Source organism: Sorex fumeus, unplaced genomic scaffold, assembly GCF_029834395.1.
Source record: "Sorex fumeus unplaced genomic scaffold, SorFum_2.1 ptg000008l, whole genome shotgun sequence".
Taxonomy (NCBI): domain Eukaryota; kingdom Metazoa; phylum Chordata; class Mammalia; order Eulipotyphla; family Soricidae; genus Sorex; species Sorex fumeus.
In genome coordinates, this window is record NW_026606065.1 from 64045560 (window position 1) to 64189738 (window position 144179).

Consider the following 144179-nt stretch of genomic DNA (forward strand, 5'->3'; position numbering starts at 1 on the left):
TAGCAATGATGTCTTTGACAGTTTCTTCTTCATCAGGGTTTTCTTCCTGTACCTCTGGGACTCCAATAATTCTTATGTTACCCCTCTTCGCTTCATCACGATCTTCTCTTGCCATCTGTTCCCGAACTGTGTGTCTGTTTTCCATTTTCTGCTCTTTTCTGGCGAGTCTCTGAACTTCATCTTCAAGCTCACTGATTCTGTTCTCAGCAGCTGTTACTCTGCTTCTGAGGCCTTCCACTGAGGTTTTGAATTCGCCTACCAGGGTTTTCAGGTCCGACATTTCCGATTGCATTTTTCTCATTTCTGCCTTCAAATCCTCTTGTCTTTTATTGGCATTGCTTTCCATTGTTTCTTTTAGTTCCCTAAGCATCCTAAGTAGCTCCCTTCAGAATTCCTTGTCAGAGAGGTTGTCTAATACTACAATACTGTTGGTGTCTTCTGGGCTAGCCTCTTCAATAAGAAAGTTTGGTGGGCTTTTGCGTTGCTTTACCATTGTGACCAGTGTGCTTTAGTCCTTCACCTTCACTGTTACTATTCTGATTGAGTGAGGAGAGAGTTCCCGGATCCCTTCAGCTTTGTTGCCGTGGGATCTGATGTTGCCTCAGTTCCTGTCCCGCACAGGTCAAGGGAGAAAACCGGCAATTCTAGGGGATCAAGCTAGCTGCGCATTCTCTGGGGGAGTCTCAAGCCGTGGGGCAGGCCGTACCTGGTTGAATGAGGAGAGACTGCCAGGAGCCATTCAGTTTTGTTGCCAAACAATGGGCCTCGGTTCTGTCCGGCACAGATTATACTATTCCCTCTTATAGTGGGAAGGGATTATGGATAAGTTTTTGTACATGCTAGGCACCCTTCTACGTGTCTGAGTTTGACGTTCTTCTCAGTCAGGCGTTATTCTTTGTTTTAAAACAGACATTGAGTGAAACTTTTGGAGGAGGTGCTATTTGGAAATGAACTTATACAGCTGTTTTCAAACAGGTCTTTGGTGGAACTTGAGTAGGCGAGTGGGTTGTTGTTGGATTGCAGTAGAAGAGGTGGGAAATGTTTGGTTGGTATTAGGCAGCAAGTTGTGGGATGGGAGTCCTCAGTGCTTGATGTGAGTGATATAACTGCGGCCGCATTAGCGGCCACCCGCCAAGGAGAAGGCCACGCCCACTTTTAAGACGCCACGCCCCTTTCCTGGTGGCCATGCCCCGAGCCTGTCCCAGGCGACACCCACCCAGGATCCTGGAATGGAGGAAGGGTGGTCTACAGTCTCGCCACTGGGCTTCAGGCGGGAATCTGAGGCACGGCTGGGGGGGCAGGAGCACTTCCCGGCTGGACGACCCCGACCCACCTTGAGGGGAGTAGCCGACGGACTGGTGGTAGGTCCCCCGGAGATGGACAGGCAATTTCCCCACTGGGCTTCAGGCGGGAATCTGAGGCGTGGCTGGGGGGCAGGAGTACTTCCCGCTGGACGCCCCTGACCCACCTGGAGGGGAGGAGCCGACGCACTGGAGGGGAGGAGCTGACGGACTGGTGGTCGGTCCCCTGGAGATGGAGGGCACTTTCCCCACTGGGCTTCAGGTGGGAATCTGAGGCGCGCCTGGGGGGGCAGGAGCACTTCCCGGCTGGACGCCTCCGACCCACCTGGAGGGGAGGAGCCGACGGACTGGAGGGGAGGAGCCGACGGACTGGTGGTCGGTCCCCCAGAGATGGACGGGCACTTTCCCCACTGGGCTTCAGGCGGGAATCTGAGGCGCGGCTGGGGGGGGCAGGAGCACTTCCCGGCTGGATGCCCCCGACCCACCTGGAGGGGAGGAGCCGACGGACTGGTGGTAGGTCCCCTGGAGATGGACGGGCAATTTCCCCACTCGGCTTCAGGTGGGAATCTGAGGTGCGGCTGGGGGGGCAGGAGCACTTCCCGGCTGGACGCCTCCGACCCACCTGGAGGGGAGGAGCCGACGGACTGGAGGGGAGGAGCCGACGGACTGGTGGTAGGCCCCCCGGATATGGACGGGCACTTTCCCCACTGGGCTTCAGGCGGGAATCTCTGGATGAATTCTTAAAATAAAACCTCAGTGGCCTTTATCTTTGATTTTTCTCCTCTTACAGATAAAATAATTTTGTTTTTACTTTTTGAAACTCTTAGTAGTGTTCAGGGCTTACCTCTGGCTCTTTGCTCAGGGACCAGATGGGGTACCAGGGAGAAAACCTGGGTTGGCTGTGTACAAAGCAGTCACCCTAACTAATGTGCTATTGCGCCAGCCTTCACAGATGAAATAATTTGATGTTTACTGGTGCCATCAAAATTTACTGAAAGTTATTTTGATAATCATAGCAAAATTTTATGTGTATTATTACATTAGTATTATTTTCAATAATAAAAATAATTTTACATAGCACTGTAGCACTGCCCTCCCATTGTTTATCAAGCAGGCACCAGTAACATCTCCATTGTGAGACTTCTTGTTACTGTTTTTGGCATATCGAGGAGCTTGCCAAGCTCAGCCGTTCAGGCAGGGTACTCTCAGTAGCTTGCAGGGTTCTCTGAGAGGGATGGAGGACTCAAACACAGGTCCACCATGTGCAAGACAAATGCCCTGCCTGCTGTAGTATGCGGGACCTGGAGCTGAGATCTCCAAGCCTGCTCAGATCAGGACTGGGCCTCCTCAACCCAAATCCTTCATTTTCCAGTATCTTGGCAGTCACACCCACAAACTGCCTCCAGCACCATCTAATTCCATCAACGGCCAGGATCTAGAGATTATCAAACAAAACTTCCAGGGACCATTTATAGGCTAGCCCACTGATGTACCTAAAGCAGCACACATGTGTTTGGTTTTAACATACTTGCTTGTATTCTCTTATATGCATTCTCCATCCCTCTCAGAGAGCCCGGCAAGCTACCGAGAGTATTCCACCTGCACAGCAGAGCCTGGCAAGCTCCCTGTGCCATATTTGATATGACAAAAGCAGTAACATTAATGCTCTCATTCCCCTGACCATGAAACAGCCTCCAAAACGGCACCGTTGAGAAGATGAGTAAGGAGAAGCTGCTAAAATCTCAGGGCCAGAATGAAAGGAAACCTTACTGGGTCCCACTCAAGCAAATCGATGAACATCAGGATGGCAGTAATGCAGTGAGAATAAAAATAATTATTATGTAATATAATGATTCAACTGTGGATATACTTTTTCATATCTGTTTTTTGTTTTGTTTTTGGGTCTCACACATCAGTACTCAGGGCTCATTCCTAGCTCTGTGTTTAAAGATCACTCCTGGCATGACTTGAGGACCATAGGAGGACCAAGGATTATAACACTGTTAAATAAAAGACAGATATTGTTAATATTAAGTGCATATGGACACAAGAGTTTAGACAATCCCCCGTGAAACAAATTCTGGGACAAGATCAATAGGACTATTAACTAAGTAGGCTAATCTGGGTAGGATGGAATGTTCCCAGTCACTAGTGGATGGAACGAATATGACTGTGGAAAGATTAGTGTAACAAGCACAAAAGCATGATTTCAATGCAGCATATTGTACAGCATAATAGCTGAATAAAAATAAATTTAAATAATAAATAAAAATCGATGAACTTTATATACTCTCCCTTCACTTTCTAGTGAATTATTCCTGCAACTATATGATTTAAACTTGAATTTCATCCTGGATTTAATGGGAATTTTTAAAATTAAATACAGAGTCAGAACATGATATTGAAAACTTATAATGAGTTCTTTATTCCTTAGTTTCATTTACTTTATTTTTATAAGGCTTAATATATGATGGAAGATGAAAATTTGATCTAATTCTCTTAGTAGTCTCTGTGCCATGAATATTGCATCCATTATGGAAGAGTGAGTTTTAAAAATCTTTATATTTTAGTCTCTGAATAAATAAATTGTATTCTATCTTAAATATTTATAATGTACCCAAATTTTAATATCCACTATTAAAAAGCTTGAAGACAAACTTTAATGTAATTAAATTGATAATTTCTAATAACATCAAACAAGATAATTGTTATTTGATGTCATAGCCTTGGAAATATTGCTTTCTGAAGTTCAATGGAGTTTTTATTCATTGCATTTTTACTTTGATTTTCTAATATATTACTTTGAACCCTAAGAACTAGCAGCTGAGACACTCATTACTTTTGACTACAAATAGCTTCTGAATTGATGGGAAAGCTGTTTTAGACTGCACATTCAATAGATAGGCCTCTTTTAAGATGGCTTGGTGACAGACCTAGTGACAAGGAATGCATGTCTTCCTACATGTTATAAAACAGAATTCTCAATGGCAATTTTAACTTCCTGAGAAATAAAGATAGAACTGAAATTATACAATGATTTCTGCCATAATCGTATTCAGTGTAAAGCTATTTCATATAATAGAATGTCTCAGAATAAATTTATTGCTAAAATTAAATGTATTAACTTACATTGGCAAAAAAGAAAGGATAAAAGCAGATTTTGAAAATTGGATACAAAATAAAATATAGTTATTGATTGCCTAGAACTAATGAAATAAGAAAGAGGGATGAATGGCTACTATTGCAAAGGAATGAAAGTGGAATTACAAATGAATACAAAAGTGCACAAGATCCTTATCTTGCTAAATGGTGATATTAATTCACTAACTGGTATAATTATACTATATTGTCATCATTTGTTTAAGTGGTGATATTACAAAAAATTTTTTTTAATATTCCTCTCAAGTGAATTTAGGTAAAAGAAGTTGTGGTGAGATTTTTATTTAAGTACTTCCAGGTCATTTTACTCATTTATCTGTAGAATGATTTTGACTTTTAAAAAATCCAGAACACAGTGGAAATCATATTATCCACATGTTTACATGTTGTTCAGGAGAGAGATAAAGTTAGCACTTAAAATAACTCAGTAGGGAAAGAAAGATGGCAACTGCATGGGAGCCTTGTGGACAGCAGGTATGAGCCGGGGGTGCTGGGGCGACTAAAACCTCATGGGAAGGGGGGCGTTCCGGCCCGTCCTTCATGCCCTACCGAGGTCACCAGTTGCCCCCCACCAGTGGCTCTCTGGCATGGCCACAGCCCCAGAAACACAAGGACTTAATGCAGAACCCAGCAGTTTGGAGCAGAAAAGTGAACGGACTATTCATTAATCCACACCATCATGTCTGCCCGGGGGGGAAAGGGTGTTGCTCCCTTCCACCCTCCCCCCACTGGAAAGAAAGATGGCAGCTGCATGGGAGCCTTGTGGAGAGCCAGGTATGAGCCAGGGGTGCTGGGGCGACTAAAACCTCATGGGAAGGGGGGCGTTCTGGCGCGTCCTTCACACTCTACCGAGGTCACCAGTTGCTCCCCACGAGCGGCTCTCCGGCACGGCCACGACTCCAGAAGCACAGAAACCAATCTCTTAATTATCTGACTTTCAGTCGAAATACTTCCAGGGTTAATAAGTATAATAGCAGAAATCCAAAACCGCGTGGCCACTATTGCGGCCGCGCGACATTATTTAATTCTTGAACCCAGCTGTAGAAAGCAAATCATTTCACAATGCTTTTTCAGAATGTCTGATTTGGGGGGGGGGGTAAACTCTAAATAATCATGGTGCATCTTTTATCGAAACAATGAATCTAGTCAAAGTAGATAGAGTGTTAACTAGAATTCATCTGCCTCACAGGCATTGGGAGGGGTGAGGGGTGGTGGGGTTCTTCGTGGTGAAAAATAAGTATTGGTAAAGGGAAATGTGTTTGATATTTGCATGACTGAGATCTAAACCTGAAAACTTTGTAACTTTTCCCACAGTGATTCAATAAATAAATAAATTATAAAAAAAATAAAATAAAATAACTCAGTAATAACATTGAGAGCTGATTATGGAGTAAAATATTTTAGATATGATAAAAGTAAACTAAATAAACCTGGGCATAATTAAAATTATAATAATTTAATAGTAGTGAGGTAGAGAATTAGCAAGACGTGATCTTATACATGTTCTTTGCCATTATAATGGCACAATAACCTTCAATAGATCTCTAGATATTACTTGTTAAAACTGAAGTATAGGAGGCAAAGTAGGAACTGCTTTAAGAAGCAAATATAGTTCTCTCATGTGATTTAGGGAAGAAAGGCCTCAAACTTAGAGGATCATGGTCCAAGCACAGAAGTTTTGCTATTACCAACTTTCTGAGAACAAAAGGGCTCTGAACGCCAGTTCCAGATAGTTAATGGAGCAGCACAGGGTATGAAACCATGACTTTAATCACATCTTTTCTTTAATTAAAACCAGAAATACCTATAGACTTAGATGACCCTTGCTGCATAATAAGATGCTAATGATATGTATGGCATATGAGCAAACATATAATTCCTATTTACAAGAACAGTGTTTAGTACCCCCCCAAGTCATGCTGTATATACCCAATTCCTTATACATATTCCTCTCCCTTAGATCATGTCTTAATAATCCTTGACCCAAAACCCAACAAATGATGCTCCCTCTCTCCCTTGAGAACACCCATGCTGCCTGAACAATTGTTTGATTAATTTTCCCAAACTTAGTCTGGAAGTTTGTATTTTCTTTGGAGTTTACAATGATGGTTTCCCCATGAGAGCTGCTTCTATGACTAAGAGTTTTTTATGCAAAGTTCTTTGTACTTATTAAAACTGATGACTTGTAATGAGAAGGTGGGGCCAAGAAGTTAAAAGGGGGAAAACTGGAAGTGGTCCTGCAGCACAAACACAAAGAAGATAGAAAAATGGAATTAATCACAGACTATTATGAGGGAAACACACTGAGATAATCCACTAGCAAATGCAACAATAGTCTCAAGGAGATTTACCACTGAGGAGCAATTAAGTGAAGACAAGTAGAGGGGAAGGTGAAGCATAGACTAAAAGAGACAGGGAATTGGAAACTGTCAACAGACTTAAAATTTCATCTAAGGTGATAGAAAAAGGTTCTGAGTGCAAATATTTGGGATATATTTAATTTGGTGCCTTCACACACAGAGTAGGAAAGATTCAAAGTTGCTAATACCCTGTATAAGTGGTGTTCAGTCATTCCAGGCTAAAACTGAGAGCAGTCATTCTTTTTTTTTTTTATAATTTATTTCTTTATTGAATCACTGTGGGAAAAGTTACAGAGCTTTCGGGTTTAGGTCTCAGTCATGTAAATATCAAACACATTTCCCTTTACCAATACTTATTTTTAACCTGGAACCCCATTAGAACCCCACTTCCCACCCCTCCCAATTCCTGTGAGGCAGATGAGTTCTAGTTAATACTCTATCTACTTTGACTAGATACATTGTTTCGATAGAAGATGCACCATTATTGTTTAGAGTTTACGACCGCCCCCCCCCCCCCCAATCAGACATGCTGAAAGAGCGTTGTGAAATGATTTGCTTTCTACAGCTGGGTTTAAGAATAAAATGATGTCGGGCGGCCGCAGTAGCAGCCGCGCGGTTCTGGATTTCTGCTATTTTACTTATTAACCCTGGAAGTATTTCTATTAAAAGTTAGATAGTTAAGAGATTGGTTTCTGTGCTCTGGAGTCGTGGCCATGCCAGAGAGCTGCTCATGGGGGGCAGCTGGTGACCTCGGTCGGGCGTGAAGGATGGCCCAGAACGCCCCCCTTCCCATGAGGTCCCTGCTGCCCCCACCCCTGGCTCAAACCTGCTGTCCACAAGGCTCCCGTGCGGCCGCCATCTTTCTTTCCAGAGAGGAGCGGGCGAGTGGGTCAACACCCTTTCCCCTCCGGGCAGGCATGCTGGCACGGTTTAACACATAGTCCATTTGCTTTTCTGTTCGAAGTGGGTGGCTCTCTGTGCTAAGTCCTTGTGCCTCCAGGGCTGTGGCCGTGCCAGAGAGCTGCTCGTGGGGGGCAGCTGGCGACCTCGGTCGGGCTTGAAGGACGGCCCAGAACGCCCCCCTTCCCATGAGGCCCCTGCCACCTCCCACCCCCGGCTCAAACCTGCTGTCCACAAGGCTCCCGTGCGGCCTCCATCTTTCTTTCCAGAGAGGAGCGGGCGGGCCGGTCAACACCCTTTCCCCTCTGGGCAGGCATGCTGGCATGGTTTAACACATAGTCCATTTGCTTTTCTGCTCCAAGCGGTTGGCTTTCTGTGCTAAGTCCTTGTGCTTCCGGGGCCGTGGCCGTGCCAGAGAGCCGCTCATGGGGGGCAGCTGATGACCTCGGTGGGGCGTGGAGAACAGTCATTCTTAAAAATGAGCCCTACCCAATGGATTTGCTACAGAGAACAATTTAGAACTGAGAAAAACATACTCAGTGAGTATGCACAATATCTAAATATTTGTGCTCAGTTGGAAAATACAAGAATTCTAGGAGACAATGACTGGAAGCTAGTAGGAACCAGTGCAGACACTATGAAATTACCCAGGGATTTATCTCAGAGCAGTCACTATAGAGAGATCAAGTGTGAAACCTAGACTAAACTATTTTAAATAGACCTCGATGATATAGCTGCTTAGAGGGTCCCAATGGTGGTGACTTGTGGTGAGAAGGTGGATCCAAGAACTTATATCGAGCTACTGTATAGACAAACACAACTCATTGCTATAGACACCAATTCAAACATGAAAACAAATGCTTCTGATCTTCACTTACATTAATTTGTAGAGAACTTCACCAGTAAGCTTAAAAAGGATTGATGAGGAAAAAGGTGTAAAAGGTCAATTAAAAACAAACAAGGGAGCTAAAGGTATATACTACCATATTAATAAAAATGTAGCAGGAATAGACAGTTGAATGAAAGAAGTTCATACTAAAATGAGTGTACTCAAGGACAAAATGTACAACATCATTAATAGAGAATAGAAAGAAGGAAAGTTTAAAATTTGTGGAGTTCTCAAGAGATTTAAGAAATAACATTAAGAGCATCAGCTATATAATAGAAAAAAACATATATAAGACACAAAGAGGAAGAATCACTGGTGGAAGTATACTAGCAAAGAATTTTTTCCAATTTGGGTGAGAAATTATGTTGAACACTGACTTAGGAAGTATAAACAAACCAACCCAAAATCTCAAAAAGAACACTGAATGCAATAAAAATAGCAAGTACTGAAAAGAGAATACATACCTAAAAACAGAAATGAAAAAAAAAAAGAACCATCACTGAAGGTGAAGACTCATACATGAAATTCATGAGAATTCTCAAATAGTCTTTATAGTCCTGGAAACTATAAAGGGATGATATAGTGAAAGTTTTGAATAAAAACTATATATAACTGAGAATACTTTATCCTGCCAGTTAACTCATTTGAGACTGATAAAAACATTCACAGACAACAGCTACAGCAAAAGTCTTAAGGCCTATACTATCCCTCTGGCCCTAGATAGCCCTTATATATTTTTTCTATTCTTTTTTTCTTTCTAATTTATTTTTTTAGACTTACAAACTTTCATGTTTGGGTTTCAGTTATACAATGATCAAGTACCCATCCCTCCAACAGTGCCCATTCTACACCACCAATGATCCCAGTAGCCCTGTCGCCCGCCCGCCATACCCCCCTCACCCCACCCCACCTCCATGGCAGGGCACTCCCTTTGGCTCTCTCTTTCCTTTAGGGTACTGTGGTTTGCAATAGAGGTATTGAGTGGCCATCATGTTCAGTCTATACTTTACTTTCAGCATACATCTCGCATCCGGAGCGAGTCCTTCAAATACCCTTAACTTGGTGTTCCCTTCTCTATCTGAACTGCGTTTTACCCCAGCATGTGCTGCTGGCGTCCAAGCTATGGAGCAAACCTCCTGGTACTTACCTCAATTATTTTTAGGTGTTCATATCCCATGCTGTTACTTTATATTCCCCAAATGAGTGCAGTTTTTCTATGTCTGTATCTCTCTTTCTGACTCATTTCACTTAGTATGATACTTTCCACGTAGAATCACTTGTTTGCAAATTTTATGAATTCATCCTATCTAACTGCTGCATATTATTCCATTGTGTAGATGTACCAAGGTTTCTTTAACCAGTCATCTGTTCTTGGGCACTTGGGTTTTTTCCAGATTTTGGCTATTGTGAACAGTGCGGCGATGAACATGCAAGTGCATATGTCATTTCGCTGTACTTTTTTGCCTCTCCGGGATTTATTCCCAGGAGTGGTATTTCTGGGTCAAATGGGAGCTCAATTTCTAATATTTTGAGAATAGTCCATACTGTTTTCCAAAAGGGCTGAACCAGTCAGCATTCCCAGCAGCAGTGGTGGAGGGTCCCTATCTCACCACATCCGTGCCAACACCAGTTGGTTTTGTTATTTTGGATGTGGGCCAGTCCCTATGGTGTGATATGATATTTCATTGCTGTTTTGATATGCATCTGCCTAATGATTAGTTATGTAGAGAATTTTCTCATGTGCATTTTTGCCATTTATATTTCTTCTTTGAGAAAGTTTCTTTTCATTTTGTCACCCCATTTTTTGATTGGTTTGGATGTATTCTTCTTGTGGAGTTCAACCAGAGATTTGTATATCCTTGTTATCAGCCTCTTGTTGGTTGGTATTGGGTGAGTATCCTTTCCCATTCTGTAGATCGTCTTTGTATTTTGGTCACTGTTTCTTTTGAAGTGCAGAAGCTTCTTAGTTTAAGATAGTCCCATTTGTCTATCTCTGTTTTCACTTGTTTGGCCAATGGCATGTCATCTTTGAAGATACCCTAAACTTCAGTGTCGTGGAGGGTTGTGCCAGCCTTGTCTTCAATGTACCTGATGGATTCCGGTTTGATGTTGAGGCCTTTAATCCATTTTGATATTACCTTTCTACATGGTGTTAGGTAGAGATCTGAGACCTTTTTTTTGCATGTAGCTGTTCAGTTTTGCCAGCACAATTTGTTAAAGAGGCTATTCTTTCTCCATTTCACATTTCTTGCTCCCTTGTCAAAAATTAGATGATCATATGTTTGGGGGGAGATGTCAGTATATTCAACCCTGTTCTATTGGTCTGTGATTCTTCCTTTATTCCAGCACCATGCTGTTTTAATTATTACTGCTTTGTAGTAGAGTTTGAGGTTGGCGAGGATGATTCCTCCCATTTTCTTTTTCCTAAGAATTGCTTTAGCTATTAGTTGGTGCTTACTGTTTCATATGAATTTCGGGAGAGTTTGCTCCATTTCTTTGAACAATGTCATGGGTATCGTTATAGAGATCACATTGAACTTGTGCAATGCTTTGGGATGTATTGCCATTTTGACAATATTAATTCTCCTGATCCACGACCAGGGGATCTTTTTCCATTCCCTCGTTTCCTCTTTTATTTCCTGAAATAGCGTTTTGTAGTTTTCTTGTATAGGTATTTTACATCCTTACTTAAACTGATTCCAAAGTACTTGATTTTCTGGGGCACAATTGTGAATGGGATTGTTTTTCTCATGTTACTTTCTTCTCTTTCATTATTTGAGTATAGAAAAGCCGTGGATTTTGGGTATTGATTTTATAGCCTGCAAATTTACTATGCAAGTCTATTGTTTCTAGGAGTTTCTTGGTAGAGGTTTTAGGGTTCTCTAAGTATAGTATCATATCATCTGAGAATAGTGAGAACTTGATTTCTTTCTTTCCTAGCTGAATGACCTTAATAACTTTTTCTTGGCTAACCACGTTTGCAAGTAGTTCCAGTATTATATTGAACAGCAGTGGAGAGAATGGGCATCGTTGTCTCATCCCTGATCTTAGAAGGAAGGCTCTTACTTTTTCCCCACTGAACATAATGCTTGCCATAGACTTGTGGTAAATGGCTTTAACTATATTTAGGAAAGTCCCTTCTATCCCCATTTTAGCGAGGGTTTTCATCATAACCGAGTGCTGTATCTTGCCACATGCTTTCTCTACATCTATTGATATGATCATATGTTTTTTATCTTTCTTTTGTTGATATGATGGATTATGTTGATTGATTACAAAATGTTAAAGCATCCTTGTATCCCCGGGATAAATCCCACTTGATCATGGTGTATGATCTCTTTGATGGGTTATTGAGTTCTACTTGGTAGTATTTGTTAAAATCTTCACATCCATGTTTATCAGTAGATCGGTGGGGTATTGTTGTATTGTGTTTGAGGTGGCCAGGACGTTTTCCAAAGACTTAGGTGATAAAGGTTGGGATATGAGTTGAGAGGCTGGAAGTGGGAAATATAACTGTTGCCAGAGAAGTCCACACCCTTTTTTGAGGAGGCCACGTACCCTACAGTGGAGCACCTCCTCCAACACATTACTAGATGCCCATCATAATCCACAGATTAATGTCTGAGAGCAAGGACATATTCTAGAAGGTGAGAAGGGTGACCACCACCCCGACCTTATGTAGAATCATTTCCCACAATAAGAGGGAACAGTGCTAGAGAACTTCAAGACTTTACCTCTAAATAACCACCATAGTATGAGGAAACAGTGCAAATCTCCACTACGAGGAGAGTACGAAGAAAAGAGTCCCGAACTCTCAACCCACAAATATGATCTCTCTGATAAAGAATTACAAGATGAAATACTGAGGATGTTCAAGAAACTACTAAAGGAATCAATGGAGCACACATCCAGACTAAGACTATTCTTCAGATAGATTTTATAATTTACTCTTCATTGTCTTCTTATTCAGATAACAAATTTTTGTGATTATTTTTCTTGAAAATATTTGTTTTCTATTCCATCCTTCTCCTTAAAGAACACTGTTTAGGAAACAATGGTAAAAATTTTAATATCCTACATATATTTGTAGATGCCAGGATTTATAATAATGTCAATGATAGGATTTCATAAATATAACTGTCCAAATCACATCCTCTATCAGTGTCTCCTCACTAACTCCCACATCCATCCTGTGTCTCCCCATATTAATCTAAGTTCTGAGGATTTATTATTAGATTCTACTATCTTTGGCCATTTGGTATTACATTACTAAGTTTATTTATAGCTTACATAAGAGAGGGATTGTACTTGTAATTGACATGTTCTTCTTGAATAGCTTCACTCATTATATCCTACAAACTTACCAGTGTAACATCAAGTTGTATAAGTTTGTCTTTTCTTACATTCAAGTAGTATTCTGTTGTGAATATGTACTTTAGTTTCATTTTTTTTTACACAATCATCTCTTCTTGTCATGTGCTGTTTTTAAATGTTGCCTTTTGTGAATAATGATGCAATAAGTAGAGGAGAACAAATTTTCTTTGATATAAAATTTTTGTTACAGTGTTTCCATAAATGTGCTTTGATTAGTTTAAGGATATTACAAAATAATGATATCTTATAATTATTTCTTCAATATTAAACATTGATTCATTGTATGAATGTTTCCATTATAAGAATTAAGATATATTATTAATCTTATGTAATTAGTGAAAAAATGGTCTTTAAGAAAATTAATGCTTTCCTCGGTTTGCTACATAGGTAACTATAAAACATGAAAGCAAGACTTTTGATTACAGTTCATCACATCAATTATACGTTTATGTTCTTTAAGTTTTCTGACTATTTCGGTTTTCATTCTTCTTTCTCACATTGATAATATTGATCACTCATAACACCACAGATTACCAAAATTAAAAGTATCTCATGATATAAATTTTATCTAAATTTGTGTTTTCAAAATCTGTTATTAATCTGTATTTCAGATCTAAATTCCAACGATCCTGAAAATATATCCAAATGCATAATTTACTTTCCCATAGTAAAATTATTTATTTTTACCTATTTCTTTTCATATTACTTAAATATGACATAGCAATAATGAAGCAGGTTTTACATTTCAGGCACAAAAATAGTTAAGAGAAAAGCTACCTCTGTCTTTCTATATATTGACCCTTGATTTTATATATGACCTTTGTTAAGTTTAAAAACCTTCCAATTCCTCTTTTTGTATTCCACCTTAAAACCCAAAGAGAACTATTCAATATTCTGAAATCAACTAATCACTTGAAAGAAACATATAAAATTAAAAGTGTTTATAAATACTCTAAATACCCTATATTGGAAAATTATATAGATTCCCTTTAATCAAACATTTACTTCAAGAGTCACTGGCAAATCTAGGAATGTCTGCGTTTTTAGGCAAGACAAATGGTGACATTATTTCTTCCACAAATAAGGAACAATATACCTAAATTTATTGAAGTGAAGGTGCTATGGATGAGGCTGCTTAATTTACATGGGGATTAAAAAAAATCCTGTGGCAAACCCAATACTGAAAGGTCAAATGAAATCCTTATTCAATTTTCATTTTCATTCTTATTTCCTGTTCTGGAGAATTATTGGAATTGGTTTTTAGAATGATTTATTTGGCAGTCTTTAGGAAAGACCTAGATCCAGAATTCAAATATTAAATATTAGGAGGAAAACAAAGGTCATTTTTCTTGGATGTGAAGGCTTCATTCACAAATGAAAATCCAGTCCAAAAAGGATTCTGGTGTGGCACAAGGTGAGGGTAAAAGGAAGTGGTACACTATGTTTTAGATGTAATGCTATTGAAGCTCAAAAATGATATTTATGTTATTATCTTCAAAAGTAAGAAATATACATTATAAGTTAAGAACTATTTAATTTATAGAAATACCTTCATATTGTTTTTAAGGTATTTTCAGAGTCGTAGTATGTGTGTTAAATAGAAAGTTGATGGCAATGGAAACTTAAATGGTTTTTAATATATTTGGACCAAGAAATTGTAATACATTATTTTCAATAAAGTGTTTCTGAGGTAATTAAGGAAATTAAAAAGTTGTGGAGACAAATTCATAGAAAATTGTACTTAGGTAGGCTATCCTTTATGAAAAACATCCAAGATAACATGAAAATCAACTAGCAAAGAAAATTCAGAAGGAATTAATTTGGCACAAGTATTATCAAACACGAAGAAAGCAATTGTTAAGGAAGCTGGGAAAAGAAAAATTCTAGAAACAATTTATGCTAAATGTATACATTTCTTTTATTCAAAGCAGATTCAAGTTAAGCACTCAAAGACAAAATGAATAGATAACTTAGCGTAACATATCTCTAAAACGTTTTAACAAACTGAATTTTATAGCTCATAATGGTTGTCTAGGAACATGCAATTTTGAATTTCATCTTAGATACACTTACACTAATTAATAATCCACATCCACATCCACTTAAACCCACTTAAACAAATTCCCCACAAGATGAAATATATTGCTTTCACTATATTTTCTCTTTTTAATGCTTTAGGTTCATAAACAAGCAATTAAAGTCATAATTTGTTAATCAAACAAAATTTAAGAAAGGAGAGTTATTTTAATAAAGTGTAATGTTAAAGAGAGAAAATTATTAAAATGTCCAAAAAGAGAAACCATTTTGATAAGTTGTAACTTATAAGTACAAAATGTAAAGTATCATTATATCTTAGACATATGTATGCATAAACATCACGGTCACGGTCCTCCTGTTGTTCATCGATTTGCTAGAGCGGGCCCAGTAATGTCTCCATCGTGAGACTTGTTGTTACTGTGTTTGGCATATCGAATATGTCACGGGTAGCTTGCCAGGCTTTGCCATGCGGGTGAGATACTCTTGGTAGCTTGCTGGGCTCTCCGAGAGGGGTGGAGGAATCGAACTCGGGTCAGCATGTTGGCTACGTGCAAGCAAACACCCTACCTGCTGTGCTATCGCTCCAGCCCATGCATAAACATAATTTAGTATATATAATTATTCTGGAAATTTAACATTCTAATTTGAATATATCAGACAAATTTGTCCTAATATATATATATATATGTGTGTGTGTGTGTGTGTATACATATATATACCAGTTGTCATTTCCTCCTTACAAAATGGTCACCACTTATGATTTATTCTACTTTTTTACTCTCATTTTCCCTCCTATTTGGAATACGATTATATTTATATTAGACTATCTGAACATGTTTACTTTGTATGTGCTTTTACTTTTTTAAAATACAGGAGCATCCCCATTGGCAGTTTAGGGTTCTTTTTCTGACAATATTCTACCTGAAAGATGTTCCTGGAATCAGTGGCATAACGAACACACATTTCTCTCGATTTGCTCGGTGGTTGTTCACTTTATCCTGTAATTGAAATTTGTCTCTTAATGCGTCTTTAATTAAATAGTATTTACTGTGGTTTAAAAAAAATGTGACTTTGACTAAGAAAAACATTTCTTAGATGCAATATCAAAATAATGATCCAGAAAGATATGAAAAGGAAACCTAAATTTCAAAAATATTTTTAAAAGCTTTCATTCTTAAAGTATTGTAAAGGGTGATTAAAAGTTATGGCACAAACTGATTTAAGTATTTTGATGATATATTTTTTTAAAGTAAATAACAATCACAATTTAAGTATAAGTAAATAATCCAAAATTCTTCACCTGACCAGATATTTTAATAGAAACTTAATAAAATACATAAATGAATGGAATGTAGTATATGTCACAATATGCAATTTTATTTCTCTTTAAAAATGCAAATTTGAAATCACAGTAACACTACTGTATATACATTAAAAGTGATTTACTTAATATAGATCATATTAGGTACTGATATGAATGAGACAAAACTGGAAATCTTATACTGTGCTGGTCGAAATTCAAAATATAAGAACTTTTGAAACAGTTTTTCAGTTTCTTATAATGTACTTGACTTTATTGCTTTGCTTTGCTTTGCTTCCTTTCAGATACAATAATCAACCTAAAGATAAAAGTATTGTTCACAAGTAGATAGTTTGAGGTAGGGAAAGAGAGAAACCACATTCATATAGCATTTAGCTAACTTATTTGGTACATTACATTTTTCGTTATCTCACTAGACCTAATTTTTAAATTAAGCTTATTATTGTTACATCATAGAGGAGAAAGACATATTACATATCAATATTTATTCTATTAAAAGTTTTAGGCCTCACTGAGAGTTTTGAAACATAGTTCTCAGATAAGTACCACTGTAGCACTGTCCTTCTGTTGTCATTGATTTGCTTGAGTGGGTACCAGTAACATCTCTATTGTGAGACTTGTTGTTACTGTTTTTAGCATAGGGACTATTAAAACTATTCATTTATATCATCTAGGAATGTGTTAGATTTCTCTATTATTTATTCTAACCCCTTCCCTAATTCATATTTTACTCAGGCAGTACGGTTAGTAATTATTGAAGTTTACCAATTAGTCATCATAATATGAAGACCAAAATTGTAATTAAAATATTTCTAGTTTAATTGATTATAGTTGTCAATATAAACCTCCTGCCCCCATTTAATAACACAATATTTTATAATCAAAAATCATATAAACTCTACAACATATTCTACCTATATTTACATATATTATATATTGTACTGTATCATGTTGGTCTGGAGCAATAGAACAGCAAGTAGAGCGTTTGCCTTGCATGCAGCCAACATGGGTCACCCAAGTTCGATTCCTCCACCCCTCTAGGAGAGCCCGACAATCTACCAAGAGTATCTCGCCCACATGGCAAAGCCTGGTAAGCTACCCATGACGTATTTGATATGCCAAACACAGTAACGACAAGTGTCACAATGGAGACATTACTGGGCCCTCTCGAGCAAATCAATGAACAATGGGAGGACAGTGACAGTGACAGTGACTGTATAATGTTACTTAGTATATATATTTCAAAATACATATATATTTTGTCTTTTGGGTTTTTATTTGTTTTGTTATTAGACCAACAGAGTGGTGCTCAGAGACTGCTTTTGACTCAGTAGTTAAGTATTGTAGTTGACAGTGCTCAGGGAACTGTGCAGTACCAGAATCAAACCTAGGCCATCTCATACTGAGCATGTCCTCTATTTCACTGAGCACTTTCTGAGCTCCTTCACATATTTAATCACTGATCATCTCAGATGCCATTTCCATGGTTCTGTCAGGAAAAACTGGCAAACATAACATACAAAATAAGTGTATCAATGTATTTTATTACTTATTGGTTAAAATAGTACTCTTTTCTCTGGAAGTTTTTACGAGTCTATAAATAATATTTTTAGTTATTTATGGATCTCTGCGTTAATAGCGTTTGACATAATGAAAATAGAAGTTGTGATATACGACAAAAAGTAGTAACATTCTAAATCCAGTTACAAATAATAATAATTTCTTAATCTCTACACTATTTATATTGCTATGATTTTCTCTAAATAAACTTATTCATAGATAATAAACAAAAAAGTGAGATGTTGAGATTCACAGGGTTTCTAAGTCAAACTTAATTAAAAACATTTCCTCATATCTACCATAACTGTCAAAAGTTGTTTAGATTAAATAACTTTTTTCAATTAAACTAAGGAAATAATATTATTTAATTAATTTTAATGAATAATTTACAGACTCTAGATCCACATGATTATAAACTATTATTCTTTAGATTTTCCAGTGCTAGTTGGTGAGGATGTTCTTTTAATTTTCTGGTTGAATTCTTCTGTTTATATATATAGTACTTAAAATGGTAAATAACAGATGCAAGAAATATGTCTCTTACAAAACTATGTAGAAAAAAGACAACATAAAACAGAAACAATGTTGCTAACCGGTACAATTCATCAAACTTTTTTCTTCATAGAAGTTTTTTGATCACTAAAAGTGTATTTAAGTCACTTTGTAGGAGTGTTCAATGATGCAATTCCAGGATTTTCTAGGAGGGTCAATCCTGATCTTTATCAATCTATGAATGATGAAGTGTTTCTTGGCGTCTGTTTTATATGCTTTTAAATTCATTTGTGGCACATTGTTTAGTTGATGGTGGGAATAGCTAAGTATCAACTTGAGTGCTTTTCATTTTTTAGAAAAAATAAGTTATGAAAAACTTATTTCTTCCTGCTTTTAAATGCTGTTTCTTTGCTGCTGTTTCATTTTGTTTTTGTTTTTAGGCAGCTCCTAACATTGCTCAGGGCTTGCTCCTGGCTGAGCGTGGAAGACCATATGTGGTGCAGGGAATTTAACCCCAGTAGCCTTTCTATAAGGAAAGTGCTCTACCCACTATCTCTCCACTTCCTCAATTATCCTTTTTGGTGTGACTCTTCCTTTTCCTCTTCTTTTTTTGCGTAAATGATCATTTCTTGTTCCTATCTAAATTCTCTTATAATGCACTAAGTGCTATTTTCTCTTTTATCCAAGGAAAGCACTGAAGAAAAAAGTTGTCTCAGAAAATCTATTCTTGGCCAGAGCAATAGTACAGCAGGAAGGATGGTTGCTTTGCACACAAACATTGGGTTCATTCTTGGCACCCCGTTTGGTCCCCTAAGCGCCGCCAAGAGTGATTTCTGAGTGCAGAGTCAGAAGTAACTCCCAAGCTTTGCCAGTACTGTTCTGGAAAAAAAAAAAGGAAAAACAAAAAATATATTTTTTTCTTAACAATTTCACTAGCATTCAATTACTCTTTATATTTTCTCACTGAATAACATCAGCATTCTCATTTTACCCATCTTTGCCAGTCAACCCATACTCCACCTTTGTAACCAATATAGTAGCACATTTTTTGTTTGTTTAATTCATCCACAATTTAATCCCTCTCCTTTGGTATTGAATCTACATAAATAAACATTTTCAGCCATTAATACATTTTGAACAAAGGACCAGTATATTCTAACTTTTCTTTAAATTTGAATAGTAGAGCTTCTATTGACAATGCAACAGAACACAAGATAGAACCAGGAAGAGCAGTTAAGAGGAGATAGAAATAATTTAGATAGAAAGTAATATAAGGTCTTGAACATGACATATGTGCCACAATAGGAAAATATAAATTCCAAATAAAACCTGAGGAATGGTTTTGATAGGGTAAGCTTGCTGAAGAGACATTCACAATTAAACAGAAATTTATTGATTTCAGGGGACATGTCTGAGGTGGCTTGTGTTTATCATTGTTTAAATTGATTGCTTTCAAAAGAAGTTAGAAGATGTATATATAGTTTGTGGCAACAAAAATAGCGTGTTAAGCTTTGCTCTATCAACTGTCTTCCAGTAATTCTATCATAATTAACACATGATAGTATTGTAACTATTAGTATATTAAAATCAGTAATTGTTTTGCTTTTTTCTAGTATTAAGTTACAAATATAATGCAAAATATGGAAAATCTGCATATGTTCATTTATATGGTACAATTTCAGTGTAGAACTAGTTACACAACATATTGCAATTAGATTTATAACAATCAATTTCTCTCTTTAAAAAATGTACTAATGAACATCTTTCTAGCAATGTAGTAAAATCCTACTCATTACACAAGATAGCCAGTATTGGATAAATGACGCTTTTGCTTCTGCCCATCTGTTGGATAACACTGGATTGTTCTTGCTGCTCCCACAGGGAGCTTAAGATTTATCAAGCCACTCCCACAACAATGCAACTGAGGCACACCTGATTCCACTACTAATTCTATACTGCTTTTCTCTTTCCTTTATGTCATTTGTATGGTTTATTTAACAATGTCCTTTTTGTATAGACACAGGAAGATAGTTGATACTATGATATGTAACATAGGACTTAACTGACTCCAAAATAATATTTACTCCTGGGAATCCATATTTACTTGACTTAAGCCTCAGTTGCCCTTAGTTACTAGCATTCCAAGAGCAGGATCCAGACAAAGTACTGGATGGACTCAGGACAAGCTGTGAGCTACCCTGGGTCCAGGGGCCAGGCCGAGCAACAGAAGTTAACTTATACTTAACTATAAGCTAAGAGCATGATTATGGGCAAACTCTGTCATGATCCAAAAAGAGGTAACTGAATAAGGACCCTGCTGGGCTTAAGTAACACTAAACTGGCATAAGGACTGTAGTCTGGAATATACAGCGAGATGACCCCAGAAAGAGCCAACCTTTAAGTTTAATATATCTCTTACTGTGTTCATACAAAATTACATTGCTAGAAATATTATAAGAAGTAAATTTACTATGACTGTTTAAATGGACTATGAACTGAGGAAAGGAGAAAGCAATATACCCTGGATGGAATCCCACCCTTGAGCGGAATCTCCTAGTAATCTGGAGTGCTGAGTCCTCAGATGAAATTTTATCCTTGAGTCAATTGCCTGAAGGATTGGCCTTCTCTCTCTTCATTGTTATGATAATGTTCAACCCCTTTTGTATCCTGACCCTTCATGATTTCTATATAACTATGCTGCATGGGGTAAGAAGAAGACTAGACACTGGGGAAGGAGAGGCGACTCTGAGACAGAATTACTCTGGAATAAGATTCTGGGACTGGACCCTGGAAGGAGATGCTGAGAAAGAGATGCTGAAAAGATGTTAAGGATGTTGAAGACTAGATGTTGGGAATGAGAAAGTTGAGACTAGATGCTGAAGACTAGATACTGAGGACTGGATGCTGAGGATGAGATGTTGAAGACGAGGGGACTAGAATGACAGAGCTATGATGAGTGGGACTCTGACCAAAACTATGACTAGGACCATGTCGAAAGGAAGAGATCAGATGAAGCCCTGGGAGGAGAGGAAAATAAACTGACTGCCAACCAGGCCAACCAGCCTGGGGCCAGGTTCCTGTTCCACCATTCGTTTCCCTCCTTTTACTGTTGTCTGGACTGGGAAAGAGACTCGCATTTGTTTAATGCCCCCACTGTGTCCCACCTGCACAGGCCCATTGCAACCCCGGTTCTCTTTTCTCCTTTTAATGGAAACTCACACCCATCTAATATAAAAATGTTTTATTTAGTTTTCACTATCTTGGGTATAGGAGTTTTAGAAATATATTTATCACTCTGTAAGTCTATCATCATGAGACTTCCTTTGATTTTAAAGTTTCATATTTGTTTATAACTTACTAACATTAAATTGATTAAATTTTAAAACTTTTAATATTATATGCATAACTGTTGAGTATATTTGCAGATATGTCTTATTTAAAACATCAAAGGTCTGTGTGACAAAAACAGAGTAATGAGAAATAAAGTTGAATGAGTCTATTTATACTGGTACAATTCTTTCTCATAAGATAAAATTAAAACTGCTGTAGGATAAAAACAGGAAGAAAAATAATCAAAATTTTTAAAATATTAATTTTGGTTGTTCTCTAAATAATACATTAGAGGAATGGAGATAGTGTTTAGACAGTTTTAATCTGTAACAATGTTCTATGAAATAAAAGGTTTCAACTAGTTCTGCCGTTATAGAGTTAGTAATGAAGAGAAAAAGAAAAAAATTGAAGGATAACTACATATTAAATTACTAGGTCAACGTGATCTATTGCACCATAAATGTGTGGGAGAAGTAGTGTTTGATAACTTTTGACTTTTGCAAAGGTAGTCAATTCTAGAGACAGAGATAAGATAATTAAAATTTTAATTTAAGGATTAACTCCTTCTTGAAAACTCTCTAATTAAAAACCAATGAGTAGTGTGTATTTGGGGGAGGTTATAACCAATTTTTTCTGCTTAGTTGTTTTACATGTTTTTCAAGATTTCAATTTTCATTTCTCTATTGACCTTGCATTTCATTTTCACATATGCTTTTTCTTGGAATGATCAATACATAATGTCAGAACTTGTAATTAGAAATAACACATTCTGATACTAATCAAATGTTTTCCCAATTTGTCTGGAACTGATACAGCAGGTAGGGTGTTTGCCTTGCATGCACTCAACCAGGGTTTGATCCCCGGGACCCTGAGCACTGCAAGTAGTAATTTTTGAGTGTGGATCTAGGTGTAATCCCTGAGAATTGCCAAGTAAAGCTAAAAAATGAAAAAAAATTAAAATTCCTACATTAGTTAATAATTAGGATACAAAATGTAGAAATTCAAAGCATCATATGAATAAAAATAATCTGTTCATATTAATCTTAGTTTCATTTGAAACAGTTTTTTTAACTTAAAATCATGTAATATCCTTTATTTATGTTTTTCATCCTAATTTGGGTTGGAGCGATAGTACAGTGGGTAGGGCATTTGCCTTGCACACGGCTGACCTGGATGACTGAGGTTCGATTCCTCCACCCCTCTCAGAGAGCCTGGCAAGCTACCGAGAGTATCTCGCCCGCAGGCAAGCTCCCCGTGATATATTCGATATGCCAAACACAGTAACAAGTGTCACAATGGAGATGTTATTGGGCACACTCTAGCAAATCAATGAACAATGGGAGGACAAGACATCCTAATTCATATGGTACATTTTATTTATTTGTTTATTTATTTTTTTATTAGTGAAACACCATGTGGTACAGTTATAGACTTACAATTGTTTGTGCTTGGGTTTCATTTATACAATGGTCAAGTACCCATCCCTCCACCAGCGCCCATCCTCCACCACCATGGTCCCATCATCCCTCCCACCCCCGATCCCCACCAACCCACCCTGATACGGTACATTTTTAAGAGAAAAAAATTCATAGGATTTGTTGGCAATGATCTTCAAACTTAAGAGAAGAGAATTGAATTCATATGTTTATCATAGTAAAATTGAGAAATCTTTTATATAGGTTCGAATATTTCTCTAATTTTTTAAAATAACAATAATAGATAATGTATATTAGAAGTCTTTCTTTGACAGTACATATTTAACAATGAAGCACTATTTTGTCACAGTACTGTGTCATTATGACTGAGATTTATGTTAAATTTCAGTAAGAAAAGCCATGAAGCCATGAAAAAGACATTAATACAATTAGAAAGTATTACTTATTATTTCAACTCCACTTACTTTTGATTACTTTTCTTCTATAGTAAGTGGGACTTGGGAACACACCACGTGGTAATTAGAGGTTCCCTCTACTGTACTCAGAGTTCACTCCTAGTGGTACTTGGGTCCTCAGTGGGACTGGCTGCATGAAACACAAGCATCTTAACCCCTGTACTGTCCCTCTCACCCTTTGTCTTATATTAATCTTTATTGGACTGTGCTAGCTAAAGAGCATGCAGTTTAATGAAATTTTATGCAAAATAGAAATGCAGCTTGATTTTTTTTATGTATGGAAACTATAAATCTTCCTGCATATTTATCAGATTTTTAAATCAGTGAAAACAATAGCACTCAAACCATTATGAAACTATACTTCAAAATAAATTTTAGACTCTTACAGTGTTCTTAATAAAATGAAAAGCAACTATATTTTGTAAAAATAGCAAATATACAGAAAAATGAAATATTGGTGCTAATTATTGGAAATAAATGAAATGTACATACTCTATTTTTAAGCAAATATTTGGGGCTGGAGACAGTATATGGGGATTAAAACACTTGCTTTATGGCCAAATCGGACTTGTACTTTGTGTTCCCTGAGAACCACTAAGTCATTTAAAAATGTAAAGGTTTTGATTGTTTGCTATCTAATTTAAATATTTTTATTATTGACTAAATTGCATCACTGCTATTTACCAAGACATGCAAAACAGAGACATTTTTAAGTTCCACCATGCTTTTATTTTTGACCTTAGATGATTCTGAGCAATATCTATGACACAACTTGTATTTACAAATTTATCCACATATACACTATTAGAGGATTGTCTTGGAAAAGAGTTAAAACACTGTGAGGGAAGAGAAAATAAACAAATACCAAAAATGCATTATGCCAGTTTGGATGAGATGACATTTTCAACAACTAGCATTCTAGAGCCATCTGTTTATTTTGTTTGCTTTACAGAGATAAACATGTGTTAGTATGGCATTTCCAAATACCAAACAACAATTTAATATCTTATATTAAAATGCAATATGGGAAGTCATAATAAGACACAATGAGAGCTAGCTGAAGATTACTCTTTTAAATAGATTTAATTGACAAATAATCCAAGATAAATAACTAAAATTAAATTACAATTATTATTAAAAGTAGCGAACATGCAGTGAATTGTAAAGTTGAAGAGACAACTCACTCTAGATATCAAATAATATAAACAAAATTTTCAGTTTGTGATTATGCTTAATATGTAAAGGTTAAAATCACTGTCATTTTTCAAAATCAAGACAATTTTGTGGCATCTAGTATATTCTGAAGCAATAAGTGGAAAAGCACATGATATAAAAATAGATATAATCAAAAGTGTAAACAAGTTGAAATTTGAATTCAGATATAACCATTAAATAAAACATTTTTTCTGATTAATGTGTTTATGTTTCAATAAATTAATAACAAAACTATTACATAAAGCAAAATTATAATTTTCAAATAAAAATGACTTCGGGAGAACTTGTTTCTACTTTCTTCTACGAGCTAATATATCTTTTATTGACTTAACTAATTAAATAGATTCAGCTGTTTCTTTTCCAGTAATTATAGTAGTAATGTGTGTTCTAAAGACAGTAAGAGTTGCACAGAAGTACCCATGTCATACATAAATCCAATGATTATATTTTCTAATATGATGAATTGTTAAGGGTTGATTTATTTATTTATTTATTTATTTGGATTTCTGCTATTTTACTTATTTTTTTTAATTAATTAATTTATTTATTGAATCACCATGGGAAAGGTTACAAAGCTTTCAGGTTTAGGTCTCAGTCATGCAAATATCAAGCACATTTCCCTTTACCAAAACTTATTTTTTACCATTTTTTTTCTTCGGGATCTGTGGATCCCTCCCTACATGTTGTTCTTCTCTTCGGCTGAATCTGTTAAGGGTTGATTTATATCCACTCTTCAAAAAAACACTACTGATAAAATTTACTTGGAACACTTATTGTGGTGGTTGGGATCTAAGTGGAACTGGCTGCATAGTAAGTCATACTAACTGAAAATAGAGTGTTTAAAGATGTGATTTAACTAAAATGAGGTTAATAAAGTGATCTGGAAATACCAAAAATTGAAGAGGAAATTCAATACACATAGACAGCAAGTCAATGTACATATAGGAAAGATCATGTGAGGAGCATATGGTTGATAGAGGTCATCTGAAACGCATGCAGACACAAACTTTGATCTTGAATATTGGATTCTAGTATTAAGAGAAAAAACAATCATTTATTATGTCTTCAAACATTCAACTCTGTGATATTTTGTTATGGCATCTCGGCAGACAAAAAACAGGACTTTCCAGTTACTTCAGTGAAAGAAAGATGATTAGGTCCCATCTACTTATAATGTCCTTTATAAAGGGAAAGGGGGTCAGGATAAGAGCTAAGTATGGAAGCAGAGATGATTCTTCTTGTGAGGATATAAAATGGTGTAATATTTTTGGAAAACAGTATGAACGTTCCTCAGAAAACTACAAATAGAACTACTATATGGTCCACCAATTTCACTTCTGGGTATCTATAAAAATATGAAATTACTAACTCAAAAATGTTTTTGAACCTCTATTTATTTCCAATATACAAAAACAATTAAGAGTCCTTTTATAGATTACTGGTTAATGAATTCTTGAGATACTGAATAAAACTACTAGCTAAAAATCTGTAGATGCCAATTAGGTATAAAAAGATAAAATTGACATTTGCAGCAAAATTCAAAATACTGAGAGGTTCATGCTAAGTAAAATAAGTCAGAGGAGAAAAATTACTACTGTATAATATCACCTATATGTAAAATATAATAAAACATAGTGAATGTACTAATAAAAAAAGTGGGAAGAGGAAATCGACAACAAAGTTAAGATTGTTAGGGAAAGAAGATGAAGGTGGTAGCAATGGTAGTAAAGTAAATATTAGGTGTGATCAAAATATCATCACAATAAGCTTAATTAAAGTTTTTGTTTGATATCCACACTTGATGTTGCTCAGGGCTTACTCCTGGCTTTGGGCTCAAGAATCACTCCCAGAGATGTTCAATATGTTGTGCTGAGTAACGAATTAAGTTTGGCTCCGTACAAAGTAAACTCCGTAGCCACTCTCTGGCCCCTCTAAGGTACAATTTATGTATTCCATGTCTGTTTCTTAAATCTTCCTGGTTGAGGAGAATGGAAGAAACCTAATGAACAGTTCCTGGTACTTTAACAAAATATTTACCTGCTTTTTAGTTCCTATATCTGATCCTAATAGGATATTGTTGGGGCAAGAGAGAGAAAGTACAGATGAGATCAGGTGCGTTCAGGGAAGTATGGACATAGACCATGAGCTTCTACAAGCATAGCTCCATATGTGGGTACCAGGACTATTTTCCAAACAGCATGGAGATGCCGGGCCAGGCGTTCTCACCCAGGTTCCCAGGCAACCTTTGATCCTAGAAGTCACACCCACAACCCACTCCCAACACCATCTTACAGCACAAGGCAGCAAAAAAAAAAAAAAAACAAAAAAAAAAAACTAGCTGTCAGACTCCACAACTCCTAGAGAATTCTCCAGGCCCCATAATGAGCCAATATCAACAGGAGGTCCCATTGGGGTAGGTGCTGTCTTCCCGCCTTCTCCAGATGGAGTCCTGGTGACCATGAGCTTCTACAAGCATGGCTCTGTATGCGGGTGCCAGGACTATTTTCCAAACCGTGTGGCTGCTTACGTGACCACACGACATTTCCTCATGTGCAAAGTGATCAATGGAAAGTAACCAATCTAGCGTTTGTCCCTGAAAGACAGACTTGAATGGTGGTGTGAAAATCTGAGCAAAATATAATGCCCAACCCAAAAGCATCTGGACTGTGCATTTAACTATGGTGCTATGCCGCTCTGGGAGGGGAAGGGTGTCTGTCCCTTCATCTGTTCCCGCATGTGGCAGTGGAATGGTGGCCTGCATCTTTAGAGCCTAACGAACAGCCAGGTATGAGACTGCATTGATGAGGCACATAAGGCCTCATAGAATGGGGGGTGAAATCGGTCCTGCTCCCTGCCATGACAATGCCCTGGGTTGCCACCCTCAAATGCCTCCTCTGGCTTCTGAACGACAATGATCCCAGAGGCACACAAACCAATCTCAGAAACCAGGGGCTTTTGGCAGTAATCCTTCTAGGCTTATTACTAAAATATCAGAAATACAAATTCATGTGGCAGTTATTGGAGCCACAGGACATCATATGCTCTTCATAATCAGCAATAGAAAACAAATTAACTAATGATGTCTTTTTGACAGGTCTGAATGTTGGGGAAATTTCCAAATAATAATGTTGGGTCTTTTGTCGTAATATTGAATGTGATCAATGAAGAGAGAGAGAGAGTAAAGTGGAAATCTGCTGTACAAGTGGGAGGTGGGTGGGAGGGGGGTATAATGGGGTTCTTGGTGTTGGAAAATGTGCACTAGTGAAGGGACGGGTGTTTGATTATTGTATGACAGACTGAGACTAAAACTGAAAGACTTTGTGACTGTTCTCATGGTGATTCAATAAATAAACAAAAAAAAGATATTTTAAAAAAAGAGAGAGACAATGGGGAAAAACTGAGAGCCTTCCCTCTAAGATCAGGGACGAGACAGGGATGCCCACTCTCTCCACTGCTGTTCAATATAGTACTGGAAGTACTTGCAATAGCGATTAGGCAGGAAAAAGATATTAAGGGCATTCAGGTAGGAAAGGAAGAAATCAAGCTCTCACTATTCGCAGATGATATGATACTCTACTTAGAGAACCCAATAACTTCCACCAAAAAACTCCTAGAAACAATAGACTCGTATAGTAAAGTTGCAGGTTATAAAATCAATACCCAAAAGTCCATGGCTTTCCTATACGCAAACAGTGAGAGAGAAGAAAGCAACATGAAAAAAACAATCCCGTTCACAATTGTGCCCCAGAAAATCAAGTACCTAGGAATCAGCTTAACTAAGGAAGTAAATGACCTGTACAAAGAAAACTACAAAACGCTACTTCAGGAAATAAAAGAGGACATGAGGAAATGGAAAGATATCCCCTGCTCATGGGTCGGGAGACTTAACATTGTCAAAATGGCAATACTACCAAAAGCATTGTATAAATTCAATGCAATCCCTATAAGGATACCCATGACATTCTTCAAAGAAATGGAGCAAACACTCCTGAAATTTATATGGAACAATAAGCCCCCACGAATAGCTAAAGCAATTCTTGGGAAAAAGAAAATGGGAGGAATCAACCTCCCGAACTTCAAACTGTACTACAAAGCAGTAATAATTAAAACAGCATGGTACTGGATCAAAGGCTGAACTGCAGACCAATGGAACAGGGTTGAATACACTGACATCTCTCCTCAATCATATGCTCATCTAATCTTTGATAAAGGTGCAAGTAATGTGAAGTGGAGTAAGGAAAGCCTCTTTAATAAATTGTGTTGGCATCACTGGACGGCTACATGCAAAAAAATAGGCTCAGAACTCTGCCTAACACCATGTACAAAAGTAAGATCAAAATGGATTAAAGACCTCAACATCAGACCAGAAACCATAAGGTACATTGAAGATAAAGTTGGCAAAACTCTCCATGACATTGAAGCTAACGGTATCTTCAAAGATGCCACGCCACTGGCCGAGCAAGTGAAAACAGAGATAGATAAATGGGACTATCTTAAACTAAGAAGCTTCTGCACCTCCAAAGAAACAGTGACCAAAATACAAAGACAGTCTACAGAATGGGAAAGGATATTCGCCGAATACACATCTGATAAGGGGTTGATATCCAGGATATACAAAATACTGGTTAAACTCCACAAGAAGAAATCATCCAACCCCATCCAAAAATGGGGCAATGAAATGAACAGAAACTTTCTCAAAGAAGAAATCCGAATGGCAAAAAAGCACATGAGAAAATGCTCTACATCATTAATCATCAGGGAGATGCAGATCAAAACCACAATGAGATACCATCTCACACCTCAGAGACTAGCCCACATTCAAAAGAACAAAAGCAACCGATGCTGGCGTGGATGTGGCGAGAAAGGGACACTCTTTCACTGTTGGTGGGAATGTCCACTGGTTCAGCCCTTCTGGAAAACAGTATGGACGATTCTCAAAAAATTAGAAATTGAGCTCCCATTTGACCCAGCAATACCACTCCTGGGAATATATCCCAGAGAGTCAAAAATGTATAGTCGAAGTGACATCTGTACATGTTTGTTCATTGCAGCACTCTTTACAATAGCCAGAAACTGGAAGAAACCTGAGTGCCCAAGAACAGATGACTGGTTAAAGGAACTTTGGTACATCTACACAATGGAGTACTATGTAGCTCTTAGAAAAGATGAAGTCATGAAATTTACATACAAGTGGTACAATATGGAAAGTATCATGCTAAGCGAAATGAGTCAGAAAGAGAGGGATAGACATAGAAAGATTGCATTCATCTGGGGGATATAAAGTAACAAAGTAAGAGATTAATACCCAAGAATAGCTGAGATCAGCACCAGGAGGATTACTCCATAACTTAGAGGCCAGCCGGGTATCCTAGAGGAAAGGGCAGTTCAGATAGAGAAGGGAGCACCAAATAAAGGATGTTTGGAGGATCCTCCCAGGAGGGGAGATGCATGTCGAAAGTAGACTATGGACTGAACATGTTTGCCACTCAATGCCTCTTTTGCAGACCACAACACCCAAAAGGAGAGAGAGAACACAGGGGATTGCCCTGCCACAGAGACAGGGGGGATGGGGGGATGGGGGTGGGAGGGATATTATCCATGGTGGTGGAAAATGGGCACTGGTGGAGGGATGGGTATCTGATCATTGTATAATTGAAACCAAAGCACAAAAAATTGTAAATCTACAACTTTAAAAAAAATAAAATACAATAAAGGGAAAAAAAAAAGAGAGAGAGAAAGTACAGTAGTTAGGACACTAGCTATTACATACATTCAACAAATTTTGATGAACTACACTACTTAAGATCTATGGAGCATTGGGAGGAATTATCCCTGAGAGTCATGAATAAGATGCACAGACATCTGAGTAGAGTCCAAAAACCCAAAGTAAAAAAATATTAAATGAAGAAATAGTTGCTGAATTGGCTTTGTATTTTAATTGATAGTATGATAGTGATATAATCTACATTGTTGAGGCTCAATACTTTCTATATTAGGCTCAATATTCACTATGGTCATAGTAACATTTTTCTTAGGCTTTATTCCTGGAGGTACATAAATTGAAACTGTGAATATTTGATGTCTTTTGACAGTTTTTTATATTTAATTAATATTGATATGTTACTCAATTCAGTCAATACTTAATATCTTCATTAAAAGTGCAAAGTGGCAATGATTGATTTGATAGATAAAAAGATGGAGAGTTCAACTTAAAGAAAATAAAAATGTTATAGTTTAGTTATTGTTTTATAACATATCCATATAGGAACAGAAAAGGAGACAGATTTTATTCAAGGGTAGAGAAAACATAATGCAATTTTATCAAAAGAAGATGGAATTTGTAGTGTCTCTTTACACAATACCAGAGAATATGCACCTATCACAGAGGGCATCAGTACTAGGAAATATTTCATTTTAAAAATAATGATTGTACTGATTGTTATATCTTGGTGGGGTTTGAGATTTTTCAAGCAGTGCTCAAGAGGTCTGGGCTTCACCAACTTTTATTTATCAACTGGGCCAGTAGTTCAGTCAAAGAGACAATGGATGTGGTACTGCTCATGCCTTGAAGTGTCACTGCAACCTGATCCAACTGAGAATGGTGCTTTGTGATGCTCAGATGACTGAATGGTACTAAGAATTAGACTTAGTCAAGCATATCCTAGGGATGTGCCATATACCATAACTGCTCTACTATCTCCCTACTCTTTCTGTAAGCTCTTAAAATATAGATATAGCTTCCTGACCCACCCTTCCTGCATCCCAGCCACCTTGTCGGATCCAGAGAAGGATCCCAGCCTCCCTCCGCCCTCCTGACCCGCCAACAACCACCATGGTGGGCAGTGTGATCCCCAGCACCATCACCATTTTGTTCCCCACCCAGATTTGCATTTGTATTAGCCTTCCCGACTTGCCTTTCCAGGCTCCCAGCCATCTTGTTGGACCTACACTTTCCCAGCGCCCCCCCCCCCGCCCCCCATCCACCAGATGGATGCTCTGGTGGGTGACCAGTCTATCCCCAGAACCTTGGCCAAACACAGAGTTAAAGTCAAAGGATGGAAAACAGTTCTGCTAGCAAACAACCCCCTCAAAAAAGCTGGGGTATCCTTATTAGTATCGAACAACATAGATTTCTGATTAAAGAAGATTAGAAGGAACAGCGAAGGCCATTATTTATTAATCAAGGGATATGTAAAGCAGGAAGAAACCACCACTCCTACACATATACGCACCCACTGAGGGACCAGCCATTTACATACAACAACCGCTAATAGACGTTAAGAAGGACATTACAAGCAACACAATAGTAGTTGGAGACTTCACTACCGCCTTTTCACCTCTGGATAGATCAAGAAGATTAAACCTCAATGAGGAAATAATGGCTGTGAAGGAAGAAAGAAGAGAGAGGGCTAATAAATCTATACAGGGCTTTACATCCTCCCCCCCAAAGAATACAATTCTTTTCCAATGCACATGGAACATTTTCCAGAAAAAACCATGTGCTGAGCCACAAGACATATCTCAACAGAATTAGAAGATAGACATCGAATCAACTATCTTTTCAGACCATGATGCACTGAACATAGAAGTTAAATCCTTCAATATAATATTTTAGCATTAGATAATTATTTGAAATAAAACAAGGGTAGATGCATGTTTTGTAATGAAAGAAAGGAGTCTCTAACATATGTAAGAGAATGTTCATATTATGAGTCTCAAACTGATGTCTTTATGTATTTTTTCAGAAGCCAAAATTAATTCAGTGGAAAATACATACTATTTGAATTACTCTGGTTTACTGTTAACAATTTATTGTCTGATTTAGATTGTGAATAATCTATACATGTTTGAAAAGATGCATTCCGTGCTGGTGTATGTAGTGTTCTGTAAATTTATATGCAATTATGAAGTCATATTATGGTCTATATCTTTATATCACTGTATCCCTGTATGACTGTCTTCCTGTTGTTCTTCAATTTGCTCGAGTGGGCACCAGTAATGTCTCCATTGTGAGACTTTTTGTTACTGTTTTTGGCATATTGGATATGCCACAGGGAGCTTGCTAGGCTCTGCCTTACAGAAAGGATACTCTTGGTAGCTTGCCGGGCTCTCTGAGAGGGGTGGAGGAATTGAACCCGGATAGGCCCTGTGCAAGGCAAATGCCCTACCCGCTGTGCTATTGCTCCAACCATACATTTATATAAGACATATAATTTCAGATTTGTACATTTAATTTTCTCTTATGCTTCTTGGTCTCTTCTGAAGATTCTCAGCCAACCAGCTGGCCATTCAACTTGAGGTAGTTCAGATATGACCCTATGTTACCAGGGACTAGCTGGGCTACCTAACAGTGATCAGGAGTCTTCAATGTTCAGCCCAATATACTCGGGAGAAAATGTGGTTCTGGGAAAAAACGTGGGCCTGGACATATGTTAGGAAAGTAAATCAGTAGCTTTACTTTCTTTCCAGCCCCTGCATTTCAATTTTTACTTTTTATTTATCAACTGCTCAACTTTACAAAAAATTGAGAACAATCTACACAATGTGATTATATATATATGAGATTTTAGTAAACAATCTTAATAAAATCAAAAATATCTGAGAAAACAAAGCAATTGTGAAATTTATTATTTGTCAGTTTCCACTTATTCATAGTTTAAGTGGTAAAAATGTAAACTGTTACCAAATTTGAAGCAAAACTTCTTTGAGTTTTAGCTGTTATTTATTCTTAAGTATAAATATCAACTTGATAATTTTCTGAGGTTATATCAATTTATCCATAAATATAAGACTTACAGCTAATCCATATCAAAACTTGATGATTTCTACACTTTTTAATTTTTCCATTGGATACCCCTTTCTTTAGAGTTTACCTTAAGTCTCTGCTGGCTACTGAAATTGAGGAGCATTTTCATAGGTCTTTGTTCAAAACTATATACTCTCTTACAAAGTATCACTTCAAGCCCTTTTCTGATTATAACTAGAAGAGACATGCATATCAAAAATCTCAAGAATTTTAAAGCTTAGTCTAATGAATTAAAAGCAAATTCTATTTAAAGAGAACAGCCTTATAAAATTAATATATTTATATTCTTACTTGTATTTTCCTAAGAGTAATAGAATATATGTGAGCAGATAGAAAGCTCTTTTAACGTGCAACACTTTGAAAGGTATCATATTGAGCATTGAGCTATTTACAACTATCATCATAATTTTCTTTTTAAAATAATAAAACAATTTTCAAAATACATTGTTGTCATTGGAATAAGTTAAATTTTATATCACAATAACCAATCTAATACTGAACTCTTGGCTTTCATTTAAAATTATCTTAAACTAGATAATAAAACATTCTCATTATTTTATCCTAGTATGATCATTTGTTAGTGATTGGTGTTATATTACTAAAATTGTAAAACTTTTCTCTGTGATTCTTAATAGTCACCCCATTTTTGTAGAAATAGCAGAGAACAACTAATTGTCAAATCACTCAAGAAAGAAACAGAATACTGATATAAAAGAGTTCTTACATTGCATTTTGATAGGCAAAATAATTAGTGAATATCTCAAAAAAAGGCTGATTTTTATGAGATAATTTATTTCTAACCTAAAGAAAAGAAACGAATAAAATCACTGAACCTTAGTTTGAGAAGTATTTTAATCTACTCTGTACTTGGACAGAGTCATGTTATTGGCATTACTATCTTTAGCACTAATTCGGGAAATTTTATGAAAGTTTCTAAAGGTCAAATAAACTCCCTAAGGAATGTAAGTCTTATAACACTCTAAGATTTTTTAGTATACACAGGGAATTACAAACCTCTAAGATTTACCTATGGACAGAACAGTGAGAACTTAAACGCTGGTCACAGATATTAAGAAATTTTTCATTGTGGCTTAGTGGGCTGAGAAAAGTCCAATGTTCTTTCTAATTTTAATTAAAATAATTAGCTGTATAAATTTATAAAGTTAGTGAAAAACTATATTTCAGCTACCTACTTTGAAAAGGGTTTGAGAAAAAACAATATGACCATTGGAGAGACATTCCAGATAGCAGAGCTTGACTTACATGCGGCAAACCTAGGTTTAGTTCTCTAGCACTCCATGTCATCCCACAAGATTTGAGTCAGGAGGAAGTCATGAATAACTACAAGAAATGCCAAAATCAAACAATTTAATTCAACATAGTTTTAAAACATTATAAATTTGTTCACTTAATCACTTAACTTCCCGTTAGTCATCGATTTGCTTGAGCAGGCGCCAGTAACGTCTCCATTTGTTCCTGTCACGTGCTAGTGTAGCCCAATGGCATCTGTTCGCTCTGGGAACATGAAGAGTCTCAAACAGATCGTTCATGATCTTTATGAAGAAGTCTGACCATCTGGTAGGTGGGTGGCCACACAGTCTTTTGACATCCTGTGGAATCCAGTCGGTAACAGCTCTAGTCCAGCGGTCGTCTTTAAATCTCATTACGTGACCAGCCTGTATGATTTTTGACACCTTGGCAAACGAGACAGCATCCCTGATTCTTGATCGTAGACGGATGTCAGAACTCCGGATTCTTTCTCTCATTTGAGTGAAATGTGATATTCCAAGCATAGCTCTTTCTATTCTTCTTTGGGAGACCTGAATTGCATTCTCATCTTGTTTGTGTAGGGCCCAGGTCTTTGAGGCATATGTTAATGCAGGAAGAACAGTGGAATCAAAGAAATGTGCCCGGAGCCGGAGGTTCTTCATACTCTTAGCTATTTCTAAGACGTTCTTGAAGGCGTTCCAAGCCACTCTCTTCCTCCTGCGCAGCTCAGGTGCCAGGTCATTTGTCATGTTGACTTATCGACCTAGGTACACATAGCTGTTGCATTCGGAGATGGTCGTTCCATTGAGAGCGAATGGGGCATCAGGAATGAGGCTGTTTCTCATAAACATTGTCTTTGTAAGATTCAGCTGTAGTCCTACCTTTCCACACTCATGGTCAAAGTCGGCCAACATTTGGATTTGGGCTGATGTTTGGTGTTATTAAAACAATGTCATCAGCAAAGCAAAGGTGCTGTAGTTGCCGAACATCTGTCTTCACTCCCATTCCTTCCCATTCCAGTCATCGCATGATGTTCTTGAGGGTGGCACTGAAGAGTTTCGGTGAAATGGTATCACCCTGATGAACCCCTCTCTTGACATCGATGATTACTTCTTTGTAGAATGGTGAGGTCCTGGTAGTGAATCCGCAATATAGCTCACAGAGGATCTTGATGTATTGGACTTAAATGCCCTTATGGGCTAGGGCTTCAATGACCACTTCTGTCTCAACAGAATCAAAGGCCTACTTTAAATCAATGAACGTTAAACAGAGCGGCATCTTGAACTCCCGAGAAACCTCAATGAGCTTGGTTATCATGTGGATATGGTCGATGGTGCTAAATCCTTTGCAGAACCCGGCTTGCTCGCATGGTTGTCCTTCATCTAGTGTTCTGCCAATCCTATTTAGGATGACTCGAGTGAACAACTTGTAGATGACAGACAATAGGCAGATGGGACAATAATTGCCAATGTCATGGATGTCTCCCTTCTTGAACAGTAGTACGGTCCTGCTGGTTTTCCATTGACAGAACCTTGCATTCAGACAGGTAGTATGTGAAGAGCCGAGCCAGTGTGTTGATGAGTACTGATGGCAGGTTCTTCAGGTGTTCAGGTCTGACCTTGTCTGGGCCAGGTGCTGTTTGTTTCTTTACCGACGAAATGGCATGTCAGATTTCGGAAGGGAGAACGTTGGGAACGACATATCCATCCTGTGGAATTTGGTATGTCGGCAAGTAGACATGGCTATCGAAGAGATTTGAGTAGAAGTCATGGATAATCTTCTCCATTGCCATTCTGGAGGATGTGATGGATCCATCAGGACATCGGAGGGCTGTCATCTCGGTCTTGTAGTTGGCAAAGGACAGGCAGGCATTACGAATAATTTTCCTGGCTTCTGCCACATCTACCAGTACTTCTGCTCTTCTCTCTTTGAGGTCTTCCTTGATCGCATCTCTGCACTGCTTTGTGAGCTCGGACATTAGCTTGTGGTTGCCTGAGGCATGCGCCAAACCACACTGGCGAATAAGCTCAAGAGTTTTTGAATACAGGCTTTTTTTTCTGTGGCTATCTCTCTCTTGGTGTTCCTCGCACATTCATGGAGGTGCTGTACTAGTCAATCGTATTCCTCATCATTGTTGTCAACAATGGCATCTTCCCATGTTGCTGCAATAGTGCCAAAGATCTCCCAGTTGGTGGTCGTTCTGGGAGTTCTCTTTTTGAACTTTGCAGCCTTTTCTCCCCGCTCTGTGAAGTAGAATTTTGCATGAAGGAGACGGTGGTCCGATCCCCTTTGAAATTTTGGGACAACAGCGACATCGGTCAGGCAAAACCGTCGATTGAATATGATGTGGTCTATTTCGTTGTGGAATCGTCCACCGGGAGACTCCCATGTCCAACGTTTAGATTCTGCCTTCTGTAACTGTGAGTTACCATGGATGGTCTTGGTCGACATGATAAACTCAGTCTCTCACCCTGTTCATTCCATTCTAGGCCACGGGTCCCGATGTGAAGTTCTTCAGCTGATCTTCTCGGTCCTATCTTGGCATTAAAATCACCCACAATGATCTTGTACAAGATGTGGTCTTCTTTATAGAACTTCTCCAGCTCCTTGTAGAACTTCTCGATTTCTCTTTCATCATAATGAGATGTTGGTGCGTAGACAACGAAGATAGAAACTGCAGGCAGTGAGCCACATCTATTCAAATGTAAACGTCCGATTCGGGTTGTTAGGCATTCGAATGAATTAATGCTCCTAGCCAAGTTTGTGTTGACAAGATCACCGACGCCTCCGACACCTCTTTTATAGCATGTTCCGAGGAACAATTCTTCTCCAGTGTCGAAAACGGTATGGTGAGATTCGTGTCTTCTTGTCTCCATCAGACCAATGATGTCTTACTTGATCATTCGCGCTTGTACCATCAGGTCCTCGATGGATGCATCTGATGCTAGTGTACATGCATTGAAAGTACAGACGATCATTTTTGTCTTCCTTCGTTGTGGCAGCCTAGTTCTGCCTTGAGATTTTATCGGCCTCTCCTTTCTCATCCTTCTCAGTGCTGCCATGTTGGTGAAGCCTTCAGGGTCAGGTGAATGAGACCAGTTGTAGTTACTGGTTTTGGCATATCGAATACACAACGGATAGCTTGCCAGGCTCTTCCGTGCGGGCGGAATACTCTCAGTAGCTTGCCAGTCTTTCCGAGAGGGATAGAGGCTTTTGGGGCTACCTCTAATCGCCCTCGTATGTGTTACCATATTGAATCCTATCAAATATGGTACGACAATTCCGGAAGATGGGTATTTAGTGTCTTATGATGTGTCGTGCGGCCGACATATTGTGTGGACAGCTAAATTTGTTAGCTAGTTAAAATCCATTTTTGTTTATGTTCCCTCTGCTTTCCTCTCTAATTATATCTATTGAATCTCTAAAAAAAACTTTCCATTTTATTTTCAATGAACCGGATTCTGCTTAGGGGTAACATTTGGAGGTTCTCAGGTAATCATATGCAAATCCAGACACCAAACTCTAGTTGGTTGCCAGCATGGCAAGCACCATAACCCCTGTTCAATCTCTCTAATCCACTAATTATTTTTTTTAGCCCATGAATTTGAATGAGGTACAATTCCTATCAATGAAGAACAGCTTCATTTCAAGAAAGTCTTCATATCTTTACCTTCATTTCAAGAAAGTCTCATATTTAACAATATCGTGCATACATTTTTCTATTTTATGGCATAGTACCATTTCTATTTAAATACATTATCTTATATCACCTGTAGCTCATCCTATATTCATTTGGTCATTGGCTTACAATGAGGAAAACAAACTTTCTGACAGAAATTAAATTTTCATATTGTATCTAGATGCTCAACGAAGATGACTTCTACCCTCTCAAACAAACTTGAGCCCCCTAATGAGTATGTTCCAAAGAAGAAATCTAGGTCTTTGAAAATGGGATTCCTCACTTTGCATAGTGGCAAGAAAAGCTTTATTGAGTTTTCAACAGGAGTTCCAAACTTTCAACGTTACAATGAAATGTTTAAAATTTTTAGATTTCTAAAAAATACTGATCTTAGATAAATGGAGAGCAGAGGAATATCTTTCTTCATTTTCAACATAAAAAATCCTGCTTTGTGTGTTTCTGTGTTGTATGTGTGTGTGTTGGCTTTAAACAACTTTCAATACTAGATCTAGATAGACTATGATCTCTAAGTGAAATACATAGATAAATAATTTATATATATTAATATATTTTATATATTATCACATATATTTCAGTAGGTATGGCAATGAGATTTTATATGGCATGTGTAAATATTCCAGACTATCTTATATATTTAGGTTGACCTTAATTCCTTACCCATTATCTTTACTAAACAAAATACATAAGGATAATCTTGAAAAAAAATTTCTTCCACCAGATATTTAATTTGCAAATTGAATTTTTCTCCAAAATTTACTCAATAACATTTGTGCAATGACAATATTTATATTGATATACTGTTAATGTTACTGAGTAGTAAGCAAATACGGACACACAGGCACACAAAGGTGAACGGGAAATCTTGTTCTACTCAGAACCCAGAACTCTCTCTCAATAATATAACACCTGTTTATCACAGTCAATTATTATAATCATTTAATTATTTTTTCTATGTGATTATGATATAAAATACTTACACTGGGCCAGTAAGTTAATACATCAGACTTGGTACTTGCTTTGTATTTAGCCAATCCTGACTCAATCCCAGTCATCATATATGGTCCCCCAGTCCCTCCAGGAGTGATCCCTGAGCATAGAGCCAGGAATAAGCCCTGTGGCCTAAAACAAAACAAAGTAAATAAAAATTTTCTTTTTCAGAAATAATAGTCCATGAATATTTGTACAAAGTTATAAAAAAGAAACATTGATAGTAAGGAAATTATTATATTTCCTTTTGTTTGTTCGACCAAATAAAAGGAAGCATCTAACAGTACCGAATGCTTGCTTCTGGATCTTTCTTCCCAAATCACTCCTAAAATTGCTCTGGGTACCATAAGTGTGTGAAGGACCCACACAGCCTTCATGAGAGACATGTCACTTTACCCTTTACCCTTGTACTCTCTCTATAGCAAATTTTTTTTAAAAAAAACTTTACATCAAAGCATTCTAATTGACAGACTGTGTTATCATCAGAAACAAACAAACAAACAAAAAGAAGTAAAACTAGTCTCTTATGATTATGTGTACTTATATGTAAGGAAACTGAAAATTTAAAGTAGAATTAATTCTTAATATTGAAAGTGATGGAAGAAATTCTTCCATCACTTTCAATATGTAGAAGAGTTTATCATTGACTACATTTCTCTAATACTATCAACATATGTATGTATGTGCATATCTATCTATTGATCTAATTTTTTTCAGTCACTTGTCTAATTAAAATGACATCTTCACAGAAACATGATGTAATGAAGAGGACATTGAATGATGTATGAGAAGTCTAATTTCATGTTCCCATCCAAACTCAGATTGCCTTGGTTAGCTTGTCTATAAATCTAATTTTATGACACATTAATAATGCAAATGTAGGTCTCAATACTTATTTCAAGGACAAAAGGTATAATGTTCTCAGATATTCTTTTGTTATTACAAGCCTGAATCTGAAAATACTTAAATATGAATAGCAATTATTAATAATATTCTTTTTACTACCTGTTCATCCTAATCTCCACATCTAATGATAAGACCATCAATATACACATAAAATTAAATTTGTTGTTACTCACAAATGTCCATTGTTTTGCATATAACTATATGACTTAGCTTTAGAAATATGTAGAATCCAAACAAACTGTTTTAAGCACAGGGGATTTTTTTAGAATTTTTAGCCACAACTTGTGAAGTATATTAAAAATATGAATATCTATATGGATCCATAGATTCTACTTTTTTGTAAATGAAATTGAGCCAACCACTGTGGTGGTCAGGGATTACTCTAGCTCTGCATTCAGGTGTCTCCTGATGGTTATCCAGGGTCCATATGTCGTGTGGAGACAGAAGAATGGTAAACTGCACGCAAGGTAAGCTGCACCTTATCTTCTTTTCATGCTACTAGCTTCACAGCCTCTAATTTTAATAAGACATACAACTTTTTTTTTTCATAGGCTCAGGCAATCTTCAATCAATATTTTTATTCTATCCTCAATTTAGGATGTTAACTATCTTGATTTCCACCTGGGCATAAATTATTTTGGTCTCTTCTACTGTGGATTAATGTTGAAATTTAATGAAATTTAAGTTTTCCCCTCAAATTCATGATATACATGGGCTGGAGGGATAGCACAGTGGGTAGGGCACTTGCCTCGTACGCAGCCAATCTGGGTTCGATTCCTCCACCACTCTCAGAGAGGCCGGCGAGCTACCAAGAGTATCTCATCCTCACAGCAAAGTCTGGAAAGCTACCCGTGACATATTGAATATGCCAAACACAGAAATAAGAAATCTCACAATACAGAGTTACTGGGCCCGCTCAAGCAAATCGATGAACTATCGGAGGACAGTGGACAGTGGAGTGCTAAGTTTTCCCCTCACTAATTTAATAATTAGTAGCTGCGTACAATTCTGTAATAAGAGGTTATGAGTTTGGCTTCTTTAGAATAAAGCAATTTAGAAATTTTCACTATGAATATTTCCTATAAAATGTTTTCCAAAAAAGTAGTGCACCATCTAAGTATAAATGCAGAGATTACAAAAATTGAAGTATGAATACAATGTTATGGCAGAAAATGATGCTTGGAAGAACATAACAGTTCTAGAAAATGCTGCACCTGTGACCAATTGTACAATAGATATTAGTAAAAGAGTCATTTTAAAATTGATAAAATGTCCCACAGAATGAAAAATACAAGCCGGAAGGTAATATTGTGTATTATTTACAGAAAGTGTACATCTTCTTTGTTAAGAGTTATTTTACTAATGTTTTTAAACAAAACCAAGTAACACCTCCCCCAAATTAACAAATGGTTAAAAACAAAAAAGGTGATCCTTATGGGTACCCAGGACAACCCACAAGTAAATGACCTGTATGTGTCTAGAAAATGAATTTGTCAAAACATTAATCTTAACATATTGCTGTGCACATAGGAAATCACAAAATTATATTAGAATTTTCAGGGAGAATAGAAGATGGGAAAAAATAGGATGGCATATTACAGTGTACATTAAATATTGTGAGCAACAATATGAAGAAAACAACATTTAAAAATTATTAATGTTATGGACTGATAGCACAGCAGGTAGGGCGTTTGTCTTACATCTGGCCGAACCATGTTCAATTCCTCCACCCCTCTCCAAGAGTCCGGTAAGCTATCAAGAGTATCTCACCCACACGTAGAGTCTGGCAAGCTCCCCGTGGTGTATTTAATATGCCTAAAACAGCAATAAGTCTCACAGTGGAGACATTACTAGTGCCCACTAGAGCAAATCAATGAACAGCCGGAAGACAGTACTACAGTGCTACTGTATAATATGAGAACTTGTTTTAATTAAGAGGTGAGGTTGTAGGATTTAAGAGAGAATTTCACCTTCTGTACATATATTGACATGCTTATATTCTGTCACTATCTAAAGAAAAATATTTGAAGATGTTTCCACATTTATAAAAATTTTAATGGAAAACATGACATCAATACAGCAGAGTGGGAAACATCATAATAAAGCCCCGGTCTTAAAATTTTACTTCATAAAATGCCAGAGATATGTTTGTTAGTTTTGATTTTGGTGTTTTCTTTTCTTTATCTAATGTATCTGTGACTAATGCTGTATACCAACCCTGTCATAAATACATAATTAATTATTCAAATAAATATTGCAAATTATATATAAAGAGTCTATATAAATTCAAATAACTGTTCTTATAAACTAAAGCACACTTGGAAAATATTTATTTTCCTTTTGCATAAGTATTAGTAACCATTTTTTTCTAGAGAATTTATGAATCTATACATTCTCATTAATAAGCAATGCTTTACTTAAAATGAATAAAAGAAGCACTAAATGACTTTGCATAGGTGTACAAGTTTAAGAATCTTTATTACAAGGCAAATTTTATGTGACAAATATTTGTGAAGAAAGTAGGCTTTATTTTATTAATGGACACTGAAAAAATAATATCCCTTAAAAATAGCTGAATGACCAACACAAGCTCTATATTTGCCAGGAAACTGTCTGTTTAAATTTTCCATATTTTGGCTAATTGAATATTTTGTTCCTTTTATATTCCTAACAGTTTTTAACAACTCAATACAAGTGGCTAGTAAATCACTGAGAAGAGAAAACTTAGAGTAGATCAAAGATGATACACAATGCATGGGGTGCAGTGAAAATAATGTCACTTTCCTGATTTCTGTTTCATCTTCAGAAGACGTATTACCACTAAAGACAGTATAAACTGCATTTTGCATGACATTCAAAAAGCTTGGCAATAGATTGGCTCCAACCTACTTGTACAAACTTTATGAACATAGGGATAATTAATGAGTTTTTATGTTTTTAGTATAGAACACAAATTACATTAGGTGGTTCTGACTGAAAATATCTCTATTTAACCATTTTTTGCCTATAGGAATTAAAATTTCAGAAAATTCTTTTTTTCAGAGATTTCTCACTTTGTTGCTCTATAGAATAAAAAATAACAAATTTCTCTGACCGTTAAATTTTTTTTAAATAGATTTAAATGGTAAACAATATTGTATAGAAGAATACTGGATTAGAACCCAGGGACCACATGGTTCACTTACTCCACCCACCAAAGCCCCTAGTGACTCAACCAGGAGCAGTCCCCAAAATTAGAGGGTAGGGGCCAATCTTCCCAATAAATAAATAATCATCATTTGAGCAGTATCTTCAGCATTATAAATTACATGCAACATTTTATCCAAAATTAAACAACAAATGTGCCAACAAAACTTATAGTGATATTTTGTAGTAATAATAAATTATCACTATTGAAACTAATTTATGATGGAAGTCTTAGAATTAATAATAATGTTTGGCTGACCTGTAACCAATGTAAGAAACAATACACAAGCATTTTAAGATCAGATTAGGCTTAGTCACTTACTATAGGCATAATTTTGTGATACCAAATTATTTTCATAATATTAAAGAAACTGGTTGATTTCTAAAAATAGTATTTAAATTATTCTAATTATCTATGTAAACTACAATTTTTAGAATAGTTTAATAAATATAAAATAAAGTTTATTTAATTTTTGAAACTAAAAGATTGTGAAGCTGCACATATATTTTTCAAAATCTTTGAAGGCACTAAGAGCTTATTTTTGATAATAATGGCACATTATATAAGTGGTAGATTATTTTATATTGTTAGATGAAATAGTTTATTCACCTACTATGAGTCTTAATACATTATACTTTGTAATTTGCTGCTTTTATTCTTATAGAGCACGTGAATTAAAGTAGACCTAAGCCTGCTAATTTGTTTGTACTTCTCCATATGTGAAGGGAAAAAGAAAAAAATCATATTACTTTCATGTTAAGAAAAAGATATAAATTAATTAATGCATTTATTTTCATTCAAGAACTATCAACTATTTAAGTGTTAAAATAATTTTTAATAATGAAGTTATTGAGAACACTTGATATAAAACTCACTTTACTGATATTCTTAATGTATTTTGATTGCATTTACTCTATCACTGTATCACTGTCATCCCGTTGTTCATCAATTTCCTCGAGCAGGCACCAGTAATGTCTCCATTCATCCTAGCCCTGAGATTTTAGCAAGTGCTACATTGGAGGCTCTTTCAGGGTCAGGAGAAAGAGACCCATCGTTACTGGGTTTTGGCATATTGAATACACCAAGGAGAGCTTGCCAGACTCTGCTGTGCAGGCAAGATACTCTTGATAGCCTGCCTGTTTCTCCAAGAGCGAGACCTAGACAATAAGAGGTCCCACATGCTTCCAGGGAGCTTGGTTTTATAGTCTCTGTATCTTGGTCCTTGATGGGATTACACAGTGCCAGGGACAGTTGGTAGGTGTAACTGTCTACCTACTGGAAGATGGGGGATATGGGTGGAGGAGGCCCAGTCCCAATCGAAGCAGGCTTGGAAATCTCAGACCCAGGTCCTGCGCACCTGGATTCCTATGCTGGTTTCTTCATGCGTGAGGCTCAGGACAGCCAGGCGCAGGGGCAGGAGATTCTGTGTTGTTCTTTTCCAGGAGCTTGATTGCATTATATGTTGTTTACCTTAAAAAGATATAATTTTATGAATATATACATATATAATTCTTTTTGGTTTTTGTTTGTGATTATGGAATGACACCTGTTGATTAGGAACCAGGGCCTCTTTATGCAGTACTCAAGTTACTACTGTAGGTTCTCAGGGACATAAAGTCGTTCCAGGAATTGAACCTTGGGTTTGAAGATGCAAAGTATGAGCTAAACACTTTGGGCTACTTTCTGGACCTAAATATTCTCAGTTCTACTTCTTGTAGACACTTATAATATTTAAATAGTTTCTTTAATAATCTGGCTATGTTATTATTTACATATTGATGTCTTTAAAAAGAGTAAAAACATTGAGTTTAATGAAATGCAATTAATTAATTTTATAGTTGAATTTATTTTATTTTTTATTAGAATTTATTGACTATAAATGCATATTTTCCTATACTGAGGTTAAACAATTTTAATTTTCTATTAAAAAGTTTTTAGGTTAAATGTATCTCAGAATGATTCATTAAAATAAAAAAAATAAAGGAACAAAGGAAAAGAAAGCTCTTAGATTTAGCTTTTACATTGAGAGCAATGGTACAGTTTTAGATTAACTTAAATGATTTGTTTGGAGAAAAATTTAAGGTTCATTATTTTCCATATGGATATCCAGTTGTCTCAGTATAATTTGCTTGAAAAACTATTATTTCCCCATGAATGAACTTGGCATGTTTGTATAAAATCAATTGACCATATACATGTAGATTTATTTATGATTTCTTTCTTCTGTTCCATTGACATTTTATGCTAGCTTTGTCAATTCACTTCATATACAATGTATTACTTTTATGAAGAACTTCTGAAATCCATTCCTTCCATTACTTTCAAAACTATTTTTTCCATTTTTTTTTATTTCCCTGTAATTTAAAAATGTCTTGCTTTTTCTTATACTATAAGCGCTGAATGAATTTTGCTAGGTATTATGAGTAATATGAAATGCTTATTCAGAGAAAATTGACATTTTAATATACATATTTTTATAATTCAAGAATTCTATTTCATGTAGTTTGAAGTTTTTAGTATATGATATTATATTAATATCTACATCTTAAAAATTTTCTCACTTGGGTTTTAAGCTAATTTCACTTCCCAATTTCCCACTGTAAGTACAGGAGCAATTTATATGACCTATTATCATATAATAGGTCACACAGCAGAGTGTGATCCTGCCCACACAGCAGAGCCTGGCAAGCTCCCTGAGGTGTATTCAATATGCCAAAACAGTAACAAGAAGTTTCACAATGGAGACGTTACTGGTGTCCACTATAGCAAATCGATGAACAGTGGGAGGACAGTGCAACAGTACTACAGTGCTATTTTAAATAAGTTACATATGATAATTGATGTTGAAATATATATGCAACTTCTTAAATATTCTAAATACTATTTTGATCTTTATAGTTTTTTAATTTTTTATAATTTTAGTGGATGTACTTTGAAATAAAAATAGCATTTACATAGTTAACTTGATAGAACTTAGTCTTCTTGTGGAAGGTGAAATATAGATTTTTAATTTCATCTTTTCTAAAAAATAGCTTAGTTCTTTTATGAAATTGTATTTCAAACTATATAACATTTTCAAATTGTAATTTCAGAAAACAGAAGCCATTTGTCTTGTAAATTGTACTTTAACTTTGCTTAATTTTTTAGGGTTATGCTTATTTGTTAATTTTGACAGTAATATTTTAACTATGACATTGTCTTATGATACAGAAAATAACTAGGCCAGGGGAAACAGACAGGGCAATATTAGGAAAATAAATTGTCTTGTCCTGAAAATAGAGACAAATGGAATATCACTGGGCCAGGCCTAATAAATGACTGAAGTGATAGCCATCGTAAATATCCCGCCTGCCTCTGTTTTAACATCGCACATGCCTCAGGCTTATAAAATAAATGTGTCTGGCTTAGTAATGTATGTCTGTTCACCTCCCCAGTTAGAAGTTATGATCCTTCCTTCCTTCCTTCCTTCCTTCCTTCCTTCCTTCCTTCCTTCCTTCCTTCCTTCCTCCCTTCTGTTCTCACTTTTTTCTTTTCTTTATTCCCCCTTCACTTCCTCCCTCTATTCCTTCCTCCCTCCCTCCTTTGTTCCTTTGCTTCCTTCTTCCCCCCTCTCTTTTTCCCTTCCCTCCCTTCTTTCCTTCCTCTCTCCCTTCCTTCCTTCCTCCCTTCCTTTCTCTTTTTCTCCCTCTTCCACTCCCTCCCTCTCCCTTCCTTCCTTCCTTCCTACCTCTCTCCTCCCTCTCTCCTCCCTCTTTCCTCCCTCCCTCCCTCCCTCCCTCCCTTCCTTCCTTCCTTCCTTCCTTCCTTCCTTCCTTCCTTCCTTTCTGTCTTCTTTCACTGTCTCTCATTTTTTTCTTTCTATTTCCCTAATAAAAACTGCCTAGACTTGACATTTTCACTTTATTTCTCACTTCCAATCTCCAGTTGCTGGGAAAAAAATGCCTAGTTCAATATCATTTCCACATCAAAAATTATCACATATTTGATTTTTCTATTATCAGTTATATGTTATGATAATACATTTGTCTCTTATTTCCAATTTTATAGCAATGCTTATATATTTTCTTATATGAAAATAGTAGCTCCAAATATCTATGTATTTAATTACGTACTCAATTATTTTTCAAAGAGAAAAGATTTTCTTTAAATTTGTAGGTTAACTGAGGTCGAAAAAAATAATTAGCATAAGGTAAATTATCAAAAGATAATACCGGTCTAATAATATCTATAGACATTTATACAAAGGTCCTGTTCCTCTTTGCTTTAGAGGAGTCAATCAATCAAGGCACGTTTGCAAGTAGTGAAAGAGCTTTATTAATACCAACTTGTCAGTTGGATGCCGTCAAATTCGCATCCTAGACAGCCATATTTTTCTATATGCATGACCATAAGAAAATATATGGAAAAAGAAACAGGATTTACACTATTTTTAAAATTTTAATCAAAGGCAAGTTGCAAGTTGGTGGGCATCAGTTTGATCAATAGAACTGAGAAGGAATAGAAAGTGTAGGAACAGGATGGAAATGTCCTGAGGGAAAATGGCAAAGCTAAGAACTACTGTTCTTTCAATACTCAGACTCACCAGCTTCCTGTAATAGTGATTTTAAGTTGCTAGCTCCAAGTTGTTTCAGATACATGCAAAATGACAAGTCCCTTGAATATAATTTCACCTTTTCAGTCATTAATTTTTAAATACCCTAACTCAAAAGATGCATTTCAGTAAGTCTATAATCACAATATATGCAGAATCTCAGTACCACACAGATCATATTATACTTACCTAATTATTTATGATTTTCTCATGTTGGAGTGATAGCACAGTGGGTAAGGTGTTTGCCTTGCACACAGCTGACCCAGGTTCGATTCCTTGTCCTTCTCAGACAGATTGGCACGCTACCATGAGTATGCCACCCACACAGCAGAATCTGGCAAGCTCCCTGTGGTGTATCCGCTATGCCAAAAACAGTAACAACAAGTATCACAATAGAGACGTTACTGGGCCTGCTCCAGCAAATTGATGAACAGCAGGTCAGTGCTACTACTACAGTGCTCATGCCTTCACTAACGAACTCCATATAAATCCTTGCTCAAGCCTGTCAACTATCACAGTCACCTATGAGTGCCCACATTCATGTCTCTGGGATTTCACCTTATTAAAACAACTTGTGTCCTTTCTCACACTGAAGACAAAAGCCAAATATCCAGGTTAAGAACACATTGTTTCCTACTTAGAAAAAAATAATAAAATAAAGTAAAATAAAATATTTTCCCAGTTCAGCTTCTACATATCCCCAGAGTCTAAATTTCAACAGGACACTGCAAATCAAACGAATTTGACTAAAGCCAGACTGCTGCTTTTTTTTTAATTTGTGACGTATTTTTTTTTAAATTGATATTTTAGAGTTCCCACCATCAGTGTACATTTTCCAGCACCACTGTACCCAGGTTCCCTCCCGTCATCTCCCACCTCCCACCCCCTGTCTGCCTCTTTGAGCAGGTGCTTTCTTCTCTCTCTCTCTCTCTCTCTCTCTCTCTCTCTCTCTCTCTTCTCTCTCTCTCTCTCTCTCTCTCTCTCTCTCTCTCTCTGCTGCTTTTGTAGGAGCATTAGGGTAGTTGACTTGGCTACACAGAAACTCACCCAGTTCCTTTGAAATTCTTGCCTCCTCTTTTAGATTCTGTAGCCTGTGAACAATAGAGTCCCTGACACACTTAGGCATATGCTAGCAGTATTTGAAATTCCACTGGTAATATTTCTGATTAAAGATTCTTACTGAGCATTATATGTCCTATATATACTTTGGAAGGAAAACCAAAATAGAAAAGTTCTTCGCATTCTTATAACTCAAGGCCATGGGCAATTGCTATGTTTAATTTCAAGTCTAGCTCTTTATTTCTTTTTGACCAGTTTTATTAAAATACAAAGCTCAAATTATCAATTAAGCATTTAAAGTAAACAAGACTACTACAGAATGCCTAGGGTAAAGTACAGGGATTCAAAAGCAAAAGAAGTCAATTTTCAGAAACAAAGGCAAAATGTCAATTTGCTGAGGACCCATTTGAAAACCAAAAAGTAGCAAAAGGCAACACTTCTTCATACAAATTAGTTAGATTCCATTGCTAAATAAAGACCACATTTTTTCCCCCATGCATTTACCCTTAAACATCTGAATTGAATCCAAGTCTTTATCAATTAATATCTGTACTGCTGTGAGGAATAGAAATGTGAGTATATCTTTTAGGCTACATATTTTTGCATTCTTGGTATAAATACCATTCGTGAAGTGAAGTTGATGGATCATATGACAGACCTACCTTCATTTTTATTGAGAAGTCTCCAAATTTTCCATAGAAACAGAGCCAGTATACATCTTACATAAAATGAATGAGGGTTCCTTTTTCATTGTGTCAATGCAAGAACTGGTTAAGTGTTTTGACCTATGGTTTGTGCTAATATCTCACTCTTCTTTTGAATTCCATTTCTCATAATCAGTGATAGGACCTATTTTTCCTTTTAATTGCCTATTAAACACATGTTCGTGCTCTATGAAGAAGTGTGTGCTCAGCATTTTTTGCCCATTATTTAATTGGGAATTTTTGTTCGTTTTAAAAGAAAAATATTCAGGATTTTTTGTTACTGCATTTTGTGAGTAGCTTACACAGTTTAGATATTAGCCATTTCTCAGATGCATGATATACATTTTTTCCCATTAAATATTATACCTTTTCATTTTAACAATAGTTCTTTTTGTAGTGCAGAAAATGTCTTACTTGGTGTAATCCCATTTGTTTATATTGCTTTTATGTTCCTTGCCAATGGAGATGAACCATTGAAATACTTCTGAAGTCAGTATAGAGAATATTTTGCTAATGTTTTCAAGGTATTTTACGGATTTGGATATAAAAATTTGACTTTTTTTTATGAATTAACTTCTGGTCACGGTATGTGATAATGTTACAGTCTGCTTCTTTTGTGCGTAGTGACTAATTTTTCTACTGCCATTTGCTATGATTTATATTATAGTAATAGCATGCTTCAAAGTTTTATTCAAAATATATGTTCTTAAGTGTTTGATAAAATTACTAATTCTTCAAAATTTACTAAGTATAAAATTGATATTTCTAATTTGTGAAAACATTCATTTTAGTTATTTTTCAGAATATTTGCACTATTTTTTATTCTATATAATTGCTCACAAAGACTTCTTACATAATACAAGATCTCATTATAGTTTTAGCTTTCATTTTAAGGATAGGATTTTATGAATCCAGTTGCTACAGCCAATATAAAGTCTAATTATATGAATTTGAGTAAGCAAATGCCAGGATGGCAGTATACTCATAGTATTAAAATAAAAGTATTCTGAATACAACTTTCCTGACATTAAGCAGATGTTAATAGTAAGTAGCTGAATGCAAAATTTATTATAAAATCTATTTTTGATCACTTAATCACTTAATCACTTAATCCCCGTTATTCATCGATTTATTCGAGCGGGTGCCAGTAACGTCTCCATTCATCCCGGTTGCGTGCTAGCGTAGCCCAATGGTATCTGTTCGTTTTAGGAACATGTAGAGCCTCAAACCGATCATTTAGGGTCTTGACGAAGAAGTCTGACCATCTTATAGGTGGGCGTCCACGTGATCTTTTGATGTCTCGTGGAATCCAATCAGTAATGGCTCTAGTCCAGCGGTTGTCTGTAAACCTCATTACATGTCCAGCCCATCTGATTTTTGATGTCTTGGCAGATGAGACAGCGTCTCTGATTCTTGAGTGTTGACGAAGATCAGAACTCCGGATTCTATCTCTCATTTGAGTGAATCGTGATATTCCAAGCATAGTTCTTTCGATTCCTCTTTGAGAGACCCGAATAGTGTTCTCATCCTGTTTTCGTAGGGTCCAGGTCTCTGAGGCATATGTTAATGCAGGAAGAATAGTGGAATCAAAGAGATGTGCTCGTAGTTGGAGGTTCTTTGTCCTTTTAGTTATTTCTTCAACGCTCTTGAAGGCATTCCAAGCCGCTCTCTTCCTCCTGCGTAACTCAGGTGCCAGGTCATTCATCATGTTGATTTCTCGACCTAAGTATATATAACTGTTGCATTCGGAGATGGTGGTTCCGTTGAGAGCGAATGGAGCGTCAGGAACAAGGCTGTTTCTCATAAACATTGTCTTCGTAAGATTCAGCTGTAGTCCGACCTTTCCACACTCACGGTCAAAGTCCGCAAGCATTTGTGCCGCTTGGCTGATGTTTGGTGTTATTAGAACGATGTCATCAGCAAAGCGGAGGTGGTGTAGTTGCCGACCATCTATCTTCACTCCCATGTTTTCCCATTCTAGTCGTCGCATGATGTTCTCGAGGGTGGCACTGAAGAGTTTTGGTGAAATGGTATCAACCTGCCGAACCCCTCTCTTGATATGGATGATTACTTCTTTGTAGAATGGTGAGATCTTGGTAGTGAATCCGCAATAGAGCTCACGAAGGATCCTGATGTATTGAGTTTGTACGCCCTGATTGGCTAGGGTTTCCATGACTGCTTCCGTCTCAACAGAATCAAAGGCCTTCTTTAAATCAATGAACGTTAGACAGAGCGGCATCTTGAACTCCCGAGATACCTCAATGAGCTTGGTTATTGTGTGGATATGGTCGATGGTACTGAATCCTTTTCGGAATCCAGCTTGTTCACATGGTTGTCCTTCATCTAGTGTTCTGCTAATCCTATTCAGGATGACTCGAGTGAATAGTTTGTAGATGACAGACAATAGGCAGATTGGGCGATAGTTGCCAATGTCGTGGATGTCTCCTTTCTTGTATAGTAGTACAGTCTTGCTGGTTTTCCATTGGGATGGAACCTTGCATTCAGACAGGTAGCGTGTGAAGAGTCGAGCTAATGTATTGATGAGTACTGATGGTAAGTTCTTCAGGTGTTCAGGTCTGATCTTGTCTGGGCCAGGTGCTTTTTGTTTCTTTACCGACGAGATGGCATGTTGGATTTCGGAAGGGAGAACATTGGGAACGACATATCCATCATGTGGTATGTGGTATGTGGGCAAGTGGATGTGGCTATTAAAGAGATCTGAGTAGAATTCATGAATAATCTTCTCCATTGCCCTTCTGGAAGATGTGATAGATCCATCATGATGTCGGAGGGCAGTAATCTTGGTTTTGTAGTTGGTGAAGGACAGGCGGGCATTACGAATGTTTTTCCCAGCTTCTGCTGCATCTACCAGTACTGCTGCTCTCCTGTTTTTGAGGTCATCCTTGATGGCTTTTCTGCACTGTTTTGCCAGTTCGGACGTTTGCTTGTGGTTGCCTGAGGCACGTGCCACACCACGTTGGCGAATAAGTTCAAGAGTGTTCAAAGAAAGACGGTTTTTTGTGGTTATCTCTCTCTTGGCATTCCTTGCACAATCATGGAGGTGCTGAATCATTCGATCGTATTCCTCATCAATGTTGTCAATGACGGCATCTTCCCATGTTGCTGCAACAGAGCCAAAGAGTTCCCAGTTGGTGGTTTTTCTGGGAGTCTTCTTCTTAAACCTTGCATTCTTTTCTCCTCGTTTTGTGAGGTAGAATTTTGCACGAAGAAGACGGTGGTCTGATTTTTTTTTATTATTTTATTTTTTATTCTATTTTTGATAAGAAATAATAAATGCTTACATTTCAAGTTTTAGTAGTTGGATTTAAAAAAATATTTATTTTCTCCAGCAAAAATGACTTGATGATTTCCCTTGAGTAACCTGAGTCTAATTATATTAGCAACATTGTCTTCTAAAAATTCTACTTGTTTATTACAGTTTATTACTGCATACATAAGAATCTCCAGCTCTGAACCTAATTTCGACTTTTTGATCATCAGATTTTGCTACATGTTTTCTCCCTCCACTACTAAAAATATGTTTTTGAAGTTGTATGTTTGCAGGGTGATACTCTATATAATAGGAATACTTTAGAAAATATGGTTCAGTATACATTGATGGGTTCATAGACACACATTTAATATATAGTCAATTTTCTGCAGAGGAAATGTTATTTCCTAAATGCATTTAATTTTTCCAGAGTAAATGTCTATATTATTTATACAATAGTATCTAATTTATAAGGGGACACTGCTTCAAAGATCATAAAATAGTTCTATTGCCAGGGAAAGAACACTAGGTTTACTTAGTACCTTAAAATCTTAAGTACCACATTGAAAGCAATTTAGCAATGCCAATTCAATTGGTACTCATTAAGGTCAATTTTAAAGAGTTTTTTAAGATGGCTAATTTCAAAATAAGCTACTCAATGTTCTGAATAGTAATTATCTCTGGAAATATGATATATGTTACATAGGGTTCCAAGTGGAAGTTGGGTCAATTAGTTCTTTCATCTTTGGGAGTTATCAGTCTGGGAAATTCAACTTGCCTGGAATGTCAGAAGCTAAAGGTCCCACTTGAGTTGGCTAACCTCTTAAAGATAACTTTAAAAATCACCTAACTAAAATTGAAAATGGTAACATATAAAAATAAAATCAGAACTGCTTTAAGGGAAAGAACTTATATATTCACTAAATTTAATTAATTAATTAATTAATAAAATCTGTAACCATAAAATTTGCTTTCCATTAAAACAGCATGCGGCTACATGGAATTTATGTAGTTTTGAGAGATAGCATAGGCCTGCTCACAGCAATTAACAAACAACATCAGACTTCCATTTCAAAGACAATAATCTATCACTCCACTAACATACAAACAATTCTCCCTTTTCATCTTTTTTCTTTGAAAGATCTTCATTTTTTAACCAAGAGCGGACAGCTGAGCTGTGCAATTGTACCCTCCTCCACAAACTGGAGAGGTTTCCCTAGAGTAAGTGTTATCTTCCTGATTGCAATTCTTGACAACATAACCCGACTTTTTTTCAACTGTATGCAAAGCTCTATCGCATTCTGAATTAAAGTTCAACATCCCCCATACAAGTAAAATGATGAAAATTTATCCTCTGCATATTTATTTAAAGATTAAAAGACTACAATATATATGAAGAAAAAAACAACCTTGTTCTATGTCATTATCTGGGACCAAAAATACCTTGCACTGAGATGCTTGCTCTTAACCCTCCTCAAAAATCCCCACTTTATAATGATAGAGGTGGACTGCAATACAGTGTACAGCGATCTCCATAGTCTTTTCAGAATAGTTCTTTTGAATGTTTCTAAACTTAGCTGAATCAGAGAAAGTAACTGAAGTCAGAGTTTTTTCAGGAGTCTTAGAATGCTTGACATGTTCACATTCATTTGTGTCTAAAAGTGATTTTGAAAAATCTTAATGGAATGCCGTTAATACTTTTTGAGATGATAGTTCTATCCTTAAATCCTCTCCCCCCAAAAAGAAGTATTTCACACAATCTCAGCATATTCTTATTGTAAAATTTTCTTGGATTTTATGTAATTGCAAAACTTTTATCTCTATGTGGGAATATTGGGGACCACTATCAGCAGTGTTTAGGGCTCACTTCTATCTCTGAACTCATGGAGCATTTGTGGTGAGAACTAGGGAACCAGATGTGGTTCCAGCAATCAAACTCTGGTCTACAGTATGCAAAGCAAGTGTTTTATCCTCTGTACTCTCTCTCTGGATCCCAAACATTTTATCCCAAATTTTATCCATAAGATTTTTATTTTTTTCATATTAGTAATGCACTCAGGTATAAGAAAAACAAGAAATGTCATGTGTGATATGAAATAATTTTAAGGCTTATTGTATAACTTTAGAGTCTCATGCATGACATTTCTTCGTTATATCTCCTGGGGAGTTTAAGAGAAGTTAATTTATTTGGACTTTGTAACTGTATAAGAAATGTCTTGGCCAAGAAATACCTACGAAAAATTCATTGTTATACTCATTGTCATTTTGTGCCAAGTCCGATGATTTGAAATATTATGTCACATGTGAAATGCTGTCAATAATGCCATTACATAATTTTTATCTTTGATGTTGTACCTGGTTGAAACAGAATTTGCTTGCTTGATTTGTGGTCTTGCTTTGTGAGGTACACAGAAATAAAAAAATATGAGAATTTTAATATACATAATTCATTTTATGGCAAAAATACCAGGAGATAGATACTGAGTGACAGAGACCTACTGCATCAAAGATACAGAGATGGTGTAGACTTAAAAAAATTATAACTCTGTCCATGAATGAAAGTACATAGATAGGAGTTTTCAATGTGAAGACATACAATTTGTTTTTTCTTAAAGTATGGTAAGGATAAAAATTTTGTCATGGACTTCAGAAGTAGAGAATACTACTTTAATTTCTCATTTCTACTTAAATAACAGTTAAGTACTTAATCTCTTAAGTAGTACTTAAGAGATCGTAGAAAAGAGACACACTTGTCTCCCCTTTTCTTAATTACAAAAGTTATGGTTTAATGAGGACTGACTCAAAGAACATAATGTCCATCTGCAGAAGATGATTGAACAGCAGCACTCCTCAAAGAAGATTTCGTGGATTATAAGGCGGTATGATGCTATGGAACTTAAAATATGAGCACAATGAATAATAATGTAATGCATAATACTGGATTATCCTTGCTCCTCCCTTAGGGAGTTTAGGCTTATTGAGTTACTCCCACAACAGTGCCCCTAATTCACACGCAACTCCATCGGGCACTAATAATCCTATATTGCTTTTCTCTTTCATTATGTTATTTGCATGGTTTATTTAACGATGTCCTTTTTCTATAGACACAGGAAAACAGTTGATGCTAGGCTTTTGTAACACAGGAGTTAATTGACTCCAAAATAATATTACTCCTGGACATTTGTCATATTATTTACCTGACTTAAGCCTTAGTTGCCATATTTCCTAACACCCTCAAAAGGAAGCTCCTGGGGCTGAAGTGATAGCACAGCGGGTAGGGCGTTTGTGTTGCATGCAGCTGACCCAGGTTCAATTCCCAGCATCTAATATGGTCCCCCTAAGCACCGCCAGGAGTAATTCCTGAGTGCATGAGCCAGAGCATTGTCGGGTGTGATCCCAAAAGCCAAAAACAAAGGAGGGTACCAAGTGAGGAACAAGAATGGACCCACGACAAACTGTAAGCTACCTTGACATCTAAAGGTGATAAACTAAGTGCCATAAGTATAAGTTAAGAGCACGGTCTTGGAATAAACTCTGCCATGACCCAAAAAGAAGTAACTGAATATGGCCCCTGCTGGGGTTAGGAAAGATTAATATGACCTGAAAACTATAGTCTGGAATAGAAAACAAGATGTCCCCAGGAATAGCCATCCTTTAAGCTTAATATATATATCTCTTGCTGTGTTCATACAAAATGACAAGAAATATTAGTAAGAAGTTTACTGTGACTGGTTAAATGGATTACTAGCTAAGGAAAGAAGAAGTAATACACCCACGATGGAATCCTGCCCTTAAATGGATCTCCTAGTCATGTAGAGTGCTGAACTCTCAGATGAGATTTTTGTCCTTGAGATAATCTCCTAGAAATTCCCCTGAAGGAGTGGCTCTACATCTGTTTGTTGTTATGAAAATGTTCAACCCTACTTACTCGGTCCACAACCTTCATGATTTATATATAACTATGCGGTAAGGGGAGCGAGGGGACTAATACTATTATGAGGGAAGGGAGAGAAATTATTATGCTGCAAGGAAAGAAGTCTAACTACGCTGGGGAGAAAGGAGGAGAATTAGTGTGCTTTCAGGGAAGAGATCGAACTACATTGGCGAGGAGAGAGAAATAAACTGTCTGCCAACCAGCGTGGGGCCCTGTTTCTCCATTCCCCTGGTCCTTTGTCTGTCTGTTGCCATGGGCCAGCTAGGGGAACACTTCTCGATCTCTGAAGGCTTGAGTCTCTTGTGCCCATGCTTCTTTGGAACTAAGAATGCATACATAATTCTATTTGGGTAGTGAATAATGAGCAAATTAGCTATTTTCAGGAGATGACAATATGATAATCTAAAGATAACACATTTCAAAAGGATTAAGTGGTTACACTATAATTTGGGAATAATTATATATGCACAATAAAATAAACTTACAAGTACTAGGTCAGATAATACAGATATGTAGCTTGTATTGAATGCAGATGACCAGGGTTGAACTAATAGCACTACATATGGTTCCCTGAACTTCTTAGGAAGTGATAGCTATCCACAGAGCTATGAATAAGTCATGTGTACTGCTGGGTGTGTTCCATGGCAAAACACTCTCACCCCTCCAATACAATAATAAGATGTAAAAGTTTATAGGTTAAAACATCCTATAATTATAAAATAACAATGTGCTCAATTTTAGGGAAGAAATTATGCGTCATTCATTTTTCTTCATGTAATGTAACATTGTCATTGAGAAAATAGATATGAAAACTTTAGTTTCACAATAGAAAAGAAGTTTTTCAGATTTAGATGTTAGTGACTAAACTAATAGCTAAATTGTTTAGACTATCTTTGACTAGATCGACACAATTGTTTGTTCTTCACAGCTTATTTTTTAGAATTTCTTTCTTTAGTAGAATTATTGGCACATGTCACACTTATGACTTAATGGTATTTTATATGCAGGAAGAGTTGGTAATCTAATATCAGATTTTTTTTCTTCTTGGAAATCCACATCACCTACAAATATTTAAGTTTGAATAAAAATTTTCCCACACAGTAGAATAGCAGTGGTATTCTAAAATAATTAATCAGTAACTAATGATCATTAAATATATATATAGAGAGAGAGAGAGAAAGAAAGAGAAAGAGAGAAAGAGAGAGAGACTCATAAATAAATCTCAGAAGAGATCAACAAGCTGCAAAGATGATTTCAGAGCCTGTGCCAAGTTTACTCTAATATGGGGCACCCTGGAGAGGGCAGGTGAGATTACCACTTGCCCAATCAGAGCCCTGACAGCTGAAAATCTCTATATTCTATTTGCCTTCACCATCATGGCTGACCCCCACAGGCTCAAGATGAGTCTCATTAAGAAACAAATTTATTGAAAAACTCAGGTATGTGAGGTTTGTCACCAAAATCTCCAGGTTCTTGTGAAGTCAGGAATGGAATAACTCCCCCATGATCCAGAGACTTATAAATAAATCTTGAAAGAGATAAACAAGCTGCAGAGATGCTTGTGAACACAAAAGTCAGCAACAGTTTTAAAATTTAACTCTAGCTGTATCACCCCATTCAAAATTTTGGAATTCTAGGAGCATGCGGCCATGAATGTCATCTCAATCTCTATACCACTGATATACTAGGAGTAGCACACCACATTGGATGGGATATAAACTAGAAGGTAGTCAATCTAAAATAAAAAATATTAACACACAAGGCTTAACCTATAACAACATGTTAGTAATTTCATTTAGGGGCTTAATGGCTCCAGGGTGAGATACAACAATCTTCAAAGACTTTCTCCTAAAAAAATTTTTAATCATTTTTAGTGAATTATTCATAACAAGTAATATAAAGTAAATTACTTAGGATCCACTATTGGGGCAGGCTTGGGTAGTAGTTGGAAAATTGGAAATAATGTTTGTAGGAAGGTGCAAGAGTGGTGGAATTGTTGTTAGAATACTGAATATAATAAATCATCATGAACAACTTTATAAAAATATTCGGATATAGATAGCTATTTCATAAATAAAGCATGATCAATTTTTTTCTATACTTGACTTTTTTTCCTTTCTTTAACTGTGTATCATATATGTACTCTTTTCATAATTTTTTTTCTGTCTGAAAGTATTTATTTTAAAGTTAGTCATCTTAGCTTTTTAGGCATTGCTTTTTATGTATGTGCCTGTTTTAAAACCCTCTAAGCAAGGAATAGTATATGTAAATCTAAAATACTACACCACCAAATTAAAGAATTTTAGTAATAATTTTATTATTATTTAGGCAATATGGCTACAATAGTATTAATGTTTATATTTTAATGTTGATAACTATAGTATCACACCAACACTAAAATTCCTAATGCCCTCTACTACCCTCCACTCTCCATTTTTTGGAGGGGGAGGGCTTTGTGCTCAAAGCTTCATTCTGGCACTGAACTCAGGGATTACACCTGGGAAGCTTGGAGGACCACATGAGGATGGAAATCCTATACGTTGTGTGCAAGGCAAGAACCCTATTCATTGTACTGTCTTTCTGACCCTTCACAACTGTCCTTATGCAATCTTTAGTCCATGTCTACAGCCCACCGTCCAACTCCCCACATCTTAGTAATGAGTTTTGAAGTCTAATACCAAGGATTTAACATACCTCCATACTATCTATTGCCTTTCACGACATTACGACCATCCTGTTGTTCGTCGATTTCTTCGAGCAGGCCCCAGTAATGTCTCATTTGTCCTAGCCCTCAGATTTTTTTTAAAGTGCCATATTCAAGGCTCTTTCAGGGTTAGGAGAATGAGACCCATCATTGTTACTGGTATTTGCATATTGGGTACACCATGGGGAGTTTGCCAGACTCTGCCATGTGGGCAGTTACATTCAGTGGCCTGCCAGCTTGTCCAAAGTAAGAATTAGATAATAAGATGTCGCACGACCACATTTGAGGCCACGCACTTCCAGGAGCTGGGTTTTATAGTCTCTGGGTCTTGGCTGTTGATGGGATTACATGGCGCCAGGGGGCCAATTGGTGGGTGTGACCCCTGCCTACTGGAATACAGAGGATCTGGGTGGAGGATGCTCAGCCCTGATCTGAACAGACTTGATGATTTAACATACCTTGGATTTAACATACCTCCATACTATCTATTGCCTTTAAATGAAAAAAAAAAACACTTCACATAATCACTTAACTTCCCGTTAGTCCTCGATTTGCTCGAGCGGGTGCCAGTAACGTCTCCATTTGTCCCTGTCGTGTGCTAGTGTAGCCCAATGGCATCTGTTCGATCCGGGAACATGAAGAACCACAAACCGATCGTTCATGATCTTGATGAAGAAGTCTGACCATCTGGTAGGTGGGCGGCCACGCAGTCTTTTGACATCCCGTGGAATCCAGTCGGTAACAGCTCTAGTCCAGCAGTCGTCTTTAAATCTCATTAAGTGACCAGCCCATCTGATTTTCGACACCTTGGCAAATGAGACAGCATCCCTGATTCTTGATCGTCGACGGATGTCAGAACTCCAGATTCTTTCTCTCACTTGAGTGAAACGTGATATTCCAAGCATAGCTCTATTCTTCTTTGGGAGACCTGAATTGCATTCTCATCTTGTTTGTGTAGGGCCCAGGTCTCTGAGGCATATGTTAATGCAGGAAGAACAGTGGAATCAAAGAGATGTGCTCGGAGCTGGAGGTTCTTCGTCCTCTTAGCTATTTCTTCGACGCTCTTGAAGGCGTTCCAAGCCGCTCTCTTCCTCCTGCGCAGCTCAGGTGCCAGGTCATTTGTCATGTTGACTTATCGACCTAGGTACACATAGCTGTTGCATTCGGAGATGGTCGTTCCATTGAGAGCGAATGGGGCATCAGGAATGAGGCTGTTTCTCATAAACATTGTCTTTGTAAGATTCAGCTGTAGTCCTACCTTTCCACACTCATGGGCAAAGTCGGCCAGCATTTGTGCCGCGTGGCTGATGTTTGGTATTATTAAAACAATGTCATCAGCAAAGCAGAGGTGGTGTAGTTGCCGACCATCTATCTTCCCTCCCATTCCTTCCCATTCCAGTCGTCGCATGATGTTCTCGAGGGTGGCACTGAAGAGTTTCGGTGAAATGGTATCACCCTGCCGAACCCCTCTCTTGACATCAACGATCACTTCTTTGTAGAATGGTAAGAACCTGGTAGTGAATCCGCAATACAGCTCATGGAGGATCCTGATGTATTGGGCTTGAATGCCCTTATGGGCTAGGGCTTCAATAACTCCTTCCGTCTCAACAGGATCAAAGGCCTTCTTTAAATCAATGAACGTTAAACAGAGCGGCATCTTGAACTCCCGAGAAACCTCAATGATGTTGGTTATCGTGTGGATATGGTCGATGTTGCTGAATCCTTTGCGGAATCCGGCTTGCTCACATGGTTGTCCTTCATCTAGTGTTCTGCCAATCCTATTTAGGATGACTTGAGTGAACAACTTGTAGATGACGGATAATAGGCAGATCGGGTGATAGTTGCCAATGTCATGGATGTCTCCCTTCTTGAACAGTAGTATGGTCCTGCTGGTTTTCCATTGGGACGGATCCTTGCATTCAGACAGGTAGCGAGTGAAGAGCCGAGCCAGTGTATTGATGAGTACTGACGGCAGGTTCTTCAGGAGTTCAGGTCTGACCTTGTCTGGGCTGGGTGCTGTTTGTTTGTTTACCAATGAAATGGCATGTTGGATTTCGGAAGGGAGAACTTTGGGAACGACATATCCATCCTGTGGAATTTGGTATGTCGGCAAGTAGACATGGCTATCGAAGAGATTTGAGTAGAAGTCATGGATAATCTTCTCCATTGCCATTCTGGAGGATGTGATGGATCCATCAGGATGTCGGAGGGCAGTCGTCTTGGTTTTGTAGTTGGCGAAGGACAGGCGGGCGTTATGAATACTTTTCCCGGCTTCTGCCGCATCTACCAGTACTTCTGCTCTTCTCTCGATGAGGTCTTCCTTGATCGCATCTCTGCACTGCTTTGCGAGCTCAGACGTTAGCTTGCGGTTGCCTGAGGCATGCGCCAAACCATGCTGGCGAATTAGCTCAAGAGTTTTTGAAGATAGGCGATTTTTTTGTGGCTATCTCTCTCTCTCTTGGCGTTCCTTGCACATTCATGGAGGTGCTGAACCAGTCGATCGTATTCCTCGTCAATGTTGTCAACAATGGCATCTTCCTATGTTGCCGCAATAGTAACAAAGAGTTCCCAGTTGGTGGTCATTCTGGGTGTTCTCTTTTTGAACTTTGCAGCCCTTTCTCCCCGCTCTGTGAAGTAGAATTTTGCACGAAGGAGACGGTGGTCCGATCCCCTTTGAAATTTTGGGACAATAGCGACATCGGTCAGGCAAAACCATCGATTGAATATGATGTGGTCTATTTCGTTGTGGAATTGTCCACCGGGAGACTCCCATGTCCATCGTTTAGATTCTGCCTTCTGGAACTGTGAGTTACCATGAATGGTCTTGGTCAACATGATGAACTCAGACAGTCTCTCACCCTGTTCGTTCCATTCTAGGCCATGGGTCCCGATGTGAAGTTCTTCAGCTGATCTTCTTGGTCATATCTTGGCATTAAAATCACCCACAATGATCTTGTAGAAGGTGTGGTCTTCTTTATAGAACTTCTCTAGCTCCATGTAGAACTTCTCAATTTCTCTTTCATCATAATGAGATGTTGGTGCGTAGACAACGAAGATAGAAACTGCAGGCAGTGAGCCACATCTATTCAAATGTAAACGTCCGATTCGGGTTGTTAGGCATTCGAATGAATCAATGCTCTTAGCCAAGTTTGTGTTGAAAAGGACACCAACGCCTCCAACACCTCTTTTATCGCATGTTCCGAGGAACAATTCTTCTCCAGTGTCGAAAACGGCATGGTGAGATTCGTGCCTTCTTGTCTCGGTCAGACCAATGATGTCGTACTTGATCATTTGCGCTTGTACCATCAGGTCCTCGATGGATGCATCTGATGCTAGCGTATGTGCATTGAAAGTACAGACAATCATTTTTGTCTTCCTTTATTGTGGCAGCCTAGGTCGGCCTTGAGATTTTGTCGGCCTCTCCTTTCTCATCCTTCTCAGTGCTGCCATGTCGGTGAAGCCTTCATGGTCAGGTGAATGAGACCAGTTGTAGTTACTGGTTTTGGCATATTGAATACACAATGGATAGCTTGCCAGGCTCTTCCGTGCGGGTGGAATACTCTCGATAGCTTGCCAGTCTTTCCGACAGGGATAGAGGCTTTTGGGGCGACCTCTAATCACCCTTGTAGGTGTTACCATATTTGAACCCTATCAAATATGGTATGACAATTCCGGAAGATGGGTATTTAGTGTCTTATGATGTGTCGCGTGGCCGCGAAGCGCGTGTCCGGAGAGCGTCCTGGAGTGTGGTGATGGCTGGGTAGTGGAAGTAGTGTGGATAGTGGAAGTCTGCCAGTGGGGTATTTATCTGGGTAGGGTGGGTCTCCTGTGCGCTATTCTATCCCTGGGTGGTTGATGGAAGCAGACAGGGCAGGGTAGGGTGGGGCTCCTGATTAGAATCCCTTTGTCACCTGTGGTAGTGGGAGCAAGCAGAGAAGCTCTGTCCCTGGGTCCACCGAGCCTGGAGTCCAAGGTCTCAGAGAGTTCTGCTTATCTTGTTCTGTGGGTCTTCAGTCGTGCGTGGGTCTCGGCCAGAGCTACCACGTGGGTCCGGAAAGCGTCCTGGAGTGTGGCGACGGCTGGGTAGTGGGAGTAGTTTCGATAGTGGAAGTCTGCCAGTGGGGTATTTATCTGGGTAGGGTGGGTCTCCTGTGCGCAATTCCACCCAGGGATTGAATTGCGCACAGGAGACCCACCCTACCCAGATAAATACCCCACTGGCAGAAAAAAAAAACAAACTTTAACAATTTAAAAGTTAAATGAAAGTTAGTAACAATTAGAAAATGTTGTCTTAAATGTTTCTTTACAGACTTAGGATACATTTAAAATTACATTTATTAGGTATATGTTTGCCCTCATTATCCATGAAGTTCTATCTGGAAAATTAGTTTTCTTAAAGTTGTTAATTTACAATAGAGCTTCTAATTACCTTAATGGTATTACTGAATATTGTTTTCAATTAAACATTGTAGCACAGTTAGTGAATAGATGTTATGGCTTCAAAACGTTCATGCTCAATACTATGCAAGGTTTTTTATTAATACTATGGTGATGTTAAAGATTTAAAAGATACTGGAAAATTGCCCCAAACCCAAATTTTGTGTTTAAAAAATGTTTGTATATTACTGAAAAGTAACCCCACAATTCTTTTGTTTTATGTGAGTGACTCATTGATTCATTTATAAAACCTTTGGAAAAAAAGAATAGAATCAATTTTAAAAAGTTTATTTTAACAGCCATGTAAAAACAAATTAAATCAAACTCTTTGTTTTTTTTTATTGTTCATTAAATGTTTAAGGACAAAATTCTATACCAGGTAGTTTGCTAGATGAAATTCACTGAAAAAATAGAAAACAGTTAAGGTAAATTTCTGGCTTTTAAAGGGCACATATTATAGGTTAAAAAAATAATATGCAAGTAAAGTCTTATGAAATTAATTTTGTATTCTTGCCTCATAAAGTTTCTAAAAACTTTTAATTTGGAGTTCTTACGTGATCTTAATCATCATGGTCATCACGGTCCTCCCGTTGTTCATCGATTTGCTCGAGCAGACCCAGTAACATCTCCTTCGTGAGACTTGTTGTTACTGTGTTTGGCATATCAAATACATCAAGGGGAGCTTGCCAGGCTCAGCTGTGCAGGCGAGATACTCTCGGTAGCTTGCCGGGCTCTCCGAGAGGGGCGGAGGAATCGAACTCGGTTTGGCCATGTTGGCTGCTTGTAAGGCAAATGCCCTACTGCTGTGCTATCGCCCCAGCCCATGTGATCTTAATAAAATTTTATTATCAAAATGTACATATTCAGGCTAAAACATAGCAAGGTAACAATGAAAGAAATTACTGCTATGGATTAAAAATAGTGTCAGAGCTTTGGGAGATGAATAGCGGGTACAACAGTTGCCAGCTGACCCAGATTCAATATCTTTTACCAAATGTGATTCCTTGAATCTCACAAGGAATAATCCCTAAACATAGATCACTGTCATTGTCATTATCCTCCCATTGTTCATTGATTTGCTCCAGCAGGTCCAGTAACATTGTGAGACTTGTTATGTGTTTTGGCATATTGAATACATCACGGGTAGCTTGCCAGGTTTTTCTGTGTGGGCGAGATACTCTCAGTAGCTTGCCGGGCTCTTTGAGAGGAGCAGAGGAATCAAACTCGGGTCAGCCATGTTGGCTGTGTGCAAGGCAAACACCCTACCCACTGTGCTATCGCTCCAGCCTGCCTGAAGATAGATACAGGAATAATTCTTGAGCACTGCTGGGTGTGGCACAAATACATAAACAAAACATTTAAGAATACCTGCACTTTTAAAACTGAGAGAATATAATATTTAAGGCTGAAATAATGATACCTAGGAGAAAGGCACTTGTCTTGCACATCAATTCATTTTCATTAAAGTGAAACTAGAAATGCAAATAAATATTATTAAGTTAAAATATAAGTAACAATTTACAAAAATATATTCTAGATATATGCCTGACTGTCTCCACCAGGGCCCAACAGCTGAAGACCACCGAGGCCCAGCCAAGGCCATGCTGGGAGCACTCTCCACACACTTGGATGAGCCTCACGCATAAAAGGACTGACAGAGGAACCCAGGTGTGTGGGACCCGGGGCTGAGATCTCCAAGCCTGCACAGTTTGGGACTGGACCTGCCAGTAACTAGACAGTTACACCCACCAACTGCCGTGTAACTCCAACAACGGCCAGGATCCAGAGATCATCACACTCAGCTCCTGGGAGAGAACAAGGCAGAGTCTCCTACCCTATGCCTGACTGTCTCCACTAGGGCCCAACAGCTGAAGACCACCGAGGCCCAGCCAAGGCCATGCTGGGAGCACTCTCCACACACTTGGATGAGCCTCACGCATAAAAGGACTGACAGAGGAACCCAGGTGTGAGATCTCCAAGCCTGCACAGTTTGGGACTGGACTTGCCAGTAACTAGACAGTTACACCCACCAACTGCCGTGTAACTCCAACAACGGCCAGGATCCAGAGATCATCACACTCAGCTCCTGGGAGAGAACAAGGCAGAGTCTCCTACCCTATGCCTGACTGTCTCCACTAGGGCCCAACAGCTGAAGACCACCGAGGCCCAGCCAAGGCCATGCTGGGAGCACTCTCCACACACTTGGATGAGCCTCACGCATAAAAGAACTGACAGAGGAACCCAGGTGTGTGGGACCCGGGGCTGAGATCTCCAAGCCTGCACAGTTTGGGACTGGACTTGCCAGTAACTAGACAGTTACACCCACCAACTGCCGTGTAACTCCAACAACGGCCAGGATCCAGAGATCATCACATCTTATCATCTCATTCCTAATTTGGTCAAACTGGCAGGCTACCAAATGTAACATGCCCACACGGCAGAGTCTGGCAAACTCCCCGTGGTATACCCAATATGCCAAATACCAGTAACAATGATGGGTCTCATTCTCCTAACCCTGAAAAAGCCTTGAATATGGCACTTTAAAAAAAAAAATCTCAGGGCTAGGACGAAGAAGACATTACTGGCAACTGCTCGAGGCAATCGACGAACAACAGGGTGGTCGTGATCGTGATCGTGATCGTGATATTCTAGATAGTAATCAATAAAAGTTCTTAATCTTAGATAGAACTATATGATAAATAATAATCAAATTATTAAAATTAGAAAAATCATACTATATTACTGTATTTAAGTCCACAAATACATATATAATAAAATCTTAAACATTAGTAATTTTACAGGAAATTTTTATTTTTATTTTTCTAAATACTACTTTATAAATCATACCTAATTATTTTGCTTCACTTATTTTTAAATCATATTATTAGAAAAGTTAAATATTTATATATCACAATTTTTCTATTTTATTATTTATTTCTCATTAATAGACATTTCCTCAGTCTACCTTAGTAAATTTAAGGTATAGATGAACTAATAATGAAGAATTAATTTTATTGCTAAGAGTATTATTTATATTAAAAGAAACCCATATAGATTTTTTCTTTCATTATTTTTCTAAAGCTAATTCTAATCTTAAATATCCATTATGTTTGAAAAAAGAGCTCAGATTCTACTTCCAAATGCCATCTTATTGTGGAGAAAATTTTACACTTAAACACCTACATTTATAGGTGATATAAAGTTTCTAAGTAACTACAAATAAACTGCAAATTTATTTTGTGGTATTGGTTATTACATTATATAAAACTAAAAGTGACTGGTAGCAAATTAGTCAGGAGTGAGATCTTATAGAATCCAGCAGTTAGGATATTTTGGTCACACTCTGTGAAGCACAGGGCTTACTCCTACTTGTGCTTTCAAAAATTACTCCTGACAGTGCTTGAGGGATCATATGGGATGCTGAGAATCAAACCCGGTGGGCCGCGTGCAAGGCAAATGCCTTACCTGCTGTACTATCACTCCAACCCTGAGAACTCAGTATTTAGGATTCAGTTTAGTTCATCATGAAAGGGCCAGTCTAGTGATGGAATTTCAACACTAATGAAAAAAGGAGGCAGATATCTGGGTTTGTCCATGTGAAGTCACCTAGGAAAGGTTAATAGAGCATACAGCAAGAAAGTGTACTTCCGCAAGTATAAGGAATGCACACACACACACACACACACACACAGGGCTTGGAGTCAGAGACATAGTACAATGGGTCAGTTTTTTGTCTTACACTCATGGACTTGTGTTCAATCTCTATTACTGCCTATGACCTTTTAAACACATCCAGATGTGATCCCTGAGTGTGGAGCCAGGAGTAAGTGCTGAGCACTGATGGGTGTACCCTTAAAACCAAATGTGTGTGTGTGTGTGTGTGTGTGTGGTGTGGTGTGGTGTGTAAATATGGGCACAGCTAAGCGAGCAAATCATAAAAATGTTTATTGTCATTATTATACATTTATGAATCAAGTAACCTTGTTTACAACATATGCATTGTCATTTGAATAAAAGTCCATATGCTTTTTTCTTTAGAGTTGCATAGCAAATACAACTTTATGTATAGTATATAAACATTTGTTAATGTTGTCTTTATAAACATAGTCATAAACTAGCTATATTAATTTGCTCAAACAGATATGAAATAATTGCTCTAGTTAAACTTACTGCGTTATTTTCTTAGTATACATTTCTTTCACTATGACTATTTATTTGTTTGCAAATATTTGAGAAGTCCCAATTGCATCATACAAAGTTGCTGCAATACAATCTAAATGAGACTTTAACTTCCTTATATCATCTTATTAACATAAAATAAGCAGATGTCTTCAACTGAATTATCTGCTAAATAGATCATATGGTACATGAGATACAATTCATCACTTTATCTTTATTTAATAAAAATATAATCACCTTACTTTACAGAAATAAATTACCTGCTGTATTATTTTCACCATGTAACAAGATTATCATACAACTTTTTACTGTAAATTGTTTATGGAGCTGGTAGAATTAAAGAATATATTATTCTTTGTTATCTTTATTTGTGACCACAGAATTGCTAAAGTTTCTCTCTTCTCTCTCTCTGATTTTGCTGCAACATCCAGATGCTTTTAGGATTACTTCTGGCTCGGAGCTCTGGGGTCACTCCGGCAGGGCTTGGAGGTATTAAACCTAGGACTTCTGCATGTGAAGCATATAATCCAGCACATTGAGCTACCTCTCTCACCTCAACAAACTCTCTGCTTAATTAATTTACACAAGATTTGAATCTATAAATCTGAAGTATATTGTTTTCTAGCTATCACCACTTATTAATATGTAAACAGGTCAGATATTATAAATGCATACATTTTCGTTGAAGTATAAGGCAATGTATGATATGCTATATATTTAAGTGTGTGTATCAAAATTTAAGACAAGATGAGGCTAACATTTCTTAAAAATGTGCAAATATAGTTACAATATGTGAAATAGTTACAAAAGAAAAATTATGAAAGAAATAGTATATTAAAAACATAGGAAACCTTAAAATATACAGCTTATTGATCTTAACTCTAGGTTATATCTTTAGCATATTAAATGACTATATATATACATATATATAATATGTTAATTATCTGTCCTTAGCTCATAATTGTTTCCAGGTTTGTTTTCAATAAATTGTTTTTAGCATATACCTGACTTGTTTCAACTAATCCTAATTATTTTCAAAATATTTGCAAATTTTGTAATATAATTTACAGATGTTTTTAGGGTACATCTATTATGGTTTGCATTTAGGTTAATTAGTCATTTTTGTTTGTTTGTTTGTAATAGTTTAGGGCTTGCAAGTGATGCTAAGTATTCTCAGTCAAAGACACAGCAGTTCAATGCTCTTCTGCTGGTGATGCTGAAGTTACTTGACCCACTGCCGCATATATGAGGGGTCTTCAGGATTTTCTTCAGGTGATTCTCTGAGAACTCACCTGGAGTCAGCAGCTTTCAAGGCATGCACTTTATCCCCTTGTACTATACTCTATATGATCTTACTACATGCATTTACATATTTATAATAGAGACTAAATTTCCCATTAAAACTTTAACTATATCACTTTCAAATTTTATACACAATTTTTAAAATTGTGGAAGGGAAGAATAAAGGAGAAATAATCATTTGATTATTATAATAAATTTATATCTTTTTTGAGAGATGATTGGTTGATAAAGATAAGGGAGAAATTGTGACACTAAAGTGGGATGGAAATTCCCTTTTAATTCAGAATTCTTGTTGTTTGTTTTTGTTTACTCACTTTTGTTTTTGATCTCTGGTATATTCAGATTCACTTCTGTTTCTGAGCTCAGAGATTGGTGAGCTGCAGAGCCATATACAAGACTGGAGCTTGAATTCAGGCCAACTACACACAAGGCAAGCAACTTACTGCTGTACTATCTCTAGCTCTTTTCTTTCCTATTTTTTTTAATTCAGAATATTTGTGCATTTTAAATTCAGAATACTGGGTATATATATGTATTTTATATCTAAGTAATTATAGTGGTGAATTTATTTCATATTATTTCAATCTAATTTATGGAGAACTAAATGGTAACTAGAAATCATCTACATATTCTACATACTTATAACAAAGGATAAAGGTGTGATCACTCAGGCAGCAAATTCAATATATAAGAAAAAAATTCATCCAATTATTATCATCAGAGAACTTTTGGGCTAGAGCGATAGCACAGCGGTAGGGCGTTTGCCTTGCACGCAGCCAATATGGCTGACCCGAGTTCGATTCCTCCGCCCCTTTTGGAGAGCCTGGCAAGCTACTGAGAGTATCTCACCCGCACGGCAGAGCCGGGCAAGCTTCCCATGATGTATTCGATATGCCAAACACAGTAACAACAAATCTCACGATGGAGATGTTACTGGGCCCGCTCGAGCAAATCAATAAACAATGGGAGGACAGTGACAGTGACAGTGACAGAGAACTTTAGGAAGTTCCTCTTAAAGCATTCCTAGATCAGTACTCAGTACTTGTTAAACCCTGCGGGGTACTCATTTATCTTTCACCTACAAAGTTCCTTGGTCAATACACAGGATTCTGGTAAAGATAAAAAATATGTGCTGTAAGGGTCAGTGTTCAAAGAAGAAATGAAGGTTGAGTCAGGCAGTGGTCTTTGCTAAAGTCATTTGCTATGGAATTTTTATAATCATTCTCAAATTCATTTATCTGTCTTAGATTAGTACACACGACTCCAGACAAGGTTGTCAAGTGGGCTGTGCATTCCAATCACCAGATATTCTTGTTTCTTGTACTTGCTCAGATCCTGTGTTCATTTGATTTACTTTCATCTGAAAGTCTCAACATGTCAGCTGAAAGAGCCATGAGGGAGGCCTGCTTAATTCAAAGCAAGGTCCTACACTATGATCACTATGTATCAAGGAGGAAAATTTTCAAAAAACAAAGTTAAAATCCTTGTAAGGGTTACTTAGATGTGGCCCAGCAGAAACACCAGCTTGCTAAAATTATAAACAAGGAACAGAAGGGATTTGGGTACTCGGGATGAGACATGATTTGTCAACAACATGCTGAATGTGAGAAAATACCACAAGCTGAAAATAACTGTAGGGTACTGTAGAAGTTATTTTAATTAAAAGCTAAATAATAATTCAATAATTTAAGAATATTGCAATGCATTCTTTTTTTTTCTTTTTGAGTTACACCCAGTGATGCTCAGGGGTTACTCCTTGCTCCGCATTCAGGAATTACTCCTGACGGTGCTAAGGAGACCGTATTGAATGCTAGGAATCGAACCCGGATTGGCCGGGTGCAAAGAAACACCCTACCCGCTGTGCTACCACTCCAGCCCCTGCAATATATTCTTAGCTGATAAGAATATTCTAACTAAAGAAAAGGACCTTCTTGGGAACATGAGCAAAAAAAGAAGTTATTGTCCAAAGTGACTGAATAAGCAAAACAAATGAATAAGATGTGGTTTGAGTTGCTTGATCCTGAGAAAGTTAGTGGTGGGAAATTAGAAAATTAAGAGTTTTACTTCACTACTTCACTAGTTCCACTCAGAAAACAACTTTAGTAACAATATACAGAGAATTAGCAAGATACTACAGAAACAATCCTCAACACCAAAACTGAGAAACTCCAAAGTTGTTTTTCCCTTCCCTTCTTAGAAAGTGTTTCAGATTCAGAAACAGCAGTGTGTTGGATAAGATGAATCTGAAAGCTGGTACGTTTTACTGTCTCAGTTTATAAACCTCACTAGTATGGACTTGTATTTATAAATTACAAGTTTATTGACAACAAACAACCTCCAGGGATAAGGCACATCCTTTTAAAGCATTCCTAGATCAGTAATCAGTACTTGTTAAACCCTGTGGGATACTCATTTATCTTTCACCTGCAAAGTTCCTTGGTCAATACACAGGATTCTGCTAAAGATAAAAAAGAATTGCCTGGACTATATGCAAGCTGAACAATTGTCTTACCTGCCTTCTGCTTCTCCATTCCAGCAAAGAGTACACTGACCTTGATTAGTATCAATTTAATCAGTCTCATTTAAAGTTCTTTAATTTGCATTAATATAGTTCTAATTTGATTCATACAAATCAATAAACTTCATCTTTTTAATAAGTGTGAGGATTTGTCTCTCCTGATGAAAAGTGAGAATGTTCTTAAAATAGTGCAGGTACTCATAAAATTTGGAATTCTTGGATATTGATAATTTCTTATTGTTGTAATATTCTTATGATTTTTAAATTAAGAATATATAGTACCCATGTGTTCATTAAAACTGGCCTTAACTAATTTGCTAAAAATAATTAGACCTCTTTTTCTGATTATTTTAGTTCCATAAGTATAACATTATTTTTTTGGATTTCGGTTCAGTCTGGAAGAATTTCCTCATTTTGTACTTTATTATCTCTGTTTTTTGTTGTCATGTAATTTTATAAATAACTCTGTCACTGTCACTGTCCCCCCATTGCTCATCGATTTCCTCGAGCGGGCCCAGTAACATCTCATTGTGACAATTGTTACTATGTCTGACATATCGAATACATCACTGGTAGCTCGCCAGGCTTTGCTGTGCAGGCAAGATACTCTCGGTAGCTTGCCGGGCTCTCCAAGAGGGCAGAGGAATCGAACTCGGGTCGGTCATGTTGGCCACTTGCAAGGCAAACGCCCTACCTGCTGTGCTATTGCTTCAGCCCATTAATGACTCAAAAAAACTTTATTTTAATGCCTAGCATTACAAAAAGTTAAATTTTTGCACAAACCCAGTTAAAATTAGCTTATCATTTTTTAAGAGTTTAGTTTTATTCATGTATACATACATAGATGTCAACATCTTCACAATAAATGTCTTTTATTTATTTATTTTGCTTTTTGGATCACACCTGGCAATGCACAGGGTTTACTCCTGGCTCTGCACTCAGGAATTACTCCTGGAGGTGCTCAGGGGACCATATGGGATGCTGGGAATCGAACCCAGGTTGGCTGCATGCTAAGGCAAATGCCCTACCTGCTGTGCTATCACTCCAACCCCAGCTTATCATTTTTAAAAATTTATATTCAACAGAAGTAACATTTAAACTGCCCACTTAAATAACATTAACTGCCCATTTAAAGTGCCTGGGTATGGGGCTGGAGCAATAGCACAGTAGGTAGCTCATTTGTCTTGCATGCAGGCGGCCTAGGTTTGATTCCCAGCATCCCGTATGGTCCCCTAAGCACCGCCAGGAGCAATTTCTGAGTGCTTGAACCAGGAGTAACTCCTGTGCATCGCGGGGTGTGACTCAAAAAAAAAAGGTGCCTGGGTAGGTAACTGCAAGATATGGTTGATTCTTTTGTAATTTTGATAGGTATTTGAATGAAATGCTATTCCAGATGTTATAATGCAGTTTAGCTGTTATAAGTGCCCATGGGTGATTGTGAAGATTCAAGCACTTAGCCAAATTTTTTAAAAATTATATGATAAATGCCCATATATTTACTGACTTATTTAAATACAGTGGATATTTCCCTTTCCATATGATTTCTTTTCTTCATTACCTTCCTTGTGCTTCTGTGGTTCCTTCTGTGAAAACCAGGCTAACACACACTTGTCTGTGGTTCCTGCATATTCGGATGTGGGCCTCACAGAGGGCTGCACCTCAGTTGCTGTACTTCTGCACAGGTGCTTATTAGAAGGATGTGCTTTGTAGCGCTGGATCTCACACACATATCTGCCTTGAACTTGACACGCCTGGTTTTGGTGCTCACACATCTTTTTTAGTCATGGTGCTCCCCAGGATTTACAACCTTTTTGAGTTATGGTGCTTTCACGTAGCTGGCTAGAGTGAGGCCAGATATCATTTCTGGTGCTGGAACTCACAGAGAGTGAAGATCTCTGGCAGAAATAGCAGAGATGCTCAGACAATGTGAGACACACGTTTGTAGCACCATGATGCACCCGTGGTTTCACAATGACAAGGAAGGCGCTTTAACCACAGATAAACCTCCTTGCCCCAGTAAACTTTTTTTTAAACCTTTCTAGTAATTCAAAATAATAATCAAAGTCAAAGGAACACAGTTTATTGCCATTAGATTGTAAAATTTCTGTAATACTTTCTCTAGCTCTGCCTTATCTGGGTCACTATAAAGGTTAGTAATTAACTATTTTACTGTTTAGATTCTTCAGTGATAAAGTTATATATAACTTTACAAAACATGTCTATCTAGAACAAAAACTATTTTACCTGAGCCTAATACTAACTGAGAAGTTTAAGAATTTTGGGAAGTTTATCAAATTTCAGTTATTTATGACGTAACAGTTTATCCCATTTCCATAATAATTATTCAAAATATTAATTTAAACATATTCATAACATGGGATGGAGCGATAGCACAGTGGGTAGGGTGTTTGCCTTGCACGCAGCCAACATGGCCGACCCTAGTTCGATTCCTCTGCCCCTCTCGGAGAGCCCGGCAAGCTACCAAGAGTACTTCGCCTGCACGGCAAAGCCTGGTAAGCTACCCGTGTGACGTATTCGATATGCCAAACACAGTAACAATAAGTTTCACGATGGAGATGTTACTGGGCCTGCTTGAGCATCAATCAATTTTGATTGATTACAAGTTACTTATAATAATAAATGGCACATGTAATGTTATCATTTTTAATATTATGTTTTAAATTATGAGTATAAAATCATAGTTTCTAAATAAGTATCTCAATCCCAATAAATTTATCTGTTATCTTGTAACATATCTAAATGCCTTTAACTAGAATATACTAGATCTCTACATTTAGCTAGAATATACTAGATCTTTACAGAGTCCTTATGCTATCAATAATTGCGAGTTTATTTTACTACATATGCTGCAAGATTTTCTGAGGTACATTTATTTCCCTATATTTTCATGCATCATAGTTTACTTCTAGATATTTTTTATAATTATTTTCATTACATTCTTTATTTTGGGGTCTGTACATTCTTCATGTATGTGAAGTATTTATGTATTAGAAAGTACATACTATTAGAAAGTACATAGTATTTATGCACTAAAAAAGTACATAAATACTTTACATACATGAAGAATGTACAGACCCCAAAATAAAGAATGTAATGAAAATAATTATAATTATAAATATAAAAATAGTTATAAAAATAATTATTGGGACTAGGTGACAGGCTGTTCTCATTCAGGGTGCCCTAGAGTGGGGCGGGTGAGAGTCTTCCCCACTCCAAGGGACCCAGCACTGGCAGCCGACCTCCACTACCCAACCACCCCCAAGGTCCAGGCTGCTCTCCAGATCGCGCAGATGCGAACAGGCAGCTCCACACATTATAAGACACTTCCTATCCATTTTCCATAATTACCACACCATATTTGATGCGGTTCAGACAGTAGACAACAAATCATAGAGAGAAATATGTAAATATATGCCTCTCGGAGAGCCTGGCAAGTTACCAAGAGTATCCCTTCTGCAGGGCAGAGCCTGGCAAGCTCCCCATGGGGTATTTGATATGCCAAAAACAATAACAACAGTAAGTCTCATTCCCCTGACCCTGAAAGAGCCTACAATCATTGGGAAAAGACGAGTAAGAAGAGGCTGCTAAAATCTCAGGCCTGGGAGGAATAGAGACATTACTGGTGCCCACTCAAGTAAATCGATGAAAAATGGGATGACAATGATACAGTGATTTTTATGAATAATTTTTAATTTTTTAAATTGAATCACCATGAGATACAATTATAAACTCTTTGTGATTGGGTTTCAATCATATAATAATCCAACACCCAACCCTCCACCAGTGTACATTTCCCACTACCAACATTCCTCGTATCTCTCCTGACACCCTTCTCCCCAAACCTGCCTATATGTCTCTCTCTCTTTCTCTCTCTCTCTTTCTCTCTCTCTCTCTCTCTCCCCCCCCCCTTTCTGGGCATTATGGTTTGCAATAGAGATACTGAGAGGTCACCACCTGTGGTCCTTTCGTCCTTTAACCACTTTCAGCGCACATTTCCCATCCAGAGTGATCCTTTCCAACTATCATTGTCATAATTGTCCTTTCCTTATCCCAACTGCTCTCTCCCCAAGTTCTTGAGGCAGACTGCCAATCATGAACCATTCATCCTGGCCCTTGTCTACAGCCATACTACCCTGAACACACCTGATGTTGCCATGCATCTATTATAAATAAAATTTCTTTGAAACCGGAAAATTAGTTGGATACCAAAATGAAATACATCCCTATGTGTGCAGTATTCCCTAAATTATTGCTGTAGTCTCCTGTTCATGGCTTTGACCAGCAGTTTCTTCAAACACTAATAGAGATAAACCAAGTGCTATATCAGCATGTTCATTTTTTAAAACTTTATTGACTATTAAAAGTAGGTTACACTTGATGTTAAATATGAAAGTCTAAAAGTTTTTTAAAGTCTCCATATATGTCCTATTAAAATATTAGTTGAAATATTCTATATAAAATCTAATAAATATTAGAGATGTATGGTGGTTTATGTTCTCATATACAAGCATTTTCAAACATTATGTTTTGTCTGAGTTAGCAAGTCTATAAAGTGTAAAAATGTATGAGTCCAGCAAATCTATTTTCAGAAATTATTTTTTCTACTATTAGAACTAATTTCTGCTGATGTGAAAGCATTATTTGCTTGACCTAGCAAGTGTGAGTGTTTAATGGATTTAGCCAAGCTAAGCTGTGAACTGGTTATCTGAATCTGAAACCTCAGAGCTTAGCTAATCCACGGATATATTTAGCCTATATATATTACCATTTAGACCCAAAATACAGTTTTAATAAATTGGAACTAATGACACAGGACATATTGTAAAATGGTATAGAAAAAAAATTTAATCAATTAAATATCTTGATTTTTTTTCATTTCATCATCCTGTTATTCGTCGATTGCCTCGAGCAGGCCCCAGTAACGTCTCTTTCATCCTTGCCCTGAGATTATATTCAAGGCTATTTAGGAGAATGAGACCCATCATTGTTACTGGTATTTGGCATATTTGGTACGCCACGGGGAGTTTGCCAGACTGCCCAGTGGGCAGGCTACATTCAATAGCCTGCAAGTTTGTCCAAAGTAGGAATAAGACAATAAGATGTCATAAAAAAAAGTTCTGTTAAGATGTCGCGCGGCCGCCAATGCGGCCGCGCGGTTCCGGGTTCTGGATTTTAAAGTCTCTGAGTCTTGGCCGCTGATGGGATTACACGGCGCCAGGGGGCCAGGTGGTGGGTGTTACCCCCGCCTACTGGAATTTGGAGGATCTGGGTGGAAGATGCTCGACTCCAATTCGAGTAGGCTTGGAGGTCTCGGCCCCGGAACCCGCGTGGCTTTGTCCCTCTGCCAGTACCTTCAGGTGTGCGGAGAGTGGTCTCAGCATGGTGGTGGCTGGTCCTGGAGGTCTCCGGCTGCCGTAGCCCTGGCCGGGGCGGGGAGGAAAGCTATAAAATTATATATATCTACAAAAAAGAGATGCCCATTCAGTCACACAATAAAGTATTTATATACTTTAGCAATCAAAATATTGGGAAAATATATAATGCCATTTGTTAAAAACAAAATCTTTCAAAAATAAACAGGTGCCATGGTTAATGGTGCTATAATTCAGCAGATTCCTGGTAGTTTTATCTTAGTATCAGTACGACCTTGAACTTCTAATTTTTAGAGTACTACCTAAATTTTGTAATGCATGGATATAAAGGCTATCTTATCATACCATCTATTATTTGGAGAGATGGATTTTTAATCTTTAAAAAATAATGACAACTGGTCTTATTTTTCAATAAGAATTTGATATTCAAGACTTTTTCAGAACTGACAAGATAGATAGAGTCTCTCTGTAAATCTTGTCTAATACAAAATCAAGTTTATACCGTTAAATGAGTTTTATTCTATTAATATATTGCATGCAACATAGTAAAGATAAATGGAATGTTACCGTAAGAATATACTTCAGAAATGGTCATAGTATGCTACAAATAATGATATGTATTTTGAAATTCTAAAACTATATTTTAATATTTTTATAAAAATAGTCTAAGTAGCACTGTAGCACTTTCTTCCCGTTGTTCATCAATTTACTCAAGCGGGCACGAGTAACATCTCTCAACAAATTGTGAGACTTGTTGTTACTATTTTGGGCACATCAAAAACACCATGGTAGCTTGCCAGGCTCTGATGTGTGGGTGAGACAATCTTGGTAGCCTTTCAGGGCTCTCCGAGAGTGGCTGAGGAATCAAACCCGGGTTGGCCACGTGCAAGGCAAATGCCCTACTGGCTATGCTATCACTCCAGCCCATGGAAGAAGTAATATGTGATTTACTGGCTATGCTATCACCCCAGCCCATGGAAGAAGTAATATGTGATTTTTTTTTGCAAGTTACTTCTTTCACTTCTTTTAGGTAGTACTTAATGCCATTTTTCAAATTTCCAAATAACACTCAATGGCATAGGTATTCAACAATTTATTCACCCATTAATTAGGTGATTAGAATTTGGGCGGTGGGGCGGGAGATAGAACAGTGGGTCAGGCGCTAGCCTCATTCACACAGCCAATTTGAATTTGATCCCAGTACGTCATATGGTCTCCCTGAGTAGATTTACTCAAAATTTCAAAAATCAAAGTTACATTTGGATATATTCTACCTCTTAAAATCATTAGAATGACAAAATTTTACTCTTTTAATTACATAAATAATTACACTATTATGTTTCTTGTTTAATGTACTTCTTTACTGCAAAAAAATAGAAATTATATGGGATGGCAAGATAGTATAAAAGGTATGGACATGCTGACTGGCTTTGATCCTCAAACCCCTTTAAGGTTCCCAGAGCATACCACCAGGTGTACCTCAAAGACAAACCCTTCTTTGGAACTTGAAGATGAAATGCCAAAGTATTATTTATAGTAAGGCATTCTTAAAACAATGATATAGACATACATAAAATTGAGCCCTCTAGACAAACCTTATCAAAGTAAAAAAAATCAATAATTTAAAGTAATTTATTAAGATAGGAAAAATTATAATGAATTTAATACTAAATTTATATTATAAAATAATTTTATAATAAATAAAATAGTACAACTTATGTATGCACTATGAATTGTACTTTGCATGTCAGGAAACTTGGACCAATTCCCTCCTGTCACTACATCCCACCCCTACTCTCACACAACTGCCAGGTGTGACCCCTCAAAAATACCAAAGCAACATTTATTCTTAAAGAATTATCATATTGCTTCATTTAATTTTTAAACTTTTTCTGCTGATCCCTTCATATATTCTGGTCATCATTTTATAAGTATAGAAATACAATTTATATAGATACACCACTGACCCAGGTTCAATTTTTCTGCCCCTCTCAGAGAGGCCAGCAAACCACCAAGAGTATTTTGTCTGAACAAAAAAGCCTGGCAAGCTCTCTGTGGCATATTTGATACACCAAAAACAGTAACAAGTCTCACAATGGAGACCTTACTGGTGCCAATTCAAGAAAACCAATGAACAACAGGAGACAGTGACAGTGTGACAGTGACGAGAAATAAAAGTGTGAAATATAACATTCTAATTTTGGGGGGTGTACATCATTTCTTTGAATTAATATATTCCTGATCAATTTACTTACTACATTTTGGGCCTTAAGAAATTTCTACTTTTATGCAAGAATTAATATGTATGTGAAAATAGCATTTTTCACATGTATGGTAACATCTGTGAAAAAAAACTTGGACATAAAATGTTTGGATCAAATATTATATTGGTTAAATATATGTTTTTATTTTTATGAGAAAATACCTGGAAATAAAATTTTGGAATTATATGTAAATATCTATTTAACTAATTTATAAAATCTATTAGGCAATGAAAGGAAACAAAATTACATATATGAAAGAAATGATAATATATCAGAAAATCATTATACTAAGTTAAAGGAGGAAATGCATGTGTGTATGTATATGTATCATCTATATATTGTATTAGAAAATATATATGTACACGGTCACGATCACAATCATCCCCCTGTTCATTGATTACCTCAAGCAGGAACCAGTAACGTCTCCTTCATCCTAGCCCTGAGAATCTAAAAAGTGCCACATTGAAGGCTTTTTCAGGGTTAGGAGAATGATATATGTACAAGTTATTCTATTTTAATATTTATGAATTACTCATTAATCTAATAATTTAGAAGACATAACAATAATGAATAAAACTCAGTGTCACCATGTTACCAAGTAACTGTATGAAGAAATTATTGCATATATATATATATATATGTGCAAGTTTCCGTCCCAATGGAAAACCAGCAGGATTGTTCTACTATACAAGAAGGGAGACATCCACAACAACGGCAAATGTTTCCTGTTCTGCCTGTTGTCCCGTCATCTACAAGCTATTCACCCGAGTCATCCTGAATAGGATTGGCAGAACACTAGATGAAGGACAACTATGTGAGCAAGCTGGGTTCTAAAAAGCAGTCAGCATGGTCAACCATATCCACACAATAACCAAGCTCATTGAGGTTTCTCGGGAGTTCAAAATGCTGCTCTGTCTAATGTTCATTGGTTTAAAGAAGGCCTTTGATTCTGTTGAGACAGAAGTGCTCATTGAAGCCCTAGCCAAACAGGGCGTTCAAACTCAGTACATCAGGATCCTGCATGAGCTGTATTACGGATTCACTACCATGATCTCACCATTTTACAAGGAAGTGATCATCCATGTCAAGAGAGGTGTTCGGCATGGTGACACCATTTCACTGAAATTCTTAAGAGCCACCCTCAAGAAAGTCATATGGCTACTGGAATGGGAAGGAATGGGAGTGAAGATAGATGGTTGGCAACTATTCCACCTCTGCTTCGCTGATGACATCATTCTAATAACACCAAACATTAGCCAAGCAGCACAAATGCTGGCCGACTTTGACCGTGAGTGTGGAAAATTTGGATTACAGCTGAATCTCACTAAGACAATGTTTAAGAGAAATGGTTTCATTCCTGACATTCTATTCACTCTCAGTGGAGTGAACATCTCCGAATGCAACAGTTATGTATACCTATGTTGAGAAGTCAACATGATGATTGACTTGGCACCTGAGTTGCTCAGGAGGAAGAGAGTACCTTGGAATGCCTTCAAGAGAGTCAAAGAAATAGCTAAGAGGATGAAGAAGCTCTGGCTCTGGGCACATCTCTTCGATTCCACTCTTCTTCCTGCGTTAACATGCTCCTCAGAGACCTGGGCCCTGTGAAAACGATGAGAACATTATTTGCGTTTCCCAAAGAAGAATCAAAAGAGCTATGCTTGGAATATCATGCTTCACTCAAGTGAGAGAAAGAATCTGGAGTTCCGACCTCCATCAATGAGTGAGAATCAGGGACACTGTCTCGTTTGCCAAGGCATCGAAAATCAGATGGGCTGGACATGTAATGCCATTTGGAGATGATTGCTGAACTATGGAATGATTATGGAATGATTCCATGGATGTCAAAAGATGGCATGGCTGCCCACCTACGAATTGGTCAGACTTCTTCGTCAAGACCTTAAAGGAATGGTTTGAGGCTCTTCGTGTACCTGGACCGAGAATATGCCATTGGGCCACACTAGCATAAGACAGGGACAAATTGAGATGTTACTGGTGCCCACTCGAGCAAATTGATGAGTAATGGGATGTGAAGTGTTCAAGTGAATGCCAACTCTGTGAAATGAATGAAGTTGTCCCTTTAGAGATTCAATATGTGGAATTTGAAATGATTTATAATAAGCAAAATAAATAGGAAAGTAAATATAATTAACAATGATAAGTGGAATAAGAGTTATCAAAGCCAGTATACATTTGCAAGAGAAAGAAAAGTAAACTACGTCCTAGACTCATTGAAAGTTATAGCTGTTTTAGGAAGAAACACTTGTGTAATGGAGATCATGTGATCTATTTTAGTGATGAATAGTAGAGCATTTGAAGACTTCCTTACTTAAATATTGTTTAAAATCGGCTTTCATTGATACAATATTCCAATGCCTTACCTCTACTAGGGTGTCTACATTCCCCCACAATTTTCTCTGTGTTTGTCCCCTCCCTCCACATGGCTGCCATGAAACCTCTGTTCTTTAAAACACTACTCATTCTGTTCTAGTCATACGAGCTATCCTAACTTTATATAATGATGTTGTCCACACTTGATCTTTTTTTTTCCTTCCTAGAACCTAGAACAGACATCTCTTGATACTTAGATGGATATCTCACATATTAGTTCTGTTTGAAAAAGTCACCTTCTCAGACAAGTACTTCAAGCCACCCTATATCAACATGTGACTCCAAAATAAACATATTTATTTTGTTTGTTTTCTGTTTCCCTGAAGAATCAAGTGATGTAGGGGTAGACATATTTTTTATTTAAGATTTTTTTGTAGGAAAAAGTGACAGTATTTTAACAATATTATATAGCCTGGTGCCACAAATATATTTTTTAAAAGAGTGATCCAAAATATGATAATATTTCTAATAAGTAATGTGAAATCAAGGTATATATCAATCTGGTATTATTTTGCATTTTAGTGCAATGGGGAAGAGAGTAGAATATTTTGAGAAGGGGGGTAGTAACATGCAATTTATGTTTTAAGATAATCAATGTGGATTATGTATAGAAAAAGAAAGACGGTTCATAAGATGATTACATTAGTCTTTTATAAGGTAACTGGTGATATAAGTCAGGATATTACTAGAGAGGTTGATAAGAAGTGGCCAAATACCACTTAAATTTTAATGATAGTGACTATATGATTTTCTGAGAGATCATATGCATGGTGAGAAGAAAAAGAAAAGTCCAGGGTAAGATCCATAAAGGTATGTGCAATGAAATAAAATGATGTCACCAACCAGTAACTGTGATAATTGAAGACAGCAGGAGGAATGGAATTGAAGGGACATCACAGCTCAGATTTGTTCTGACTATGTTTGAGATTCCTACTGGGTATCCAAGAGAAATGTTAAGTAGGTAGTTAGAAATGCCAATTTGAAGTTCAGATGGGTTCAGAGGGTGAGAGTCATCAGCACATCAATGGTGTTTAAAATCAGGAGACTGTATAAGATAAACTAAAATTGAGTGCAGAGAGAAAAAAATGATTAAAGGGCTGATTTCTAGAGTCCTGCAAACATTTACAGTTGGGAGAAATAAAGAGGAAACAGAAAGGTCACTAAAAAAGAAGTCATAAATGTATGCAGAAAATGAGCAGTCCAGGAAGTCAAGGAAATACATTATTCACAAAGGCAAAATAATTGGCTGTTGCAAATGCTTACAGATAGTTCAAGAAGGATAATGGCAGAGCAATTACCATTGCTTTTAGCAAAGTGGAGGTAATTGGTGACCTTGATCAGAGCAGTTTGGATAGAATGGTGAGGATGAAATATATTTTAATGAGTTGAAGACTAGTTTAGACAAACCTTTCAAGTAGAAATGACAGAAATAAGTGGATAGTTTGAAGGAAAGGCAAAGACAAAAGATATTTTGAGTTTTGTTCACTAATGGATATAAATCAATTTTAGGGAAAATTATGATGATTAAGATATATGGGAGAATTTCTGAGGAATAATTTAAGAGATGTAATCTAGTACATAGTTCAGATTTTGTCCTATGTAGAATCTCAGAGTTATAATCCTAAAAAAAACTTAAAAAACAGAAAAATGCAGATTTATAATAACAGATGAATATATTTATATTGTATATATACAATAAATTATTCTCTCTGTAAGTTAGAAATTAATGTTATTGAGTTATAGTGAGATAGAGACAGAGTATTTAAAAATGAATTAGTTGAGGCTGAAAGATAGTACAGAAGAAGGGGCTTTCCTTACAAGTGATGGACCCTGCTTTGATTCCCGGTACCTGTATGTCCCTGAAGTTCTGCCAGGGGCACTTCCTGAGTACAAAGCCAGGACTCAACCTTGAGTCATAAGGTATGATCCAGAAAACTAAAACAAAAATTGAAGAAGATCCTGAGTAAGGAAATAGAGTGAGCAATAGGAAATAGTAAAAGTTTATTTAAAATAACTGAGCATAGGCTTGCTCTTCATGTCCGTATTTTCCCTTAATACATCTCTTGTTTACTTGTCTCTATTTTTCTTTGCTTGCTTATGTCCACTCTGGAGAAGTCTGTGTTCTCTTTTGAATACTTATTTCCCCTCTCTCTGTTGTCACATTTTACTAAGCAAGTTTTGTTCAGTAGTTTTGCTTCAAAAACACACGTACACATACACACACTATTTATAATAAATATGAAGTTGAGCTAACTGATTTTCTCTGTTATTTGAGGGTATTTGTTTGGGTCAGTTATGTAAATCTGCATTAGACCAGGCATAGGTTTTGGCAACTAGTTAAATATTGTCAAGATTGTGTTTTATCCAATGAAACTAATTACAAACAATATTTTGTTTTACAATGAATTATGTATACTGACTTTTATTGAATGCATTGTGTTGTTTTCATTCATGTTCATTTGTTAAGCCTAACCTTCAAGATGAATGCACATGGAGGCAGGAAATTTTAGAAGAAATTAAGACTAAATAAAATCATAAATTGAACCCATTCCCCTCTCTCTCTCTATAAGTGTATATATAAAAATACAAATATGTGCATATATATATTTATTCATCCTTATAAGAAGAGGAAGAAATACCAAAGCTATCCAGTCCACATGTATTTTCTTATATACACAGAAGGAACAAACGTGAATATACTTCAAGAACTTGATTGTGTTTGTCAGAATGTGTGACCTCACCTTAAACCACCCCTGGTATCATTTTCATCACATTCATTATATTCTAGTAACCTAACCCCTAAAGTTTTTCTCACCCAGGTTCTTAACCTTGTTGATCTAATGAAACAAAAACAAACACAGTCTTCCCATTGTTCATCTATTTGCTGGAGCGAACCCAGTAACATCTCCATTTTTTTGAGACCTGTTGTTACTGTGTTTGGCATATTGAATACGTCATGGGTACCTTGCCAGGCTTTGCCTTGCAGGTAAGATACTCTCTGTAGCTTGCGGGGCTCTCCCAAAGAGGTGGAGGAATCAAACCCTTGGCTGTGCGCAAGGCAAACGCCCTACCGCTGTGCTATTGCTCCAGCCCATTGATATAATCATTATCACTCTTTCCTCGGAATATGTACATTTTATTAAAATATAAACCAACTAAAATTGAAACAATTGAGATTGTTTCCTTCTACTACTGAATCTTATCTTAGGAAATGATTGTGCTGGCCGAGGTCCTTGAAACATGAGCATCTTTCACATGCTACATAGTTTGGTAAAACCAAATTCTATGACTGTGACCGATGATCACCAGATTATGGCACCTGCCCATGAAGTTATCAATAAAAATAACACCTCCACTTTTCCTGATAATTAACTTGAGGATCACTGTCTGGGGGCTGTTAAGTGACTTGGATTTGAGACTTTGTCATGTTCCTGCCTCTATTTGCTTTGACGAGTTGACTTTTTCCATTTTTTCTAAAAATGTTCATTCCCATGAATTGCTTTGGTATAACAAGTACAGGGTATTCATTATCAATGTGGTTTCTATAACAGATATAGTTTTTTTGATTAGCATACAGCCTTTGTTATTTTGTTATAAACTTCTAGGAAATTAATACACTTAGAGTGAGGTGTTTTTATGTTTTGTCCCCTTGACAGACATCAGTATTGTAAATTAAACACAAATATACAAACACACAATTACTTAACGTGAAAAGTAATTTTCCTAGGCTTATTAAATAGCATTGGTGGTGGAGTTATAATAAAAACACAATCTGGCCAGTAAGAATCACTATTTTTTTATTAGTGAAACACCATGAGGTACAGTTGTAGACTTACAATCATTCATGTTTGGTTTCAGTTATGCAATAATCAAGTACCCATCCCTCCACCAATGCCCATTCTCCACCACCACTGATCCCAGTAGCACTCTCACCCCCCACCCTGCCCTGCAGGGCATTCCCTTTGTACTATCTCCTTTATTTTTTTCTCATTCCAATGTGCATTTATTTTTCTCTTCTGAGAAACTGACCCTAGAGTCCTAATTGTTTTGAAGCTTTCCAATACCTCTAAGGTGTTTAATTTTTTTTTTATTAGTGAAACACCATGAGATACAGTTGTGGACTTAAAAAATTTTGTGCTTGGGTTTCACTTATACAATGATAGAGTACCCTCCCTCCACCAGTACCCATTCTCCACCACCAATGATCCCAGTAGCCCTCCCATCCCCTCATCTCCCCCATCACACCCCTCCTCTGTGCCAGGGCATTTCCTTTTATTCTCTCCTTTTGGGTGCTGTGGTTTGCAAAAGAGGCATTGGGTGGCAATCATGTTTGGTCTGTAGTCTACTTTCAGCATGCGTCTCCCATCCTGGGAGGATCCTCTCAGTGCCCTTTACTATCTGAACTGTCTTTTCCCCTAGTATGTGCGGCTGGCCTCCAAGCCATGGAGTAAACCTCCTGGATCTTATCTAAAATATTCTTGGGTGTTAATCTCCTATTTTGTAACTTTATATTCTCCAGATAAGTACAGTCTTTCTATGGCTGTCTCTCTCTTTCTGGCTCATTTCACTTAGCACAATTATTTCCATGTAGAACCACTTGTATGTAAATTTCATGGTTTCATCTTTTCTATGAGCTGCATAATATTCCATTTTGTAGATGTGCCAAAGTTTCTGTAGCCAGTTATCTGTTTTTGGGCACTCGGATTTTTTTTCCAGATTTTGGCTATTGTGAACAGTGCAGTAATGAACATGGAAGTGCAGATGTCATTTTGACTATACTTTTTTGCTTCTCTGGGATATATTCCCAGGAGTGGTATTGCTGGGTCAAATGGGAGTTCAATTTCTAAATTTTTGAGAATCATCCATACTGTTTTCCAAAAGGGCTAAAACAGTCGACATTCCCACCAGCAGTGAAGGAGAATCTTTTTCTCGCCACATCTGCGCCAACACCACTTGCCTTTGTTCTTTTAGATGTGGGCCTGTCTCTGTGGCGTGAGATGATATTTCATTGTTGTTTTGATGTGCATCTCCCTGATGATTAGTGATGTAGAGCATTTTCTCATGTGCCTTTTAGTCATTCGGATTACTTCTTTGAGAAAGTTTCTGTTCATTTCATTACCCCATTTTTTGATGGGGTTGGATGTTTTCTTCTTGTGGAGTTCAACCAGTGCTTTGTATATCCTTGATATCAACCGCTTATAGGATAGGTATTAGGTGAATATCCTTTTCCATTCTGTAGACTGTCTTTGTATTTTGGTCTCTGGTTCTTTTGAGGTACAGAAGCTTCTTAGTTTCAGATAGTTCCATTTATTTATCTCTGATTTCACTTTCATGGCCAGTCGCATGTCATCTTTGAAGATAAGGTTAGCTTCAATGTTGTGCGGGGTTTTGCCAATCTTGTTTTCAATGTACCTTTTACAGTTTCCTGTCTGATGTTGAGGTCTTTAGTCCACATTTTGATCTTACTTTTATACACATTTTTAGACATCTGAGCCCATTTTTTTGCATGTAGCTGTCCAGTTTTTCAGCACAGTTTGTTAAAGAGGCTTTCCTTGCTCCACTTCACATTTCTTTCTCCCTTATCAAAGATAATATGATGATAAATTTGGGGTGGGGGTATCAGTATATTCACTCCTATTCCATTGGTCTGCGGCCCTGACTTTGTTCCAGTACCATGCTGTTTTAATTATTATGGCTTTGTAGCAGAGCTTGAAGTTGGGGAGGGAAATGCTTCCCCATATCTTTTTCCCAAGAATTGCCTTAATTATTCGTGGTGTTGTTCCATATAAATTTCAGGAGTGCTTGATCTATTTCTTTGAAGAATTTTATGGTTATCCCTATAGGGATAGTGTTGAATCTGTATAATGCATTGGGGAATTTTGACATTTTGACTATGTTAATTCACCCTATCCATGAGCAGCGGATATGTTTCCATTTCCTTATGTCCTCTTGTATTTCATGGAGTAGCATTTTGTAGTTTTCATTGTAGAGGTCCTTTACCTCTTTAGTTAGGCTGATTCCGAGGTATTTGATTCAGTAGGGCACTATTGTTGAACAGGATTTTATTCCATGTCACTTTACTCTCTCTCTCATTATTTGCATATTGAAAGGACGTGGAGTTTTGGGCATTAATTTTATAGACTGTGACTTTCCTGTACAAGTTTATTGTTTCTAGGAGTTTCTTGGTAGAGGATTTAGAATTCTCGAGATACAGTATCATATCATCTGCAAATAGTGAGAGCTTGATTTATTCCTTTCCAATCTGGATTCTTTAATGTTTTTGTTCTTGCCTAATCACCATTGCAAGTACTTCCAGTACTATATTGAACAGGAGTGATAGTGGGCATCCTTGTCTTGTCCATGATCTTAGAGGAAAGTCCCTTACATTTTATCCATTGAGGATAATGCTTGCCATAGGTTTGTTGTAGATGGCTTTGACTATCTTGAGGAAAGTTCCTTCAAAACCCTTTTTGGTGAGAGTTTTCATCATAAACGGGTGCTGGATCTTGTCAAGCACTTTCTCTGCGTCTATTGATATGATCATATGGTTTTTATCTTTACTTTTTTATATGATGGATTATTTTGATTGATTTACAAATGTTAAACCATCCTTGAATCTCTGGAATGAATCCCAATTGGTTGTGGTATATGATCTTTTCGATGAGTTGTTGGATTCTATTTGCTAATATTTTGTTGAGGATCTTAGTATCAGTGTTCATCAGAGATATTGGCCTGTAATATTCTTTGTTAGTGGTGTCCATGTTTGCTTTTGGTATTAGGGATATATGTGCCTCATAGATGCTGTTTGGAAGTGTTCCTGTTTTTTTTTTTCTATTTCCTGGAAAACCTTGAGGAGAATTGGCAACAGGTATTCTTTAAATGTTTCAAAGAATTCGCTAGTGAACCCATTTGGGCCTGGGCTTTTGTTTTTGGGAAGACTTTTAATTAAGGTTTTGATTTCCTTTATATGAATGGGTCTATTCAGGTATTCCAAGTCTTCTTATCTAAGTCTTGTTAGATTTTAGGAATCTAGGAATTTATCCATTTCTTCTAGTTTCTCTTGTTTTGTGGAATGCAGACTCTCAAAGTAGTCTCTGGTGATCTTTTGAGTTTCATTTGTTACTCTTGTGATGTCCCCTTTTCATTTCTGATTAGGTTTATTAGGATTTTCTTTTTCTTTCTTTGTGAGTCTTGCTAGTAGTTTATCAATCTTATTTATTTTCTCAAAGAACCAGCTCTTGGTTTCATTGACGGTTTGGTTTGTTTTTTTGGGTTTCCATGTTGTGTTCTCTCTCTTTTAGGGTGTTGTGGTTTGCAATAGAGGTATTGAGTGGCCATCCTGTTCAGTCTGTAGTCTACTTTCAGCATGCATCTCACATCCCGATGGCGATTGGAGAAACACTCTTTTGATGTGCTGGACATTTGTATCTAGCTATCTAGTTATTTTGGTGACTAGCTAGATTTTATCTAAATCTTTGAACATGAGAAGTCAAAAACATTTGCAAAGTTCTGATAAACCGAGGGAGAAGTTCATCTCTCCTTTTAAGACATTGCAGCCAATTAATGCACTGTTTCCACAAATATTTCCACAACAGTTCAGTTAACTGTCCTTGAAACATCCCTTACTAGGTAGGTATTATTTTTGAAAGTATTAATTTTGACCAACTTCTAATATTCTAAATTGAGCACTTTTCAATTACTCCTCAGTGGAATTCAGATCAAGAGCTTAAGCCCTGCTCATAGGACTGTACCAGTTGTGAGAAAATTATGTTTTATCAATAGTGGTGTTGAAGGCCAGATAGTGATGTTCATGGGAGGAAGTGGGAATTTACAAGAAAGGTGTTTTTCATTTCTCTCATCTACCCTTACACAATACCTCCTTGGCACAGCTTTCTGTTTCCAGAGGATCTCGGATTCAAGTACTTTTTTTTAAAATCTCCCTTGTTTTATTGGACATTTCTTTCTATTATTTCCATCACTTTTTTATTCTGAGTTCACCAACCCCCCTCCCTAACCCCTGTCTCTATGCTTAACAAACTGGGTGCCTGTATACAACAAAACTGTAAGAGTTAGTGATCCTCCCCTCCAAGATTTTCTATAATAAAACTATTGGGAGATTTTGTTTGTTGTGTTTTTTCCTCTTAAATTAATTGATCTGTGGATACAGGTTGAAGGACAGTAGCACAAGGATCAGGAGGGATAAAATCAACTTGAGTTAATAAGATGTTAAACATATTTTATGACTTGGGAGAATATACATTAGTTTCACTACTAATGTTCAAGTATTCCCTATTTTCTATATCCTCAAGAAACTTAATCTTATCTTTTTTGCTAAGAGTTATTTTACCTGATAGATCTAACGGTAGGTTTGGTTTTTATTTTTCTATGGATTAGTGTTACTGAGAAACATTCTATTGAAGTTAAACAATAATATGTACTTAATTAAATCCACAAATGTATCTGTATTTACACATTAAAAGTGTACCACCTTTAAGCTGAATCATCAATGCTGTGATCAGTATATGATTAGACAGGAATTTAAGCTGATCAACCTATAGGCAGTTTTGGTCATATGTGTATATTAATACATGGAGAATAGCATCTATAAAAGAAAAATGAGAGATGCTGAATTGATTTGCGTTCATAATCTATTAATGAAAACAGCATGAAAAATGCCTGGAGCTAGTCTAAAGTCAAAGTCACTTATGTGAACAATAATCCTTTATAGATGAGTTTTTTTTTATATTTTAATAAACCTCACTGTTAAGGTATAAATTGTAAATTTGACCTTTCAAGTCAATTCAGTCTAATTAAATTTATAATATACATTTGAAATTTTCTCCATTTAATTTTAAAATAAAGTTTCTAAACTGTATTTTTCATTTTATTTCACAAATAAGCCATAGGGCTAGAGAGATAGTACAGCAGGGAAAGCAGATCCCTTGAAAGGAGTCGAAGAGGGTTGGATCCCTGGAACACCATAACACCATATGGTCCCTTGAGCCCCACCAGTAGTGATCCCTGAGCACCACTGGGTCTGGCTCCCAAATAAAACAAACTGAGAACACAATTATGGCCTTAAATGACTTAATACCATATGCCCCCCTGAGCCCCACCAGTAGTGATCCCTGAGCACCACTGGGTTGGTTCCCAAATAAAACAAACCAAAAACCCAATTATGGCCTTAAATGACTTAACACCATATGCCCCCCTGAGCCCCACCAGTAGTGATCCCTGAGAATCTCTGGGTGTGGCCCCCAAATAAAACAAAACAAAAACCAAAATTAAGGCTTTAAATAAGTTGGCCATTTTGAAATTCTTATGCTTATATAATTAGATAAAGACAGTAACTTTGGTGAAAGCTTAAAACATAATCTCTAAAATGTATGTTATGACTTGGAATATATCCACCCATAAATTAAGCTAATAACAAAAGTATTTCATATTTATAGTAGTAGTATTATGCTTTAAAAATGTGAAAAGCTAAAAACTGTTCCTAATGCTAAGAAATTCCATTTCTTTTTCAAAGAGATAGGAATATCATCAAAGCTTCTTGGGCATTCTAATAAAATATCTTGTTGTAAGTCCTTCAAACTACAATCTCTTCTGTAAAAATTTTAGAAAGAATAATTATTCGGTATTCTTACCAAGGGAAAACTTCATATGTTTTTTAATGATTAAGATGTCCCAAATGGTTATATTTTCTGACCTACCATATATATTCTTGATGAGGGAAATAAATCTTGTTGCATAGTGAAGCTACAATTCCTCTATAGGGAAATACCCATCTGTTACTGTAGCCTTAACATGATGTTGCAGCTAGTTTTAAAATTAATAACTGCAGGAAATCACATACCTGATGATGCTATTAAAATCAGCTCATTTTTCCATTGTTTGTTTTTATGCTTAAGACATTCCTCATAACATGCAGATATATTTTAAAGAAAACTTTATACTTATCACTATATTTTGTGCAAAATTGATTCAATCCTATCAAATTGGAGAGATTAGAAGTCAATGCATATACATCTCTATAATTTATAGCTTATTGCATCATCCTATTGTCCATATCCTTTATGGTTATGGGGAAATTAACCCAGAGCACAAACTAATAAGGTAATTCTTACCTCTGTTGATTTATATTTACTTTGTTAATCCCCATATGTATATCGATTAGGTTTTATAATCATCGATACTAAATTATTTCTCTTTCACTTTTATTTTTAATACTGCTTTTGCTTTAATATGCATTTTACAATTTTTTTGCAAATTGGTAAAGACTGAAGAAATAGAATATATCAGATGGTATTTTAATATTCTTGAAAACTCTATAATATATAAGTATTAAAATATAGTTCATGTATGACGTTGAATGCAAAATTAGATCCTGTTTTGGTTTTTTTGTTGTTGTTGCTTCACTGTCCTATAGATCTCTCACATTACTTGGATTAAATTCCTGATGTATTATATACATAAATATATACATTTTGGTTGTTCATCTTTTAAGTCTTTTATGCTTGCGGATTGCCTTACCTAAATGTGCACTATTTACCATAATTCTTCCCAGTATTTTTCAGTTTTTCCACAAATTAAGGAAATCATTTCAACTAGTAAGGTAAGGCAGAGAACTGGAGCATAGACTGTCTGTAAACATATAAAAACTAATATTCATCCCATATATGATCCCTGACCCAGCATGGTGCATGATCCAATGAACCCCACAGCATCAACACTTTCTAGAGAGACACTTGAACACCTCACTGAGAGGAGGACCTGAATATTGCCTGAACAAAGCAAAACTACAAAAAATGAGAGAATACTATTTATTTTCACTTTGTATTTCAGAGGCAATTTGGTTGTCTATTAGAGCTTCTACCCTAAAAACTTGTTTTTCTGTGTATCTCCAGTACAAATATGTTAATATATATGTGTATTTATATATATACATATATCAACATATTATATATATGTATATATATATATCTGTAAAAAGAGGAGGGAACAAGGTATTCTCAAGGCTGTCTGTCATCTATGAGAGAGATACATGTGGGAAGCTGGCCCTTTAACTGACCAAGGCCTAAGTGCCTGTATGGTCATCCTGACCTACGACCCCACGGCAGGCACAGCCTGTGCTATGTATGGTCATCTTGACCTACGTGACCCCGCAACAGGCAAAACCAGTACTATGTATGGTTATCTTGATGTATGGTTATCCTGAGAGAACATCTGTCATGGCTGTCAGTAATAACAAGAAGTAACTATCTCGTGTCTGGTACATGATGCATGTAAATTTTATAAATCATATGGACATGGCTCTTTGTGTATCTACCTCATGTCTGGTAAATCATATGGACATGGCCCTTTGTGTAATCACCTCGTGTCTGGTACCAGATACACATAAACCTTGTAATGCATGATAGGTGAAAACAAACCTTCCTAACCATATATGGGCACAACCTTTTGTGTAGCTGCCTCACTAATGGATATATACCCTGATTGCCCCCAATAAAGTCCTGTCCCTTTTTCTCTCTGTTTCTGAGCTGCATTCTGTCTCTTGTGTCTCGTGTTCATTCTGTCGGTCCTTCCCAGCACCTACGGATCCTAGGGCCACCTCCGCAGGCCGGAGAGTGGTCTGGCGGGGCCCCCCGCAGATACATACATACTTACATGCACATTATTTTTATCAATGTGAGTTCAATTCTCTTAGTGTGATATAGTTTGTTCTTTTATATGAGGTTTAGATTCTTTCGGGGTCAAGATATGATAAAGATGATCACAAGAACTCATACGTATTCCACTCCAAGAGCCGTGATCAGGAAATTATGCAATGCTCAGTATGAAATCCAGAGCATCTTACCTAATAAGCATTTGTTTTGCTATTTGACTTACGTCCTCAGTCCCTCTACAAGTATTTTAATTACACGGTATATTATTTATTGTGCTCACTTAAAAAGTGATCTACTCAACCACAGTGGGTAGGGTATTTGCCTTGTACACGGCCAACCCGCGTTGGATCACCAGCATCGCATATGGTCCCCTCAACACCACCAGGAGCAATTTCTGAGTGCAGAGCCAGGAGTATTCCCTGTGCATATCCAGGTGTGGCCCAAAAAGGAAAAAAAAGTGATCTACTCAAATATGAGTATGCTTGATAAAATCATTTTCAAGAATGATTTTTCTTTTCATAGCACATTTTAACAAGTTTTATGTTTTTACTTAACATGTATATGTTATGTCCAGTAAACTGATTATTATTTTGGTATTAATAAAAATATAAAACCAACATCCACAATAATGAGACACAGAACGGTCACTATATATTTGTGTTCTGGTGCCATGCAATCTACTTTACACTTCGACATATCATTTGAATATTTCTAAGTTCAACATATAATTGAACTAATTGTTCTATATGTTATATAAAAATAAGCAATGCTATGACTTTGGTGTAGAATCAGCATAGCTTAAATTTGAAACCATATCAAAAAGACAAAGTCCTAAATATTTTAATGAATAATAATCCCACATTTTAATTTTAATACGTTCTTTACCTGAAGAATGCCATTGAGCTATTCATTTTTGATCAAGGAATTTAGAAGAGAAAATATTCTTCAGAAAATATACTTATAATGAGACAACTATCTTCAGTTTATATTAACTCCAAAATAAATGGAGTGATGCTAAAAAATCAAACTTCAAATGCAGAGTTTGTTAAATATAATTGTATTCATGAAACAATGAAGAATTGATTTAAGTTTTTGGGGAATTACCATTATTTGCTGCCTATAATTTCCTCCCCATGTCGTAATAATGACTTTTAGAATAGAAATCATGGATTTTGACTCTAACATTCAGCTGACTCTATTAGGGATTAGTGCTTTTTTGCAGGTACTTCACTGGCATATAAAACAAGTTCGAAAAGCCTCCTTAGCAGCAATAGCCAATTCCTCTCTTTAAAATTACTCAGTAATTCTCCCATCACAGACTCAGTGAAACCAAATATGCCAAAAAAAATCTATCCAATTAGACTTCTTTCTTTATTAAACAATCTTAAGCAGCACTTGTGCTGAGATGGCACTTAGTCACCTACCCTAGTGCCTCATTCTGCTTCTGGAGAGTTTGGGGACCTATGAAAAGAGGAGGGAACAGTGTACCTTCAAGGCTGTCATCAAGATTGCTGCTAAAATGAAGTTTGGAGAAAATCATACTGTATTGTTTTATTGTGTGAACAATCCCTGAAACAGAAAAACATGAGATAAGCACTTGGGGAATATCACTACTTCTTCAAACTGACTGTGAGAGAGATGAGTCATATTAAAGTTATCCATCCAGCACCTTGGAAATTGCAAGGTACACTTACAGTGTGGAAGTGTAACATCTATTTCAGTCAGCAATTTTCTTCAGAAGTACTAAAATGTCACTATTGCTTTCATTCTCCTAGTCTAAAGAAGTTCACTCATTTCTTTCCTCACACAATTGTACAAAGTCCACTCTGCCTGTGTGCTACATTTAGAAAGAAAAAAAAAACATGTTTTCAAGGGGGTTCATTGTAATCAAACCTTATAGTCTTACTGTTACAAGATCCATTATGTTATATTACCCGACTTTTCACTGAAGTCTTTAGTTGGTTAGAATCTTTGATATGCTTTTATAAATACTTTATTCTTTTATAGAAGAGGGTAGAACACATTTATAATGCAATCCCACATTTTATCATTTAAGTTGTACTTTTATAGAAAATAAGTCACTTTGACTCCATTTGTGCACTTTTATTCCTCAATAGGTATCATATCAAGATATTCTATCATATTTCCAGGAAAGACATGTTCATAAATTGGAGTTTCTGTGTCTATAGATTTCTCTCCACATCACAAATTTTTGGGAGGATTATAGGGCCCACAGAGCACACTTGTAATTGCTTTTCTTTGCTGTACTTTAAAAGCAACCATTTTTTGCAACTGCTATGATTTTCCCATGCAATTCTGAAAAAATACAATAAAAACCCAAAACACATGGTATCCAGAATGTACAACTTGCTGACATTAACGGGAAAAATAAAGATAGGCCCTGTTCTTCTCTAGGGACACACACTGCCAAACACAAATGTCAGACAAAGCACACTATAGAAATCATAAGTATATTTCTCATTTGAATACATTATCATTCCAATGTTTAATTTTGACTTGATATTAGTATCTTTTATGTGATTAAAATATTATCTTCTGTTGATAATTTTGAGATAAAATTTATCAATTTAATTTGTGGCATGAATTACACTAAAATAAAGATTCATAAAAGAAATCACAATTTAGGTTAAGGGTTAAGTGATCATATAGATATTATATTCCCTTCAGTCTGAGAATTTTGATTGCCATACTTATATAAAAACTGAAAGAGATTTTTTATTTTAAAAGGTATTTATCCGAAAAAATAAAAAATGAATTATCTAACCTATATTGGGCTGGAGTGATAGCACAGGGGTCGGGTGTTTGCCTTGTGTGCACCCGGCCCAACCAAGCCGGGTTCGATTCCTCCACCCCTCTTGGAGAGCCCAGAAAGCTACCAAGAGTATCTTGCCGGCACGGCAAAGCCTGGCAAGCTACCTGTGAATTATCCAATATGCCAAACACAGTACCAACGAGTCTCATGATGGAAATGTTACTGGGCCCGCTAGAACAAATCTATGAACAATGGGAGCACCATGCTACCGTGCTAACCTATATTAATATTTTTTAATACAAAGAGTTTAAATATCGTTAAATCAGTATAATGTTTTTATAATAAAATAGAATTAGATAAAAGTACAAGAATGTGTGTAGGATTTTATCATAATGTTCTCTATGTATAAATTATAAATGCTCCTATATATCAGAGAGAATGAGAATGTGCAGAGAAGCATTTTAGTTGTAATTTTCACAGAAACAGTAGAAACAGAAGCCAGGGAAAATACATGAACATAGCAATGACTAAATATTTTTTTAACGTGGTGGTGCCACAAAACTTATGTTCATTATGATTCTTAGAAAATATGCTTTTTATCTACCCCAAACCTCCAAATGTTTGTTCTTGAAGAGTTCCCCTTCTTCAGGGCCTTATTCCCTGGATCCTTTGACTTCTAAGATACACATCTGCATTGAGATCTCACAGAAGGGAATATTGATAAACATTTTTTAAAAATTGAATCACTGAAAGATACAGTTACAAAGTTGCTCATGATTGGGTTTCAGTCATACAATGTTCCATCATCCATACCTTAACCAGTGTACGTTTCCCACCAACAATATCCACAGTTTCTCTCTTGTCCACCCTTCCTTCAGCTTGTCTTTTTGTTATGGCAGTCACTTTTCTCTCTCTCTCTCTCTGTCTCTCTCTCTCTCTGTCTCTAATTCCTTCTGGACTCTGGATGTTATGGTTGGCAATACAGGTACTGAAACGTTATCATTTGTCCTTTTACCTATTTTCTGCACTCAGTTCTTGTCCAGAGAGATTGTTTACAACTATCTTTGTCATAGTTGTCCCATCTCTATCCTAGCTGACTTTCCCATCAGCAAGACTTGTGGCAAGCTGCTAACCATGGACCAGTCCTCCTGGCCCTTGTTTCCTCTATCATTGGCTATTATTCTCATGCTATGACTTTTTAAATATTTCATAAATGTGTCTAATCATTCTATTTCTTTCTCTCTCCCTCTGATTCATTTCACTCAATATGATAGTCTCCATGTCCATCCATTTATATGTGATTTTCATGACTGCATTTTTCTTGGTAGCTGTGTAGTATTCTATTGTGTACATGTACCATGTTTTCTTTAATCAATCATCTCTTCTCAAACACATGAGTTGTTTTTGAATTCTAGCTTTTGTGAATAGTGCTGTAAGTATCAAGAAGTGCAGATGGCTTTTCTGCAGTGTGTGTTTTGAACCCTTGAATATATTGCCAGAAGTGGTATTGCAGGACATATGGATCCTAAATTTCTAGCTTTTTGAAGAATGCCCATATTGATTCCCAAAAAAGGCTGAATCAGTTGGCATTACTACCATCAGTGGAGATTCCCTTTCTCTCCACATTTGCACCAGCACTGGTTTTTCTTGTTCTTTCTGATGTGTGACAGTTTTTGTGCTGTGAGATAATATCTCATGGTTGTTTTGATTTGCATCTCCTTTATGGTTAGAGACAAAGGGATGTCTTCAGGTCTCTTTTGGCCATTTGTCTTTCTGTGAGGATGTTTCTGTTCATTTCTTCTCCCCATTTTTGAATGGGTTGTATTATTTTTTTGCAAAGTTCTACCAGTGCCTTATATATTTCGGATATTAACCCCTTATCAAATTGGTATTGAGTAAATATTTTTTTTCCCCAATCCATGGACTGTCTTTGTATCTTGGCCATTTTTTTTGAGGACCAGAGGTTTCTTAGTTTAAGATAGTAAAATTTGTTTATCTTCGCCTCCACTTGCTTGGTTAATGGTGTTTTATCTTTAAGATTAACTTTAATATTTTTGAGAGTTCTGACCATATTTTCCTCTATGTCTTATGAATTTAGGTCTGATCTTAAGGACTTTAGTTCATTTTGATATGACTTTTGTGCCTGGCTTTAGAAAGAAGTCTGAGTTCATTTTTTTACAGATAACTGACCAGTTTTCCTAGAACCACTTGTTGGAGAGGCTTCCCTTGTCCATTTTAATGTTTCTTGCTGATTTATTTAGATTAGATGATCTTATATTTGATGGATGGTGTCAGGTGTCAACGCTATTCCATTGAACTTCAGTTCTGTCTTTACTCAAATACCCTACTTTTTAAATTACTACTACTTTGTACTAGAGTTTGAAGTTAGGAAAGGTGAAACGTATGTTTTTTAATTCCTATGACATTCTTATTTTTAAAAGTATTTCTGAGAAATTAGAAATAGTTTGTTGCCTTTAACATGTATTGTTATTATAGATTAGTTAGAAATAACTCGATTTTACTAATTTTAAGTGTCCAATAATTATATTTTATATTTTATTTGACCTTCTGTAAATGATTGTTGTAAATGCATTTTTTAGTTTCTTGTCTCAAAAGTCCTTTTTATGGGCCAGAGAGATAGTACGAGGGGAAAGGAGCTTTCCTTTTATGTGGTTAACCAATTTGATCCCAGCACTACATATTGGTCCTCCAAGCATCCCGAGGAGTGATCCTGAAGCTAGGAGTATGCTTTGAGTACCACTGAATGTGCCCTTATCTCTCTTGCCCCACTCCCACATGAAAGAATAAAATTTTTAAGTTACTCACTAAAATAATTTATATAGGAGAATATTTTATAATTCATTTTTGGTTTTAGATTTGAAAAGAAATAGACTACATTTCTTTTTTTTTAAGTTTTATTTTTTGCTTTTTTTGGGTCACACCTGGCGACACACAGGGGTTACTCCTGGCTCTGCACTCAGGAACCACTCCTGGCGATGCTCAGGGGAACACATGGAACACTGGGAGTCGAACCCTGGTCGGCCGCATGCAAGGCAAATACCCCACCCACTGTACTATCGATGCAGCCCCTAGACTACATTTCTTTCAAGATTAAAATATTAAAATTATATTAAAAATTTTAATTGGATATTTATTTCCACTTTAACCATGAAAAGTGGGTTGGTTTGACAGTATTCAATTGTATAAATCAATTTGACAAGGGATGAGATAGAAAAATAACTTTTATTAAGGAACAAGCCTGCAAGTTAGAAGAATAGATATATGTATTAAGGAACAATTTTACCTGCACTGTCAAAAGAGGTATTTTACACATAGGAAAGCTCAGTTTCAGACCAAAAATTTCTTTGCATATTTGTATGAACCTAGAGGGTAGACACATTTTGCCTGTGATCTGGTCCTTTGACAACAACTTTGTTCTATAAATCTAATGGAAGTTTTTTGTTTGTTTGCTTTGTCTTTGACATTTTTTTCTTTCTTATTTCAGTAAGAGTTCTATCTATCTGCTGCCTTTCTCATGCAGATGGTTTAGGAAACCAAGATAAAGAATTTTTTTTTTTTTTTAAATACCCATGTGCAGAGAAGTTGTCTGGTTTTAATTCAATGGCTCTGGTTTCTTTTAAACAAGTTTCTGGCACAAATTAATGAGTTTGAGGTCTAAATAATTTAACTGTTACTAGTTAGTTTCACTCATCTGTTAAATGTAAATAAAAATTCTGGGAAAAACAAACAAGCAACTAACTGCTAGATTAGTGGTAAGAGGTATGACTGATATGGGTAGGAGTAGCTTGCATAGAGATCATTATGATAATAGATTGACAATAAATTTCACTGTTGTGGTAAATCCCCTACACCCTAAATTCTATAATGTCGCAGACATGATAAATCAGTTAAAAGGGAGGAAAGAAAAATAAATAAAATTGAAAAAATGAACCATTTTTATATAAATACTACTCTTTAAAATGTATATGAATTAATTTTCTTCTAGTTATTGACTGAAGTTTTATATATTCTCTTTGTTATTCCCTTAATCATAACAATTTCCATTAGAGTCTGACATATATATCTTTTAAAAACAATTTGATGGGTTTGAGAGAGATGTTAGCATGTAAAATACTGATCTTCCTTGTGGCTGACCTGGATTTAATCCCTGGCACCAGATATGTCCCCCTAAGCTTCTATTTCTAAAATAGCTTGTAAATGATGGTCGCTCTTTGTTTGTTTTATTTAATGACTAATTCTTGGGGCCTCGAGCAATAGTACAGTCTATAGGATATTTGCCTTGTATCTGCCAATCTGGGTTCAATTTTCAATATTCCATATGGTCCCCAGAGCCCCAAAGGAGTAATTCCTGAGTATAGAACCAGAAGTAATCCTGATTACCACTAAATGTGGCCCTAAAACAAAAACAAAAATAAAACAACTTAACAATAAATTCTAATGCTTATAGGTTCTTAGTGACTTTCTAAGTTTGATTTAATTTTCCGTTCATCCATGTTTATGAATTTTATCAAAACTATTTGTAATGGGGAAAAAGTAAGAATATAACCAAGTGCATTTTTAAACCATTAGCTCCCTTTAAAAAGGTAAATAATTTTACAAAGTCAATTCTAATGTCAATTAACTTAATAGAGCTCAAAGGAGAAAAGCTCATCAGAACTTTGCAATGAATCAGCTCTAGTAAAAGAACAACTAATTTCATTTTTCACAGCTCCTTCTAACTGTGCAGCTAAAATTGCCTTCTGTAAATTAGAATGAGATTTTTGTTGGGAGAAGCACAGCTTGAGGTTGTAGAAAACCTCTAACACTTATGTCTTATCAGCAATATGCTTTTCTGTTTGTGATCACAAGTTTTTCCTCTGTCTTCTTTTGTACTTAAATGTCCTGCTGTTCCTTCTCCACACATAGCAAGTGCTATGTCCCTCTGGGCTCCAATCCTAAAGATACTGACACACACTGTTTCCATTCCCTTGATGGCTATTTGGACTGGAGGGAGTTTGTTGGATTTTTCCCCCAAGTCTTCTAAGCATAATGTGTTGAGCTTTTTAACACAACGGTATAATTAACATCTCTTTAAAAATACTGAGCAAGATGAGAAATATTCTAAGGAAAAATTTATATAACAATTTGTTGAAATTATATGAAAATTCAATATCATTTTATGTTCAGGAACTGTTATTTTGTGATTGGGTTATAACCAGAGAGGCAGAGGTCAGGAACCTTTTTTATTAATGTATTCTATATGACTTACTCTGCACCATAGCAAAATTTAAAAATTGCAAGAGAGTGTGTACTCTGAAGCCTAAAACACTCAGTTTCAAGTAATTTCTGTTATTTTTTTTTGAAGGGTATGAATATGCTCCTGGCAGTGATCAAGAACTACTCCTGGCTCTGTGCCTGGAAGCTACTAGTGGCAATGCTCACTGAACCACGGGCTCTGCTGAGGACCAAACTTGGAGAATCCACATGCAAGGCAAGTGCCATAAAATTGTAAACTATGTTTATAATTGTAAAGAACTAATTCTTTTGTCACTTACAGCAGAAGCATCCCAATTACTATGTGGATCCCCAACAACAATAACTAGGTGGATCCCCAACAACAATAATGTCAACAGCAACTATTTTGTATCTTTCCAGGATTTTAATTTCCTTTTTCTCTTTATGTTTTTAGAAGTAGGAGTAATAGCACAGCGGTAGGGTGTTTGCTTTGCGTGCAGCTGGCCCAGCTAAGCCGGTTTCAATTCCTCCGCCTCTCTCAGAGAGCATGACAAGCTACTCAGAGTATTTTGCCCGCATGGCTAAGCCTGGCAAACTCCCAGTGATGTATTTAATATGCCAAACACAGTAACAAGTCTCACAATGGAGACCTTACTGGGCTTGCTTGAGCAAATCAATGAACAACAGGAGGACAGTGCTACAGTGCTATATTATATTTCATGATTTAATATCGTATGAATTCTATTTCAATAGAGGGAAGGTACTCAGACAGAACTGTATTAGATTTTAGAACCTGATATGTCATTTGAAGATTTTGCAATTTCACAATAGAATTGTGTGTGATTTCATCCGTAACTAGAACTCAATATTTTGTTTCCTAAACTTTTAAACATCTAATAAATTTATCTTAATATATAGTGGGACATGCCAGTGTTATTTCTATCACACACTATGTCCACAAAATAAATAAATAAATAAATAAATAAATGCATTGCTTAGAGCAGAGTCATGCATCAGTTTTCAAGAATTAATGGTTGAATATCAAGTTAAACTACAATTTAGGTAAGGAAACTAAAAAATAGAGAAAAAATGTATTGCCTTTTGAGTGGGCCACGTGTTTCAGACATAATCTATAGGTGTATATCATCTCTATTTCTCATTCTGTGAATTCTTGGTCTTATAGTATCTGTCGGGGTCCTGGCCAGTCCACCCAGCAAACTGGAGTATGATCCCCTGAAGTCCCCAGACTTGCGTGAATGGGTAGGGGAAATGCCTCTGCCAGGTCCTCAGCTCACGGTGAGATTCCTGCCGCTCAGCCTCCGAGAAAGAAACCTAGAAAGAATGTCCAGAGCAGAGAGGGGAAGTCTGGTGGTCAAGCAGTTCATATATTGACCCCTACCCAGAGGTTCTTAAACACGCATTCAGGGTGGAATTCTCACACATGCTTCTCAGGCTTCTCTCCTAGGTAGGTATAGATAACATCTAATGATTTACATAATCTGCTTGTAGGGCCAGGTTGTCAGTATGGGTAGGTGGTCACAGTCAAGTCCCTCATCCTCAACCAGAGTGCTGTAGGGAGTGCTAGAGTGGGTCTCCTGGGCCTTTGTAAACTGGGCTGGATCTTGCTTCCAGGGGCAGGGGATTTGTTCAGTCTTAGGCTAGCTGCTAAGACCCCAACAAATATCTTTGTCTCAATTTCTTTTCTTTAAACGATTGTGTAAGGACTTCAGACCTTAAAGCATTAGTTTAAACTTTCTTTCTTTCTTTCTTTCTTTCTTTCTTTCTTTCTTTCTTTCTTTCTTCCTTCCTTCCTTCCTTCCTTCCTTCCTTCCTTTCCTTCTTTCTTTCTTTCTTTCTTTCTTTCTTTCTTTCTTTCTTTCTTTCTTTCTTTCTTTCTAAGCAAATAGTTTTATTAAGAGATATTTAGAAAGACCTGATGATATCTCAGATCAGATCAGAGTGGTACATGTTCGAGACAACACAGTTTTATCTAGAAGCAAAAAGCTTGCTTTAAAGATTTAAATAAGTTTAAAAAGTTAAATATTTGTAAATAAGTTTTTTTAACTTTAAATAAGTTGCCAATAAGTTAACATATATATGATTAAATTATCAAGCATAAATTTAACATTCATATTATCTATATAAAGACACAATGTTATAAATCACTTAAGCAATTTGTTCGTATTTCCATAAGAAAAAATGGTGGATCTTAATTCATATCTAAATAACAAGTTTGATTACCAGTAAAAATATTCTCCCTCTGATTCTTTAGTATTTAATATTACTGTTTTGGCATGACAGTCTAAAATTCTTTCAGTTACAAAAAATATTTTTTTCTGAAGTATATGCTAGAATTATCATTGTTTCTCACTATTTTTAGTATAGCTATATTTTGAGACAACACAATAGAATGAAAAGCTTACCTACTCACATGTTTCTATAGTGAGACATCATGAGGTACAGTTGTAGACTTACAAATTTTGTGCTTGGGTTTCAATTATACAATGATTAAATACCCATTCCTCCACCAGTGCCCATTTCCCACCACCACGAATCCCAGTATCCCTCCCACCCCCCATCCCCCCATCACACCCTGCCTCTGTGGCAGGGCATTCCCTTTTGTTCTCTCTCTCTTATTGGGTGTTGTGGTTTGCAAAAGAGGCAATGGGTGACAATCATGTTTGATCTATAGTCTACTCTCAGCATGCTTCTCCCATCCTGGGAGGATCCTCCCAACACCTTTATTTGGTGTTCCCTTCTCTATCGGAGCTCCTGTTTCCCCTAGCATGTGTGGTTGGCCTCCAAGTCATGGAGTAAAATTCCTGGTACTAACACCCATTCTTGGGTGTTAGTCTCCTATTTTGTTGCTTTATGTTCCCCAGATGAAAGCAATCTTTCTATGTCTGTCCCTTTCTTTCTGACTCATTTCGCTTAACATGATACTTTCCATGTAGTACCACTTGTATATAAATTTCATGACTTCCTCTTTTCTAACGGCTACATAGTACTCCATTGTGTAAATGTACCAAAGTTTCTTTAACCAGTCATCTATTCTCAGGCACTCAGGTTTTTTCCAAATTCTGGCTATTGTGAAAAGTGCTGCAATGAACAAACAATTGCAGATGTCACTTCGACTATACATTGTTTCCTCTCTGGGATATATTCCCAGGAGTGGTGTTGCTGGGTCAAATGGGAGCTCAATTTCTAGTTTTTTTAGAATCATCCATATTGTTTTCCAAAAGGGCTGAGCCAGTCGGCATTCCCACTAACAGTGAAGGAGTGTCCCTTTCTCACCACATCCACGCCAGCACCTGTTGCTTTTGTTCTTGTAGTTGTGGGCCAGTCTCTGTGGTGTGAAATGATATCTCATTGTGGTTTTGATCTGGAACTCCCTTATAATTAATGATGTGGAGCATTTTCTCATGTGCCTTTTAACCATTAGAATTTCTTCTTTATGAAAGTTTCTATTCATTTCATCTCCCCATTTTTAATGAGGTTGGGTGTTTTCTTTTTGTGGAGTTCAACCAGTACTTTGTATATCCTTGATATCAACCCCTCCTACTCATATTTTTTAAATAATTTTAGAAGTATTTTTATCATCATTTGCTTTTTTTTATTAAAGCACATTGTTTTTTTACTTTTTGGGTCACTTCTGGCGATGCTCAGGGGTTACTCCTGGCTCTGTACTCAGGAATTACTCCTGGAGGTGCTCGGGGGACCATATGGGATGCTGGGAATCGAACCCAGGTCGGCCGCGTGCAAGGCAAACGCCCTACCCGCTGTGCTATTGCTCCAGCCCCATAAAGCATGATGATTTTAAAATGCATTTTAAAATACACTGTTGTTCTAATATACAAAGAACAAGATATTTATAACAAAAGCATAAAATAAGAAGCATATTTCACAAAAGCATATAATTAGAATTATACACACATAAAATTAAAAACAATAAAAACACAAATATATATGCATTATATGTTCTCTCAACTATTACACCATATCTTTACCTAGGTACTTACATATGAGTTAAAATGTTGCTAATGTCACCACTTTGTGTTGTATTATGGCAAATTTTAAACTTGTTCCTATTTCTTATCCTTGAAAGCTAAAGATAGGTTCTTTTCTCTAATATTTTCTTTGAGAGTACGGATGAGTTTCAGAATGTGAATCTCAGGATATTGTGTCCTGTGTTCATGAACATTTTGGGGCGGGGAGTGGTATGTAACATACCAGGCAGTGCTCAGGGAATACTCATGGATCTGTGTTTAGACATCATCAAAAGCAGTTCTCAGAGGACCATTATATGATCCACCTGGGTCTACAGTATGCACAGCAAATCACTTACCTACTCTGCTATCTCTTCTCTCCATTTTTGAAGTTTGAAACTTTCACACTTGCCCACTCAGAGTCTCCTGCAATTATATCTAAGTAGTTTCCACTGGGAATGACTCTCTCAGGAGCTCCATTATTCAATCAGCTGCATTGTACTTAAGTTTGGGCTTCAGAGTGAGGGGGAAAGAGATTGAGAGAGAGATTTGAAGGACTTAACTCCTCAAATGCAGAATTGGGAAGTGAAAAAGTGAAAATTTTGAAAAAATTCTTTTGGAATAGATGAAATAATTTACACTGGTTTTTCACTAAAAATGAACCTTTGTCGCTGGGAGATTATAGGACTCTCTAGTTTAAGAATCCATAGGAGGCAGGTATAAATCAGAATCAATGTGTATAACTTTGGTAAGAGCCTAGCAAGTTTGCCTTGAGTAATACATCATTTGATTTCTATGAACAACTGGGATTTGTTCAATGATAATTAAGCTGAAATATAGTAGTATAGAAAAGAATATTGCTTTTTTCTTTTATTTTTTAAGGGGGGGTACACCAGTGGTGTTCAGGGTTTACTCATGATTTTGCACTCAGGGACCTCTCCTAAAGAGTTCAGGGTGTCATATGGAGGTAAATGGAATTAAACCTGTGCCAGCAAGTGCCCTACCAGCTGTACTATTACTCAACTTCCTGATACTACTTAATTTTAATATTAGTGGCAGACTTGTGTAACTGAAAGCAAAAGTGCTCACTCCTTTCTATTGGTAGAACTCCAGTTTATTCTCTGTGTTAGCTTTAAGATTTTCCTTCCTGGATTTTTCATATTTCACTGATCTTGGGTATATCAGATTGGTTTTGCTACCACTTGTGAGCCTATTGAACGACAGAGAAAAAAATTAAAATTTTGACTCAAACTCTGCAAACAAGGTATAAGAGTGATTATGTTGTTTGGGTCAGTCTTGTAGATTCCTAGTAAAGGTTTGTTTTCTAATGATGTCAAGTAGAATCAAGATGCTGATCAGTGTATAATTCCTAGAATGCTACTTATGCACAAGTATATAAATCACTTGGCATTACAATAAGCAGCTATCTTAAAATAGCAAAAAGTAAAGAGTTGAATCTGGTGCAGAGTTAAAACTGTATGGCAAATAATTTTACCAAATTAACTCGTTTTACTGTTACTAGAGACAATATTGCATAAATCACTAATAAGAATGCCTGATTGGTTTCTAAATCAGAACTTTGATCTCTCTGTCAGGGTTAAACTGATGGTTTTTACTACTCTTTATTTTCTCTTAGCTGCCATTTTTTTTTTTTTGCTTTGTTTTCTCATTAGCCTACTACAGCTAATTGTGAACCTTAAAACTTCACAATATCACATCTTGAGTTTTTGGGCCATTCATATAGTAAAAGTAATGTATCTTTAATTACAGATGCTATTCAAAGATGTGGTAACACTTGAGTCATTTAGTTGATCTTCCACATACATAATCATCCCCAGATATTTGAATTGTTTGGAGCACTGCAATTAATTCCTACAAATCTAACACCAATGATTTTCTTTGAAATGTCATCAAAATTAAAACAAGGTCTCATTTCAGGTTAGTGAATATGACTATTATAAAAAAAGGTGATAGTGATAATAAATGTTGGAAAGTGAAAAAAAAGGAAGGCACTGAATTTGGGGATGTAGCATACCTACATTTAGTAAATATTTATAGTCTCTGTGGGAAAAAATAAGAAAATCCCTTAAAAAAACTTCAAAACAGAGATTTTATATAATGTAAGCATCCCAATTCTGGGTAGGTGTAGACAATTTAGGTTAAAATATGAATATGTAAGAGATGCCTGCACCGTCAAACGCATTTGTATCTCATCAATATTCAAATTAACAAACCAAATATGGAAATAATCAAAATTCATAACAATATATATTTAAAATCGGTGTATGTAGACAAAGATATGTAAATTATGATATGTAAATTAATACATACATTAACGAAAGTAAAATATGCAATATATACAACATAAATGAAGAATGGATTTATTATACTAAATAAAACAGAGTAGAGAAAATAGCAAAAATATGTAGAGTATAAAGAAAAACACACTGATTAAAAAAATTTCAACATCAATATAGAAAAAGTATATATAAATTTAGTCAAGAATTTCATACTGAACTAATTAATTATTTTAAAAAAGTATGTAGTACAATGTAAGTGTACAGATGAATGATTTCAACCAGATAATTGTATAATATCCAGAATAGAAAAAATTGACATTCATTGAAATATATAAACAGAAAACAAACAACATATAATATACTAGATTTGAAAGTCAAAGAATTATATTGTATATGACTTCTGAATCCAGTGTATATTTTCTTGGAATCTAAAATTATGTTCTTGGTTAAACAGAAAATATTAGTGATTTGGAAGAAAGCACAAGGATCAGGATCACTTTATATTTTTTACGTGTAAATACCAACTTATTTCCCAGGGTTTCCCAAAACCACAGGACTCAACTTACTTATCATAATCATAACCTAGTTTTGAACTTTCAATCCTTTTATGGCTGAATATCACTAGAAACAGCCCCTGATATCACTCAGCAATGATTTGGGAGGCCCAAAGCAGAAATAAAAACAAACCTTTTTTTTTTTTCAATAAAAGGATATGCCACACATTTATTCTGATTGATGTTATTTTTTTCTACCAAAAGTCAGATTTGAAACCATGATGGTTTTCAAGATCATAAAGCAGATTGAGGTTATAGCCTCTTTTAAGTATCATCATATATAGCTATTCCAGGAGAAGAAATACAGGTAAGTCTCAAAAAGAGACACTAAGGCCTGGAAGTTGTTTATACTTAAACCAATTTTCCAGACTTTGTTATGCAGCTCCACCCAACTGCTAAGCATCTGAGAAATGCAGTTTTATGTAAAGGATGTTATAAGCAACAGAATTCATAAGTGATTTATATATTATGACTACATGTATGGGTATGGATGAGGGTTGCTTCTATAAACCCATTCCCTCTGTAAGAATTATTCAACTATTTATTCTTATATTTCTTAATCTATCCCTAAACTTCTATTATTATTACAGTGATAATCAATATAAAGTGAGTAGTTGAATAGTATTTAAATATCATGCAATTAATTAAATATATCACTTTTATATTAGTAAATAACTATACCCATATTTTTTTTTTTTTTTTTCCCGGAAGCGCACGGCCGCATTTGCAGCCGCGCAACATCTTTTTTTTAAAGCAAGTGTTTTATCTAGAAATTTCCTATTTTACTGCTATTTGATAATGGTTTAAATATATATTTATTAATTTTTAATTCTTATATTATTATTTACCTAAAACATGACACAACTCTTTTCTATCATTTTAATTAACAAATAAAATTGACCTAAGTTTTCATTTTCCGTATTCAGAACATCTTATTCTTGCCCAAGAGTAAGTTATGTCTAACCCAAAGTTTTCTCTACTTCTGAATTCAGTGTAATTTTTCTTGAAGTGAACAAATACATCTACACAATGGTGCTACCCTAAAGAAATCAGGAATTTAAATAAGTCTTTTCTTTCAAACTATATCCCAGATTCAATTTTGTGTATAAAAAACAACAGCTTCCTAGATGAATGTATGAACTCCTCCAAAACTGATAGATACTTCTTCTTTTCTCAGAAATCATTTGCAGGGCTGGAGCAATAGCAGAGCGGGTAGGGCGTTTCCTTTGCACGTGGCCGACCCGGGTTCAATTCCCAGTATCTCATATGGTTACTTGAGCAATGCCAGGAATAATTTCTGAGTGCATGAGGCAAGAGTAACCCCTGTTCAATTTTGGGTATGACGCAAGAAAAAAAAATTTGCCTTACTTTGAAGTCAGTTCTATTTGTTTCATAGACACTGATATAAAACTATAAAATATATGCTGGTTATTTTATTTATTTATTTATTTTAGCTTTTTGGGTCGCACCCAGCAATGCTCATGGGTTAACTCCTGGCTCTGGACTCACTAATTATTCCTGGTGTTGCTTGGGGAACTATATGGGATGCCAGGGATCCAACACAGGTCGACCATGTGCAAGGCAAACACTCGTCCCTGCTGTACTATAACTCCAGTCCCATATGCTGATTATTATTGATGTTACTAAAAAATATCATTTTCTTCTCTCTACCCTATTTTTTCAATTAAATACAACATTTTATCATACTAGAAAATTTGTCAAAATCATGTAACTTTTTTCAGATTTCAATGAATGAGATTTTATAATAAGTTACATAAAGACTTTCCAGTATCTTGCTTGACTATGTTACCACCAATATTTCGTTTCTGTAAATGACACTATACACATTGATACTCTGTTTATCTTACAAATACTTCTCCTGATGCTATTGATTCATTGTCTGTGGTTTCTTTTTCTTCCTAAAGAGATTATAGGCATAACGTGCTTTCTGACTTCTTGTGTGTCAGTGAGGGTCCTTTTGGCATTGCAAGTGAAAGACAGTCTGAAGGATTATGCCACAGAGAGCACTTTTTATTTTCTTTCACATAATATTTATAATGAGCCCCTGTCTTCTGACATGCATTGCTGCAGAACGCCCTAATGTCAACTCGTTATTTCTCCATTTCTATCTGCTTGATTGTAGGGTTTCTTCATTCTTGGTTTTTAAAAGAACCAATCTGTAATTGAAATTTATTTCTTGAACATTGTTATTATTAACTCACTTGATTTCCACACAAGATCTTTAAAGTTAATGGAATTTTATACATTATCATTTATTTGTGTGTTTTAATGTGTTTATTATAATCATTGTTTTGTTATCTTTCCTAATACCCTCCCTATGTTTCTGTCTCTGTATGACTTTTTGTTTGTTCTTCAGACATTTTAGACACATTCTCCCTAAAGATTTTACATTTATTTGACTTTTACTTAGGTCATATCTCTTTTTGATACTCATATGACCAGATTTAACTTTTATCAGTCTTTTCTCCAATGCCATTCTCACTGATAACACAGATAGTTTTGCAAAATCAGCAGATCAATATCCATTCACACATAAACTCACACCTCCAATTCTTCGTATCACGTTTTCTTTCATAACGTCCGAACAATTCTTGGATCCTACAATGTTATACATTTGGTAGGCAGTTATACTCTCATATCATAGTTTTCTTAAATGAGCTCTCTAAGTTGAAAACATTTTTTTCTCAAGGTTATCACCTTATTTCAAAATCTAAAACAGGTTTCAGCAATACATATATTATTGGATAAAAGTGAATAGGTTAATAAGTCCATGTATAAATAAATGATAGGTGGATGAAAAAAATTGCTTCTTCAGTTTTACACTGACAAAACCCATTGTATGGCAGAATTATATCATGTATCTATGTTTTACATTTGTTCATTTTACTGTCATTATAAATGTATTTCCTTTGTATTTTGCATAGTAGCTCCACTTTTTTTTTCATTAATTTGTATTCCCTAATTTGCTCCTGATTTACACTAATGCAATCAATCATTAGCAGAATGTCAGCCTCTGTGTTTTGTTCTTTTAGAGGAAACCACAGTTAATTGATTCAAAGATCCTTTCTTTCTCTCACAACAATATCCTCATAAAGAGTCACCATTTATTTATTGCATCATCAATGTCATATTTAAAAGTCACATAGACTACAATGGTATTTCTAATTTCCATAAATTTGAGCATCAACTGCACTTTAAGAACATTATAATTAATTATTTTAATCAAGTTTATTAACTCTTAATTTGACTGCAAAGAATTTTTCTACACAGGACAAAGTATACACTATATATACAGAACACAGACGACATACAAGAATTTAAACTTTGAATTCTAAATTCAGTATTTTAGGTAGGATTATATCAAGGGCCTAGAAAAAAAGTTTCTTCCTTTTGATATGGTACATCATTAGTGAGCTTGAAATTTCCTCACTCTGATCTTGTCAGATCTGTCAAATTGGCAATATGGCCAGATTTAAAATGGAATGGGAATGTAAAAATTTTGTAGTTAGGAGAAGAAATTTAATGAGTACCACATGTTAAGAACATAGGAGGTCAAGAATTAAAGCAGTTGCCTAGAATAAAAATGTAATCAATCTAATAATTATAATAGCTATTAGGCAATAATTCCTAAGTTGTAATATTTATCCATAAAATAAACATCAAATGTTTTTATTTATGATAATTATGTACACTGAGTTTTCTTAATACATTTCATATGATTTTCTTTACAAAAGATGATCATATCATGAAATATTAGTACTTACCACAAAGCTAATAAGATGTCACGGCCGCACAACATCTTATTATGACATCTTATTATCTCATTCCTACTTTGGACAAACTGGCAGGTTACCGAATGTAGCGTGCCCACACGGCAGAGTCTGGCAAACTCCCCGTGGCGTACCCAATATGCCAAATACCAGTAACAATGATGGGTCTCATTCTCCTAAAGAGCCTTGAATATAATCTCAGGGCTAGGATGAAGGAGACGTTACTGGGGCCTGCTCGAGGCAATCGACAAATAACCACAAAGCTATGTTCTTGTATCTTGCATAAGCATACTCTATATTCTAGGTCTAGATGTAGGACCTATGTTTCTATTTCCATTTTTGCTTAATAAATTTTATTTACTTTACAATATGCCAAACACAGTAATAACAAGTCTCACAATGGAGATGTTACTGGGCCCACTCAAGCAAATCAATGAATAACGGGAGTACCCATATTTACTCACTTATTTTTGGTAACATTGTAAGTGCTTCATTTTCATACTAATGTAAAATGCTTTTATTTTTTGCTTTTTTTTGGGGGGGGTCACACCTGGTGATGCACAGGGGTTACTCCTGGCTTTTCACTGAGGAATCACTCCTGGCGGTGCTTGGGGGGCCATATGGGATGCTGGGAATCAAACCCGGGTCCGCCGTGTGCAAGCCAAATGCCTTACCCACTGTACTATCACTCTAGCTCCTCAAATTCTATTTTTAATTTGAATGATTTTCTTTCTTAATACACAAATAAAAATAACAATTGTTCTAAATAAAGAATTTAAGATTCTCAAATACTATAAAATACTACTATGGAACTTAAACCTGAAAAAATACTTTCATATAAATTATTAAAATAATGATAGCAATTATTGTTGGCTTTACTCTACATGCTTTCTATTCAGAATTTGTTGAAAATTCTATATGTATGATAAGTAAATTCTTATTCTGTATATCTTATATCTTTCCTTTATGTATTTAATACATAGCTTTCCACACGCTCGGGTCAAGCTTCAGATATGAGTGAACGTATTTCTAGACTACACTTTCACAGTCTTGCGACAAACCATAAAATAGTCCCTACCCATTTTCCATAATTACCACACCATTAACAACGAGTCTCACAATGGTGACATTACTGGGCCTACTCAAGCAAACTGATGAACAACGGAGGACAGTGACAGTGACTGTGACCACACCATATATGATGGGGTTCAGACAGTAGGCAACAAATCATAGAAGGAAATATATATATATGCCTATACACATATTTTCAGGTGTATATATACACTGATATATATATATATGTATATATATATATATATATATATATACACACACACTTTGGTATACCAAAGCTCACATCACCCAAACTTTAACAACACGTTAGTGTTATTCTATAGAATATCTTTTTTTTTTTATTAGTGAAGCACCATGAGGTACAGTTGTAGATTTACAAATCTTTGTGCTTGAGTTTCGGTCATACAATGATCAAATACCCATCCCTCCACCAGTGCCCATTCCCCCCCCCCCCCCCCCGCCTCTGTGGCAGGGCATTCCCCTTTGTTCTCTCTCCTTTTGGGTGTTGTGGTCTGCAAAAGAGGCATTGAGTGGCAATCATGTTCAGTCCATAGTCTACTTTCAACATGCATTTCCCCTCCTGGGAGGATCCTCCAAACACCTTTCATTTGGTGTTCCCTTCTCTATCTGAACTGCCGTTTCCCCTAGAATATCCGGCTGGCCTCTAAGTTATGGAGTAATCCTCCTGGTGTTGATCTCAGCTATTCTTAGGTATTGATCTCATATTTTGTTGCTTTATATCCCCCAGATGAATGCAATTTTTCTATGTCTATCCCTCTCTTTCTGACTCATTTCGCTTAGCATGATACTTTCCATATTGTACCACTTATGGTACAATATCAAGGTACAAGAAATGTGAAGTGGAGTAAGGAAAGCCTCTTTAACAAATTGTGCTGGCATGACTGGACGGCTACATGCAAAAAAATGGACTCAGAACTCTGCCTAACACCATGTACAAAAATAAGATCAAAATGGATTAAAGACTTCAACATCAGACCAGACACCATAAGGTACATTGAAGACAAAGTTGGCAAAACCCTCCATGACATTGAGGCTAATGGTACTTTCAAAGATGCCACACCACTGGCCGAGCAAATGAAAACAGAGATAGATAAATGGGACTATCTTAAACTAAGAAGCTTCTGCACCTCCAAAGAAACAGTGACCAAAATACAAAGACAGTCTACAGAATGGGAAAGGATATTCACCGAATACACATCTGACAAGGCGTTGATAACAAGGATATACAAAATAGTGGTGGAACTCCACAGGAAGAAAACATCCAACCCCATCAAAAAATGGGGCAATGAAATGAACAGAAACTTTCTCAAAGAAGAAATCCGAATGGCAAAAAAGCACATGAGAAAATGCTCTACATCATTAATCATCAGGGAGATGCAGATCAAAACCACAATGAGATACCATCTCACACCTCAGAGACTGGCCCACATTCAAAAGAACAAAAGCAACCGATGCTGGCGCGAATGTGGCAAGAAAGGGACACTCCTTCACTGTTGGTGGGAATGTCGACTAGTTCAGCCCTTTTGGAAAACAGTATGGACGTTTCTCAAAAAATTAGAAATTGAGCTCCCATTTGACCCAGCGATACCACTCCTGGGAATATACCCCAGAGAGGCAAAAATGTGTAGTCGAAGTGACATCTGCACTTGTTTGTTCATTGCAGCACTCTTTATAATAGCCAGAAACTGGAAGAAACCTGAGTGCCCAAGAACAGATGACTGGTTAAAGAAACTTTGGTACATCTACACAATGGAGTACTATGTAGCTCTTAGAAAAGATGAAGTCATGAAATTTACATACAAGTGGTACAATATGGAAAGTATCTATAGAATATCTTAATGGCTCCTGCCAAAGTAGAACAATCTCCACACTGTTTTCTAAATGAACACTTTTTTGTAAGCATGTTCAGCAGTTCTTCATAACAGACAATACAAAATATAATCTTTCATTTGTGTTTTGGGACAGGCTCGGGGCTTGGGATGGAAACATCCCAAATGTGGTGGTGGGAAGATATAATAGTGGTGGGATTGGTGTTTGAACATTAAATGTAATCAAATATTGTGAACTAACTTATAAAATAAAAAATATATAAATAATATGTATTTAATATATCTCTAAATAATTTGTATCAATAATTTTAGGGTAAAAAATTCTGACAAAAATTTTCGTGAACTTGTCTTTACATGTGCATTTAAATTCACATATGCCATTCATCTGATGTAACAGACATGCAGAATTCTCTAAATTTTTTGCAATTATAGATTATTATTTATTTGAAATATTATTTTTACTTTATTTTTTAAATTTTTTTTAGTGAAACAGCATGAGGTACAGTTGTAGACTTACAAACTTTTGTGCTTTGGTTTCAGTTATACAATGATCGACTACCCATCCCTCCACCAGTGCCCATTCTCCACCACCACTGATCCCAATATCCCTACCATCCCCCATCCCCTCCTCCCACCCTGTTTCTATGGCAGGGCTTTCCCTTTTGTTCTCTCTCTCCTTTTGGGTGCTGTGGTTTGCAAAAGAGGCATTGAGTGGCCTTCATGTTCGGTCTATAGTCTACTTTCAGCATGCTTTTCCCATCCTGGGAGGATCCTCCCAACACCCTTTATTTGGTGCTCCCTTCTCTATGCGAGCTGCCTTTTCCCCTAGCATGTGTGGCTGGCCTCCAAGCCGTGGAGTAAACCTCCTGGTATTTATCTCAGCTATTCTTGGGTGTTAGTCTATTTTCTTACTTTATGTTCCCCAGATGAATGCAATCTTTCTATGTTTGTCCCTCTCTTTCTGACTCATTTTGCTTAGCATGGTACTTTCCATGTAGTACCACATTTTTATTAGGGATAATATATTAGTTTAAACTGTGTGCGTGTGTATCTCTATTAACATTTTTATGGAATATGTACTATTCAGAAGCTCTCAAAATCTATTCTTGACTAAACTCATATTGTCAGTAAAGTATGGAAGATTCATGTAATATCCTTCATCTGAGTCAACTGGACCACATAATTCTGATGCACATGATTTTTCATGCTTCATTATGCTAGTGTAGAGAAAGTCTGGTATGTGGTATGTAGATATTTTGTCTGAATGAGTGGGAATTCTTTTATATTTTGATGGTTTTTTGGAGGGTTTTTGTTTGTATGTTTTTCTATATATAAATATTTGTTTAACAAGTTCTATTGGCTTATTTCTTCTTTTGTTTTCTTTGCCAGTGGGGTTATCTCATAGAAGACTCTTTTGAGGTCAGTCTAATGGAGTAGTCTTCCAAAGTTTTCTCTGATGTATTTAATGTCTACAAATATGTTATTTAGGTATTTAATGCTTTTTGAATTATTATCTGTGAATGTTGTGAAGTAGGAATCTTGTTTTTCCCCCTCCTCTCCTTCCTCTTTATCTTCCTCCTTCTCTTCCTCCTATTCCTCCTACTCTTCCTCCTCTTCTCCTCTTCTACTTCCTCTTCCTATTCTTCCTCTTTTCCATCTGCATCCTTCATCTTTCTTCTTATTCCTTCTTTTTTTCCCTCAATAAGCTAGTCAATTTTCTTAATACTATTGTTTATATATTAATTTTATTCGGCATAGATTACTTGTAGGATGTTTTACCTACATCCATCAATGATAGTTTTCTTTTCATCTTATGTAGTTTTCATCCACTAATTCTTCATGGTAGTTTTTATTTCACATAAATGCATATCTGGAAGATTAAGCCATCTAATATAATGATTTAATATAAAGATTATTTTCTAGACACAGATGTTGAAAGGGGTTTAGTTATTCTTTAACCTGTAGTGTTTTCCAGTTTTCCCATATATACAGCAAAATTAATTTGGGGGAAGTGCACAGTATTAATTTTTAAAAAAAAAATTTTATTAATGAAACACCATGAGGAACAGTTGCAGACTTACAAACTTTTGTGCTTGGATTTCAGTCATACAATGATCGAGTACCCATTCCTCTACCAGTGCCCATTCTCCACCACCACTGATCCCAGTATCTCTTCCATCCCCCATCCTCCCATTCCACCTTGCCTCTATGGCAGGGCACTCCCTTTTGTTCTCTCTCTCCTTTTGGGTGCTGTGGTTTGCAAAAGAGGAATTGAGTGGCAATCATGTTCGGTCTATAGTCTACTTTCAGTATGTGTCTTCCATCCTGGGTGAATCTTCCAAACACCCTTTATTTGGTGCACCCTTCTCTATCTGAGCTGCCTTTACCCCTAGAGTGTGCGGCTGGCCTCCAAGCCACGGAGTAAAGCTTCCTGGAATTTATCTTGGCTATTCTTGGGTGTTACTCTCCTATTTTACTTTATGTTTCCCAGATGAATGCAATCTTTCTATGTCTGTCCCTCTCTTTATGAAATTTACATATAAGTGGTACTACACAGTAGTAAATTCTTGGACACTTCTCTCAACTTCCAGGGGGAAATTGTCGCCAGCCGCCAGCCATAAAAGCAGTCTCTAAAGGCCAACAAAGACCTTGTGTTGAAATGGAACTATGTAATTAAAAGTCCATATACCTAACACTTTCCATATAAAATTCAGCCATTTTATTGAGTAAATGTTAGATATTTTTTACTTACATTCAGTGCTATGAAAAGCTTTATGATGATCATTTTTTCAAATCAACATCTTAGTTCCATGAAAAAAGTTAGTTCTATGAACACAACTTTTTAAAGGTCCTTTTCTTGCCATATTTGAAAATGTCACTTTTCATATATTGTTTATTCTATGCTTTCTACTGCATCACTTTTTCTATCTAAATGCATGTTGAAAATATTTCATCTTCTAAAAAAATTATCTTGGGCCCATTCTCCTGATAGCTATTCTCAGAATATTTTCTTACTTGAACTATCTTTCTAATTTTTATCTTGTCTACTACAGTTTCAGTCTATCCTAACACAGACATTCACTCACAACTTTCCCTTAAAATAGAAGTTGTCATGATTATCTGAATTCTATATAGAATTTTTAAATTTTATCCTATGTAATATGTATTATACTTGATTTTCACCTTACTTGACAATATATTAATATTTAATTAAGAGCAGAAAAATCTATTCCACGATAAATATTTTCACCTGTCTCTTCAGGCACCCAACTCAGCTTGTGTCTCTTATCTCTAACTTGTCATTCCTTGTCAATACTACCTGATGGTTCTCATTGATCTGATAACAATAAGAATTAGTCCTTTACCATTGTTAGTATATTTTCTCTTGATGATAAGATTACGTCTCATGGTTCTAAGTTTTTAAATACTATAATATCAAGATTATTTATTTAGGCTGAATTTTGTTTTCCTCACATTAGAGGAAATAACACTATCTGCACTCTTACTAAATTCACTTAGCAGTAACTGCTTCAAGTGTCTCCTTTGTATTGTCTTGATATGCTATAAAAATGCTACAAAGTGTTTAATTTAGCTTAATTTTATTAACATAGAACTTGTCAAGTAAATGATAACATTGTGGATATGTCTCTTGACTCAACAAGTTCTGTGCATAACATTCTTTGTATACACCATTTTGGTTGCATGTGATTTTATATATTTGTTTAATTTCAAATGAGTGTGAATAGAACTGTGATTTTACTGTTTTGGTAACTGGTCTGTAATTGTGATTTTACACTAAAAATAATATAACAGTTAACATGACAAAATCTCAAAGATGATGATGGAAGACCGATTTCCTGGTACAGAAATAAATGATTTTATTTTTATTTATAGTACATTGGAGAACAGTGTTTTCATGTTAGTTTCAGTTGCTTTCATTCCCAAGTTCCTTCAGGAATGTATACCCAAGTATAAAAGAGTAGATAAGAAAATTTTGTTATATATACATGATGTGACATTAATCAGCCACAAGGAATGAAACAATCATGCAATTAGATAAAAAATAGATATAGCTGGAGATCTTACGTTAAGTCAAGTAAATCAGAAGGACAGAGATTAAATACTAATTTCCTCACTCGTCTGTGGTATACAGAATAAAATGGTTAAGGAAAGGTAGGAGAAAACATTGGCTCAATGTTATGGAAACAGAAATGTCAAGGAAAGAGAGAAATGCAGAAGGAGATGTCAAAAAGAGTTCTGGAAAGTAACATCAGGACAAGGATCAAGGGGGCAAGAACCCCTGTATGATATAGAGACAAAGTATCTGTAGATACCTAAAGTACTAGATATAACACTGTAAGTATAGACCCTAACTACAAGTAAATTTACTTAAAAAACAGTATAACTATCAGGGAGTCAGTTTTGCAGGGGAGGGAATATGGATGGAGAATGAGTCTATGAAATTGGAATTAGGATTATTTATATTTTAAAGCCCATTATAAAGAGTTGTGCAAATTATATTGTCTAAATTGAAAAAGGGAAAAAAAGAAATATATATAGCAGGCATTTATGGATGCGAAAACACTGAAGATTTTTAACACAAAAGATTAATTCAAAGCTTTTTTATAATAATGGAGAAAAGACTGCCTTCTTTGGAAGAAAAACATTCTTCCTCTGCCTTTCCAGATCACAAGCCTAGTTTAAGCACTTAGATGTTATTTAATTTCCCACCAAAATTAAAATGCTTTATAATATGTATTGATATGTATACATGTGTATTAAGAAAATGAAATGCAATAGAGTACTATATGTGTATGCAGATAGACAAGTTGTACATATAAAAATATGATAAAGCAGCAGCACTGTCCTCCCTTTGTCATTCGATTTGCTCGAGCAGGCACCAGTAACGTCTCCATTGTGAGACTTGTTACTGTTTTTGGCATTTTGAATACGTCATGGGTAGCTTGCTAGGCTTTGCCATGATTAAGTAATTTCTAATGTTATGTTAAAGAATATGCCACAAAATAACATCTATAAGTTTACTAACCTTTTGGTGTATTTTGGGCTAAAATAGGGAAAATCATTTTTTTTTATTTCTAAGTATACTTTATGGTACAGAATTAAAACTGACAGAAACCATGTTTTGATAGATTTGCACAATATTCTCCCAATGAAATGGTAAAAACTTTTAACTATTTTCTTATTGGGTCCAGAGGTTGTCATTGTCCCTTAAGCATTTTCCTTTGTTTTGTCTCACTGTATTCCACAGACACAAAAACCCAATACTTCTTCTCCCTCAGATTTACTTAGATCAGCATGAGCCCCCTGGTTAGATACAGATTTTTGTACAAATTACATGTAGCCAGGAGGGTTATTTACAGAAATTGACATGTATAAAATCAGACAATCAAATTTAAGGCTGTTACTTATAAATGGAATTTTTACTCACTCACTTGCTATTATACTTCCTTTTTTCCTCTGCACGATAGATGACATGTTAGAATGATTTTACACTGTCATATAATTTTTAAAGTGCAAAATATAATAACAACATTCCTGATGGAGTTATATAAAAAGATTCAATTTGTTGTTTGTTATAAAATGCACTTAAAATAGCATTCTGTTCTAAAATTTAATAGTGATCTCAATATTTTAAAATTATAGGAAGCATAAAGTCTTTTTTATTTGTTTGGTGTAGTTTTTGATAAGTAAGTTGAGCTCAGGGCTTACTTTTAGTTCTGCTTTCAGAGATCACTCCTGGTGGGTCTCAGGGGACCTGATGGAGTTTAGGGATCAACACTGAGTTAGCGTTTTGCAAATCAAATATCTGTTGTACTATATCTCCAGCCCCATAAAGTCTCTCATACAGTAAAACCTCACACTTTTAATAAAAGACTGAATAGTGGGTTTCAATAAAAGTTATTTTTAAATAATAAATTCTCAACATCAAATTAAATGAGTAATAAATATGTTCCAAGTCATTAATAAGTATAGTCTTTATTGACTCTGATGTTTCTAATAACAGTTTTCTAAATATGCTTTAAAAAAGTAAAATTAAGTAAACTATTATCTATGCTAAAAATATAGCCATTTAACTGTTTGGAGATGGAGTAGTAAAGTGTTTCAGAGAAAGATGAAAAGCATTTTTCTAATAATGTATTGTGTACTGGAGCCATAGCACAGCGGGTATGCCTTGCGTGCTGCCAACTTAGGTTCCATTCCTCCACTCCTCTTGAAAAGCCCGGTTAGCTACCAAGATTAGCCTGCCCACACAGCAGAGCCTGGCAAGCTCCCCATGGCCTATTCTATATGCCAAAAACAGTAACAAGTCTCACAATGGAGATGTTACTGGTGCACACTCGAGGAAAACGATGATCAACAGGAGCACAGTGCTACATTAGATTAGTACAGGCATGTTAAGGCATGGTTTGTACAAGGCTGAATCTATTCCTAGATAAATACAAATTTAAAAGAAAAAAGATTCGCTGTATTTGATTTCTTGTTTTAGCTTTCTATAGATTGTTGTATGTTTTTTCTTCAAATATGCTTATGAATAAATTTTCATATGCAACTGTATGTCTATATTATTTTTGTTAACACAGTTGTAAACATAATTGTATACATTTTAGGGGTATAATTCAACACTTGTTGAAATATGTTGACGTAACACAAATAACAGCATGGCAACAATACATGTCCACTATAATTCTTGGACTACCTCACTTTTAGTCATGTGCTTTCTTTTAATCAGTTATATTTTTAAATACAAAAATAAAAAAGCTAGATTGATTCTTTTATAAAACATGTGATTATAATAAGAGATTTGTTATTTTATAAGAGTACTTTGATGTGAAACTACAATTAAAAATTAAATGTTTATCCTTATTAAAAATAAGATATTGCAGGAATTCAACCACAAAGTTGAAAAAATTTAGAATCATGGATACATAATTGTTATTACATTACTAATTTTTAAATATACTTTTTAAAATATTTATTCTTTTTTCTTATAAATATGAGAATTGCACAGCAATGAATTTGTTTTGAGAAAACTTTTCAGATTTTGATAGAATCAGTAGCATGTTTTTAAACAGATAATGAGAGAAAAAAACTTCAAAATGCAAATTGTGTTTTTTCTTATAATTCACTATTGTTTATGAAATTCACTATTGTTTATGATCTTATCTCATGATTTATTCACTACATACATGCAATGTTGGAGTATGTATGCCTTTATATTGAAAATAATGATGTACAATAAAATTCAAATTGAAATAATTTCATTTGGGAATTATATTTAATTTCTCATTATAATAAAATCTTTATTAATGTCGTGTTAGCCTATACATAATTATCCATGCATTGCTTTCTAACTCATAAGAACCTCAGAACAATTCTGCTTTATTAGTAGAAATGAGAGTTTTATGAATACCTAGATTTGCAAGTTATATTAAATGTATTAAATTACTTACGATAATTAACAAATATAAATATCTTCATTACCTTATTTGGACAACATAATTTTAGCATCAGTATCTGCATGGAAAATATCAAATTGATAGACACATATACCATTATGGTGTTACATAAATGAACTATAAAAGCTTTTATTAAAAAAATAATGAAAATGACTGTTAAACTCATTAAAATTAAGTGATTTTAAAATAAAAAGTATTCCTTTCTACTTTTGTCACTTTCCTCCTACATGTGATGCAGTAGAAGTCGAACAATACAAACATATGAATTAGCTTAAAAACCAAATTTATAAGGGATACACATGATAACCTTTCAGTACCTGTATTGGAAACCATAATGCCCAAAGGAAGAGAGAGAGAGAGAGAGAGAGAGAGAGAGAGGAGAGAAGAAATTTGTCTGTCAAAGAGGTAAATTGGGTGGGGATTGTCAAGAAAAATTTGGAACATTGGGGATGGGAAATATATATTGGTGAAGTGAAGCATATTGGAACATTGTATGACTGAAAATAGTTTTTCAATTGTGTATCTTATGTTGACTAAAAGAAATTACTGTAAATTGAAAGGTATTTTGTGCATAATAAAGACAATATTTCCTGGATTATTTATATTATTTTCTGAATTATTTATATTATTGGGATTTAAATTCACTAACAAAGCTGTCCATATCATTATATAGTAAGTTTCAGTGAAACAGAAATAATATCCATATGTCAGATTTCACTGTGACTCATATGTTACAGATTCTCAAAGAATTATTATTATTTTATAGTTTATTAAAAACATCTTACATTCATTGGCAGCTTTAAAATATTTTTTAGAATATCACTAGCAAACACATATCAGTAAACTCATATTCATGGGTCCTCGTTGTGATATTTTAGTTACAATCAAGGAGAAATACGATTCATGTTTACAATTTCAAAATCCCTCTGTAAATACCATATACACATAGCAAGATAAGATCATGAATCCTTTATATTTTAAAATCTAGCCACACCTGATGTCTGCTTGGTTTTCTCAGCATGGGAGTCGATTCCCACCACCATACTCAGGTTGCAGTGAGGATTTGCTCTTTGAAGGAATGGAATGTCAGTCCTAGGTCTCACTCAAGGGTTTAGCGGGTTTTGTCTCACTTCACAGAATAGAATTTCAGGAGTAGAGGAAGAGTAAAGTAAACAGATTTTATTTGGAGGTTTTTAAGAAGGGGAAAGAGGGAGGAAAATAAAAGAGAGAGCATAACAAGCTCAAGAGAGAACACGTGGCCGGAGCAATAGCACAGCAGGTAGGGCGTTTGCCTTGCAAAGGCGAACCAGGGTTCAATTCTGAGCACCCCATATGGTTCTCCGAGCCCAGCCAGGAATAATTTCTGAGTGCATGAGCTAGGAATAACCCCTGTACATGGCCAGGTATGGACAAAAAGTCAAAAAAATTTAAAAAAAATAAAGAGAGCAAAGGCTTCTCTCAAAGTGGAGATAGCCACTACACACATGCCAGCATAACATATGAAAGTACACAATTCAAGAGGGGAGATGTGGGCAACACATGTGCTCAGTCACATGGGCATAAGCACCACATGAGCTTGGGCAGCATATACGCATGTTTTCTTTACTCAAGGTGGCTTTTATAGGGTTTTTCAATCCTGCCTCCATGTGGAGCTCCTACCTATGTAAAAGTCCATTGCTAGGGTGGATGCCAAGGGGGTTGAGTTGGAGTAGTTGAGTTGATGACCTTCTTTGAAATTCCTTTCCTCTCCTTTTTTTTTTCCTTCTGGAGCTTTTCTCAGAGGGGTGTCCAGCCTTTTCTGGGTCTATTACTGGTGCCAGATGAGGGTATTATAAGGCTTTCATTTGTGTGTTTGTATCCTCTGTCCTATTTGCTTTATCACTTCTTAGGAATTCCACCACCATGGCGGCCTTTCCATACCTCATTGCCTACATCAATTCTGCACTCAAAAATTACACCTGTCAATGCTCAGAGAACCATATGGGATATGGGTGATAAAACCGCAGTTGGGCATGTGCGACAAAGCACATTGCATACTGTATCTCTCCAGCTTTGGGATTTCTTCTGTCATGAATTTACTCTTTTCGTAATTTGATGAGTATCATGATACTGCTTGTAGTCTTCTTCAGGCACTTTAATTCTCTGGTATTAGAAATTTTCCTCAGTAGTGTGTCTTGATTCCCTCACTTGGGGTAAATTGCTTTAGCTCGGAGCTTTTCAAAATGGAGAATACCATGCCCTGGGGGGATCCAGGAAAGATCCAAATATTAGTAAACTCAGTGCCATTGGGGTGTTAGCTTTCTATTTGCGCAAAGAAGGTAGATAAAGAGAGGGAAGCAAAAATGAGCTGGGCATTGATTTTTTTCCCTTTCTGACAAGTGGTTCAGGAGCTGCTGCCTTATTAGGTTTTCTATTCTAAGTTTACTTCTATGTATTGTGTCAAATTGCTTTTTTTTCTGCCCTAAAGTAACAGCATTATGTTAAAATGAAAGGTTGCAGAGTTTGACCTAGGATGTTGGCCTTGGATAATGGGCATGCAGAGAGGTGTGTGTGTGTGTGGAAGGGGGGGGGGGGGGTTTAAGGTATTTTGTGCATAATAAAGTATTACACAGGATTGCTGGACTTCAAAAGCCAAGGTCGGAAGATGGGACAGAAACCCAGTTTACAGTGATAAAATCAGGGCAATGGAGTGTTGACAGACTGCCGCTCCAGCATATCTGTAGCCCAAACATTTCTGGGTGATAATATACTTCACTTCAACTAAGCAACACGTCTGTAATCACTGTCTGCTCCAGGCAGTCTATCAAATCTGCTTTCTTGGATACCTCAACGGCCACTGAATTCTCATTTGCAGCCTGGCTCTAGTTTCTGCAAGTTTTGGAATTTACTGGAATTTACATTTTCTGGTAAGGCACAGACAAGAGTTATGAAAACAGGTACACGATGATTACAGATGTTTTATCTGGTAAGTTGCAACCGAAGCCTGATGAATTCTGCTCTGGGAGCAATGAGTGTTGTCATTTGCTATTTGTTTGTTTATTTGAGAGAGTAATGCATCAATTTCTTGTTAGTCCTGTTTTTCTCAAAGGCATAAGCAAGGGAGGAAAACCTATGGAGGCAGAGGGACAAATGCTTTGTGGTACTATGATATTTACTCTCAGCCTCTACTGAATTGCTGTCATTTTCTCCCAGAAAGCAAGAATGCCATTTAGTATGTTTTAAGCGAACTGGGCCTGCATACTGGGCCTGGAAGGGAAAGGAGTCTGGTAGACTGTGGATTGACAAAGATGACTGGCAGGCAATAGAATTCACTTGCTAATAGGCTTTGCTTCAGGATTCCTGCTTGCTGCTAATCAGGACACAGCTTGTATATTAACAGGTGTAGATCCAGATCCTCTCCGGAAGAAAAGATTCTTGATAGTGGAATCTCATCCTCTATCTAGCTTTACTGATTCTCAGGATTGAAGGAACCTATGAGGGATTTGCACTTGAGTGTAATGGTATAGAGTGAACCCAACTCTATTTTACAGTATGAACCCAACTCTATTCTAGTAGCATAGTAGTTAGCTGACAAGAATTAACCAAGAGAATAACTTTCAATGACAGTAACCTTGAGGTATTTTCTAAGGTTTCTTGCCTCCCAAGCCAATATAGTAATATGGTATCAGGGATTTGTTTGCCTATTTTTTCTTTTGTTGATTTCTTTTTGAAAATTTTTCATCTTCTTTTTTTTTAGTTATATAATATTTCAACACCTATCCCTTAACCAGTGTACATTTCCCACTACCAATGTCCCTAGTTTCTCTACTGCCTTCACACGTGCCTCTATGGCAAGCAGTATCTCTCTCTCTCTCTCTCTCTCTCTCTCTCTCTCTCTCTCTCTCTCTCTGTCTTTTTTTCTCTCTGTGTCTCTCTGTGTCTTTTTCTGTGTCTCTGTCTTTTCTTTGACGCATTATGGTTATCAATACAGATACAGAAAGGTTATCATAAATATTCCTTTTCCTACTTTCAATATTCAGTTCCTATTAAAAATGACCATTTCCAACTATTATTGTCATGATACTTCCCTTCTCTATCCTAATTGCCCTTCATTCCACAAACACTAGTAGTAAGCTTCCAACTACTGATCAGTCCTCCTGTCCCCTGTTTTCTCTGGGGTTGGCTCTTAGTCTAGTGTAATTTGCCTGTTAGTTTGGTACTGTTGAGATTAGTGTCGCTAATTTATGACACACGAATAGTGAATAGGCTCAAGTAAATGTTTAAGAGCTTAGTATTTTAATTCACATACATTTTTGAGTCTCTAATTTTCCTATCAGCTTTTCTGTGCTCTCTTTCATCTGACCCCATGAGAGGCTCTAGGTTTACATATCCAATAGACCCATTCATTACTTTGGAGTGTCATGTGTTAGGACCACCCTCAATGAGAGGCTCTAGGTTTTCATATCCTGTATATAGATTCATAACTTTAGAGTGCCATGTGTTAGGACCACTCTTCCCAAACTCTCTAGAGAACAGTCCTGCACATTAAGAGTCTGAAAGACTTGGAGATTATTTCCCAGTTGCATCGTGCTACTCCGAAAATGAGATTTCTGTTTGGTAAACTGTTTCCCTTATTTTATCTCACTTGGGTGCAGCCCTTCCCCCTCATATGAAAGTTCTATATTTCTAATTTCACATTTTAGGAATATTTTTGTGTTTGCTTATGCATATTATAGTGCATATTTATTTTGTGGAAAAAGGTATTCACAGTCCTAGTCCATATATACACCAAAATCCCACAAGTTTTTAAATGAATAAATTTCTTTGAGAATAAAACTTTTTTCTTATGGCATGAAAATTGAAAAAGAAGTTAAAACATGAGTTTTGCTCTTCATTGAGTTCTACATATCTTACTGAAATTTTCTATTTTGAAGCTTTACTTGTCTTTTTTTATTTTGAAAAATAATGTTAATGTCTCATTGAGAGCACTGTCCTCCCATTGTTCATCAATTTTCCAGGGTGGGCCCAGTAACATCTCCATTGTGAGACTTGTTGTTACTGTGTTTGGAATATCAAATACCTCATGAGTATCTTGCCAGGCTTTGCCATGCGGGCGAGATACTCTCAGTAGCTTGCTGGGCTCTCTGAGAGGGACAGAGGAATCTAAGCCGGCTCAGCCAGGCCAGCTGTGTGCAAGGCAAATCCCCTACCACTGTACCATAGCTCAGCTGGAGTGCGAGCCTGGGAAGCTACCCATGAGGTATTTGATAAGCCAAACCCAGTAACAACAAGTCTCACAATGTTTCTAGGCCCGCTCGAGCAAATCGATGAACAATGGGAGGACAGTGACAGTGACAGTCTCATTGATAAATGCAGGCAAAGGAAAGGCTTTGCTTTGCTGCTTTTCACTTTTTATTTAATCAAAGGTCTACTTCGCTATATCTTTTCTAATTTAATTCTTTAATTTTTGTTTATCATTCACATCATCTATGCACTTTTCCTTTGCAAAATGTTAGTTGTAGACTACGACAATCATTTTTGATTTTGTGAATAATTCTGTGATTTCTTAGAACAAGTTTAGGTCACAAGAGATAGCAATGTTTGCCTTTTATTCTGCTATTTTTATCTCTGGCATCTAATTCATAGTTATAAATTTAGCTGAAGTTCTTGAAGTTTCACCTCCAGCTTTTGTGTGATGAAGTCAATTCTAAATTACTGGCATGTTAATAAAAAATTATAAAGAATGAACTCTAAGCTTAAATGGAGATACCACAAAGATAAATAATATTTTGCATCAATATTTGCACCAAAACCTTTTCCTGTTTTAGCTCATGGCACTGAATCAAATTTTGATGTTTGTGTGAACTTGTCATTAAAAATAGTAAATATTTCAATTGCAACCATAAATATTAGTTCAAAATAAGATATTTTATCAATGCTCCTTAATTTTTCTTATAATTATTACATTTGAAGAACTAGTTCTCTAAATTATTCTCTTTTTTGCCATTTTTATGCATTTTATTTTCATATAGGAGTTCACAATCGTTCATTACATACAATATTTAAACACCCTCCCTACCAGTGAGCATCTTCCCACCACAATAACAGGGAAGTGTGTGAAGGTTGTTGTATTTCATTCTGGGGTCATTTAAGCCCATATATAAGAGATTAGAAGCAAGTATGTTAAAACCAAACAAATGTGTGTGATATTAGGTACATCAGTGCATTAGAGTATAAGAGGTTGCTCCAGGAAATACTGTATCGCTCTCTTCTGGGAGCTTTATTTTATAGTCTCTGGATGTTGGCCATTGATGAGATTACATGGTGCCAGGGGCAGTTTGTGGGTGTGACTGCCAAGCTGCTGGAAAACTGGGGAACCAGGGGAAGGAGTCTCAGGCCCTATATGAGCAAGCTTGGAGATCTCACCCACGGGTCCCACATATCTGGGTTCCTCTGCTGGTTCCCTCATGAGTGAGGCTCGTCCAAGCGTGTGGAGAGTGGCCTTGAGCATGGTTGAGGCTGGGTTCTGGAGGGTTTTGGCTACTGGGACTCTGCTTGGGATGGGGAGGAAAATTCAACCGGTCCCCTTCTGAGGTGTCCCAGTAAAGACAGCCTTGCGCAGGGGTAGGAGATAATTGAAACCCAAGCACAAAATATGTAAGTCTACAAATGTACCCCATGTCGTCTCACTAATAAAAAAAAAAAGATTCTGCCTAGTTCTCCAAATTCTTCTACAATCCAGAAAGCTACTAAGAGAGCAATTAAGTTTCATTCTTTATTTAACTCAGATTAGCATATATACTTTATAAATTAATTGAAATAAATCTTAGATAAGTGAGTTATATTGTAAGATCATATAAAAGTTAATTTTGATATATCTGCACGTTTTATATTAGAATATAATCTATTTTTATTATTTTTACTTATATAGCTTTGTGTTTAATATTATAATAATTGTATATGCATCGGTCACGGACACTGTCCTGCTGTTGTTCATAGATTTGCTCAAACGGGCCAAGTAACGTCTCCATCGTGAGTGTTGTTGCTGAGTTTGGCATATTGAATACGTCACGGGGAGCTTGCCAGGCTTTGCTGTGCGGGCGAGATACTCTCGGTAGCTTGCCAGGCTCTCCGAGAGGGGCAGAGGAATCGAATTCAGGTTGGACATGTCGTATATGCATATTGGAAAATAATCATGTGTACATACTACATTAAATTTACCTCTTGCATCATTTTGTTGTTTGTATTTGTTTGTCTCCTTTCCCCATAAACCTGATCCCATGATCTTCTAGTGGATTAATATTTAGTAGTCTTATAATACAAATTTGCATGTGTGTTTGCTTGTTTTTATTTGTTGTTTATTTTCTTTATATACATAAAAAATACTATAATGTTTGTTATTTCTCTCATTAGGTTTCTGAATTTAGTGTAATGTTCTCCAAGTTGCAAATTATGTTGCAAATAACAAAATTTTATTTTTTAAATAAATGAATATAGAATTTTTATGTATATCTGTCTTTGAGCACTTATTTGTTTCCAACATTTGATTATTATAATTAATGCTGCAATAACTACAGATATGGATGTATTGTAACTACCAAGATCTGGTTTCACCACTTTGAGGGCAGATTAACCAAGAAACATGAAGAAACACTTTATTGGCAATAAACCAATAATTTGGAGGCATATTCATGTCCTCAAATGTACTCAACTTGTCTATGTGCTCCCCTGAAGCAGTTTTTATGAAGAAAAAGAGCAGATAAGATTTTAGAAAGCATGGATTGCAGACCAGGAATTAGAATGAATAATTAAAATATCTCTTCTGAGCAAGACCCCTGAGGCACATTATATCTGCACATCTAAAGGAAGTGAGGATTAGGCTTTTGTGGAAAGAGTAAACTGAAGATTATTTTTAGTTTAGGTGAAAGGGGACAGCAAGGACAAGGACAACCTGATCTAGTGTAGGGGTCCTGACCAATAGACCCCGGAAAATTGGAGTACGAACTCCTGAAGTCGCTGGACTTACTCACTAAAGGGAGGAGAGAGTGAGTAGGGGAAAAGCCTCTGCCCTGACCCTCTGAGCACTGCTGGATTCCTGAATTCCTGCAGCTTAGAAAGAAAGCCACAGAGGTGGGGAGTCTGGTGGTCAATCAGTTCTCCATTTATTGGCCCCTACCCAGGAATTCTTATACACACACTGAGGGACTAGCAATCCCACACTCAGGGAGGGGATAGTGGGCATAATCCCACATACAGAAAGATTCTCTGATTTCTCTAGAACAGCGCACTTTCCTTGTAGGGCTCCTACAGATGTCAGTTAATGATTTACATATCCTCCTCTTAGGGCCAGGTTATCAATATGGGTAGGTGGACACAGGCTTGTCCCTCATTTCCAACCAGAGTGCCTGCGTGTGGGGAGTGCTGGAGCGGGCCCCTGGATCTTTGTAAACTGGGCCTGCTCCTGCTTTCAGGGGCAGGGGATTTGGTCAAAGTCTCAGGCTAGCTGCTAACCACAACAATCTAGATAATTTTTCTTTCTTGGTTTTAGCATGTCTTCAAATTATCTATGTACTAATGGAATAACTAGTTAATATGGTATTTATGTAAAAGTCTGAAATTCATAATGTTGATATATTTCAACTTGAATTTTAATTATTTAGAGAGTAGTATGAACTACAGACTGTATACTTTCTATTCTTATGCTTTTTCTTCTATTGTTATCCTCCTAAGACAACCACAATTTTTACTTTCTTCATCTTTCTTTTTTAGCTCCATAACTACCTTCAAGTTCACTCCACCACTATTCTGACTTTCTATGCTTCCCAATCTGTTTTTGTGATGGTTACTGAGATTGTAACTACAGCGGTAGGGCATTCGCCTTAAAAGCGGCCAACATGGCTGACCCGAGTTCGATTCCTCCGCCCCTCTCGGAGAGCCCGGCAAGCTACCGAGAGTATTTGATATGCCAGACACAGTAACAACAGAGTCTCCAATGGAGACGTTACTGGGCCCGCTCGAGCAAATCGATGATCAACGGGAGGGCCTTTACCTTTACCTTTACTTTTATAGCTCCATAACTACCTTCAAGTTCACACCACCACTATTCTGACTTTCTATGTTTCCCAATCTGTTTTTGTGATGTTTACTGAGATTGTAACTAATTTTTAAAATGGCCATATATAACTGAACACTTAGAAAATGAATAATGGCACATTCCTCTTGTCAGTTATTTCATTTAACTTAGACTGTTAAATTCAAACACTCAGATCATTCTTTTCATTCCTATTCAAACAGTGGTATAACTAACCACTTCTATTCCTAAAAGACAAATATTATATTCTATTTTAATGTTCACCACAGCCATAAAACTTCTGAATAATCTAATCTCCTCATGTTCTCTAAATTGTTTGTAAAATGTTCATTTTGGTTTTGACTTACCTGATCTGTTGCCATTCTTTTTAATTATTAATATGTTTAAAGTGGGGTGGAGGTACCCTTAAGATGTCCAGGAAGACCACCTGTGTTTTGTGGCCAACTATAAAATCAAGTCAGTGCAAAGGGCCCAAGGATGTAATGGCTAAATATGTAAGGAGTCCTAGGGATACCCAAGCTATAGCACTGATGTGGATTCCTACTGGGCTACATTTGAAGATGCTCAGAATGAACTCTAGTGAGGCATTTGTGATGTTCTGTAGTTAATCAGGTTGCAGCTATTATGGTGAATCTCAATCAAATTTGATTGGAGTAATAATGAGGGAAAATTCAAATATCAGCATAGACTTGCAATGAAATAATATGTAAGAATAAAGTCAAGAGAAGATGGGTAGAGACAGTATTAATAATAGGAATGCCAATAATTTTCACCCATCAATAAAAGGTAGGAAAATAAAAAGCATTTTAATTAGTCAATAGTATTCTATTGTTTATTCTCAAAGGGAATTTGACCCTGTCAACACCTTGATTTTAGATTTCTATTTTCAAACTCTGTCACACATAAACTTCCATTGTATTGAGCCAGACAGTTTATGATAATTCTGTAATGTCGATTGCCTTGAGCAGGCCCCAGTAATGTCTCTTTGTCCTAGCCCTGAGATTTTTTTTTAAAAAGTGCCATATTCAAGGCTCTTTCAGAGTTAGGAGAATGAAACCCTTCATTGTTACTGGTATTTGGCATATTGGACATGCCACGGGGAGTTTGCCAGACTCTGCCGTGTGGGCAGGTTACATTCGGTAGCCTGCCAGGTGCTTGTTTAAAGGGCTAGAATCTCAAACGTTCTCTCACCAATGCCACTTTGACTTATAGACACAAAATGTAGATATTCTCCCAATTCTGATAACTTCAGAATGGTTGAAAAAGACAAGTGGCGGGGCTGGAGCAATAGCACAGTGGGTAGAACGTTTGCCTTGCACGCAGCAGACCCAGGTTCGATTCCCAGCATCCCATATGGTCCCCCGAGAACTGCCAGGAGTAATTCCTGAGTGAAAGAGCCAGGAGTAACTCCTGTGCATCGCCGGGTGTGACCAAAAAAGACAAAAAAAGAAAAAGACCAATGGCATATTTAAAAACAAAAAAATACAAAGAGGACTGTGAAGCGATATTTAGTTTGACTAATAGTTTCAAAGAAGTCTTTGTTGTCTCCAATAAATATCACTAAAGAATGGATGGTAATAGTAAGATTCAGAGATAGAAAGATCTGAAATTCTGTTAAATTTATTTACTAGTATTTAATAGTGCTACAGTGCTAACCTACTCAAAATGTCATTCAAAAATAAATATACTTCAAGTCATGACATTTTGAGTAGGTTAGCACTGTAGCACTATTACCCTATTGTTCATGGTTTTGCTCGAGCGGGCATCAATAATGTCTCCATTTTGAGACTTGTTACTGTCTTTGGCATATCGAATCTGGCAATTCCCCAGGGAAAAAAAGAAATTCCATCTATTTAAGAAAATATCAAGGATTATGCTTTTGTGATTAAATAGTCTGCTTCTTGAAGAAATAAGTAATCCAAGCATTTGAGATTTGGGTCCAAATGAGGGGTAATGCTATGTTTTCACTATCTACTATTCAAAACTGTGTTTGGCTTAAAATTGATTTAAGCACTTTATTTTGTAACTTGTATTTTACTGTAAAAGTATTGGTTTGTCCTGTTTATATAAAGATGACTTGAACCCATGCACGTGGTTGACCTGGGTTCAATTCCTCTGTCCCTCTTGGAGAGCCCGGCAAGCTACCAAGAGTATCCCATCCACATGGCAGAGCCTGGCAAGCTCCCTGTGGCATATTTGATATGCCAAAGACAGTAACTTCTGTAATGTAACCATGGAAAATAATGCAATTAGCTTTTATTTGACATCTGTCTTTTACTTTCTTTTGCACTGAATCATGTTATCTCCAAATATCATCGTTTTAATTACAGTGACCACAATTACCATCGGCATTGAGAAAATGTTTACATCAGAGTTGTTTTTTAATTTTTAAATTTTCTAGATAAGCTGTTTGTTTAGGGGTGACATCAACAGCTACTTGTAGGTTGTTACTCGGGGGACCTTGTAGTACCAGAGTCAGACCCAGGTCTTATCCATACGAAGCATGTGTTTATCAAACTCTCTCTCTGGACATAGGCTTGGTCTTTGACTGCTCTATTGCTTCTCTCCATTCTATACACAGAAATCTCTTTGATATGGAGTCAAAGCATGGTTCTTATATTAGAAATAATCTTTTAAAAGACTGTTGGGAAAGCCAAGGAACCATTTAAGTCTGAACTATTTCAGAATATAATGATGCAACACTATAACACCATTCTAGCAGCAAGTTCCTTTATTTTTATATAATATGACGTTTCGTTTTTTCTTAAATTGTGGGGCTACACACACTTATACTCAAGACTTACTCTGACGTTTGCATTCAGAAATCAGTCCTGGAGGTGCTGAGGGGACCATTTATGGTGCCAGTGATCAAACCTGGCTCAGCTGTATGCAAGACAAGAGCATTTCTTGTACAATCTCTTGACCTTTGTACTATCTCTCTAATCCCTGAATATTTTTTTTAAATTGTAAATGAAAAAAGAAAAAGTTTTTTTTTGTTGAACTATTCATGTATTTTCTGTTTCTTACTTTATCCATTATCTTTACCCTTACGAAGGTACAAGTGAAAATTAGTAGTTTGATAATAAAGCATGAAATATTAATGAATTAATTAATGCCAATCACTAGCAATGCATTTGCATGGAAACAATCAAAATCAGTTTGATTTATGATTGTTTCCCAATAAATATTATTATTATATATTTATTTGATACCATTAATATCGGTATATGTGGTAGAGTGATATCACAGTGGGTAGGGCATTTGTCTTGCATGAGGCTGACCTGGGTTCAATTGCCCTGTCCCTCTCAGAGAGTCCAGCAAGCTACCGAGAGTGTCCTGCCCACATGGCAGAGCCTGGTAAGCTCCCCGTGGTGTGTTCGATATGCCATAAACAGTAACAAGTCTCACAATGAAGACATTACTGGTGCCCGCTTGAGCAAATCGATGAACAATGGAACAACAGTGCTACAGTGCTACCAATAATATAATTATTACTACATACATTTCATTTCAATATCTGTCATCAAAATATAGTATGATTGGGCTAGAGAGATAATGCCGGAGTTAAGATGCTTTTCCTACACATGGTTGACTCTGGTTCCATCTGTGGCTCTTCATATTGCTTGGATTATTTGAAATTGCTTTATGATTTCATGACTCATGACTGTACGACTAAACCCTAAAATGAAAACTTAGAGCACGTGGATGGAGAGAGAGTATATAAGTAAGGAGCTTGTCATGCATGCATCTGACTCTGATTTAATCTCTGACAACACATATGATCCCTTGAGAACAACCAGGAGTGATTCCTGAGCACAGAGCCTGTGGTAGATCTTCAGCATTACTGAGTGTGCATCCCTCCAAAAATAATAAGAAAAGCATTATATGCAATATAAGTTATTGTTATTTAACTTTTTTCATGATAGTTTAAAAATTCTACATATGTCTCTATAGTAAAATTTCCCTTTGCCGACGATAGCATTTTCCCTGTTTTTACACTAGTCTTTACCAACACTATTTTCAAGTTGGTATTTATTTAATTTTGTTTCTCAACCACAATGTTAAGGAATTAAAGTGTAGAATAATTTCTAGGATTTTCAGTTGAAGACTTTATAAGTATATAAATATAGGACAAAAATGAATTAATAGGAATTTTAAGGTTTACTGGTTCCACCTAGTGGTAATTGCAAACAAGTCAACAATAAAATAACCCCAAAAATTATATTCACAAACTATATAAAGTCTTTTGAAAGATTTTTGAAGCTATTTTATCTATGTTAAAAATAAGTCAATATTTTAAATTTGTATAATAATTTTTTAGATTTCTTTAGTAACATTTTTCTCAAAAAATAGTTTTTTTCTAGTTTTAGAAGAGCTGTACGAGCACTAAAGAGATAACTAAAATAGTGTCTCTGAATATTTGTAAAGTTTTTTTTATTATTTTAGTAACTGATTTTACTAATATAATAAAGTCATGTTTTCTGAGAGCAACAGACATTCAAAGAGTAACAAGAATGTTTAGAAATTACTAAAAACAAATAACAAATATATAGGACAATACAATAAATCTTGTGTAGAGATTGAAATTTATCATGTGCTAGTGAAAATACTAAAAGATCTCTCAACGAATAATCATATTAGCAAAACCTTTTATTATCTAGAAAGCAAATACATGAAATATCCTAAAAAGTATAAAGAGTGCTAAATTATGTTTTACTCAAATTCCATAATTAGTTATTATATCCTGCCACAATTTTGTTTATCTCATACAGTACCATAAAATAATGAAATACTAATGGTTTTTTCAGCATAAGTTTCATAAGGACACCTGTCACGAAAAATTATCTGTCTTCTCCTACTTCAATAGCACCTTTGAGGCTCTTATGAAAGCTCTTTATGTCTTACAACTAAATTCATTGTTATTGTCTCTCTGAAGTCTGCACAAATTAAAATTCTGTATCATATGCTTTACTGTGAAAATCTTTTCACTTCAGTTAGGACTACATTTTTATACGATGTATGAAAACATCTGTATCCAAGCCAATTTCCTAGGGAAAATAAAAGAGCTTTTTTACATGATACTGGATATCATTAAGTAAACTTTACATGTTTTAAGAGACATAAATCAAAGATATTTACAATTTTTTTCAGATTAAAGTAACAAGGTACAGTAGGCAAAAATGAATAAACTCCTAATGTGTCAGCATTCAGTCTTGTTTGTTTAATTTTACATATAAAAACAAATGGCTTAAAACTTATTTTGTGGTAGCAAATCACATTCCTTATATTTTTAAACTTTCCTAACTAGCTAGCTTCTCATGAATTACCAACATCCTTTTACAGAGCTTACAACTATTAGAAATGAATGTTACTTTTATTGAACACCAATGAGTAAATAATGGGGAAAACAGCATTACACTTATACTTGTATCATGATTTTATTCTAAACTACTTTGAATCATAAAAATAAGGAAAGTAGTAAAGTAATAATATTGTGTACTTGATATATTATGGATTGTTTACATTTTAATTAAAACATAGATAATTTTATTCTAAAATCATATTTTTGGTATTACTGAGAAAAGTAAAACTGAAAATGTTAGTAGATTACTGTGAGTCTGATTTACACAACAAAGATTTTGCCATAAATTTCTTGACGCTCTAGTTACAGAAAATTTCCGAGACAGAAGGGTAGTAGATTTCCCTACTAGGAAATCTATTTTAAAAAAACACCTATTTTCAAAAGCCAGAGAGATAAGTCAGAGGAAAGAATGCTTGCCTTACACACAGCCAACCCTAGTTCAATTCATGATATCACACATGGTCTCATCAGCTAGAACCGCCAAGTGTAAGTGCAGAGCCAGGTATAACCCTGAACATCACTGAATGGGTGTGGCTTTCAATAGTTATTAACTATTAGTATAAACAAGCAAAATGTGGCTTTCAATAGTTATTAACTGTTACAGAAATTAAATTTGTAGAAAGTAATCATACCTAGATCAACTAAATGTTCATGTGATATTCTTCACAAAGTTGTGGATATTTAGAAAGGTTTAAATAATAAAACATATGTTCTAAGTCACTGATTACAATGAGTATTGTTATAAAGTATGGTACATAACACTTTGAAGAATAATTTGTCTTCTTCATATTAACATTAATATTTATATTGAAAAATGAGTTTTAGTTCTATATTTTTATATGAGTGGGATGCACATGTCTCAGAATATTTATTGACCTGTTTTTAATGCTAGAATGTATCTATCACCAGAGACTCACCTTGTCTTCCACCACAGCCACTAGGAATTTATACAAATGAGTTTGAGTTAGATCTCAAATTCAAAGTTAAGTTAGAGTTATGTCTCTAGTTAGGTTTTCACCAATTTTTGTTTTTAAGATTATACTTCTATTTAGAAGTATATTTGAAAGTGAATAAAAATCCAGTTGACACTATCACGCTCTTTGTAGTCATAAAGATGTCACAATTTTTCCCTTGGTATGGGAAAAATATAGTAAGAAACCCTTTGAGTCCCTACAGACATGTTTCCTATTCACTTTTACTGGTATAAACACATGAAGGGCAGAGATTTTATTTTCATTACTGGATTTCTAATGCACAAATCTTTGTTCAGCAGAAAGTTAAATTGGGGTCAGAAAGTTAGTACAGGGGCTATGGCAATTTCCTTGCATCAGGCTGATCCAAGTTTGATCCCAGCAAAGCATATGGTACCTGAGAACTACCAGTATTGATCCCTAAGCATATAGCCTGGAATAAGAATTCAGTACCACAAAGTGTAACCCCACCCAAGCAAAGAAACTCTCCAAACGAAAGATGATATACAGTAACTACCATCTACAGGTACATACTGTGTATATATATATATGCACATATATAATACTTAAATAAACAATTTCCAATACTATAAATAGAAATAATTTAAATATTTTTGTCACAAGTCCTAACTTTTAGATTACAAAATTGAGATTGCCAACCAGACAAAGGGTCAGAGTGAATGAAGAAATGGACTAGAACTAATATGACATTGGTGGAAGGTACTGACTATTTTCATGGTGGTGAAGTGCAGTAAATTTACATCAAAATCAAAAATTTCAATATTGTTGAAAACATGTTACTGTATACAACAATAAAAAAATAAGTAACTAAAATTCATTGAGTTAGGCTGAAAATCCCACATTCCTATCTATCCACTCATATCAGGGAATCAAATCAATACATACTTGTCTAGGAAAGGGCTACCAATCCACTTTAGAAATTCTTTTTAAAATATAAAAGCTATTTAAAAATTCTTTTTCAAATATGGGCGAAATCTATTTAAATGATCTCAAGATCTAAGTCTTTGTTGAGAACCTTGATAAATGATACATTTAAACAGCGAGAGGATGTCCTGTTGTTTCTTTTTAAACTGTATTCAATTCCTTGTAACTTCCTTTAAAATATTAATAGCATATTAATTGTCATGGAGTAATTTATTCTTTTACATTATAAAAATGTCAATCTTACTTTCAATTCATATCAGAGCACTAAGAGAAAAAAATGGTCCCTAGTGTGACTACTTCTCAAAGAAAGTTAAATTAACCAGCAGGGCACAGTAAGACATTCAATATTGTGTCACCTGTATTGAACACAGTTTCCTTTTGAGGATCTGACTATGGAAAGGTGATATTTGAAAATCTAGAAAACTGGAGATATTGTAGATAGTCATCAGAGCAGTATTCAACTTCCATCAATTGAAGTAAAATATGATGACTGTTTCATTTCTGGTCTAGTGAAAAGAACGAGTTGGGACATTAGCTATAGGAATAGAATAGCAATATTATTTTCTATTATCATACACAATATTATCATAGAGTAAATATGACGAAGAAGCAATAGTTAAAGATATCAAGGATAAGAACGTCCCAGAGATGAGGATTATAGACATTGAGATACAGGAGCCATGGAGGGGCACAGTGAAAAGAAGCCCACTTATGAAAATTTCAAGGCACATTATACTCAAGATGGCAAAAATCAAAAGATAGAGAGACAGGATGTTGACAGATACAATATCAAAAAATAGGAAGTTAAATATAAAGGAAATATTATAAGATGTCAAATAGATCTATCAAATAAGACTCTACAAGTCAAAAGAATAGAATGTGCGAGGTTATAGTACAAAAACTCAATGAGAAGAACACATCCCAAAAATAATCTATCCAGCTAGATTATCATTCATATTTGGAGGAACTATGTAGAGCTATATGTACAGGCAGGAGCTTGGCAATTTCATCACCTATATTTAAATTTCTGGCTGGAACGATAACACAGTGGGTAGGGTGTTTGCCTAGCATGCAGCCATCCCAGGTTCGATTCCTCCATCTCTCTCAGAGAGCCCGGCAAGCTAGCAAGAGTATCCTGCTCACATGGCAGTGCCTGGCAAGCTCCCCATGGCATATTTGATATGCCAAAAACAGTAACAACAAGTCTCACAATGGAGGCATCACTGGTGCCCACTGGAGCAAATTGATGATCAATGGGAGGATAGTACTGCAGTGCTATATTTAAATTTCACATATAAAACACTTTGAAAAATGTAAGAAAACAATTACTCTTATTAAAGGATTCAAGTAAAAAATTTATTCTTGGCCTATTTGTTTTGTTCCATATCAAACAGCCGTAGTTATACAGATAATGAATAACAACTAATCAAAGATATCGAGAAAATACATTTTTCAGACACCAGATATGAATTTTACTGGGTCAATTCTTTGACATATAAAATGTGTTCTACAAAAGAGTGTATCTCTGTAAACGTTGAATTATATGGAGGTGTCTAAAACAATAACTTAATAGGACAGAGTTGGACAAGTATACTCACTGTGAGTGTAAAAAAACTATTTAAATGTAGATAACATGAAAAACCAGAGACTGGAGATACAGTGCAGTAGGTAAATCCTTTGCTTACATAAAGTCGATCCAGGTTCAATCTCTCCCACCAGATATGGTCCCCTGAACACCACTAGGAGTAAGACCTGAGAATAGAGCTGGGAATAAACCTCAAGCACAAACGAGCATGGCTCAAAATCCAAAATAAATATACAGCATGCAAAATTCAAAATGCAATTTTTGAATCTGCATAAAATCAATGGTGTCAGAATGAAAGCAAATGAATATTCTTGGATGAAGACATAGTGCAAGATATAAGGCATTACATATAATATCATATATACACATATATGAAAAGCTATGGGAGCAACAACAAAGAGAAATGCGGAAAACCACATAAATATAACTTCAAAATTATATTAAATAAAATGTGAAACATAGAGTAAACAAATTTATTCTTTATTTAAGAACTAAATATTGGAAATACTCTAATCCCTAAATAATCATACTGTACCCTAAATTTTTGTTTTAATAATAATTTATAATTTTACTTTCTGATTTTAGAATTAGCGTTCACTTTACAGTAGACATGCTACTTTGAAAGGTTAGCCTTTGAAGAACACTGCAAGAGCCTATTGTAAATAAAATAAATAGAAAGACACCAACTGTTTACAAGTAGGTAATTTTATGAGTAGTTAAGTGGTGATTAAAGCAAATTTTCTTAGAGAATTTATTTATAAAAACAATATAAAAATGGCAGTCTTCTTTTCATAAAAGTGAAGGTAACCCTTATTACATTTTAATTTATAAATGACTATTATATTTATGCTTGGAGAATTTTGTTAAAATATCAGTAATATTGCAAGAACTTCCAGTACTATATTGAACAGAAGTGGAGAGAGTGGGCATCCCTGTCTCGTCCCTGATCTTAGAGGGAAGGCTCTCAGTTTTTCCCCATTGAGGATGATGCTTGCTGTAGGCTTGTGGTAGATGGCTTTAATTATGTTGAGGAAGGTCCCCTCTATACCCATTTTGGCTAGGGTTTTCATCATAAAGGGGTCCTGGATCTTGTCAAATGCTTTCTCTGCATCTATTGATATAATCATATGCTTTTTATCTTTTCTTTTGTTGATATGATGGATTATGTTGATTGATTTTCGAATGTTAAACCATCCTTGCATCCCTGGGATGAATCCTACTTGGTCATGGTGTATGATCTTTTTGATGAGTAGTTGGATTCTATTTGCTAGTACTTTGTTGAGGATCTTTGCATCTGTGTTCATCAGGGATATCGGCCTGTAATTCTCTTTCTTTGTGGTATCTCTGTCTGCTTTTGGTATCAGTGTGATATTTGCTTCGTAGAAACTGTTCGGAAGTGTTTTTGATATTTCAATTTCATGGAAAAGCTTAAAGAGCATTGGGAGTAAGTCCTCTTTAAAGATTTGGAAGAATTCACTAGTGAATCCATCCGGGCCAGGGCTTTTGTGCTTGGGGAGACTTTTTATTACCATTTCAATTTCCTTGATGGTGATAGGTCTGTTCAGGTATTCCAGGTCTTCTTGGGAGTCTGTAGGAGTCTAGGAATTTATCCATTTCCTCGAGGTTTTGATGTTCTGTGGCATAAAGCTTCTCAAAGTACTCCCTGAGAAACTTTCTCAAAGAAGAAATCCGAATGGTAAAAAAGCACATGAGAAAATGCTCTACATCATTAATCATCAGGGAGATGCAGATCAAAACCACAATGAGATACCATCTCACACCTCAGAGACTGGCCCACATTCAAAAGAACAAAAGCAACCAATGCTGGCGTGGATGTGGCGAGAAAGGGACACTCCTTCACTGTTGGTGGGAATGTCCACTGGTTCAGCCCTTCTGGATAACAGTATGGACGATTCTCAAAAAATTAGAAATTGAGCTCCCATTTGACCCAGCAATACCACTCCTGGGAATATATCCCAGAGAGGCAAAAATGTATAGTCGAAGTGACATCTGCACTTGTTTGTTCATTGCAGCACTCTTTACAATAGCCAGAAACTGGAAGAAACCTGAATGCCCAAGAACAGATGACTGGTTAAAGAAACTTTGGTACATCTACACAATGGAGTACTATGTAGCTGTTAGAAAAGATGAAGTCATGAAATTTACATACAAGTGGTACAATATGGAAAGTATCATGCTAAGCGAAATGAGTCAGAAAGAGAGGGATAGACATAGAAAGATTGCATTCATCTGGGGGATATAAAGTAACAAAGTATGAGATTAATACCCAAGAATAGCTGAGATCAGCACCAGGAGGACTACTCCATAACTTAGAGGCCAGCCGGGTATCCTAGAGGAAAGGGCAGTTCAGATAGAGAAGGGAGCACCAAATAAAGGATGTTTGGAGGATCCTCCCAGGAGGGGAGATGCATGTCGAAAGTAGACTATGGACTGAATATGTTTGCCACTCAATGCCTCTTTTGCAGACCACAACACCCAAACGGAGAGAGAGAACAAAGGGGATTGCCCTGCCACAGAGGCAGGGGGGGATGGGGGGATGGGGGTGGGAGGGATATTATCCATGGTGGTGAAAAACGGACACTGGTGGAGGGATGGGTATCTGATCATTGTATAATTGAAACCCAAGCACAAAAAATTGTAAATATACAACTGTAAAAATAAATAAATAAATAAATAAAAAAGATCATGAAAAAAAAATATCAGTAATATAAAAACAATAGAAACAAGTTCTTAAACTGATGTTTTAACATGCCAATTATTTCTAATCTTCTATCTAGAGGTTCATTTTAAAATTAAACTTCCATAATATCCTTGTTCAAATTTATTTACACTTATATTTACATAATGAGTATTGTCTTTCCACTTTTAAAAGTATCTTAACATTTATACAGATACACATGCAGACTGTAAAACATTCATAAATATATCATAATGTTTAAAAGCAGCAATTTATACTAAAAGGTTATTATGTTGAGATTTAAGTAACTAGCATGACAGTCAAATGTCTGTTATGTGAGATAAAAATGTAAAACCTAAAGGGAAAATATCTTAGCTACTAACTTACTTGTAATTACCAGGAATGAAAGG